Source organism: Xyrauchen texanus, chromosome 28 (assembly GCF_025860055.1).
Source record: "Xyrauchen texanus isolate HMW12.3.18 chromosome 28, RBS_HiC_50CHRs, whole genome shotgun sequence".
NCBI lineage: Eukaryota > Metazoa > Chordata > Actinopteri > Cypriniformes > Catostomidae > Xyrauchen > Xyrauchen texanus.
The window spans coordinates 35,046,686-35,190,864 of NC_068303.1; the positions used below are offsets into that span (position 1 = coordinate 35,046,686).

General features: G+C 37.6%; 5 protein-coding genes across 8 annotated transcripts in view; 3 read left to right on the forward strand and 2 right to left on the reverse strand.

The window, feature by feature from the left end:
- Positions 1-27,385: 27,385 nt before the first annotated feature.
- On the reverse strand, positions 27,386-52,154 carry spint1b (serine peptidase inhibitor, Kunitz type 1 b). Its single transcript, XM_052095950.1, has 10 exons — positions 51,511-52,154; positions 49,706-49,863; positions 47,879-48,020; positions 35,737-35,907; positions 35,543-35,581; positions 33,346-33,471; positions 33,212-33,259; positions 29,544-29,714; positions 29,381-29,446; positions 27,386-28,349 (listed from the first exon to the last, which is right to left on the reverse strand). The coding sequence occupies exons 1-10, from the start codon at positions 51,905-51,907 to the stop codon at positions 28,162-28,164; spliced, it is 1,506 nt and encodes a 501-aa protein (XP_051951910.1). The 5' UTR covers positions 51,908-52,154; the 3' UTR covers positions 27,386-28,161.
- Positions 52,155-52,432: 278 nt separating this feature from the next.
- On the forward strand, positions 52,433-62,788 carry LOC127622050 (protein phosphatase 1 regulatory subunit 14B-like). Its single transcript, XM_052095951.1, has 4 exons — positions 52,433-53,936; positions 59,938-60,018; positions 61,555-61,587; positions 61,704-62,788. Exons 1-4 carry the CDS (start codon positions 53,763-53,765, stop codon positions 61,770-61,772), a joined length of 357 nt encoding a protein of 118 aa, XP_051951911.1. The 5' UTR covers positions 52,433-53,762; the 3' UTR covers positions 61,773-62,788.
- Positions 62,789-67,835: 5,047 nt separating this feature from the next.
- LOC127621635 (apolipoprotein B-100-like) lies at positions 67,836-82,884 on the forward strand. The gene is made up of 26 exons (XM_052095311.1): positions 67,836-67,952; positions 68,224-68,259; positions 68,631-68,743; positions 69,049-69,194; positions 69,543-69,687; positions 70,060-70,212; positions 70,319-70,443; positions 70,560-70,645; positions 71,001-71,451; positions 71,815-71,932; positions 72,025-72,171; positions 72,273-72,484; positions 72,606-72,834; positions 73,047-73,226; positions 73,325-73,528; positions 73,676-73,840; positions 73,965-74,170; positions 74,350-74,523; positions 74,622-74,743; positions 75,230-75,431; positions 75,641-75,813; positions 75,934-76,109; positions 76,242-76,357; positions 76,474-76,847; positions 76,966-81,389; positions 81,512-82,884. The coding sequence occupies exons 1-26, from the start codon at positions 67,895-67,897 to the stop codon at positions 82,673-82,675; spliced, it is 9,699 nt and encodes a 3,232-aa protein (XP_051951271.1). The 5' UTR covers positions 67,836-67,894; the 3' UTR covers positions 82,676-82,884.
- A 10,319-nt stretch (positions 82,885-93,203) lies between these two features.
- On the reverse strand, positions 93,204-95,671 carry LOC127621637 (rho-related GTP-binding protein RhoB-like). Its single transcript, XM_052095316.1, has one exon. It carries the CDS (start codon positions 95,602-95,604, stop codon positions 95,014-95,016), a length of 591 nt encoding a protein of 196 aa, XP_051951276.1. The 5' UTR covers positions 95,605-95,671; the 3' UTR covers positions 93,204-95,013.
- Positions 95,672-99,174: 3,503 nt separating this feature from the next.
- The window catches only part of LOC127621636 (pumilio homolog 2-like), a 45,414-nt gene continuing 409 nt past the window's right edge, over positions 99,175-144,179 (forward strand). The window contains exons 1-23 of one of the 4 annotated variants that reach the window (XM_052095312.1): positions 99,175-99,327; positions 101,979-102,345; positions 104,857-104,925; positions 106,624-106,729; positions 106,959-107,146; positions 109,549-109,721; positions 111,622-111,916; positions 112,341-112,428; positions 116,252-116,356; positions 116,430-116,572; positions 121,707-121,818; positions 125,546-125,683; positions 125,977-126,282; positions 127,405-127,635; positions 131,703-131,970; positions 132,077-132,206; positions 132,507-132,641; positions 133,573-133,710; positions 134,131-134,256; positions 135,266-135,337; positions 138,457-138,578; positions 140,959-141,151; positions 142,132-144,179. The exon at positions 142,132-144,179 is cut by the window's right edge and continues 409 nt beyond it. In XM_052095312.1, coding sequence (XP_051951272.1) covers positions 101,992-102,345; positions 104,857-104,925; positions 106,624-106,729; positions 106,959-107,146; positions 109,549-109,721; positions 111,622-111,916; positions 112,341-112,428; positions 116,252-116,356; positions 116,430-116,572; positions 121,707-121,818; positions 125,546-125,683; positions 125,977-126,282; positions 127,405-127,635; positions 131,703-131,970; positions 132,077-132,206; positions 132,507-132,641; positions 133,573-133,710; positions 134,131-134,256; positions 135,266-135,337; positions 138,457-138,578; positions 140,959-141,151; positions 142,132-142,263 — 3,624 coding nt within the window. In that variant the 5' untranslated portion in view covers positions 99,175-99,327; positions 101,979-101,991 and the 3' untranslated portion in view covers positions 142,264-144,179. The remainder of the gene's footprint in view (positions 99,328-101,978; positions 102,346-104,856; positions 104,926-106,623; positions 106,730-106,958; positions 107,147-109,548; positions 109,722-111,621; positions 111,917-112,340; positions 112,429-116,251; positions 116,357-116,429; positions 116,573-121,706; positions 121,819-125,545; positions 125,684-125,976; positions 126,283-127,404; positions 127,636-131,702; positions 131,971-132,076; positions 132,207-132,506; positions 132,642-133,572; positions 133,711-134,130; positions 134,257-135,265; positions 135,338-138,456; positions 138,579-140,958; positions 141,152-142,131) is intronic. The other 3 variants (XM_052095313.1, XM_052095314.1, XM_052095315.1) reach the window with 3 other exon arrangements.

Genomic DNA, 144,179 nt, shown 5'->3' on the forward strand with positions numbered 1-144,179 from the left:
GCCACAGCCACGCTCACTGATGAGCAAAAGGTCGAGGCAGAAATGAACATGTACCTGCAGGAAATGGCCATTGATGGGGAAGAGGACCCGCTGACTTGGTGGAAAACGAACGACAAAAGGTTTCCGTTCATGGCAAGATTAGCACGGAAATACCTGTGCATATGTGCTACCAGTACTCCATCAGAGCGGGTCTTCAGCACAGCGGGTAGTGTAGTTACTCCAATCCGCAGCTTATTAAAACCAGATAAAGTGAATATGTTGGTATTTCTGGCCAGAAACATCGAAATTTAAACATGGTCTATGGTGAAAGATATTAGACTTCTTTACGCATTTTTCAGCCATCCGTTGTGGAGCTATTCGATTTTGCATATTATTTTTTAAACGTTCATTTGTGTAGTTCATATGACCACTTTACAATATTTCAATAACATAATTTATTTTGTAGCCTGTGCTGAAGTTAATTGTGCTGCTAATTATAAGTGAAATGTTAATGCCGAGTTTCGGTCTGAGTGTTGTTCCCGTTTTCTTGTTCTTTATTTGTTGTTCTTCTATGTTTTAATAAATGTGTGTTATTCATATTCACCTTGTTTCTTTCATTTGATTTGACATTATGGATTTATGGCCAAGGAAATTTTTCTTTAAAAGTATTAACCAGACAAAAGTTATTTGACGTTCGCTGGTCTGGGTTTATCTTACTGCCGCTTCAGTGTATACAAGAGTATGTGACAATGAGCAAGATTTTCTGAGACACTACAACTACTAATAATTCATTAATAAAGGCTATTTTCTTGTAGCCTACAACATAAAATATTTTAATCTAAATGTACAGTGTAAGACATGTAAAAAAAAGACAAGAAGCTAACAATGTCAAGATCAATATTTGTGTAGCCTGCCTGACACGGTATTTTCACAGACTAACACGTCACGTCTCTGGCATATACAGTATTTAAAATAGCATATATGCATTAGTTATATTCTCAATTTAATTTACAGAGCAATCCCTGCAAAGTTTTTAGGTTAACTATAGGCCTAGAAGAGACTAGGATTAGTGAGTCACACTAGCAAGACTCGCAAAAGGGGGCGTGGCATCATGATGGTGGCTCGACATCGTGATGTTGGTCAGCCATCACGATGGACGATGATATCGTCCATCGGCACAACCCTAATGTATATTATATTTTTATATGATTGGAAATAAAATATGCCCTCAAAGGTAAAAACAAACAAACTTCAAAACAGACTATAGATACAGCTCACAATATGCTAGGAAGCAAACAGCATTGAATCCTTTACAGTATATGCCATAAAAATAACAATGTTCCAGAAAGGATCAGGTACCGGTATATGACGCATATCCAAATGGTATGAATGACTAACTTAATTTGCTGTGATAAACTTCAGGGAATTATTTGTGAGATATATATCAATGCATTCATGGCCCACAAAAAAAGGGGCCACGGTTGGTCACCTGCTGCCCTTACCACATGATAGGTCTGGCTTTAATCTAATCAGAGAAGACAGCGGGTAAGTTCTCTCCATTCACCTCCAACTAATCCAGCCTGTTAATCCATTTACTTGCTTTAGAAACAGCCCCATGCCTGTGCACTCCCTGCCACACAGGACAGCAGGGCTCAAAACAAGCGTGCACTAGAGTTCACCAGCAATGAAGGGCAAACGTTTACAGAATAGAATGTAGTTAGGTGCCCCAAATAACTCACATGCAGCTGTTCCTGTAAAGTTTGAGGGTTTATCAATATTTATTTTTCAAATATTTATTGCCAGCAAAATCATTGTGAATATATTGTGACAGGCTATATAGCCCAGCTAAAATGTGGATATCCATGACTGTTTACTAATCTTTTTTTATTATCTTATAATTAATATGTATGTCTGGGAATGTTAGAATTCCTGCTAACATGATAACTATACAAATAAATCACTGATTCAAATTCAAAAAGCACTCAAATAAAAAAGAATTATGTAAAAATGTTCAGCAAGGGTTCCTCATTTCTTTTTTAAATGACAAAATGTATTTAATTAATTATTATATGCGGTTAGTATTTTTGCTGACATTACGTATATTACAATCCATCACTAGAAACATGTCGTATACCATTTGCTGGACAAAGAAGACAGAAACTTACATTTAGGTGGCAAATCACGGTCAACAGGAATAACTCGACACAAATAACGTTACTGGTGTGGACATTTACACAGAACGCTCTGACACATTCTTTAAAGAGATTGTCATTTTAAGCACTGTCTTAAAGACAGGAAATGACAACATTCTCAGTGGTTTGGTGCAGGAAATTGCTTGTATAAAATCATAGTCTTGCTGTAACGATAAAGAGTCAATCTTAATTCCACCACACTGATGACAAGCAGATGAACACATATTTGCATATATGTTCAGTGCTCATGCAAATAATATTTAACACACACACACACACACACACACACACACACACACACACACACGCGTGTTTTACATGAATAAGCAAATACCAAATGTTTAGTAACACAAGCCCAGGCTGCATGGATTAATAATTAGAGGGAAGCATGTTTCCAACTTTCTGTCATCACTCATTAAACTGGATGTTCCCCTTTTTTCTCTTACAGAACACTTTCCATCCGTTTCTATGTTTTGTGTATAACTTTTTCATTTTTTTAATTAGATATGGTAAAACAGCAAAGAACACTTTTAAAGTAATAGTTCACACAAAAATGAAAATTCTCTTATCATTTCCTCGCCCTCATGCCATCCTAGATATGCATGACTTTCTTTCTTCTGCTGAACACAAATAAATATTTTTAGAAGAATATCTCAGCTCTGTAGGTCCATACAATGCAAGTGAATGGTGATCAAAACAGACCACATAAAGGTGATCCATACTGCTACAATGGTTTAATCAATGTCTTCTGAAGCGATCCAATTGATTTTGGACAAGAACAGACCAAAATGTAACTCCTTTTTCACTTGTTACAGTCTCTAGGCAAGATTACGATTTCAGGGTCGATTACAGTTCCTAGTGCTTGATGCATGTGGAGAGCACTAGATGGCACTAGGAACTGTAATCGAGCTTAAAATCATGATGGCCAAGGAGACTGCTGATGTTTGGTCTGTTCTCACCCAAAACCGATTGGATCGCTTCAGAAGACATTAATTTATCCACTGAAGACTTATTGATGAATTATATGCCGCCTTTCTGAGTTTTCTGGAAAATTTAAAATTTGATCACCAATGACTTGCATTGTAAGGACCTACAGAGCTGAAATATTTTTCTAAAAATCTTTGTTTGTGTTCAGCAGTAGAAAGTACACATCTGTGATGGCATGATGGTGAGTAAATGATGAGAATTTTCATTTTTTGGGTGAACTATCCCTTTAAAAACAAGACCAATTAACAAAATGATAATGCCAACTAAGAGTTTAAACAAAAAGAGAGAAAGTGGTTTGGTCCAAAATCCAAAATAGAACATTGGAGTTAAGTGCTGCATTATAGGAGTGAGATATTGCTTAAATATAATACTATTACTATTGATGTATTAATATTATTATTATTAGTAGTAGTAGTAGTAGTAGTATTAATAGTACAAAATAATTTTACATAGTGATACAGTAGTGATATATTTCTGTTATATTTTGTTCTATTTAAATTGAGCTTTTATTTTGGCAGAAGCTTTTATTTTGAAGTCCTTTCAGTTTCTTTGCGTTTTTGACAGTAGCTTCTCACCTCCGGAAAAGCAGGTCACAACGTGACCCAACTTGATTATTAAACCGCAAAAGGCTGCTATTTATTTAAATAAATATGTAGTGTGTATATGCCTCATACAAAGTGAATTGGTGCTCTACTCGCGGTCATCTGTTACAAACAAGGTGTGCGATGCTAATGATGGTGTTTTCCATGTATGAGCCGAGGAGCTCTAAAAGGTTTGAGCAGACATTTGCTTTGAAGCACACAGCACATTCAAACTATATATTTATCTCATTAAATCACAGCCTTTGCGGTTTAATAATCACACTAGGACATCCCTACTAATAAGCATAAAAACAGATAGAATTGCATTGCAAATGATAATCGAATGACATAATAACATTTAAAATGCTGGAAAAATTTTAAAAACGCTTAATTGAAATTTGTATTAATATATTTAAAGTAATTTATAAATAGTTTGCGAATTCTTCACCAGGAATTCCACTATTTAACAAGATTTTTAACAAATGAAGTTGAACTAACGTGGACTGATGGCTTCAGCTGAAGCATATACCATAGATTAACAACCTCTGAGCTCACATTAGGTCTGTCTTTAAAATTGTATAAGTTATCATTAATATTAAATTCCCCTATGGAAAAAGGAATGGAATTTTTACTTCCAGGACGAGTGCAGAAAATGCTAAAAATGCCACAGATTCTGTCTGGGTCTGCTTATAACTGTATAAACTCATGGTCAACTAAACAACAAGAGTCTGTCTGAATATCATTTTCTGATGACAGCTTCATTTTGAGTTTTTTGAGCCTATCATAAATTCTCTGAAAATCTCTTGAGCTTCACTTTGAACTCAATCCACCTGTCAAACCTAAGAACATACCTACTGACTCATGTTCACTGCCAAATAAAACCCCTGCCAACACAGAAGACACTGACTTATATTCATGATTCTTGTGGCCTGCAGTATGAGGTCGTGTGCTGAAGACTTTTCAAACAATGAAAGTCTTTCCTTCAAAATGAGACATTCCTGTGGCCAAACACCACAGCTCACACATTCATTACAGGCTTCTAGACGTCTCAGTACCAGAAATGTTTTTCCATGTAATAAGTGTTTGGAACTTTCAGTCACCTTCAAAAGCACTTATCACATTTCATTGAGTTTCACACACGTAAATCAACAACACACTTTTTGCTTAATTTTCAAGGTGCACAGAGTAATTTCTTTCACTTAAATGTAATGGTTCTCGAACGTGAATTCTTCTACAACTGAGGATGCAACACTGTGCTAAAATACTGTGCTGCGGCACAGCAACACGACCACTAAATACAGCAACGGCAAACATAAAACATGACCAGTGTAGTCCGCATCCTGATATAATGACTTATGAGCAGGTTCTTTTGAATCTACAGCAGATAAATACATCGTGACCAGTGTAGTCCAACTCGCGAACGAACGACTCTTATGAGCCGGCCCTTTTCAATCTACAGCAGATAATACAGCCTGACCACTGTGGTCCAACTCCCGAACTAATGACTCTTATGAGCTGGTTCTTTTGAATCTAAAGCGGATAATACAGCCTGACCAGTGTAGTCCAACTCCCGAATGAATGACTCTTATGAGCTGGTTCTTTTGAATCTAAAGCGGATAATACATCCTGACCAGTGTTGTCCAACTCACCAATGAACAACTCTTATGAGCCGGTTCTTTTGAATCTCCAGCAGATAACCAGTGTAGTCCAACTCCCGAACTAATGACTCTTATAAGCCAGTTCTTTTCAATCTACAGCGAATAATTCAGCATGACCAGTGTAGTCCAACTCACGAACAAATGACTCTTATAAGCCAGTTATTTTGAATCCACAGCAAATAATATAGCATTACCAGTGTAGTCCAACTCCCAAACAAATGACATACAACGTGACCAGTGTAGTCCGAATACTGATATAATGACTTATGAGCAGATTCTTTTGAATCTATTGCCGGTTTCACATATCCTCTGTGAGAAGGGTGTGAGCAGCTCAACCAGTGTAATCCAACTCCCAAACAAATGACTCTTATGATCTGGTTCTTTTGAATCTACAACAAATAATACAGCATTACCTATGTAGTTCAACTCCTGGACAAATTATTATTATGAGCCTGTTCTTTTCAATCTATAGCACAAAATATTCAGTGCATCCAGTGTAGTCGGATTCCTGAACAAATGACTCTAATGAGCGGTTTCTTTTGAATCTACAGCACAAAACATAGTGCGACAATTGCAGTCAGATTTCTGAACATATGACTCTTATGAGCTGGTTCTTTTGAATCTGCAGCGCGAAACAAAGCACGACCAGGGAAGTCTGATTCCCTAACAAATGACTCTTATGAGTTGGTTTTGTTGATTCCACACTGCAAAACATACAGTTTTTGTCTTGTTATAATGTTATAATAAGGAAAATAATAATGAGCTGATTCGAAAGCATGTGAAAGATCTAACGAGTAGATGAGTCAAAGGTAAAGTGTGCACTTTTTAGATGTTTAAATATTCTCCTATACCAGCTTCATATGCAGAGAAAACAACAGTATAAGTATATTCTCACTGAGAATTTAAAACACAAAGTACGTGTAGTTTGAGAGGTGAGAACTTACCTTCACCCATTGGGACGTCATGGGCTGTGCTGTGGGATTTCTCTGGCATGGCACAAAGGCCTCAAACCTGTGAATCACAGTAAAAGATCATGAGAACATGAGCTCCATCAACTCTCAAAACACAACATCTGCCAAATCTGTAAACCTCATTTGAGTTCTTAACTGGACCTTTGTGATTTATTTGAGTTTGGGGTTTAAAAAGAATAGGGAACTATGTAAAATCTTATAGAATGCTACAAACCATAAAAGTAATAGTTCAAACAAAAATGAAAACTCTGTCATCATATAGGCTACTCATCCTCATTTAGTCGTTCAAAGGAGAGGTTTAGCAGTATGGCTGAGCACCTTTCTTCCACACATTTAAAGTGAATGAAAGTGGAGACCAGGTGCAGTTAAGCTCCTAAATGACAAGAAAAAGTACCATAAAAGTAGTCCATAGGCTACAGACTATATTACAAGTCTTCTGAAGCCATATGATGACTTAATGTGAGGATCAGACTGAAAGTTAAGTTGTTGTTGTTAAAGGTGCACTCATCATTTTTTCCTCATTAAAAATGTTGAACTCCTAAAAAGACATGAATTATCATTCTGCCATATATATAGGAAAGCATGAGCGTTAAAATGAGGACTCCAGTCATATCAGTAACTTTTATAAAAGCTGTTTTATTCTACATGGAGAGGGTCCACACATGGGGGCTGCCATGTTATAATCACATGACCAGCAGTATACTACTCGCTTAATCTCAGTAACCGTCCTGTTAGCTGACACTTTCAATTTGACAGCCATGGTCACCATTCACTTTAAGTGTGTGGAAAAGAGCAACTTGGACATTCTGCTATAAATAACTCTTTTTGGCTTTGTTCACTGATTTTTTTTCTGTTTAGACTGCAGTTGTTTTTTTTTAGCATGTCCACCTTAGTTGTATAGTATTGATGCAAACTTGCGTAGGTTCACCATGCATGAGAGTTTAGCAATGGATGTATTACCATCGATTTAGTTTTTATGAGGGATGTATCCAAATATGAACACATTCGTCACAGACATTAACAAAAACCTACGAATGTGGTGTGGATCAGGTTTGTAAAAATCAGGGCCCGTATTGACGGAGGAGTTGACCTAGTTGCTATGGATGACGTCACGTTTTATGAGTGTGCTCTTTTACGCCCTCAGTGATTGGTAGACACAGGAAGCACAACATGTCTGCAAATTACACGGACAGACGGACGGACGGTTTTTCAATTGACAAACACTTCTTCATCCTATGTTGGGGCAATGAAGCTTCAAAACATGGTGTAGTCACGCGATGGCCGTCCTGGTTTCTCTTCAGCAAGCGCACATCCACAGGAAAGCATGTGCTCTGAAATGCTGGACGCTGTGTGGTCTGAAGAGGGCATATATAGTTTGATAGATGATTCTGCTGACGGATAACAAAAATTCCCAGCTCATCCGTGCTACAAAGTTTCATTCAGATGTCGCCATGGAGCGCAGAGTTGTCAAAACCTTTATCTCTGGTGTAATTGGGTTGTTTTGATTGGTGGAATAGGTAACTGCATCTCTAAGTTTACAAAAGAGGCGATTCTGGCGATACCTTTTTAAATAGTCAATTTCAAGGTATAATATTCGAATATATTGTTTTTAATGTGGACTGACAGCAGCAGCCATGCTTTGGATAGTTTATGAGTAACTCTTAAAAAGTTAGAAGTCCTCAGCACAACTTCTAAGCTGTTGTGGGTTTAGAAACTACTTTTACCATTAAAATACATGTATTTGGTAATGGAATACATGTAACAGGATTACGTATTTAAAATACAAAACATTCCACTATAGTTACAATTTAAATAATTGGTAATTAGAATACAGTTACATTCAAAAAGTATTTTGATTACTGAAGAGATTACTTTGCATTTTATTGTCATTAGTTGAATTTAATATTTAGTCCTTTCAGATGGAAAACATTTATACATATAAATGATGTGATCCAAAGTGCATTTGAACAGCGGTGAAACACTTTCTTATGATGCGTTCATACGAGCAGACAGAGAAGTAAGTTTGAAGTAAGTTTGGAGCAAAAGACACGGAAATAAACCTTATGTAAACTTTATGCTAAGCTAAAATGCTATTTCTAGCCATTTTACATGCAAATGTTACCAGACACAATCATATTTTTTATGTGTATTTTGTCTCACTGTACTGACTATTTATAGTCAAAAAAAGTGAAAAAATCTACAAGTACCGAAGAAGTAATCCAAATTATTTAGAATACATTACTGACCTTGAGTAATCTAATGGAATACATTACAAATTAAATTTTACAGCATGTATTTTGTAATCTGTAGTAGAATACATTTAAAAAGTAACCCTCACAACCCTTTTTATGAATTACTCTTGATGAAAATTGTACGTCCTAAAATTAGGAGTGACATGGCCCTAAATTTCCACATTAGGAGCTAATTTTATCCTTCAGATTTTTTGTGAATATGGGTCCAGATTTTATGTTTTAACCACGTTTTTAAAAACATTATTTTTCTGCCTTTTTGAAATGGAACATAGCCTTTCTTTTCTGGTCTTTTTATTCAAATTCTTCCAGCTGGGTCACTTGTATAGACTTTCATTGATTACATAAAGTAAAGAGAAAATCGTTGCGTGCCAATATGCAAGCATTAAATGTAGCAAAAGAGAGCACATGTTATGAACCCTTTGTTGCACCTATGAAAATAAATCAATTTCCTCTGCCTCAGGACAGGCCATAAAACTAAAGGAACATAGGATCCCACACCCATACACCGTTTCCTTAGAAACTAACGATCCTGCCAACCGATATAACCTGTCATTTAGCCTTTTGTTTGGTCCTTTGTTTGACCTGTGCAGCAACGGTCTTCAGTCAGCAAATGTATTTATGCACTGATTGCCAAAATGTGCTCGAGGCAAATGAAAGTGATTGAACATAGACAAGGCATGATCCAATGTTTTTCAGAACACAATCTGGGGGGAAACGTAAATATAGTTAACAATTAAACATATTTCATTTACATTTACATTTATGCATTTGGCAGACGCTTTTATCCAAAGCGACTTACAGAGCCCTTATTACAGGGACAACCTGGAGTTAAGTGCCTTGCTCAAGGACACAATGGTGGTGGCTGTGGGGCTCGAACCAGCGACCTTCTGATTACCAGATTACCAGTTATGGTGCTTAGACCATGATAATGATAATCAAATGATCTTCTACTACTTCTCTTTTCCACCAGTTTACCCAGAAGTGACAATTTTGTTCTCTTAAACATATGGGACGGAAAACTACATAATTGGACAAGGCAGCTTGGATGGAAACCTGACTACTCTCCACGTGATTACCTTGCCAAGATGGTAATTTTGACTCAGAAATGCATTTGATCATTCACCCGTGCAGTCACATTACATACGTGCACTTATCAGTCAGAGAGCACATGGGTACTAAATTTAATATTCAGTACTACCATACTGTTAAACTCATGCCACTGATGATGCACAATGATGCAACAGGATGTCAGACTTTTTAGTTTACGTTAGAGCTGTAAACCATGATTTTGTCCTTGCTACAGCAATGGACACTCTTCAAATGGTATACAGGGAAAGGACATTTTCATTCTAGAGAACATTTTGAAGAGAAATTCTAGTTCATTTGAAATGGGTGTATGTCTACTTAAAGTTAATTTTGTCAACTTTTAGGAGTACACTAGTATATAGATGGCCTCACAGCTAACAGACATGGACTAAATTTGGATTTCATGGGGTTTTCATGCGTCTTATATAACAGCATGGGATAGAAGGACTGAGTTCCTCTTATGACTCCACACATCTGCATCACTCTTGTTCATTTGCAAGACTGACAATAAAATATACAACCTCAGCATCAAAGTCTGCTCTTTCTATGAAAACACCTTGGAGAAGCCAGAAACCAGGATCAATATAGTACCTATTATGTAATCAATTTAAGCATAGGACATGCAGCCATGAGTTTCTAACAGCCTCTCCTTACTTCACATGAAGATTAGCACAAAAGATTAAAAGGGAAGTAAAGAATATTCCGCACATCATAGTCCTTACCAACACTCACCATGTTGCTATGAATGTCATGGTAACATGCTCAAACAATGCTGCTGCTTCTTCTTTTTTTAGCTTCAAGATTGGTCAGGAAGCAATGAGCGAGTTGATTGCTTTAAAGGGGTCATATCATGAAAAAGAGGATTTGTCTTGCTCTTTTAAATTAACCCTCGGGGCCTGGGTAGCTCAGCGAGTATTGATGCTGACTACCAGGGGTGTAAAGTAACAAATTACAAATACTCACATTACTGTAATTAACACATTTTTCCCAATAACTGCATTTTAAGTAGTTTAAAAATTGTATACATTTACTTTTTCTTGAGTATACTTCAAGTGCTGTAACTGTACTTTTACTGTGCTATTTTCCCACCATCTGTGTGCGCTACTTTCCTGTCCTGATTTTATTTTTATCTATCAACATGATTGGCTAGGGAGAGTCTCGTGACTCCTATCCAATCAAATCACACGTAAAAAACTTGAACGGCAGCTGCAGATCTGGCGCCAACTGTTATGGATGTCTCAAGCACAGTTTACAGCGTAACATCACAGCTGCACCTGGAAGGGCTTTTCGCAGTGAAAAAGCCCAATTGCTTGATCGTGTCATGTGAGTTTTACTTGCTCAAGCCAGATATCAGCATTAATCCTGTCTCTAATTTGAAGAAACATATCAGGGTAAATTTCCAATTTCTGCTTACTTGATTCTGTTTGTCTATAATGTGGCCTGTAAATGAACTTTCTAACACTGAGATTATTGGGCTGCTGTGAGAGATTAAGGCAATGTTATCAATAGGGCTGGGCAATAAAATTATTTTTGTCCTCGATCAAACTTTTGAGTAGTGTTTTCAATCTAGAACAGGGGTGTTCATCATTACATCAATCGCGATTGCAAGAGCACCACTGGTTGGTTGATATAGATGAAATATAAGAGATTTACTTTTATTTCCAGACGTCTGTAGCTGCGCGCTATTTGATTGACAGGCGGCTAATGTTTGAACGCTAAATAATCAAATACACTTCATAATTCCGGCAATGCCCATCTTGATGAGGATTTAATGTAAACGCAGTTGTTTATGTCTAAAGTGAATTTAAACAGTGGGACAAAAAGCGCATTTGCATCAAAATGTTGGACTTGAAGTGTACATGTAACCGAATTGAGCACTGTCTAGTAAAGTCACATAAAGGCTATTAATCAAACAACAATAACAAGGAAATGAGAAAACCACTCACTACTTTTGGCTGAATAACTTGTTTTAAAAGCATTAATGTAATAGATTAACAGTGACATTTTTAATAATAAACTTTTTTTAGAATATTGTTTGTTTTTAAAAATACCGCCTCCTGATGAAGAGAGTGTGTTAATTGGTATAATACATTTCCAGGAATGGTATTTTATTATCATTTTTGGGTGAAATATTTCTATTTAAGCATGATGTAGCCCCTGTACCAAACAACATTTCCCATGCCTGCTCTACCTCCTCTATTGTGCAGGACATGATGTGCCAAGTGATCCTGATTATTTAGCATTGTTTTGCATTCATCGCATTGTTTGTACATATTTTATGCATAACACTAATGCTCTATCGGCATTAAGGGAAATTTAGACCCTATACATAAACTGATTTTAATGTAATTGTTTCATACATTATGATTTAAAATGGTGATCAGTGTATTGAAAATTACTTTTTAATCTTTTCATTTCTGTTATCATGTCTCCCTTTTATCTTTGGGAATCAGATTCATGTAGTGTTTATCATAGATAAGTGATTTATTTTAAAAGTTGCATACAGTGTTCATTATAATGGGGCATAGGTTTTGCAACTCAATACTCACTCTTTTTTGATTTCACTAGGTAACACAATTTTTATTCCTGGGTAGTAAGTGTTATTTCCTAATTGCTTATGCCTCAAAAGTATAGAAAATGGCTATTATTCCAAACAAACTTTTGTGAACAGGACAGTATTTTGAAATGTACCCATTTCCAATGAGAAAGCGGGTGAATTTGTGTCTTTTCATTCACATAAAGTCAGAAAAAAAAAAACATCACATTGAAGGAACGAGTCCTTTAGGTGATTTTTTATGTGTCTTGAACTGGGGAGAGTCTTCCATCAGGCTACAACCAGAGTGATCAGCGGGTTCTTGGTCACCTCTCTTATGCCGAATTTACACTACATGATTTTAGCCCTGATTTTCCACTCGCTGACAGTTAATGGAGATCTACGACAAAAGCCGGAAATCAAAGTCAAATCAGTGCTCGCTCACGTGAGCGACGATCGTTATGTGTGAATTTTCAAAGACACGATCTGAGAGATGCGCCGATGCGACGCAGATGCCAGAGAGATATTCAAGCAGGTTAAATATCTAGACCAGTCTGCGACTGAAATGTCTTTTGATGCATCGTCCGCAGCAGCTCTCTGAACCCAGTCTTATCAGGCATCTATTTGTATGGAGAGCAGAATAATATAGTTTCTATCAGAACAAATGGGCTTATATAGAGTTTCTATCATACTAAATTTGCATACACATAAGCTTTTTAATTATTTTAATCAAAAACAAAGTACAAACATGTCCTTGTAGAGCCACAACATCAGCATGCCTAAATTATTTATTTTCCTCCAACTCCCTCTGTAGAACAGACAATCCTTGCTGCCACGTCTCTCCAACCATTCTCTCCTTTTTTGATTTTTCACTACAAATCAGCACACAAACAACTTGGATCGCAAGCTTCTTGTGGACCACCATTTTAGCGGGAAGAACTCCAGTCTTACGTCATTTCCTGTATCACTTCACACATGCACAAACCAGCAATGGCAGATTCTGATCCATCACGTAAGAAAGTAGTTCCATGCACAAATGCGTTTTTTATGACCGTACTCAGTTTTTCCTAATTTAAAAAAATTTACTTGTTTATTGAATTGTTGTAAATAAGCAATATCACACTCGCAAGAGTGCAATATGGCCCTAAATCAGCACTTCTGTGATTACCTGCGGCCTTGTGCCCGTGGCCAAATCACAGCAGTGCTGTTGAAGGGCCATATTGCACTCTTTCTCTTGTGAAATTGCTTGAAAGGTGTCTTAACTATCAGTACAGGGCTCTGTTAGTCATTTTACAACCAAAGATATGGTTAGCCAATTGATTTTTTTCCTACTTTTTACTTTCTTTAGACATCTACATGTAAAATTACATAAAGATGTATTTGCAATTTAAGCAGGTTAAAGGCTCAAAACTGTGGCTGATCAAGACAAACCACTTGTGTGTTGACATAAGTAACATAACCCATAACATGAAGTTGCACGCAGTCACGTTGCAGCCCGTAACTACACTGAGACCTTCATTCTTGCCTGCAGCATGTTCATTCAAGGAGATCGTGATGATAAATCAAATTAAAACCAAATCATTTTCCCATCTTACTGGGAGGGATTTCCACCATTCCCATCTGTTAAATGGAATCTGTCCACACGTTTATAAGCCATAAGTGAATTTAGTTACTTCTTGCTCACAAGACTGAGAATTAACATTTAGGAGTGTACGGGTGTATCCCTTTTCTTCTCTGAAAGCTGCTTTGTGGTTGTTGGGGAAACAGTCGTCACAGTGAGAGGTCCTACATCTGCTTCCATTGTTCCCATCTAATCAAAACACAGTTCTCAGTGCTCATGCATGTAGATAAGTGGTAAATCTGATTTAGTGTCAGATTTAATCAAAACATCTCAACACTAGCTGGTGAGAATGCAAAGCTCATTTAGCTAATATTAGCTCATATTGCCCAATTTACCCAACATAATCCCACGGGAACTAAACATATTGCTACTGAATGCTCTGGTACCGTGATGTCAGCCCCATTCTGCTAAATTACTGACAAGTGCCACCTGCAATCAGATATATTTGTATCAAATTCAAATGCGTTCACCCTTTCCTGTGGTACTACTGATAGCATGTCACATGAGCAGCCTCAGAGACATGGTTTCTGGAAACCATAAAACCAGGAAGCAACTGCGTTCCCATAATCAAAGAGGAGTGTGATTCGGAGGTTGCCTTTTTCCTCTAAGATTGTTTTTTATCCATTGAAGATTAGGTTTAGTGTTGGGGAGTAGAGTTAATAAAATATGCACTTCTCTTCGCTGTATTACATCATTTACAATTTACAATTACAATGTACAAACAACTCGCTTTTTGGGACATTTTCCCAGAAAACCCAAGTAGGTATTGCTTCAGCCTGGAGATCTCCAAACGGGGGCAGGGTTACTCCAGAAAGGGGGTTAGACCAATTCCAAAAGGGGGTGACACTTCAACTCACGGTTCCACCCCTTTATGGAGCTCGATCTGCAGCTATATCCTTTTCCGAAAACTGGATCTCACACTTGCCCATACGTTCAACAACACATTTCCCATCACTTTTGTTGTTGATGTCAATTCATAAAAAATAAACAAATAGGACTACATTAAATACGGGTTCAATCGAGGCAAGGACAAACATGATTTGTATTGACTACAATGTGTTTTGTGCTGTGAATTTCTGACTGCCAAGAACATGAAACCATTAAAATTCAAGAGACACTCAGAATGTAAAATTGATAATTTTCCTATTTAGCCATTGTCATGTTCATAATGTTGCTGGGCCTATGCATTTCATGGCAACTATTAATGTTTGATTGATTATAAGGACATTTTTATTTTTACTTTTCTCACAATAAAAAAATCTGATACGGTTTTGAGTTGCCTCTTAATGTCTGGTGTAAATGATATAAGTCCTGAAGCAAAACCAGTTGGGTTAGGATAACCCTAACCACTGGTCTACACAACAATATAAGACAACTTACTACATTAAATAAGAGTTTCTAGCTGATTAAATATTTTTGACACTCACCATACTGAAGTGACTCGTAAAGCTCCTAAAAGCAACCATGATGTGCCATGCAGAACAAACTAAATCTTGCTTTCAGGCTTGGCTAAAAGGAGGGATGGGGGTTAAATGACACAGCTGGAGAACAACAATGAACAAACAGCCCCTCACAACCCAATGCTAGATCACATGACAAGGCAAAGCACAAATACAAGAGGGCTTATTCTGGGAGCATCTCCGTGGTGATACCAATTTATGTAGGTCCACACAAATCTATACACATTAACAAAACTGTACACAAACAGAGAGGAGTGGGTGAGAAACAGTCCATTTTTAGTATGAATTCCCTTCTCTGCAAAGTCAATCTTCACATTAACTTTCACATTCTTCTTCTTTTGTTTTTGGTGATTCACATTCTTCGTTGCCAGCTCTTATTGAAAATGAATGAGATCTAGTCGCTAAGTCGCTGCATGTGTGGACAGGTCTTAAGCTCAGAGAGAGGGTGGGAAACTAAATTATGACTGTTTTTGGTACGAACAAAACTTGACAAACATTATAAGTGGAACTTGGGGAAAAAAATTATACAATATGTTTGATATAACCCCTTTTACTATACTAGACTATAGGACATATAAGAGTTCACTAACATTCTACTGCCTGCTTGCTTGACAGGGGGTGTGAGCGCTTTCAAGGAACTTTATCTAATAGTTGAGAGGTTGGAGGAAGTAACTGTCAGAGGACAAATTGACGGTCTCCTAAAGAAAAACTGATAAACATCTTTCTGCGAGTTTGAACACACACTTGGATGCTTGCTGCATTTAAAAACTCACATACTGGTTTATACAAAACATTTCCATTACTGTGGGTGAGCTCATCAAAATAATTCCGAACACATCTTCCCTTTTTCAAAGGAAGAGTTTTAGAGTTGTCTCTTAGTTAGAACCTGAAACTCTTCCTAGAACCAATTACTGATTTCTTTTAAAAAATGTATTCTAAAATGAAACATTTCTTTTGTTTGCCCAAGCCAGTCAGAAAAAAGTAAAAAGATAATTTAGAGATGCCAAAGAACTGTGAAATACCTTCCTCTAAACTGAGGAAAAGCTGTTGCAAGCTGTCCAAACAGCTGCAGCACTTGCTGTACTATAGGTGCAGACTTATGCAGCCATGTTTAACAATGAATCTACGGGAAAGGCACCTTCCTATAGTTTGTGCTTCCTCTGATTATGTTTTAGTGGTCTCTTGTTCAGAAAACCCGACACAGCCAAAACGAATCAAACACCACCAGTCAAAAGTTTGGACACATGGCTGAATTTATGTTTCTTATAATTTTTTAAAAAGTTATATCTATATTTTTACGCGTAAAAGCTGGAAATAGGCTTTGTAAACCAGAGGTTTTCAACCTGTACAGACCCAGGAGCCACTATATAAAATTTTATAATGCTTATTATATAACTGATGTATGGTCATTTCTACATCTTGTCCATGGAACCCTGGTTGGAAAACTGTTTTTAAACAACTGGAAATTGTGACCACATATTCATTTCTTTACAAAATAAAAATTAAAACCTCAAACCAAGCATGTCCGGTAGCTGCCAATTAGACCTGCACAACATTCAGAAGGAATTTTGGACCATTCTTCATTACAGAACTGTTTCAACTCTGATGTCTGGTGTAAACTGCTCTCTTGAGGTCATTCCACAGCATCTTCATTGGGTTAAGATCTGGCCCACTCCAAAAGTTGGATTTTTTAAGTCATTCTGTAGTGGGTTTAATTCGACGTTTAGGGTCATTGTCCTGTTGCATTATCCAACTTCAACTGAGCTTCAGCTGGCACAAAGTCACCCTGACGCTATCCTGTAGGATATCTTGATAAACTTGGGAATCACATTTTTCCTTCGATGATGGCAAGCGGCCCAGGCCCCAAAGCAGCACCAAATCATGATGCTCTCTTCACCGTACTTCAAAGTTGGAACAATGTTTTCATGTTGGTATGCACTTCCCTTTTTATGCTTATTGCTGCAAGTTCTTCCCAAACAACTCAACCTTAGGTTATATCAGTCCACAGAACATTTTACCAGTAGCATTGTGAAGTGTCAAGGTGGTCTTTGGCAAACTTCAGGCATGCAGCAAAGCTTTGTTGGAAAGCAGTGGCTTCCTTCATGGTGTCCTGCCATGGACACCGTGCCTGTTTAATGTTTTCTGTAAAGTAGACTCATGAACAGAGATGTTAACTGTCACACTAAGGTTCTTTTTTTCCTCACTGAGCATTCTGCGGTGATCTTCGAGTCATCTTGACTGGATGGCCAAATCTAGGTAGAGTAGCCATAGTACTAAATAGTCTCCATTCATAGACAATTTGTCAAACAGATGAATATCTAAGCTCTTCAAAATAACATTGTAACCCTTTCCAGCTTTATGCAAAGCAACTATTCTTAATCGTAGATCTTCGGAGAGCTCTTTTTGCAAGGTATGGTCCATGTCAAAAGATACTTCTTGTGAATTCAAACCCAAAATATTTAAGTGCTTTTTATAAGTCAGAGTAGCTCTCACCCACACTTTCAATCTAGTTTCATTAATTGGATGCCAGCTTTGCCAATTCCAAACTCTAATTATCTTTTGTTGACATTAGCCTAGGGTTCACATACTTTTTCTAACCTACACTGAAAATGTTTAAGTGATGTACTCAATATGTACAAGAACAATACTGTATTCTGTGTGTTATTAGTTAAAACAGATTCTGTTTGTTCATTAAAATCCCCAGATGTAGACCAAACCCGATTTTAGGACAGATTTATACATGCATGTAATTCCAAAGAGTTCCCATACATTTTCTTGCCACTTTATGTCAGCAAAACTAATACAAACTGATTTTTCAACTTCTCAAAAAATGATTCATGACAAGTAAACAAGTCAGTGAAATAATAAGATAACAGAAATCGAAGCAATAGAATAAAGATGATTTCACATATTTTGATACATATCACATTTTCCCACCTGTTTACACTGACTTTAGTTAACCAACATAAAACATAACCTACTGTGTTTACATTTATATCTCACCAAGAAAGGCATTTTAAAGTGTATTTGATCACTCAGGTGTGTTTCTTTGAGCACTATTATACCAGTTACCTGTCATTTAGACAGGAGTATAAGATTGAAGCAAGATTACCAGATTTAATTTGTATTCTGTAATACCAGCACTGTAGAAATACATGTATCGTTACCTCTTTTTATTTTTAGTATCAACTTGGTACCAAAGCAATGACATTTTTTACTTTCCTAATGTAGTACTGTATGACAAAGCCGCAGATTTAACAGTCAAATGCAATCCTCCTCTATCAGGCTAAGGCAAATGTCAGTCAAGAAGCAGAGTTTGTTTAGTGACATCATACAAGCTGCCTTGGCTATATAAAAAAAAAATAATAATCTTTTGCACCACTGACCCATTTCTAGCTTCATGTGTCAGTCAGTAAGCAAACAGTGCAGTGACATTATAGACTCCATGGAACCCTGGTTGAAAACAAATGGAAATTGTGACCATGTATTCATTTCCTTACAAAACAAAAATTAAAACCTCAACCGAGCGTTTCCGGTAGCTGCGAATTAGACCTGCACAATGTTCAGAAGTAATTTTGTACCATTCTTCCTTACAGAACTGCTTCAGCTCAGCCATATTATTAGGATGTCTGGTGTGAACCTTATCTCTTGAGGTCATTCCCCAGCATCTCTATTGGGTTAACAGATTTTCTGTATTTGGAGCAGTTCTGTAGTGGATTTACTTCGATGTTTAGGGATATTGTCCTGCTGCATCACCTAACTTCAAATGAGCTTCAGCTGGCACAAAGTCACTCTGACGTTATTCTGTAGGATAGCTTGATAAACTTAGGATTTAAATTTTTCCCTCAATGATGGCAAGCGTTCCAGGCCCTGAAGCAGCAAAGCAACCCCAAATCATGCTCATTTCACTGTACATTTGGAGTTATGTTTACATGTTGGTATGCATTGCCTTTTATAGACTCATGATTCATTAAAGCTGTATTTTGGATTTATGGATTTAAGAGAGATTGGGGTGGGACTAGCCTATCTATTTGGGAAACCAGTTCAAATACAATCATTATTTTTGAAATTCTGTTAGTGGTGCTAATTACACACTTCAACTTTAAGCAGGAATTTGGCTGCAAACTGGAGACGAGTGCATGTTTGCAAACTGGAGACGAGTGCATTTTTTAAACAGAGTGGCCCTTCCTTATCGGTCTAGGATCAGGAAACAACAGGAGCAGTCTGGCACTCCAGTGAGGGATCGGCCACAAGCAGGATTGAAAAAGGAACAGGGTGTGTTCACAATTACACTTTCACAAGGGATCCATTAACAAAAACTTCCCCAACTTATAAGCGCCAATAATTGGTCTTTAAACCTAGTGAACTGCCAACATTCAAATTATTTGGAGGCATCTTAGACCCAATCGGAGTCAACATACTCCGCTCAACTGAATCGGCTTATATGTTTTCCAAAAATGTTGTCCAAGTAGGCAGCTTGCGGAGTTTTGAGACAAAGCCATATGTGCATGTACCCGACAGTGACAAAAGGGAAAAGATATTTGGTAATTTTACTCATGTTCGAAAACAAAAGCATGTAGTGACACGACACGCAAACTGGCAAGACCTTTATTTTGATGAATATGTTTTGATAGCTAAGAACATTCCTCAATTATTGAGTCATATATCCTGCTTGTTTCACAATTTTCTGGCAAGTAAAACCTTTTATATGAGTTATAACACTGATGGTCTTCCTGTAGAGCATTGAATTACTCTGCGGGCACTCTTCAGATCTGAGGTCTTTCAGTCTGAATGTTGGGTTTTGGTTAAGAAACAGAAGCAACTAGAGACAAAATGTGCATAATTTGATGTTTAACGTAATTGTCAAAACATCCTAAAATAATTATTTGTTTAATATCCAGTGGGATATTATTAAATTCAAAGAGGTTCCCATTAGGACTGGTTAAAAATCTAATTCAATTTGATTTTTGACATATTACGCAAGATATACAGCCTCATGATTTATGTATATGACAGCCCTTTATACAATAATATGTGCTCTTGTATAAGACTATGTTTGACAGCCCAATATATTAATATGTAGTGCATATATTAATATTAAATCTTCCTCTGAAAGCATCTCAAATCATTAGAGGTCAAATTTAACCCTTGTGCAACCTTCTGGACATTTTTGTCATTCTCATTTTTTTATCAGTTTGGCTGTTAATGCCAATGCCATTAATGTTGCCAAAGGTGTGTATTTTTGGGGGAATTTTGATATTTCAACCTCAGTTCCTATAATACATCTATAATACACAGTGTACACAAAACAGTTACACTCACGGCCTTCAGGACAAAAATGTCCCAATTGAAACCCATTAAAATGGCAATATTTCATCCCAGTGCCTTTAAAGCATAAAAACATGAATTCTATGATATTGTGCTTTCATTCCGGAGCCCTGGCTTCAAAATTATATATTTTTTATATTTTCCACCATATTTCCCTTTTTCTCATGTTTAGCCTATGGATCAAATACAAGCTTTTTTCCTATTTTCTGTTTGCTTTATTATAGACCACTGCAGGCCAGTTGAATAAATGATGCATCTAAAATTGTGTGGGTGTGTTGGTATGGATGTCAGTGTGTTTATTATGTGTGTTTTGAGAAATGTGAGTGCATGTGCGTAAAAAAACAACAGTGGCATTATGTAAACAAACTTGCATTTAAAGGGTTAAAATCCTAAAAATGTATGAATATTTGGTATGATCAGGTCTGATATTGGTTAAAATATTAACCTTGAAAGTGGAAAATAATATTAATATATGATATTTATAATTATTTTTGACGTGGACATTTTTGTCCTCTAAGGACCTCTGAGTATCTTTTTTAAATTGACGCACAAGGGTTAAAGGTGCTCAAACACAAATACATGAAATACTGTAAACTGTAAATTGCTCTTAAAGCCATGTGTTAAATAACAGCGTGCTATGTATTTACTATTGTATATAAATCTGAACATGAAAAAGATGGTTCTATTGTCTATACGTAATTACATTTATCGACAACAGGTGAAAAACATATGTTAATCAGGGGTATTAATACACACTCCCTTAAAAAAAAAAAATAATTGCAAACTACATGTGAAAACATTTTGCCTACATTACAGGACACCTTAATTGAGGGATTCCTGGAATGTCAGATGAAATGCCAAGAAACGCCAGTATGCATTTTAGAGTTAAATAGACACAATGTATCGCGTAATAATACATACAAATGATATATTGTCCCAGCTGTCATCTACATTTCAAGCGCTCGCGACAACCCAAAACGAACGCTCGAGCGCTCAAGCTGGTCGCTTACGGATGACGGCCATGTGACATTTAGCGCAAACTTTCAACTTTTAAAGTTTGCTTGTGAAGACAGTGGCCAAATTCTTTAGATTCCGCCAGGATTTTAAGCAGATAACTACAATTGCGAACTCTCACGAAATCAACGCAACAAGCAAACGGAACTCTTCTCAGCTTAAATAAAGTTTAGGAGCATAAACTTGTGCAATCACTTACCAATACAAGATAATATAGTTGAAAAACTTCGCAGGACGTCAACAGAACAGTCCCCGATAAAGTTGCATTTATGTTAGCAAAGTCTGCCAAGCATAAATGAAATCCTGTCCAGGTAAAAGGCACAATGAAAAGGGTGTCCTGTTCAATCTCATCCGTTTGTTGCTGTAATAATGATGACAGCCCGGATCATGTTCTCCTCCTAAAACGCTCCGCTTTTTTTGAAAGTTTGCGAGTGCGCATGCGCGGCAAAGGGCGCAGCCAGATTTTGCAGTTATGCCGCTGTTTGAGAAGGTGTGTGTGTGTGTGTGTGTGTGTGTGTGTGTGTGTGTGTGTGTGTGTGTGTGTGTGTGTGTGTGTGTGTGTGTGTTTCCTTATATATTTTTGCCATAACTTGCACCTCGAAATTTAAGGTGCGCAATTACGCCTACTCATGTGTCTTATAAATAAATATATATTTTCCCGGGTCGTTCTCAGGAAATGTTGTGCCCAGTTTATTTGCGCATTACTTGATACTGCAAAATAAATCTTTAAATAAAACCTTCATTTAATTTGTCATTTGAATATAATGCATGTTTCATCACCATGATATTTCAATGAAAAATAAAAACGACAAATTACTGTTTTATTTAAACCTCAAATTTGTTTTTATTGAAATTAAATCATGTTATCACTGTCATTGTAGTTGTTTTAAGAAAATTATTTACTGTACATCCAACCCTGTTACACTGTGACATTATAGATCTTTCTGACATCATATTTGAGGGAGTGACACCATACAAGTCTTGATCACTTGGTTTAAATGGAAGTACATTTTTCTTAACAGTCTTATCTGTATTACAACAAAGCTCTGTTAAGGGGGAAAAAATCACAGCGATCAGTTTTCGCAGAATTCTTTTTCTTGGCAAAAGTACAAAAATATTGACTGTAACTATACTGTGGTGCAATGATATTTGCAATAAGGCTGTTTTTGGCTACTTTTGCACTGACCTGTACAAATGGCACAATTTCCAGAGAATGAGCCTCCCCTCTTTGTTTCGTCCAGATTTTAAATAAGGTCAACAATATGTAGATGTCAGGTGCTTGGGTCAAGATAAAAGGTGTGTATGTGTTTATCAAAGGAGAATCAGTTAAGATGAAATACTGCCATCTAGGGAAACACAGTGACTTAGAAGATTACAGTCCTGACAAGAAAAACCCATACACAAAAACCCAGAGAGGAAGTGTCTAAGCAGATGAGAAAACAACAACACTGAACAGACATTCCACATATGAAAGGAAATCTGTTTAAATGTGAAGCCAAAACACTTCAGGGAAGATCATATTTTCAATCTGTAAATGTGAGATTGTTGTCAACTCTCTGTTTCTCTTAAGATACCTTAAGCTATATTGTACAGTCATACTGTAACTCCAGGACAAAAACATCATTTAATAGAAAAAGCAAGCAGAAAACAGGATGTCGGAATGACAAATCTAACCAGGACGTTCACATGTATAACAAATACAACTGTTTTCAACCTAAATCATGTACTATTGGTCCTTTAAATGTGCATTCAGTAATTTTTCCCCCCTAAAGAAATAAACTGTAATTTTGAAACATTTGTATAAAACCGGGAACGCTCAACAAATGAAGACCCCAGTCATATCAGGAACCTTATAAAAGCTGTTTTATTCTACATGAAGAGGGTCCGCACATGGGAATGTTAGAATAACATGATCAGTCAAATACTACTGGCTTAATCTTAATTGACACTTTCACTCATGGATTAAATTAACAATGTCAATAGTGTGAATAGTGAATTTTTACAATGGTATCTGTAACAGAAAACTATTGAATTGAAATGATGCTGCGTCCACACCACTAGGTGTCACTGTATGTCCAAAATGACAAAAAGAAAAAAGTAACTGAGTGCGCCTTTAACCCTCCTATTGTCTTAGGGTCTTTTTCGACCCAGGACAGGTAAAAAAAAAACGCTATAAATACAGCATAGCTTTTGGTACTGGACCCAAACAACTTTGTGAAGACCATCAAAACAAATAAAATAAAAAAGACATTTCTTTTTTGTATTTAACTGTTTAAGAGAAATACAAATCTAAAACAAATTGTTCCTTTCATTGTCTTAACGGGTACATTTTTACCTAAAAATATTTTGAATTCTCTCAAATATAGCCCCTAGCCCTATACTGGAATAGGAAGCTACCCTACCTGCTTCACTGCATCTTTCCAACAAATTGCATACTGTCCTTTTAAACGGGGTCTGTGCACACATACACATGTCCACACACATACAAAACACACAGAGTATATATATATATATATAGTTTTGAACAGGTAATATGCTAGCAAATAAGTAAATTAAAATAATTTTATATGATAGGGTATATTGGGGCTAAAGTCCTCCCAATAATAAAGAGCTATTGGATGTTATTTTATCGTACAATATTAGATGGATGACTATTACAGCACTTTCCCAAACCCCAGTAACATTGCAACAAATTGTTTGACATTAGTAGGAATGAATGGATTTGCTACAATGGGCATGCCAATTGGGCCCATTTGATAGCTGACAAAAGGCAATAGAGTTTCATTTGTGAAATAGGCGTACCCCAAAATTGTAACTCTAAAATGTACACTGTTTATTTCTACAAGCAGCATTAATCAGAAATGGTTGTAATATAGTGAAGATATTATAAAATGCAGAAAGATATTGAAATAAATGTAAATTAACACACCCTTTGCCAATGTTTTCCAAGTTTTGAAACTTTTTATTTACTTTTTAAACAAAACCGTAAAAAATTATGTTACTCCATTGATTTTCAGTATATTATTTTTTTCCCATCATTATACACTTTGGATCATTAGTGCCATTGCACACTAATAATGAATTTATCCATTCTGAATTGTTTTCAGTGTGGACCAAAAATGACCTGAAGGACAAACGGTGCAGTTTCTTAAGACAATATAGGAGAGTTAACTTTATGAGAATTGCACTCAATGAATAAATTAACCTTGAAGATTGAGTTGAGTGCCAAACCTCTCCCTTCAGTCTAGGTTTGTTTTGCAACGCAATAGCTTCACTGTGAGAGCAGTGATTGGCTGAAATAGCAAAGGAACATTACAATAGCTGGCTTGAAATGTTAAGGCATTTTTTGACAAGACCAAACAAGTAATTTGCAGATAGCATGGAAACATTCTGGGTGGATGATTGTACACATACAAATGAGTGAGAGTAAGCAGTCACAGTTATTTTGTTTTTATTCTAGGTGAAAAAGAACATTGTGCAAATATAGCTGCAAGATTTGTGGGAACCTGTAATAACATGAGAGACCACCAGAACAAAGAAAAGAATAATACATAAATATGTTGATGTGTTGACGACAATGATCGCCCTGACCCCCATGCATTGCCTCACTGTTTATCATTATATAGAATGTCTACGGGATCGCCGCGTTCCTGCTAACCTTGTAACTTGTCTGGGTAGAAGGATAAATGCTGCATTCAGATATGATCACTGTAATAAGTATAACCATTTAAATCTATTATTTCTAAGGATTGATACCTGACATACAAATGTGAATCCATACCATTAATCTCTATATAATAATATAAAAATGCATAGGCTACCCAGTATTCCTAAACGATTGTGATTGGACCATCCTGACCAACGTTTTGAAAAGTAAAGCAACATGTGACAACACGGACCGACGTCCCGTTTTCATACAGCGATCTAAATAATAATTCACACCCGAATAATGACTTGAATGCCCCTTCAGTAAACATACACAATGGCGTGTTAAAGTTTTTTTTTTTTTTTTATCATTATCATGCCCGACTAATTATTGACAACTTTCGGGACAAAAAACGCCGTTGTATACTATTATATCGGATTATTCTACTTTTATGTACAGTTTCGTGCTTCCCTTTTGTCATTTTTATATCTATAGTTATCCAACATCTATAGTTGAAGTCAGAAGATTACATACACCTTAGCCAAATACATTTAAACTCTTTTTTTTTTTTTTTACTATTCCTGAAATTTAATCGTAGAAAACTTTCCCTGTCTTTGGTCTGTTAGGACCATAACTTTATTTTAAAAATGTGAAATATCAGAACAATAGAGAGAATTATTTCTTTCAGCTTTTATTTCTTTCATCACATTACCAGTCCGTCAGAAGTTTACAATTTGTTAGTATTTGGTAGCATTGCCTTTATATTGTTAAACTTTTTGGGTAGCCTTCCACAAGCTTCTCACAATAAGTTGCTGTAATGTTGGCTCATTCCTCCAGACAGAACTGGTGTAACTGAGTCAGTTTGCTCACACATGCTTTTTCAGTTCTGCCCACAAATTTTGTATCAGATTTAGGTAAGCACTTTGTGATGGCCACTCCAATACCACTACTTTGGGGGGAAGCTTGGCGTCATTGTCCATTTGGAAGACCCACACAAAATTATGCTGTCACCCCCATGCTTCACGGTTGGGATGGTGATCTTCGGCTTGCAAGCCTCACCCTTTTTCCTCCAAACATAATGACGGTCATTGTGTCCAAACAGTTACATTTTTGTTTCATTAGACCAGAGGACATAAGATCTTTGTCCCCTTGTGCACTTTCAAACAATAGTCTGGCTTTTTTATGGTGGTTTTGGAGCAGTGGCTTCTTTGCTGAGCAGCCTTTCAGGTTATGATGATATAGTACTTGTTTTACTGTGGATATAGATACTTGTCTACCCGTTTTCTCCAGCATCATCACAAGGTCCTTTGCTATTGTTCTGGGATTGATTTGCACTTTTTGCATCAAACTACATTCATATCTAGGAGACAGAATGCATCTCCTTCCTGAGCAGTATGATGCGTGGTCCCATGGTGTTTATCCTTGTGTACTATTGTTTGTACAGATGAACGTGGTACCTTCAGGTGTTTAGAAATTGCTCCCAAGGATGAACCAGAGTTGTGGAGGTCCACAAGTGTTTTGAGGTCTTGATGTCAAGCAAAGATGCACGGAGTTTGAAGCCTTAAAATACATCCATAGGTACACCTCCAAACAGAAGCTAACTGGCTAATTGTCTAAAGGCTTTACATAATTTTCCAAGCTGCTTAAAGGCCCAGTTAATTTAGTGTATGTAAACTTCTGACCTGCTGGAGTTGATTGATTTGATTAAAAGTGACGCAATCTGTCTGTAAACAATTGTTGGAAAAATTACTTGTGTCATGCACAAAGCAGATGTCCAAAACTAGTTTTCTAATATTAAATCTGTGGAGCGGTTAAAAACTTTGTTTTAATGACTTCAACCTTAGTGTATGTACATTTCTGACTTCAACTGTACATTCGTCAAACCTTCGATGCTCTGTGGGAGTCCTGTGGATGGCGCTACTGTATTGCTTCAAAGAACAACAAAGCTCTAACTGTGCAAATCTACGTAAGCTTATGTAATTGTAATTGCATCGCTTTCATAACTTTAACAAAAACGAAATGCTTATTTAATAGAAAAGATGTTGTAAAAAATGCCACTGTAATATCATAGAAATTATTAAGGTCTTTTTAATACACACATACATAGAGAAAATATGGCAGACATTTTAAGTTCAGTGCAACAAGAACTCCACGTTAAAGTACTCGTGGTTTCAAGGTACAAATAATAGAAACATTTCCACATATATTCTACATATAAACATTGAAATAAGTCAAACTATACAACTATATTTAATTGAAAATGTAACACATATTAATAAGAGTAATGTTTTAAAAAAACCCACTTCCCTTGAAAGCATTTAGAATGATAAAATATGGCTTATGAGTTATAAAAAGTAAATAAAAGCTCTTTTTGGTTTGAACTAAACCATTAGCAAAAGTAGGAAAACTAGGGACAAGACTCACAGAGTGCTTCAAGAAAGCACAATGTCAAATTCTCATTAAGTAAACGACCCTTGTTTGGAGTGATAGACATCAAATTTCTGCTTTACAAACTTTCTCTACCATTTCTCAAACACAAGCACACAGACGTTTTCCTTTAGGTGCATTAAAGTCCAGCATGCTCAAATGGCTATGCCTGGGTTAAATAGGGTTGGGCCCTGATCAGTCTAACACTTAAACAGTATACAAATGCTATAAATGCCCTTAACCCCGATTAAACCTGAGACTAAAGACTGGTCCGATGACCAAACATGTGTAATTTGGCTTCATGTGAGGTCAGAAGTTATTTGTAAATAATTTCTGTAAATACGAGTTCCAATGACACATCATGCACTGCAGTCAGCCTAAATCATTAGGAGTGGCAGACCAGTGATTTTTAACATTATTGTGGATTCATGCTTTGGCAGTGGTGCTGTTATAGACTAGATGATCATCATCCTCATTATAGACAACTGGAGGACTGGTGGTGGCCACACGCTGATGGTGTTGGTTTTTTCTTCTGCTCTTTAGGTAACAGTAACCCAACACAGCCAGAACGGCCATGATGGCCACAGCCACAACCACAGCCAAGGCAACAGAGGCTAAGAGACAATAAGGTAAACATAAGTATACATATTGCAACAAAACAAGTATCTTACCTTTTTTTTTTTTTTTTTATTGTATCCCCTTTTGTCCCAGTTTGGAATGCCTAATTCCCACTACTTAGAAGGTCCTCGTGGTGGAGCGGTTACTCACCTCAATCCGGGTGGCAGAGGACAAGTCTCAGTTGCCTCTGCTTCTGAGACAGTCAATCAGCTTACATTTTCTTACATTTTATCACATGGCTTGTTGTGCATGACACCACAGAGACTCACAGCACAGGAGGCTCATGCAACTCTCCACGATCCACGCACAACTTACCACACAACCCATTGAGAGCGAGAACCCCCAATCGTGACCACAAGATTGTTACCCCCTGTGAATCCATCTTCCCTAGCAAACGGGCCAATTTGGTTGCTTAGGAGATCGTGGCTGGAGTCTCTCAGCACGCCCTGGATTCAAACTTGTGACTCCAGGGGTGGTAGTCAATGTCAATACTCGCTGAGCTATACAGGCCCCCAAAACCAGTCTATCTTGATCATTTATTTGGTTAAATAACCAGAAAAACCAAAATGGGAGTTTTGTGGCTATAGCTAGTATTTAAAGTTGACAAATGAAATTTTTGTAGATATAAGCCATTAAAATTTACAGTTTCTCTTTAAGGAAAATGGAAAAAATACTGATGAGATCCTTAACTACAGATTTTTGTCCAAACAGATGCTTTCTTGAATGTTCCTCCACCTAATACTACAGTAGATGCAAATGACTAACAAGGAGCAAACCATAGTTCATGGCTGTGAAATAACTAAAGCCTACTGGATTAAAATGTACATTTACTTTAAGGCACAATTACTATTATTTGAATACTTTTTCTTAGTTACTCTAAACATTATTCTAAATATCTAAAAGTAAAATGTTTAACAAACATGATAAGAGTAAATGAGAGGAAGATATATAGCCTTAAACTTACAAAAAAAATCCTAAATTTCAAAAGGACAACATTTTTATTAAAACTGCAAAATCAAAAGATTACCTGACTGGCTTTCCCCTAGGTCTCCATCATCCCTAAAAAATAATCCTCTGGCGAACACATCATTTTCTACAAAGACAGAAATCAGTAACATACATCAAATCTAAACTTCAGCCATGATCACTTAAATATATAAAAAATGTTTATATTTCAGTGCTATTCACACCTGTGACACCAGAGCAGTTGTTCATGCAGGCGTCTGTGTTCTCAAAGTTATTCTCATTGCCGTCACAGCCACCATAGGTGAAGTTTTGGCACTTTTTGATAAGAGGGTCGTAGTACCAACGAGTAAAACTGGCTCGACAATGGCCTGTAACGGGCGGTTCAGCACAGAAGGCTATACCAATATGACAGAAAAGAGGGGTTAGGAGAGAACTACAATTTAAAAGTGATGTAGAAATTAGCAATATGTGATACACAAGCCATTACAAAATGTTGCTTCAGGCAAGGGAACATCTGAAAAATAGATTAATTTACTTAATACAACAATTAATGCATTTGCATGCTAAGGTGCAACTGCTCATATAAAATTAAGATCAACACAATTTGCTGTTGAAATCTGATGATAAATGAAAAATATTTTCATGTAGTAGCAATAATAGATGGTAAGAAATATCAAAGGCATAGTACACCCAAAAATAGAGTATTTAAATGTTTTAAATATTTAAAGTTGCTGTAAGCGATTTAAGCCGTTCTAGTATTTCCACAAATGGATCCGTTGGATTAGCCACTTATTTAATTTATATCTTTCAGGGAGTAGGAGATACCTTTCCATGAAGGAAAACAAATAATAATAAAAAAAATGGCTTACTGCACCTTTAAGTTGTTGCAAATTTAAAAATGAAAACATTACATTATTTCCCAAAAATTGCAAGCATCATTGAAGGCTTCATACACCATATTTGAATATAGACAAATGCAAAATGCAAATGCCCTATGATCAGTATTGGGTGTAATCTGACTGCTTTTCAAAAAGTAGTGTAACATTACATATTGAATAATTTTTCTAAAATAATATTATGTAGAATGCATTCAAAACATACATTTTGTTCTTATGTGCATTATTATTGCCATTTCTGAGACAGCTAAAAAGGTGTGCACCCCCTAACGAGTCATTAAGGTGAATGAAAGTGTATGTTTGCGTGACAATGAACGAGGAAATAGACATTGTTGAATTCTCTGAGCAGAAAAAAAACTTTTCGTTAAAAAGTTCAGAAAGTACCTTAAAAGTAATCTGAATGCGATTACTTTTCCACTAACATAATCAGAAAAGTAATCAGATTACAATTTTAGTTTTAAAAAATAGTAATTTGTAGTGGATTACTATTTTAAATTATTTCCCCAACATTGCCTATAATTAATGACTTTTGTTGTATTATTCCTAGTTTTGAAGTCACTTTGGGAAAAAACGTCTGCTAAATACATAGATGAGCTAAAACATTAATCACCACCTGCATAGTATGCTGTTGGTCCTCCGTGTGCTGCCTAAACAGCACCGACCCCCCTGAAGATGTTCTGTGGTATCACAAAGACATTAGCAGCAGATCCTTCAAGTCCTGTAAGTTGTGAGGCAAAGCTGCCAAGGATCGGGCTTGTTGGTCCAGCACATCCCACAGGTTCTCAGGATAGAGACCTGGGGAATTTGAAAGCCTGGGGAATTTGAAAGCCTGGGGAATCTGAAAGCCAGGGCAACACGTTGAACACTTCATCATGTTCCTCAAACCATTCCCAAAACATTTGTGCAGTGTGACAGAGGGCACTATCCTGCTGAAAGAGACCACTGCCATCAGGGAATACCATTGCCATGAAGGGGTGTACCTGGTCTGCAACGATGTTTAGTTAGGTGACACGTGTCAAATTGACGTCCACATGAATGGCTGGACACAGGGATTCCCAGCAGAACATTGCCCAGAGCATCACACTCCCTCTACCGGCTTGTTGTCTACCCAGTTTATCCTGGTGCCATCACTTCACCAGGTAAATGGCGCACACGTACACGGCCATCCACATGATTAAAATGGGACTCATCGGACCAGTCAACCTTCTTCCACTGCTTCAAGGTCCAGTTCTGATTGCTCACGTGCCCAATGTAGATGCTTTTGATGGTGAACAGGGGCCATCATAGGCACTCTGACCAGTCTGCCGCTATGCAGCCCTACATGCAGCAAGGGTGCGATGCTCTGTGTGTTGTGACACATTCCACTTATAACCATCATTAAAATGCTCTGTGTCTTGTGCCATAGTAGACCTTCTATCGGTTCGAACCAGACAGGATAGTATTTGTGGCCCTCGCGCATCAATGAGCCTTGAGTGCCCAACACCCCGTCGCCGGTTTGTGGTTTGTCCCTCCTTGGACCACTGTTGGTACTCACCACTGCTGACCGGGAGCACCCCACAAGCCTTCGTCGTCCGGCCACAACAATTAGGCTCCTGTCAAAGCCACTTAGGTCTTTACTCCTGCCCATTTCTCCTGCATTCAACACATTGACTACGAGAACTGATTGTTCGCTTGCCATCTAATCTCCCAGACCTTGATATGTGGCCTTGTTCGGAGATAATGCACTTTACCTGTGACTGGTCAATGTTTTGGCTCATCCGTATATATAAAAGTAAATGTAAAATTTAAAGAGTATGATTTTTAAGAGCAGCAACAGAAGGGGAGATTTTATTCTGCGAATAACAACAAATACTGGTCTGATCCTCACACAGCTATTTTATGTCTTCAGCAGACTTGGATTGTAGTGCACAAGTAATATGGACCACTTTTATTGTGCGTTTTTGCCATTTTTGGAGCTCGACAGCATCCTTTCTGATTCAATTTCATTGTATGGAAAAGAAGCAGCCATTCTAGACATTCTGCGAAAAATATTTTGTGTTCAACGAAGAAAGTCATCCCGGTTTGAAATGACACAAGGAAGAGTGCATTTTTGGTGAACTATGTAGACATTTAATCACAGTCCCCATGTCATCACATCCGGCTCCAAATAGTAGAGTAATCAAACCATAGCCCATAGTTCTGTTTATGGACAGTCGGAGGTTTTTATAAATAAATGAACTTGAATTAACTTGTAAGAAAACATCAAACATTTAAATAGTTTTTTTGGCTCAACACAACACTATATGTGTCTTATCTTCTAATTTAATGTGTAATAGTATCGGAGCAAGGTGATTATAAGGTCAAAGTTTTCCTGGTTCATGAGGAGCCTTTTCAGTGAATTCCTGTTCGGGTTACTCCCAGAGGATTAAGGTGCTTAACTCAAGTCTTACGATACCATGTTTAAGTCTATTAATGCTATTGTTTTCACTATTTGCGCCATGTTAATCTCCCGTTTGTATTTTAAATATAATGTAGTTGTAGACACTGACATCATCTCTATTTTAGTTTTTACACTTGCCTTTATTTACATTGCATTCGGATGCCAGTGAATGCTATTTTCACTAATCAGACTCTGGGATGGGATTTTTTTTTTTATTTGAACATTTTTAAATAAATCTTAAAAAGGTACATGAAAAGCAATGTGATTATTAAAATCGCTCATACTCTGTAAAATCTTTACTCTTAATAGAAGTATTTTTGAGACAAACTGTATACCGTTGTCTTGTTTAGTGTTCATTAAAGAATCGGAATGTTCTAGTTGCCATTGAAACAGACTGCATGGAAGTTGTTTATACGCTGCAAAGTGATGTGTGATAAAGGCCTATTCCTAAAGGGTGACAAGAAATTACTCTCCCCATCAGCCTGAATGTTTTCAACATTGAGAAAATTGTATGACCTTTAAAGGTCATACAATGGTAGGTAGAACATACAATACCTTGGCATAGCATAAAACTCACCATTTTGGTTGACATGAATTTGAAGAAGTTGAGACAGGCTGCTATTCACTAAAACGTAAAAGATAAAATACATATTAAACCATGTGTACATGCCATGAGGTGCGTGTGTGTCTGGTTAGGTTAGAGTATCTCACATCGCTCACAGCTCTCCTCATCAGTACCGTCACTGCACTGCCTCTGCCCATCACACTCGGACTCCTTCTTCACACAGCAGTTGTTGGAGCATTTGAACTTGTCTTCTCCACATGGATGATTGCAGTCTGTATCATAAAGACACACACAAAGACAAAACCACAGAATGAGGCATCAAAATCAAGCTTGAAGTGAATCTCATGAAACAACATCTCAACATGTCTAGGTCATACTGTAAAAATAAGAAAGAAAAAAGGGAAACAGCATTCGAGGGCACTGACAATGGAAGTGAATAGGGCAAATCCATGAATGCTAAAATACAGTTTCACAACTAGCCACCAGATGTAAACATAACACACATTATATTTTTTTTACAGATATTATGTTTTTGTTTGTAATCCACATAATGCCACAAATGCTGTCGATTGAGCTCTACTTGCATTGAATGCGGAACATTCTTTTAAGAAAATAAGGCCTATTTCACTGTTGGGTAAGTTACTCAATTAAACTAAAATAATTATACTCAATATAATTCCTACTCTATAGTTGTTATTAGATTATTGACATTACAGATAACTTCATCAGAAAAGTAAATCACATTACCAAATTACTTTTAAGTCACTTTCTAAAACATGTCACAGAAAAGTGTTTTTTTGTGTTTCTGCTAAACATATTCAAAACAATATCTTTATTTCCTTCTTGTTCGTCGTCACAAAATGTGAACAGATGTACATATTAATGTAATTCATGGTTTCAAATGTATTTTACAAATATATTATTTTAGAAATGTGTAACTTAAGTAATTAAAATTAACATCATTGAAAGTCAGCAACTGTAATCTGATTGCAAGAATTGTAATGTAAAAGTAATGAGCTACACTACTTTTAGTACCAAGCATTTAATAATTAATAGGGCTGTCGATTTAACGCATTAATTTGGTGCAATTATATTTAAAAAAATGTTACACAATTAATCATGCCCCCACACCATAATACGGAATGAATATTCCTTATATCTGAGCAATTCTAGCATGTAGTACCACGTATTTTCTCCAGGGGGCAGTAAGTGAAACTCCAGCTTTATAGGAAATGTGCAGTTTACACAGACAGAGAACAAATCACACTTACCAACAGCAGACAGCATAAGATGAGACCAAGTTCTTGCGTTCAAACACAACTTGGAGCACAAATCCGAACGCAGGGATCTCAATACGCGTTTAAGTTTCAAACTTAGTTTAACTTGACACAGTGATCTAAAAACAGTTTGTTTATGACGCAGGTGTACATTGACATGTTCTTCAACAATCCCTAAAAATAAATCTCAGACTGACTGACGAATTAAGTTTCAAAATGGATCGCTGTGAACTGTAGACCAATGATGGTCTTATGTTCAATAATATGGAAGTAAACAATATCTTGTATTGCATGCAAAAATAATGTTATGCATTTAGATGATCTATACTTTTTTTAGAATATTTAATTTATTTACATTTTAAATATAACAATTTATAATGATTTAATCATATATATATATATATATATATATATATATATATATATATATATATATATATATATATATATATATATATATATATATATATATATTTACAATAATTAAATATATGATTAAATCATTATAAATTGTTATATTTAAAATGATTTAATCATATATTTAATCATATATTTACAATAATTAAATATATGATTAAATCATTTTAAATATAACAATTTATAATGATTTAATCATATATTTAATTATTGTAAATTTAGAGGATTTCTCAGCAAATATTTATGTATGTGATTAATTCGATGAATTAATCAGCATACCATGTAATTAAATTGATTCATATTTTAATCGTCCGTTAGGATGTACGCCTGGTGCTGCCCTCCTCCTCGTCACAACATCCCATTTATAAATTAATCACTAAATTCACAACATATACTTAATATTACAATTTACATCTGCACAAACAATGAAGCAAATGAACAGATGAACTTGAAAATATAATAACATAAAATGCATAACTTGCATTATGAATACGTTGTTTCGTGAAAACCATGCTACACGCAATGCAATATACTAAACAAAATACATTATTACTATTATTAGATTCTAATGAGAATGACTCAAATGATAAAAAAAAAAAATAGGATTCCTTTTCTCTTGTATATTTGTCTGAGGGTAAAGGGAATTTACCTTCAGTCTCCCCTTTTCTCGCTTCTCCACCTGGTTTTACTGTGGAAAGACAACATTTAAGTGTGTACAGACATTATTTAGTGAAGGACTGTGAGAAATTGATGATTTCATAAGGAAATTACTTTGAACTAACAAAAGACCATGATGAACATTAGACTCATCTACACCACACCCTGCTATGAGGCTTGTCTTACCTATTGTGTTTTTACAAGCATTGGTACACTCCTCCTCAGAGAGATAGTTGTTGTTATTCTCCTTACAGCCTCCAAATATGAACGCTTCACACTTGCTGGATGCAGCATTGTAATGCCAACGAGGAAATGATCCTCGGCAGGGGCCAACCTTTTTTGGCACCAAACAGTGACCTAGTGGGACAAATCAAATTGTTGGTGTTTTAATTTCATTCTGATAACTTGAATATCATGGGGATCAGAATACACTGATTCATCCCTGGTGTGACGTTCAAAGGAATGCATTGGATTTAGATTTGATTTAAATTTATTTTCACAGCAAATATACACCTAATTATTCAATTAGAAAATAGCCAACCTTTCCGAAACAATCAGAGTTATGGTCTCATTTTCCTTGGCACAGCACAAATTTTGCAGGTGAAATAGTCATCTCAATGGGAATCATCGCAATGAAGAATCTGATTTTGTATGGGGTTCAAGTTTGGTAAACGTCGACACACGAGAATTTGCCGTATTGACAAATAGAAAGTTGCTTGATTTGTGCTTTGAACACAGCTACACTGAATATTCATATTGGACAAGGATAACTTTAGCGTTGAGTATCTTTTTAACTTCAGTATGCAGCATTGAACAGAGGCTGCTTAGCAATTCGTTTTTTTTGCTCGTTTCACACATGCTTAACACGCCTTGTTCCCCCACAAAATTGAGCTGTGCAAAGGTACACGTGAAGGTGCTTTTATCGTTCATGTCCATAGCACAAATGGTGCGGGATGAGTTACACATCGAAGTTTAATACTTAAGACTCTAATATACTAGAGCTAAATTTAGAAAATAAAACCAGGCCAAAAAGTTTGTTGCAGTGGTTCAAAACAGTCCACCAGTGCAAGTTAAGGAAAAATATTGGTTGGGTGGGTGCTGGCTGTGATGTCAAGAAAATCATGAATATTAATTAGGATATGCTTTACTGTTTTGATGAATCGTCATTATTGATGACCACCAATTCAATTTTAAATTTCATAACTTTAAGCCTATATCTGCAACCGTTTGTCCTAGGATTTTGTTAGTCTGTGTGTAAATGCATGGATCAACAATTTTCTACACACCTTGTGATACAGTTTTTGCCTCTAGTACATGGAGTACCCAGTTTTAATCCGCACTAATATAGGCTAACTTTTTATTTTAATAACCAAGATTACATCTGTACTTCAGTGGATGTATATCATAAATCGGAACATATTTGTTTGCATCTTGCTTTGCGATTTAACTGCACAAGCGAGTAGTGAAAGAGGAGCAAATAGAGTGAGAGTCTGTGTGCATGAGAGAACGTTACCACTGTCACCCAGCATCACTTATAACAGCTGCACTCATAACATTCAAAATAACACATTTCAACAGACATGAACAAAACTCATACTCAAGAACTTGCAATGTTTCCTCTGCATTAGACACTTAAAGCGATTTCAAAAAGTGGTTGGGACAAAATTGGCACAAGCAAAAAGTGGACAGATCCCACCCGTCCCTCCCATAAATGACACCTGTACGTGTATAGCATGTTAGCGCATTAGCGCCATGAATCCACAATGTAAAGATGACAAATTACACATTAGTGATGTCTTGATACAATTTTTGAATACTTCCTTTTCGGTACTCTCCAATACAAATTTTTTGGTAAACCTTTCCTAAATGCAACATTTTTGTGATATAAAGTGCAGCATAACAGAGCATCACAGATGTGAGATACAGGCCTTTATCACATTCCACCTGTTGTCACATCCGGCTCCGAACATTAGCGTAACCAAACATCGCCCATCGATTTGTCTATGGACAATCGCAGTTTTTATCAAATTAAGCCAACTTGGATGCACTTGGCAGTAAACATCACACGTTTAATAGTTTCTTTAGAGTAACTCAGCACTTCACCTTATGTTATCTAGCACTTTAATGCGAAATAGTATCGGAGCAAGGCGATTATCAGCGCAAAGTTTTCCCAGTTCACGAGGAGCAGCGCACACTGTTCAGCTTACTCCCAGAGGATTATTGTGCTCAACTCAAGTCCGAAGAGACAGCGTTTAAGTGTTTTAATGTCGTTTTCACTATTGCAGCATGCTCATCTCTTATTTGTGAATATAATACAGTTGTAGACACTGGGACGGTTTCATCTCTATGTTTTATCTGGAAAGTATTCACAGCGCTTCACTTTTTCCTTATTTTGATATGTTTCAGCCTTATTCCAAAATTGACTAAATTCATTATTTTCCTAAAAATTCTACAAACAATACCCCATAATGACAACGTGAAAGAAGTTTGTTTGAAATCTTTGCAAATTTATTAAAAACAAAAATCACACATACATAAGGATTTACAGCCTTTGCTCAATACTTTGTTAAAGCACCTTTGGCACAAATTACAGCCTCAAGTCTTCTTGAGTATGATGCTACAAGCTTGGCACACCTATTTTTGGGCAGTTTCTCCCATTCTTCTTTGCAGGACCTCTCACGCTCCATCTGGTTGGATGGGGAGTGTCGGTGCACAGCCATTTTCAGATTTCTCCTGAGATGTTCAATCGGGTTCAAGTCTGGGCTCTGGCTAGGCGACTCAAGGACATTCACAGACCTGTCCCGTAGCCACTCCTTTGTTATCTTGGCCGTGTGCTTAGGGTCGTTGTTCTGTTGGAAGATGAACCTTCGCCTCAGTCTGAGGTCAAGAGTGCTCTGGAGCAGGTTTTCATCAAGGATGTCTCTGTACATTGCTGCATTCATCATTCCCTCGATCCTGACTAGTCTCCCAGTTCCTGTCGCTGAAAAACATCCCCACAGCATGATGCTGCCACCACCATGCTTCACGGTAGGGATGGTATTGGCCAGGTGATGAGGTTTCCTCCAGACATGACACTTGCCATTCAGGCCATAAGAGATCAATCTTTGTTTCATCAGACCAGAGAATTTAGTTTTTCATGGTCCGAGTCCTTCAGGTGCCTTTTGGCAAACTCCAGGCAGGCTGTCATGTGCCTTTTACTGAGGAGTGGTTTCCATCTGGCCACTCTACCATACAGGCCTGATTGGTGGAATGCTGCAGAGAATTTTGCACAATAGGTCCCCTTTAACGTTATGAACTTGTGTAATAACATGAGCTGTCAATGTTGGAAATTTTAATGTCAACAACACCTTAAAATATATATATATGCAGAATTACATGCTGTTGTGTGCCTTTTACTGAGGAGTGGCTTCCGTCTGGCCACTCTACCATTGAGGCCTGATTGGTGGAGTGCTGCAGAGATGGATGTTCTTCTGGAAGGTTCTCCTCTCTCCACAGAGAAATGCTGGAGCTCTGTCAGAGTCACCATCGGGTTCTCACCTGACTAAGGCCCTTCTCCCCCGATCGCTAAGTTTGGCTGGGCAGCCAGCTCTAGGAAGAGTCCTGGTGGTTCCAAACTTCTTCCATTTACGGATGATGGAGGCCACTGTGCTCATTGGGACCTTCAATGCTGCAGAAATTTTTCTGTACCCTTCCCCAGATCTGTGCCTCGATACAATCCTGTCTCAGAGGTCTACAGACAATTCCTTGGACTTGGTTTGTGCTCTGACATGCACGGTTAACTGTGGGACCTTATATAGACAGGTTTGTGCCTCTCCAAATCATGTCCAATCAACTGAATTTACCACAGGTGGACTCCAATAAATTTGTAGAAACATCTCAAAGATGATCAGTGGAAACAGGATGCACCTGAGCTCAATTTTGTGTGTCATGGCAAAGGCTATGAATACTTATGTACATGTGCTTTTTTCGTTTTTTTTTTTTTTTTATAAATTTGCAAAGATTTCAAACAAACTTCTTTCACGTTGTCATTATGGGGTATTGTTTGTAGAAGTTTAAGGAAAATAATGAATTTAATACATTTTTGAATAAGGATGTAACATAACTAAATGTGGAAAAAGTGAAGCGCTGTGAACACTTTCCAGATGCACTGTAACACTAACGATTTAACCATTTATTTTCTGTAATCAGACTCTGGGATGGAAATGTTTCTTTATTTGAAAATGGATCTCATATCATACATGGAGATTATATAAAGAAAAAACATGAAAGCAATGTGATCATTATAATCTCAAAGAGTCTGTAGAAACTTTACTCAGAATATCAGTTTTTTTTTTTGTGACTTACTGTATACACTTGTCTTGTTCTAATGCTCTTTAATGTGTAAATGTACTCTTGTTTGTATTATATTCTTGCATTCCTCTCATAAAAACCTCCTTAAACTTTGTGAAGTGGTCCCTGCTCACATCCCATTTAAAATAATAAAAAACATGGCACTGTACTTCATTGTAGTAATGAGTAATAATTGTAAGTTGAGGTAGGTCTGTTTAAAATGAAGTATTTGAGATGAATTGCACAAAAAATAGGCCATAATAATTATGCGATATGGGCACTGCCATTGAAACAGACTGCAGAGGAAGATGTTTTATGCTACTACAGCCGTGGACAAAAGTATTGGCAGTGACATAAATTTTGTGTTTTTCAAAGTTTGCTGCTTCAGTATTTGTAGATAATTTTTTTCACATGTTTCTATGGTATACTGGAAAACAATGATAAGCGTTTCATGAGTTTTAAAGTTTCAATTTGCTCTGGCATGCTGGATATCAGCTTCTGGGCCAAATCCAATTCATTCTTACCTTATTAGTGCTCGGAGTTGATCATAATATGTGGGCTTCTGCTTGTCCACTCGCCTTTTGAGGACTGACCACAGGTTCTCTATGGGATTATGATCCGGGGAGTTGCCTGGCCACGGATCCAAAATTTCAATGTAATGATCTCCGAGCCACTTCATTATCACTCTTGCCTTGTGACAAGGTGCTCCATCATGCTGGAAAATGCACGGATCATCACCAAATTGCTCCTGGATCGTTGGGAGAAGTAGCTCTTGCAGGACGTTTTGATCCCATTCTTTATTCATGACAGTGTTTTGGGGCAGAATTTTGAGAGAGCCCACTCCCTTGGATGAAAAGCAACCCCACATTGGATGGTCTCAGGATGCTTCACTGTTGGCACGACACATGATAGCATTCACCTTTTCTTCTCCGGACTATCGATTTTCCAGTTGTCCCAAACAGTCGGAAGGGGGATTCATCAGAGAAAATAACTTTGCAACAGTCTTCTGCAGTCCAATCCTTGTACTTCCTGCAGAATTTCAGTCTGTCCTTGATGTTTTTCTTGGAGAGAAGTGGCTTCTTTGCTACCCTTCTTGACACCAGGCCATTGTCCAAAAGTCTTCGCCTCAGTGTACGTGCAGATGCACTCTGCACCAACCTGCTGCCAATATTGAGCAAGCGCTGCACTGGTGGTGACACGATTCCATAGCTGACTCCTCAGGAGGAGACGGCCTTGGTGCTTGCTGGACACTCTGGGACACCCTGAAGCCTACTTCACTGCAGTTGAACCTCTCTCACTGAGGTAAATGGTTCTTTCAGGTGCAATATTCTTTGCAGCACGTTCCTTGCATGTGAGGCCATTTTGATGCAAAGCGATGATGGCTGTCCGTCTTTCTTTAGAGTTAACCATTGCTAACAAGAACACAATGATTGGAAGCACTTCTTCCCTCCTTTTATAACAATCAGTCTGCTCTTATAATCTAATCAGAATGATAGCGTGATTTCACCTGACTGTACTTGTTCACATTTCCCAAATGCTGCTGATATGATTAGTGAAATGATGTTAGCTGGTCATTTTGTGCCAGGGCCAAAAAACTGTGAAATTTGGGTTTTTGTGAGGATAATTTTTTTTGCAATTATTTAAAATGCAGATGATCACTCTACACAATAATTTAGAAACAATGTTAATCAACACCACAACAACTGAAGCTGAAAACCTTGCAAAACATAATTTATGTCACTGCCAATCATTTTGGCCGTGGCTGTAGGCAAATCTTCTGCTCTGCGAACGCGGAAGTGTGATAATGGCCTAATGCTTAAATATAATAAAATTACTATTGATTTATTATTATTATTATTATGTAGTAGTAGTAGTAGTAGTAGTATTACAGTGAATATTACATAACTACAGTCGTGATATATTTGTCAAACCTTTTCTCAATTTAAACTGAGCTTTTATTTTGGCAGAAGCTTTTATTTTAAAGCCCTTTTTGTTTTGGTGTGTTGACAGTAGCTTCTCACTTCCGGAAAAGCAGGTCACTACATGAGCCAATGTGATTATTAAACTCCAAAGGCTGCTTTTTAATTAAATAAATATGTAGTCTGTATGTTCCTTGCACTACAAAGTGATTTAGCACTCTGCTTGCTGTAATTTGCTACAAAAATGGCCTGCAATGCTCATGATGGTGTTTTCCATGTATGAGCCAAGGAGCTCTAAAAGGTGTCGGCACAACACTGGCTCCACACATTCACAAGTGCTCACATTTGAAGTATGCAGCACATGCAAACTATATATTTATCTCATTAAATCACACCCTTTGTGGATTAATAATCACATAAGGACATAACATGATTTTTGCACTGAATGTTTAAGTAATGTCTTTCGTACGTCAGATGGTATTAGATTTTGGTATCAGATTACGAGTGCGGTATCAAACCCAATTCCGATACCAGTATATACCACGTTCCGATACCAGTTATAACTAGGGCTGTCGATTTGACGCGTTAATTCAGTGCGATTAATTTTACAAAAAGAACGCGTTAAAAAAAATGAACGCATTTAAATCACACTTTCCCCAGACCATAATTTCGAAGATTCCTGAGAAATGCAAGCTTGTAGTACCACCTGATTACTCCAGAGGGCAGTAAGTGAAACTTCAGCTGTGTGAAGTTTATACAGTGAAGAAAACACTTCAGTAGGCGTTCTTGCGTTCAAAACACTCGAATGGATATCAAGATATGTTTAAAGATTGAGTATTAAACTATATTGAACTTGACACAGTGACCTAAACATTTTTATGTTTATGATGCAAAGCAACAGACACTACACAAGAAATGTCTGAGATTCGGAAATTACCCATAAATATCTAACCACAAATAAAATCAAAATAAATTTTCACTTATTTTGGAGTTGTCCCTACTCGACTTGTTGTTGGTCCGATTTCTGCAAGATTGTTAGAGATCATATCATTCCCAGCTTTAAGCTTTGTTTTGAAAATGTTTTATTAGTTTTAGCAATGACATGTCTCTCCATAAGGAATATTATTTGATTACTGTTCTGTTCGATTAATTATGTAATTAATTACACGGGACACAATGTAATTAATTCGATTACAAATTTTGTATCGATTGACAGCTCTAGTTATAACACATTTTAAATGTCAAATTAGTTAAAGTTTTACATGTAGTCTTATACATCTCAAATTGAAATGCTCTTCTAAATGCCTCCCCCAGCCTTGGCCAGTATCTGAATGTTCATAAATGGTATACCGTTGCTCGACTGTTCAACCTTATTCCGAGCAAAGAACGGAACGTTTTTTCGTCAGTGTAAACGAGCCTTTAGAGTTAGGGGTTGTTTCAATCAAATCTAATAAGAAAAATAAGAAATGGACAGCACTCTTCAAGTAAATACACACAAATACAAATTAGTAATGGGAGGAGTAAAAGAAATCAGTGTATAGACTGTACAGTGGAATATTGTATGTTGATCTGGATAACATGATATGACATGCCCATTAGGTTTCATCTTGGAAAGTTCATTGTAAAGTTATTGCTGAAACAGGCACATGGGATCAACGGTTTTGGCACATGTTCAAATCGTGGAGGCGTACACAAAGCTTTCCGGGATTGTTTGCATTGATGCACCTAGTAGGTATTTTGAATTGTATCATTCATGAACCTATAGTTTCTCCACAGCTTAAGAGAGAAAAACATTCATAAAATTCTTATCTCAGTAAAATATTTATAGACACCATAAATCAGGGTGTGTTAAATATGGGAGACTTCCTAAATTTGCAGCGCTTTGGTTCTTCAGGACACGGACTGACAATCACTGCCATAGAGGACCTTAGAAGCCCCATTCTCATAACAGAGCCCAGGACAACGTTCCTAGTTGTCCTCCACTTAGGACAGCTGTGCCACAAATAAAGACACACTGACACACACTTTAAGGGTCTAAGCAAGCACTAGGTAGAATCAAATTTCTATAACAATAGAGCTCAGTGTCTAAACAGTAGTCTATCACTTTGCGCAAGCTCTTCAGATATGTTGAGCTATTGTGCACATTTGGGAGTTGCAGGTTCAAAATCTGGCCTGCTTTGCATCCTGATCCCATTCCCCCCTCTCCTCTTAATAATTTTCTTCTCTTTAGGATTGTGGGTACTGTGGTTCCTTCCCTGGGAATTTGGCTATTGAGCATTTTTTTCATTTTTTCATTTATTTAATTAGGTTGAAATCACACCGACTAGTAGCTTCTTGAGAAGCATTTTGTCTGTTATACTGGACAATTAGTTTTTTAGCCAGAAGATTATGCTAAACTTATCTAACTTTTAAGGTATGCGTTGTCAATTAGAGGCTAGTTTAGAGCAATTCTAATGGAGTTTAAGGCACTTTGTTGCTAATTTAAGGTTTGACTTAAATTAGCAATTAGCACTGAAGCAGCAGCCCTCCTCCTGTGAAGATGCGAAGTCAATTGAGCAAGGACAACGATAAGGCGCTATCCACTCTCTCATCTCTCTGCAATAACACATCTTTCTAATATTATGCCATTACGGCCGCTAATCACTTTTTGGTCATCTATCGACCTCCAGGTCAACAAGACGTCTTCATCGAAGAGCTAGATGTGCTGCTATTCTCATTTCCCATGAACGGCACTCCACTGGTGGTGACAAACCTCAAGCCCAATAACCCTCTTGTTAATTCTCTGCATATTTCTGACCATTTCTTCATCCAGTTCTCGGTCACCTTCCCTTCCTGCTTACCACTCACTCCACCTCTGGTTTCCTTCCACCATAACCTCCATTCTCTCTAACCCAATCACTTCTCATCTCTGCATCCTTTCCTTTCACTATTCACTTATCTTCACTTGCTACACAAGCTACAAATGCACTTTACTCAACATTAACTTGTTACCTTGTTAGGGTCTGTACTCTTACCTCTAGCCAGTATGTCACACCTTCTAGTCTCTGACTGTCAGAGACAATTCATGACCACCGTACTAAGCTCAGGGCTGCAGAGATGAAGTTGTGCAAGTCAAAAGAACCTGCTGACCCGAGCGAGTATCAATCTCTTCTTTCCCATTTCTCCTCTAATGTTTCTGCTGCTACGGTTGACTATTACCAAAATGCTATCAGAAACACTTTAGATTCCCCAAAAATATTTGTAACTTTCTCCTCTCTATACTTCCCCACCTTCTCCCACTACTAATTTGACTGCTGATGATTTCGCTCCTTTCGCCACCACAAGCAGCCAGTTCTCTATACCACACACCCCTAACCAGTCTCTATCCACATATCATCCTCTGTTCTCCTCTTTCTCTTGGAGACTGATGTCTAAAAAGTGCTTCTTTCAAACAGTCCTACCACATGCCCCATTAAAATGATCCCCTCCCGTTTTCAGCAAACTGTCTCTCCATCAATCTTGCCTGCACACACACACATCATAAACACATCTCTTACAACTGGAAAGTTCCCTAACACATTTAAGCAGGATCGAGGAACCCCACTGCTCAAAAAACACATACCCCACAGTAATTGATAACTACAGATCAGTCTCTCTTTTACCTTTCCTTGCTATAACTCTTGAGAGGGTTGTATTCAACCAGTTGTCTGCTTTTTTTCCACTGAACAACCTACTCAAAAGAAATCATGTTTGGATTCAGAGAAGGACACCATAGAGACTGCCCTCTTGTCAGTAGCTGAAACCCTTGCCTACTCCAAATCATCGGTCCTTATTCTCCTTGATCTATCTGCTGCTTTTGACACAGTGAATCACCAGATCCTCTCGTCCACCTTCTTCGACATGGCCATCACAGGACCTGCACTTGGATGGTTTGAGTCATCCCTCACAGGCAGATCCTGAAGAGGAGAGGTTTCAAAGTCACGTCAGACAATGGTGTTTCAGACAATGGTGTTTCTTAGGGATCAGTGCTTGGACCACTTTTCTTCTCGATCTACACTACATCACTCATACACTACATTAATGATAACTAATCATTAAGGCACATGGCTTAACCTACCACTGGTTTACAGATGATACACAGCTCTACCTGTTGTTCCAACCTGAGAACCCCATCGTCTGAGCTTGTATCTCTGCCTGCCTTTCGGAGATCTCAGCCTGGATGAAAGAACGCCACCTTCAGCTCAAACTCGCCAAGACATTACTCCTAGCAAACCTGTCTATTGTCCACAACCTTACAATTCATCTTGGTTCAACTACACTAGTGCTAACAAGGACATCCTGGAACCTGGGAGTGGTGGTTGACAACCAGCCCACATCTCATCAAGGTTCACACTTTACATGAGAACATAAGAATCAGACCTTTCATATCTGAATACGCTGCTCAGCTCCTTGTCTAAACTGTAGTCATTCTGATACTGAACTACTGCAATATTCTGTTAGCTGGCATCTCAGCCAGCACAATTAAGCCATTGCATCTGGTCTTCAATCAACCAAAGGTGGCTCATGTCACCCCCTCCCTGAATTCACTCCACTGGCTACCTGTAGCTGCCCACATCAAATTCAAGACTTTGACCTTCAGGGCAGCCAATGGAACATTACACCATTACTTCAACTCACTCCTCCAGGTCTGTGTCCCCACTCGCTCACTGTGGTTGATGAACAAGTGGTGCCTGGTGGTCCCAACGCAACGAGGGACAAATTTCACGATCATTCACCTCTGTACCTCTGTGGTGGAATGAGCTTCCAACATCCACCTGATCTGCTGAAATCATCTCAACATTAAAGAAACTATAAAAGCACTGGGATATATCACTGATTGTATCATGTTGCTCTGTGTTGGGGCGTTTCAGTCCAGAGCATGAAAGCGGTGGGGAGAAAATTTGTTTGACTTTGCCTCCAGGATTGGTCAGAGCATACTTTCGATCATCAGTGAGCAGAGCGAGCAAGGAGTGGTAAATAGAAAACCTGCTGTGGAGCTACAGTGGAGTAATTACAGAACACCTTGAGTGGGGTGGGAAAATTGCTGTTGCTCTACTCCACTCACATACTCTGTTCCAGTCTATCCAAAGCTTGATGAAAAACAAACTAAAAAACTGAAAAAACTAATTAAGCTTTTCAATAAGTGTGTTTACATGCACACCAATAGGCTGATAACTGCCAAAAAAAATCTAATAACAGGCAGGCAAGGCTTTTAAGGCATTAACATGACCTAGTTTGATGTTGTTGGCTTATTAAACATATTCAGTGTAAGATCGTGCATCTAAACAATGATCATAGACAATCTTAATAATCACAGAGTAAAAACTAGATTGAACGACCTTAAAGGGATGAATTGAAACTAAAATGTAAATAAAACTAATCAGGAAAACTCAAAACTATAATAACCCTGCTAGACATGGATGTGTCATATAAACACGAAGATTAGACAGTTAATAAAGAGCACAGTCATTTGATGATTTAACGGTTGCTAACACTGACCTAATTTACACTGACATTCACACGTTTTTAACTGTTTCTGTTGTCCTTCTTCCTCCCTGTGTCGGGAATGTGCAGGTTACAGAGGGGTGGGACTGCCATGAGTTAATCCGTCTAAAATGGATGGACTTATCAAAAGTCAGGGGATGTGTTGTCTGTGTTTAACCACAGCATGGCTTTCAATACACTGCAAAATTCTAGTGACTCACAGCTGTAACATGTCAAACCAGTTTTGCTCATTTGTAGAGGGAGCGGTAAAGCCTCTGACACACTAAAATTACAGAAAGAGTCTCCACAAACCAACAGTACTCCCATTACTGGAATTACACAAAGTTGTTTCTATGCCTATGACATTAGAAGTCTAAAATAGTTTTAAACAAAATTACTTTACAATTGTGCCAACTTAATATACTTATATATATATATATATTGTATAAACTTATAGTCGTCCCTGCATTGTATTGTAACATTGAAAAATATTCACTGCCCAATGAACCTCATTCATATGGGTAAAGGTGGGTTGCAAAAGCTGATCTGGGATGAGAGTGATCAAGTATAATACTCACGCTCCGACTGTTCAGGTGTGAGGACCAAGACAGTGACTTCATCAGAATCAGAATGCTCTGCTGAATCAGTTACGGTCAGTTTGAACTCATAAAGCCCAGGTATCAGATTTGACACCCTTATCTGGTCTGGTAGATTGGTTTTCTGTGGAGCAATTGTTTAGAAACACTTAGATCTTGGGTAGTAATCAAATTATGCCATAAAGTAGTGGTTCTCAACAGTGGTAGTCATGACCCAAAAATGGGTTGCAGGTCTGATGGAAAATCAATATTAAATGCAAATACTAAAAATGGAATTATCCATATAAATGTGCTTAGTTAGGATTTGGGATGTACTAGGGTGGTCCACTAATTGAATCGTCATCTAAGAATTGACTAGTTGATTAGTGGGGTCAACTACTAACATTAATATTTTTTAGTAGTGGTGGTTTTTAATGGGAGATGCAATTCTCAAATTAATTAAGGAGACACACATTTTTAGAGCGTTTTTGCGTGACGATAGCTTGTTGTGCTTAGGAGAGCATAAGGCCACGTTCACACTAATATGTTTATGTTTGAGAAGTACTATATCTTTATCTCTAAATCTTTATCTCTTTTTGGCCTTCTGTCCACACTGAGACAGCAATTTTGATGGCAAAAACTGAGCTTTTCGAAAACACTCTCCCAAGTGGATACATTTAAAAACACAGTCTTGCACATTTGTGAGGTGCTGTGGAAAGAAGTCTTTTGCTGATTCTGTCTGACATTACTTGAATAAATAGGTACAGTAAAAAAGGTTTAAACTGCTTTATGTTATGAGCTAGATATGTACCCATAATTTTATATTGCAGTTCTGCACTTTTGAATGCACAGCGAGGATCACCCTGCAGCACTTTGGTTGCATTGAGGGATAAAAGTGGTGTGTGTTTAGCAAATTACTGGCATTGAAATTAAATTCATTAAGAAACCCAAATTTGACAATTTTCCTATTCACCCTACAGCATGTCAGGTTCATAATAATTCAGCATATTTTTGGGCCTATATAGTTCATGTTAATCAGGGTCAGAGCCAGATGTTTTTCACAGGAGTGGCTGGACAGGGGGCAGAAATAAGTATGTTTTTGGGCAGCATTTTCATGTTGGTGTAGAAAGCAGAGGCGTGTAGATATAAAAATGGAGGGGAGTGGAGGTGTGAACCCTGGGACGGCGAGGTGCAGCAACCTTGTTGTGTCTGCATGTTAAGTCTCCAGTGTGTTGCAGTTGTACAGAGACGGTACCACCTCTGAAAAACTACATTGTGCCCAAGACAAAAAAAACGGCCAAAAAGGCAATTGCAAGTGGGGTGTCCATTTGGGTGGCTAGGCTTCGGTCCATGTTTTCCACGGCCACCCCCTAGCTCCACCACTGATGGTAATACACGCAATTTCCTATGTTTGATCTCAAGGACATTTTTGTTTAAATCGGTAGAATAAACAATTTTGGTACTTTGTTCATTTGCCACTCGATAACATATGTAATATCTGTCCCTGAAGCAAAACCTGTTGAGAACCACTGCCATACATAACACGCTGAGGAACTTGCTGAAAATTATCATTTATCTTCATTAAGATGGCAAGAAAGTTCACCCAAAATGAAAATTGTCAACATTTAGGCAGGCAGAATCAGTCACCAGTCACTTTCATTGTATGGGGGAAAAAATAGATGCATTGAAAGTCAATGGTAACTGATGTTCACTTTCCCCCTAAAATTGCCTTATGTGTTCCAGAGAAAATAGAAAGTCATATATGCTTGAAACAACAGAGTATATAACAATTTTGAATGATGATGCATTTCCCCACAGCAGGTTTAATACCTCAAACTTAACAGATTCATCTCCCCGGACGAGGGACCACTGGTATCTTAAGATCTTCTTATCATCCCAACTCTCAATGCCATTCAAGAAGACCTCCTTGTCGGGCTGGACCACTACGCTTGGCCCAGCATTGGCAACGGGAGGATTGTCCTTCCTAGCTGAAGAAAAACATATCAAAGTTCAGTATTAAAGGGCAATGAGTCATTTCTAAAGATTGTAGAAGACATTTCATAGTCAGAATCACTCTGATTGCAATAACAAGAGAACTTAAATCTTGTATAATGTAGGTGAATGCAATCAGTCTCTGAACGCTTGTAAATATGTACCATGGTAACCATTGTTTCTGCCAAAACACCATGGTTACTGCAGTTATTGTTTCTACAGAGAAAGGTAACTTGGTATTATCTACCACTTTCATCACTGTATCTATCTGAAAAAATATTTTAATCTTTAGAGACTAACCTGACAAAATAAAAGTATTAAAAAATTAAACACAATAATAGGATGATTCTGAAAGCTTTCTACACTGATTGAAGGAGATTTCATATAAATGCATTATGATTTGATGTAGTAGCTAACAATAATAGTATACTTCTAGTACTAGGACCAAACAGGTACAGAAGTGAAAAATATATATATTTTTTACATTATACCAAAGATTAATTTGGATAAATTTGTTACATTCATGGTGGAGATACAATACTGTGCAAAAGATGTTTCACAAAAACATTTGTCTTAAGATGGTTATTTATATCTTAAGCTTTAGTGTGTCAATAGGAAATAAATATTTTAGACTTGCAAACATTACTTTGAAAATAGAATAGAAGAACAGGGAGCCCTGTAACAGATTGCATGGTCCTCACAAAGCCCCCACTGAACATCGTGTCAGTCTGAGATTATATACAGAGACAGAAGCAATTGAAATATATAGAAGAACTGTGGTGAATTCAAGAAGCTTGGAGAATTGGTGCTGTTTTAAAGGCAAAGTTGGTCACACCAAATATTGATTTAGATTTTTTTTATGTTTACTGGTCTTTGTATGATGATTTCATAAATACAAAAGTATTGAGTTATGACCGGAGGACTGCTGGTTTTCAGGGTATAAAGAGAATATGTCATAATTATGCAATGAAATAATATACTATTAAAATTTTACATTTGTTCAATGTTCATTGCCAGGGATCATTTCTCATTTTACAGTGAAATTGTCCCATTTTCAAAACTAAGGAAAGGTAAAAATGTGTGACGTGTCCCATTCCTATGTCTCGAGCAGTGTTGGGTAAGTTACACTAAAAAGTAATTAATTACTAATTACTTCTTCTACAGTGTAATTACATTACTGTACTAATTACTTTCTAAAACCCTTATCAACCTCGACCAGATGAAAAATACAAGGAACATTTTCAGATAGAAATGAAAATGTTCTTTTAATTCTTTGAAAGAATTCCTACAAAATCAAATCAATTATTAATGAAAATTTTTTTGGGACAGTGTTAAATTAGAAAATATATTTTAACATTAGACGTAAAATTTCGACTTCAAAATTCCCTATTGTTTTTATTGTTCTATAGTCTATACAGAATTTAACGCAATTATTTCATAAGTAATTGTAATTAAATTACTGAAAATTGAACAGTAATCCCTTACTATTTTTCCTCAATGAAAAAGTCATTTAATAACAGTTATTAATTACTTAGTAATGCATTACACATATCACTGATCTGGAGTCACTGTACCATGGTATATTTTTGTGAGGGTAAACAGAACTCATCACAAAATGTACAATACAAAGAAGACATTTTTACCACGTATGTCTCCGCCCAGGTAATCCTCAAAAACTGAATCCTTGATATGACTCGAGTAGCCCTGTTTTTGTATGAATCTACAGGCATATCTTTGCTTATATACGCAGTTGAAGAGAAAGCAGTTTTTGACGGATCCCTCCTCTTCTCCGTGCTCTGTGAGGGCCAAGTTGCACGCGGACTCTCTACAGCACGCAGCGGTACACTCAGCCCTCGTAGCGACGCTCGGGTTCGCCAGGAAAGTTGCTCCGTCCTTTATCGACTCTTTCGGGTCCAGAACAAAATTTTTCCGACCAGTAATGAAGCTTTTCACACATTGTTCAGATGTGTCGGCTTGGGTCCCTCCTCCCAAAACAGCAGCGAGCAGAAGCAAGTTGAAAACAAAACAGCACGAACTCATTTCTGAGGGATTTCCAGGAATCCTGATGTCAGATGTGTTGCTGTGCTGTTCAGAAGACACTAGCCTACGACCAAAGACTATTAAACAAGTGTAACAAGTTAAACCGAACAAAAATACGGATGCTGATCATTCGCTTATCATCGTGTCCTGTCCCGAAGACTGTCTTAAATTATGGATTTATTTTCGACGGCTGCCCTTCAAGCACATTCGTCCGACTGTGTTTGTAAGCTCAGGTGTGTACCTGTGAAAGTGAGGAAGTAGGGCAGTGACGTAGCCTAGTTTATGGGTGTGGATCAAAACATATGTTATACCTACCTAGGCTGCGTCTGAAAACTGGAAAATGCTGCCTTCGGAGGGTGTATACGGATGTAAATAAGGTACTTTTCAAACTGTTCTGAGACCAGTTTCCTTAAGATTTCCAAAGTCTCTCTAGCAAGTCAGTCCACTGTCGGCCATTTTTTGAACGTTCTCGGATGGGAGGGAGAACATTTCCAGTCATGGCAGTGCAGCTCTTATCTACTTGAATAAGGAAAAATAAAAATCTCAAAAACGTTGGTCAAGATTACGATCAAAGAACATATTTCAAATCAGCAATACAATCTGAAATTACTGGAATCATAAATTGTGATTCCTTACCTCGTATTACGCAAAAAAAATAAAAAAATAAAAAATTCTAGAGTTGATTGACAGGTGATGTCTGTAGCTAAAAGGTGATTGAACTGTGAGGCGGGACTTTCGTTGGGCGTTCCAATTTCTCCCATTAATTTTAATAGAAGTGGCCCATCTCTGCTAAATATTCTCTGGTTCCATTCATTAAAACGCTGTAGTGTGAGCCCTTAAATTAATATTCCGTGTTTAAAGGTGCGCTCAGTAAGTTCTTCCTCATTAAGACATGAAGTGTAATTTTGCAATATATGTAGGAAATCATGAGCACTCACATTCAAATGAAGACTCATAACAGTTTTATTCTACATGGGAGAGGGACCAAGATGACACAAAGACAAATGTTACTGAGTGCACATTTTAAGCTCAATCTACAGCATTTGTGGCATAATATTGATTACCATAAAATATTATTTTGACTCATATATCCTCTTTGAAAAAATCAAAAATCAAAGTTCCAGTTACAACGGAAGTTATTGGGGCCAATTTTGGAGGGTGAAGCTTATAATTTTATAAAAGCACATGACTTATTCTGTTAAAACTCATGCCTTTGAGCTGTAAAGTTGTGTTTTATTTATTTTTATTTATTTATCCCCTTTTCTCCCAGATTTCACACTCTTTTAAAATAACCAAACTCATGCAAACAAATACTGTACTTAATAAATTGTCGGCTATAATTTATAACATTTTAAACACGTGACAACCTGACATTAATGAAAAATACTCTTGTTCTGAGAACACGGTTAAACATTTTGATTAAAATCTACCTTTGTTATACTTGAATAATGAACAATGGTTTTACAGTGGTTATGAATGTATGTTTTGGTTTGGAAGATAGAATTCTCAAACATTATACAAATTTAAGAGGGTTTTAAACTACCTGTTTTAAACCAACATACAAAACCTCTGCTAGAGCAAACACACATTTGTGTAACAGTCCCAATGTGACAACTTGCCCCAGTTTGCCATGTAATTGTGTTGCAATTACATGGCTTCCTTCTTATGGGCGATAAAACTAAGGAAATGTAAATGAAAGAAAGATGAAAAGCTGAGGAGCAGAGAGAGGGAAAGAGAGGTGGAGCTCTTTGCCAACTGTGAGAAAAGGGGACAGATAGAGAGAGAGTAAGAGCCGTTTTGCTGTGAGTTTACTCTGTAGTGTCTTTCTTCAAGCCAGTTAGAGCATTTTACAGGCATGAGTCAGTCCAGAGTGATGTTCCAGTCTCCAACCAGAGACGAGCAGGACAGTGAAGCCCCTCAGCGCAGGCTCGGGAAGCTGACTGTCAAATATGACCGTAAGGACCTGAAGCGAAGGCTGGACATCGAGGAATGGATTGACAGTCAGCTGCATCTGCTGTTTGACTGTGAGGTGAGGCACATCACCCAATTGGAGGCATACACTGATGACTGAATAGTATTTAGCATGCAGATTGTAAACACAAAGAGTAAGATTGCAGAGGTAGTAGAATGAAAATTGGTCTGTTTTTCCTTAAAGAGATGAAAACTCTGTAATCATTTCCTCACCCTCATGTCTTTCGAAAACGTTCTTCTGTGGTACACAAAAGTACAGTAATTTAAAGAAAAATGTGAATGCTGTTTTCTCACTGTTTGATCTTTTTATATGTATATATATGTATTGTTCTTTTTGAGCTTGACATCCCCTGATCGGTGTTCCATAAAACAATGTTTGGAATGACATGAGGGTGAGTAAATGATGACAACAATTTTCATTTTTGTGTGAATTATTCCTTAACTATTTATGAGTGGGTTTTTTAAAACAAGTGGTGATATGAGAGCCTGAGAGAGACAACTGATACATGAGAGATAGAGAACTATTTACCCTCAGTTCCTCCTCTAAAATAAAAGAATGGGCACAAGACGCTTGATGGATGAATGTGCCAGGCTCTTATGAATGAATGACCTACTTTTGAGTGTTTATCAAAGTATGAAAACTGGCATTGACTGTCCATAATAATGCCAGTTCAATGCACAACCTTGACTAAGTTTCAGCAAAGTACTACAAAGAAGCTTACACCGATCAGCCACAACATTATAACCACCTGCCTAATATTGTGTAGGTCCCCCTCATGCCACCAAAACAGCACCAACCTGCATCTCAGAATAGCATTCTGAGATGGTATTCTTCTCACCACAATTGTACAGAGCGGTTATCTGAGTTACTGTAGACTTTGTCAGTTCGAACCAAGCGTGCCGCACAAGCCCTCAAAAGTGAAGCCAAATCATCTCAATCGCCCCCCGGTGACTGGTCCTAGTATAGGTCATAAACCCCGCCTCCCCATGTTTTTCAACTGAGTGAGTGAGACCAACTAAACAATTAAATTACACTTCACATATCTTTTTCCAAAGATAGTTTCTGTCATTTACTGTAGTTTCTATCACGTTGATGTAAATTCAAGTGTTTGTTTTCAAAATAAGTTTGTTTTTTAGTTATTTATTTGATGCTATAAAAATGGTGCTGTGACATCATGATTGACAGCTGTGCTTGCGATTGATTCAGCGAGAGTGAGGGTGGGGCCTTGATTTCGCGGCTTTACTTCCTGCTCACTACTGCGCAGGTCTGGTCCCGAAATCGCAACTGTGCAGACTCAAGTCCCAAGATGTCAGAGCCATATCGGGACACTGGTGGCTTCAGTTCTCACCAATGGAAAAGAGCGAAGGGGCGTCGTCCATCATTTTTTACAGTCTATGGTTCGAACCAGTCTGGCCATTCTCCGTTGAACTCTCTCATCAACAAGGTGTTTCTATCCACAGAACTGCCGCTCACTGGATGTTTTTTGTTTTTGGCACCATTCTGAGTAAATTCTTTAGACTGTTGCATGTGAAAATCCCAGGAGATCAGCAGTTACAGAAATACTCAAACCAGCCTGTCAGGTACCAACAATCATCCATAGGATTATCTAATCAGCCAATCGTTTGGCAGCAGTGCATAAATCATGCAGAAAAGGGTTAGGAGATTCAGTTAATGTTCAGGGAGTGTCTTTAGAAGATATTTGTCTGGCAGCAAGCTGGGCTTCCCCTAACACCTTGGCCAGGTTTTATAATCTGGATGCTTCCTCCCTTTCTTCACAGATTTTTACTACAAATAAGCTGTTGATATGTCAATGCTTCACTACCCTATTGGCTAGTGTCATTGCTGAAATGTGTTTTGGGTCCTTTGACCTTGATTTTCTCTTCCCATTGAGAATGCAAAGGGGATGTTATTTCGATGCTTTTCACCACCCTGCTGGCTAGTGGGCATTGCTCTAGTGTGTGTGAATCAGTAGAACAACATTATGGTAAACGGTTCCCATAGTGTACAGATACAGCATCGAAGTGACCGACTTTACGGGAATGTCATCGTTACTCGGTTCCCTGAAATGAGACGCTGCGTAGCTTGCCGCACTACTGATTCCTTGCTTTTAAGGGACTGAGAGGTGGCTTCTTCCTTTAGTCGAAAATCCTGATGAAATTTAGTTGTGCTCCGGTGTATATGCCCATGAGAATGCACTTATAAGAGGCCAAGAGCCATCCATCAGTAAGATCGCAGAGCTTCTATATGGGCTTAAGGAATCATCACTCCTGGGAGGAGTTCCCCCATAGCGTCAGTTACTGACACAATTTCCCCTCCTTTCAGAAACCAATGTTACAGTAGTTACATAACCAAGATATTTCAGCTGCTTCTGTAGTCATTTGAATTGAGCCTTGATTGGTCTTTTTTTATCCAGCATAATCCCAACCTGATCTCATGAGAAGTCGTAAAAATATTATAAGATGATGACATCGTAAAGAAATCATATGACTTTTATAATAACAATGTTATTATGTTTTTTTCCCTAAATTCAACCTCAAACCCAAACATAAACCTAGCCATGAAGCATAACCACTTTGCCAAACCCTAAACGTAATCATGATTTTAATAGAAAAACAATGTTGTGTACCAAGGAAAAGCAAAGAAAATGTGTGTTTTAGTAAGTTTAACCCCTAACCCAAACCCCAAACCTAACCATAAAGTCTACCCCTTACCTAAATCCTAACCATGATTTTAATTGAAAAATAATTTTGTGTACCACAGAAGAAAACGTGATTTTGAAATGAGACGAGGAAAGTGTATTACAGGTTATTGACATTACTCATTAGTATCGCATACATAAATATGGGATAAATAAACAAATATGTTCACTAATGTTACATCTCTTAAAATAAATAATTGGATAGGAGGCTAGCTTTGATATCTGGATTGTATGCATTTTAAATTCTGTTTGCTGATTGGTTAGGCTAAACAGGCATAAAAGTCATACCTTTTTGAGCGAGTCAAGTACAATTCCACCATCTCATACAAGTTATTATGAAACTATGTTGCAGGGGGGCCTGGGTAGCTCAGCGAGTAAAGACGCTGACTACCACCCCTGGAGTTGCGAGTTCGAATCCAGGGTGTGCTGAGTGACTCCAGTCAGGTCTCCTAAGCCTAATTGTCCTGGTTGCTAGGGAGGGGAGAGTAACATGGGGTAACCTCCTCGTGGTCGTTATAATGTGCTCTCGGTGGGGCGCGTGGTGAGTTGTGCGTGGATACCGTGGAGAATAACGTGAAGCCTTCACACTCACTATGTTTCCGCAGTAACGCTCTCAACAAGCCACATGATAAGACACACGGATTGACGGTCTCAGACGCGAGGCAACTGAGATTCGTCCTCCGCCACCCGGATTGAGGTGACTTGTAGTCACCATGCCACCATGAGGACTTAAGAGGGCTTTGGGAATTGGGCATTCCAAATTGGGGAGAAAAGGGGAAAAAAAAAAAAAAAAAGAAACTAGTGTTGCATAATCCTTACAACGCTGTGGTTTATCATGCACAAACTGTAATAAATTCAATCAATAAATTCATCAGCTAAAGCTGCTTAACAAGCCAACAAACATTTAACATACTCCTTTTTAAAGAGTTTGTTTTATACAATCCAACTACAAACACAATCCATTTTATTTTCTTAACCTCTTTGTGGACATTTGCTGAAGCCCTGCTCACACTATGCTTTTCTTCTCCCCACTTGGTCCTGGGAATTTCTCTCCCTGATTATCTGGAGTAAATACTTGTTTCTTTGTCTGTGAATGAAACTCCCAGCGTGAGGAAGACATGACAGAGTGTGGGGGTTATTCACATGCTTCCCTTTTTCCTCTAATGAGCGTGTGGAAAGCACAGTGAAATTTCCTATCCCCGTTTAATATGCAGAATCATCTATATGTAAACCACTTGTAGGTTGAGTTCCCTGAAAAGTCGAACACTGTGGCTTCTGTGGACCAATCAGAATAGTTTGTCTGAGTGGATCGACTCATTTCCATGTGTATTCACTCAGATTAATCATCACAAAACAGCTGAAGCCATTTAAGTGTTGATGGCTATTTTGGCGCAGCTGACAAGAAAAATAAGGCTGTTCCGATGGCAGGCTGTTGCCTTCATTAAATAATCATTACTGCCTCGTGGGCAAGCACATTTTCTGCACTCTACCAACTGGAGAGAGAGCTTTCGGAAAAGAGACCTCTTCCCATAGAGTTAAATGTAGTTCATCCAAAAATGAAAAATCTGTCATCATTCTATGATGTTCCAAACACATATGACTTTCTGTATTCAGAGGAACACCAGAGGAGAAGCTTTGAATGGGGACCAGGCACTGTCAAGCTCCAAAAATGACAAAAAAACACCATAAAAGCATGATAAAAGTGGTTCAAATGCCTTGTGCACTATAATCCAAGTCTTCTTAATGCATGCAATCGCTTTGTGTGAGGAACAAACTGACATTTAAGTTATTAGATTGAAAATCTAGCTTAACAGTTGGTGACAGTCACCATTCACTGTCATTTTAAGTAAAAAAAAAAAGCTTGGACATTCTGCTATAAATAATCATACGGGTCATATAGGTTTAGAAAGAGATGATGGTGTACATGATGACAGGTTGATTCTCAGTACATCATTATTATGAAAGGGCAAAAAATTATATAAAAAAAGAGCTGATGTCATCAACATAAAAATAATGCTGATCAACATTGACATCAGTAGTGATATGTGTTTGTGATTGTATATTGGTATACCACCATTGTGCTAGTGTATCAATGGAAAACAGGGTCAGGGGGAACAGAGCGGAGGCAGATGGCATGCTGGGTAATGCTCAGCTTGCAAGACTCAAGAACAAAAAGAACTGTGTTCTAAACTAAGTGTGTGCACGTCATTGTAAGACTGAAAAATGCTGCATTTTTGCAACTAGTTAGTATTCTGTCTGCAGTTGCTTTCACTTACAATGCATATTTATTGTACAGCTACAAGGTTGTTCTGTGTGCAGTTATTAATGTTGTGGCACAAAGACTGAATGTATATCTGCAAGCTGATAGTAGCACTTTTGACTTCTTTTCCAGTAGAGAAAAACTAGCTCCTTTTCAAATAAAAGAATGCTTTCATATTTAACAAACAAACATGTTGCTTCAACTTGGATATAGCCAGTGAAGAATATATAGCCAGGGTGAATTTGCTTTTGCACACAATGTATTTCAATGCAAAAACCTGCATCTTATTCACTAACCCCCTGCCATCCAGTTTAAACAGACACAAACTGAGCTGAAAAATTAAAGGGATAGTCCACCCTAAAAGGAAAATTCGGTCAAAATTTACTCTCATAGTTTATTCCAACCCGTTGGCATTATATTCCCCATCTATGCAACACAATAGAAAATGTTGGGCAGAATGTTAGCCTCAGTCACCATTCACTTTCATTATATAGAAAAAGATGCAATGGAAGTGAATGGTCACTGAGACTAGCATTCGCAAAACTCACCCAAAAATGATAATTCTCTCATCATTTACTCACCTATATGCCGCCTCAAACTCCAATTACTTTCTTTCTTCTGCAGAACACAAACAGAAATAAATAATAATTGATTTAATCCATGTCTTCTGAAGCAATAAAGCCGGTTTTGGGTGAGAAAGAGACTAAAATTTAAATGTAAATCGGAACCTTTTTCAAATCATTTGTATTCGGCAAAAAAAGAAAAAGAAAAAAGAAAGACGACGGAATAAGGGCGAGTAAATAATGAGAGAATTATCATTTTTTGGTCAACTTTTGCTTTAATGTTGCATTATTACCATCCAGGGAAAGCAAGCGGTAATCAGAATTTTATTAAACAGATTCCTGACTACTTGATTTGCATAATCCCTCTAGTGAATCATCTGCTAAAACAACACAGACATCACACAAATAAAACATGTCATCAGCAGGCAACATTATATTCATAGTGAATTCCCCTACAAGTATTGAAGTATTTATGAACTCTATTCACAAACCCAGTGATACCAAAGCTAGATGCATGTGATAAATCTTCTTTCCCAGGAAGATGACATTCCTGAACTGGAGATTGACATCGATGAACTTTTGGATCTGTCAGACTGTGAGCGGAGATCAAAACTGCAGGTAGTATGACAAAAAATATTCAGTACACATCTTCTCACTCATGCACTACAAGTTTACAAAGAAGTAGCTTTAGCTAACGCATCCAAATCTAAAACCGTTTTGCAAGTCTAGAATAGAGCGCAACAGTGACCGCACACTTTTTCTGCTGCCTTTTTCACATTTGATTTCTAAATAGAAATGTTTAAATCACTACATTAGAACATTTGATTGAAAATTGAAGAAAAGACTAAGGTAGAAGACCATGTACATAGATTATTTTGTGAAGCAATCGAATCAGAAATTACAGTACACAATTATAAAAATACAAAATGCATGTAGTTTGAGAGTGTAGGATGACTGACTTGATCACTCATGCATTTTGGGAGTGACGGTCAATACTGCACTTTTGTCATGATTTCAAAATGGCTTGTGGCTTCTAAAGAAACCTATCATTGCTTAACAATCTTCATGGTTTGTCTTAAACAGGGGCGGATTAGGAAGATAAATCGGCCTGGGATTTTACATAGAAACACATGTACCATTTCAGCTAATTGCGGCCCATTCGGCCCCGTTTCACGGCCGGCCCACTGGGAAAATTCCCAAACTTCCCAATGGCCAGTCCGCGCCTGGTCTTAAAACGTTTACAACTTATCAATAGTTTCTTTATGGAGAAAATAAATTCGAATTTTACTTCTAGAACCCTTCATACTGATGATAAAAAATAAAATAAAATACAAATTGGACACAGGAAGTCTGGTAAAATGACACTTGCGTCTCTGCCGAACAAAGAATTTCCAATCAGTGGGCATTTTCAAACCAGGATGGGCATTTTTCAATTACTTTACACAATTTGCCAATTACACTGAAATTCCCTACTTTCTTTAGAAAAGGTTTGGAAATGGCCACTGATTACTACAGTACACTGAGGTTCCCTATACTTTCATTGGATAGTTGAAAAACATCCATCCTGGTTTGAAAATGGCCAATTGTTCCACAGAGACATATAATTAGCTAAAATCGGTCTATGCATTCCGAAATTCCAAACTGACCTCTTCACCCCCGAGTGGCTGAAGCTGGAACTAAAACTGTGCGCATGCAAACATTCGCAACTACGTTCATTCGCAATTGCATTCTTTCACTTGCTTCTTTGCAAGAATATGAAGTGAAAGGCAGAGCACGCCCAATTTTCAGAAACATTTAAGTAGTAATTACATTAATTTACTCGTAACTTTAATCAAAACCTAACCATAACAGCACTAAAACCAAAACAGTATTATTTTACATATCTCTGAGTAAATGCAGCATCTTGCTACCCAGATATCATAATGAATGTAATATCAAAGGCACAGCATGGGTGATTTTCAGGTCATGAACAATTGCTGCATGGTAGTGCTTATCTGGAATTCAACACATTGGGTCCATAATTAGGTGGAAAAACATTCAGAATGAACACATTGATTTCCTGTGTGATCATGCTCCACTGTTCTCTCTATTCTCCATTGATGATGGTGGGAATTCATTTTAACATAGCATGATTATTGTTATTATTTTTCACAGGACATTCTCTGCGATTGTGGCAAACCCAAAGAGGTAAAAAAGGATGCATGAAAGACAAAATAAACTCTAAAGAGTCAAATACCAATAAAACAAAAAATATCTGTAGTTTTCAATACCGTTCTTAATGACATCTTTCTGTTTCCTCACAGAACTTTATTGATGGATTGCTTTATCGTATAAAAGGACTTCGAAAAATGTCGGGCACCTTCAGAAAATGAATTCAAGGACAAACAGAATCTTTTATGGACAAATGTAAAAGAATATAGCCAATATCACTCTTAAAAATAAAGGCTTTTATGCTTTAGGAGAACCTTTTTAACCTTCTGAAGTTGTTGAGAAAAAGTTCTAATGAACCATCTGTGTTCTGGTGCTTTAAAGAATCCAGATAATTGTATTATTTTCATCCAAGCACCACCACAAGGAACGGTTTTTATAATAGAAAACACATATTACATGTTACAGTTTTCAGGCAGCTAATGCTTTACTGCACAATATAATATCTGACTTATTTTAAAGTGATTGAAAGAGAGTTTGTTTTGGAATGGTTGATTATTGACAGATTATTACTTTAAGTGATAAATCAAACTCTTCCAGGAACTCAGGCTTGTTCGTTTACTTTAAGCTTTATTACCTTTATTACCTTTGTTGCTGTTATTGCTGCTTTTCAATGTCTTTATTCCTTCCAGTGAAAAGGATCGTTTTGTTGTTAATATGCCAAAACAATTTGAATTTGAATTGCGTAAATTGGAATTATAGACTTTTGAATTTGAATTATAAGTGTGATTTTGCCAAATTAAATATTAAGTTGTATTTTAAATAGGTTTGAATTTGAATTTTTTAAACTCCAATCCTGGACATTTCATATTTAACTAGAGAATTATTGCACCTCTAATTATTTTCCGAGACCCTCTACTCTTCCCTGTGGAACATGGCAGTTTGATCTCTGACCCACTTTCTGTAGATCTGAATTTCTGCGGTTTGAATTTTAGAATATTCAATTTGGTGTTCTGAATTTGTTCTTCATCTTGAAAACTTGAAGCTGTATTTTTTAAAACTGAATATTTACAGTGTAAGAATTCAGAACCAAAAATTTGCTGTTTGAAAATACATATTTATAAAATTATGCCATAACATTTTTTTAAAAATAAATTTGGTTAAATATGAAATGTCCAGGATTGTAGTTAATTCAAATTCAAACCTATTTAAAATACAATGTAATATTACATTTGGTAAAATCACACTTATAATTCAAATTCAAAAGTTTGTAATTCCAATTTACACAATTCAAATTCAAATTGTTTTGGCATATTTCTGGCTCCATAGTTCTTGACCTGTTCATTGCGGAAACGGCTGTTGCTGGTTTGTAGTTGTTGTTAAAACAGCGACATCTTGTGGTGATCAGATATGAACTACGGGCTGTTCCTTCAATGTGCTCGTTTGACCCTGTGGAAAAAATCTTACAAACACAAACAATTTCACACTCTCACTAGACAGTGTACAACAGTGTATATGTATATTTCACATAAGAATTTTGAGATTTTTGTCATATTTCTGAAATGTCATAAACCTTTTCTTTCACATTTCAAATGATGTATTGTGTTTAATGGTGTTCTGTGGTGGAAATGACATTTTTTACATTTCTGGAATAAAATGGCCCGTTCCTTTGATATGCTTATGTATCATAAATAAAATTAAAGAATATTTAAGCTGGTTTTGAATGATTGGACAAAATTACAGTATCAGTACAGTTCTTTGTAAACACACACCACATCAATCTCTTCACTGACAGTGACACTGTTGGTAAATAGGTTAAAAAAGATGTATAACTGACAACTTAAAAACTTTCTTCACAACATTCTTTGATAAAGATTCAATAGTTGCAAAATTGTTGGATGTGATGGAGGAATGGAATTTGTGTATAAATGTATATATATTTTGTAACAATATTAAACTGGTTCATGCTTATTTCACTCTTTGTTTAGATTATGTCATTTCAGATACAATTGATATTTGTACAGTGTATTTCTACATTTCAAAGAAACCATACATATCACTGTAAAAATTAAATAAATAAAATCCAACTTCAGTTTTGCCAGATTAACTCAATTTTAAAAGTTGAAGTATCTAATGTAGAAAAAGTTGAGATTGCTTACAACCATCAATAGTCAACTTTTATGCCATTTAAGTCAATTTTAAATAGTGTTAGATTGTTTATATTGACCTTACCAATATTGAATTTACTAGTTGACATGCTATATGTGTGTGTATGCAAAATAACTGCATAGGATTATAGTTATACTATATTATATATATATATAGTTATAATTATAGTTATAGGTATCTGTCATCCATTAGTCATTAACATCTATTAAAGTTAGGAAAAGGTCCTGAAAATTCATAGTTCAAAATCTGTGGAAAACTTGTTAGGCTAAGCACTATGAACTTCATATTTTTGCATCTGCTGAGCATGCTCAAATGAGAAGCATTGTGGATGAAAGCAATACCCACAATCACTTGCACTTGAATGTATTTACGTGTGTTTGGACAAAGCGTGCCGATTTATGAGGACATGTAAAAAATGTTGTTTTGTTTAGTCACATCAAGGTGATTAGTGTTCACTTTGATGACATTTCTTCAGTTATTAATTTACCTTAACCTTTAGAAGTTTTAAGTAATTGCTGCCTACTCCGCTTTTTAAGTGGTACAACTATTTGGCTGACACACAATCTAATGTAAAATGTAGAACTGCTTAATTTGAATCTTTTTATATCAAGAATATTTCAAATGATGGTCAGCTTTACTTTAAAATACAAGTTTGCTGAATTTTTTACTCCTTGTAAAAAAAAGAAATCATTATTAGTTTTGAGTTTGCTGAACATATTGTATTGAGTTCATTGAACTTACAGTCCAACTGAATTTCTTACATTGGTGCAACTCATTATCTCAACTATATAGTGTCATATTTAGTGTGATTTATTTTACATAGAGATAGCATAATCACACTTTTCGGGCTTAAACAAAACATTAAAAGATGATTTTGCCATGAGTGTGTGTAGCAGTTAACAGAGTAAGAGTACAGAGCTATAAAACCAATGTGGGCGATATAGCTCAGACAATTTTGATAAGAAACGTTCAAGTTTGAAAGACGCATCTGTAGCGGTTGGTAGCTGGTTCTTCAGTTGTCTCCATTAGTTTCACATTGTCTATTTGTATGTTTCAGTCTCAAACAGTGAGATTTGTATCATTATCGATGCAAAACAGAAGTATTCCATAAGTGTTAATAGAGCATAGGTCTTGAAATGAATGATATCAGAGTGCTCTTGTTAACGTTATAGGGCTGATCTGACTCATGCACAGACTAATTACCCAGATATATACTAATAAACATTACGTTCCTTATCAGAAGTGCTTATCATTGTTTTAGCTCAAAGTTTTTATCAAAGTTGCCCTTATTTTCTATATTGTCCTGGATAAATAAATACTAAAAGACAAATTATATAGCATCTACCAAAAACGTTGGACACACCAAAAGCTTTTAAATTCAGTCTGTTACAATTCACTAGCTTAATTTGAGTGTTTAACAGGTATTTCAATAAGTCATAAAATAAAACTGTTAGACTTCTATGTTCTTTTAGAGCAGTTTGGTTTTAAACAGTACAAAGCACAGGGCAACTAATCTTTACAGGCCAGAAACTCAATAACAAGAAGTGAGACAGACTTCTGTTGATAAGGTACTTGATAAGTTAGTCTGTTCCTTAACTTGAAGTACTGCACTGATCTCATTGCCAATAATTCTTGATACCTTCTTTTCCATTTCAGATGCGCTGTAAAAAGGGTTAATGTAACTTTTACCTTAAGAATATTCACTCACTTAACACTATATTAGGAACACTATGATCCTACTAAGGTGCCTGACATGGTCTTCTGCTGCTGCTGGAACGCATCTGCCTCAAGGTTCTACATTTTGTGCATTCTGAGATACTATTCTGCTCACTACAATTGTACAGAGTGGTTATCTGAGTTACCCTCGCTTTTCTGTCAGCTCGAACCAGTCTGGCCATTCTCCATTGACCTCTCTCATCAAAAAGGTGTTTCCATCCGCAGAACTGCCACTTACTCGATGTTTTTTGTTTTTGACACCATTCTGAGTAAATTCTAGAGACTTGTGCGTGAAAATATCAGGATATCAACAGTTACAGAAATACTCAAACCAGCCTGACTGGCACCAACAATCATACCATTGTTGAAATCACTGAGATCACATTTTTTCCCATTCTGATGGTTGATGTGAACATTAACTGAAGCTCCTGACCCGTATATGGATGATTTTATGCACTGCACTGCTGCCACATGATTGGCTGATTAGGTAATCACATAAATAAGTAGGTGGGTCTTTCTAATAAAGTGGTTAGTGGGTGTATTTCTGCTTGATCTAACCTTTAAAAATTGGTTGATGTAGTCATGGTATAGTTTTTTTTTTTTACAGTGTTCATTCTGTTTCAGACTCAGAATATGTCTTGTTGTAGAGGAACTATACTCCTCTTATTTTTTCCCCTCTTTTAGGATACAATTTCACATATTGCACCGAAAGCAACTGAAAAATGTTTCTCTGTCTTCAGCATTACATCTTCAGTCTTATGTAACTCATATTGTGGAACTCTTCTCAGATTAAGTTATCTCTTCTCTTAATGACCTCACACGAAATGATGAGCGCAACACTTCTTAAAGCACTATGATTTGGTTAAATGCCTCTCAGGATTCGGCATGGCAGTTAGCCTCTGATCTATTCTGAGCATGTTCCCAATTTGATTGAATTTAAAGAAGCAAAACCTAAAACAAATGCTTTTCTTTTAAAGTTGTTTTTGAAACCGTGATTTTTTAAAAAGTTTGCTATGAAATTCAAGTCAAAACACACCCTGTGTTACATCTAGTTTCTTTCATTTCCCAATGGATCCATGTCCTTAATGCTGTAGATAATTCTTTATAGATAATTCCAAACACAGTCCATGTGGGATCCTAATTGGTAGAAATGTTCTGTTAACTTTTGCACACTGCCTTGGTTTCACATGATAAGTGTTGTGACACAACATGAAATTGGGAGAGGACACGTTCTTTGACAACAGTTCAGATTAGGGCATGACTCAAATATCTGTCACTGCATAGAACAATAATTAGTACTAACTGCTGGGACGTGATTTAATTTAGGGCAACGGCATCTCCTATAAATTTAAAAAAGAAATAAGAGGCTTTATCAAATGGTTTGTCTGTTTATCAAAACAGATTTTAACACTTTATTGTGCTCAGATTAAAAAGGTCTGTCTATTAAAAAGGATTACAAATGATTATCATGCCATCATCATTATTATTTTGGCTATTCTCAAATGCTTCTCGTGTTTAGACTTTATTGTTTTACCCTTGTTCCAGACCTAGATAATCTTAAAATGTGAAAATCCATATAAAAATATGAATTATATGATCTGAAAAACTATGATAATCAAAACAGGGTGAAAAAACATGTAACAAACCTTTTCAATATTTATTTTATAGCTTAAAAATGATTTTTTATCAAATAAATTATAATGTCCCTCAGTAGTGAAATCATTTCTGTCATAACAATATAAATCAAATCCAAGGAGCGAGAAGGGGGTTGGGGTCGTTTTCATTGTTGATGGGTTTCGTGCTGGGGATCGCCAAACTTGATTGCGCAACCTTAAAGCCCAGGGCCCCCCGGGAATTCAAGGGCCCCTGGTAGTCAAGGGCCCCTGGACCAATCAGAAACCTCTGATTTTCACCACAGAATTATATTAAACACAATATGTGAATTCTCTTGTGATGCATGTATTCGTCATTGTTAGTGGAGAAATTAAAGAGCGAGTTTTAAAAGAGTTTTTTTTCATGTTGTACTTAATAGTTTGTCTTGTACTATAATCCAGGAAATAAACTAAGAAAGAAAACTTCAAATGTAATCTACAAAAAGTCAGAGAGCTTTTTTGGTCTTCATCCCCAACAATAACCTGTACCGAGCCAGATTTTGCATTACAGGAACGAAAATCAATCCAGCAAGGCAGACTAAAGTTGTACTTGCTGTTGGGTCGATGCAATCAGTGAGTTCCATCAGTTCCATTGCTGACAGGCCAGTCTTGGTAGCAGTTTATGAAACAGCCTTTGCCTTTGGTCTGCCACACTGGCTGATGGAACTTTGGACCTGTTGCAACCCTTCTTTAACCCCTTAAGTTGACCGAGTAGAGACGAGTTTAAAAGGTGCGAGCCAGAAGAGCTTCGCCAGTCTCCAAGAAAGGACTTGTTTTCGACCCAGGGCTTTCTGAGCTTCTTCTGTCCCATGATGGGGAATATGAAGCTCTGCTTATTGCTGCTACTCGGCACCTGTGCCGTAGCCCGTGAGTATAACGCTCCTTTACATTCTGTATGCACTGATGCTAGACTACCTATATGCACTGAAAATATGTAATTGATTATTTGATCCTATTTTAATTTTAGTACACTGTTTTCTGCATTTATTCTTTGAGTTGATGCTATCCATTTGTTTGTATGGTTATTTTCACTTTTTTTTAATACTGTTTGATTTAATCTTTGATTTATCTTTTGATGTAGCCTATGCTATTTTGATTGCACATTTTTAAAATTATAATTACATGACTTTTTCACCAGAGCAAGAAGAGTCCAGTTCTCATCCAGAATGTCACTGTAAGTTTTTTCTTTCTTTTATTTCTCAAACTTTTATGAAATGTAAGTGTTTTTGTACACAAAGTGTCTAGGTCCTTAGAAATGATAAGCGCCCCTCCTTATCCTTACCCTTTACCTACTAGACTTTCTGTACCCATCGTTGTTGTCAGTTACATTGACCCCGCAATAAATGACATCACCAGTCTAATCTGGGTCTGCCATTTACTGTACTCATTATCAACATTAGACAGTGCTTGATTCCAGATGTCAAAGTCCAGATGTCAAAGTTTTCGAATTGCTCACCCTGATTAGATAATGCAATAAAAAGTGATACAATGTATATTGTTCAAGATATCCCATCTTTATATTTTTCTTGTGTGTTTAATCTACAGTGTCTAAAAGATTTAAGATCTACAAAAAATATACATATCAGTATGAAGCAGAGATCCAGAATAGTGTGAAGGGGGCGTCTCACCTCACAAATGGCCCCAAAGTATCCTGCAAGGTACATTTAACTTTGAGAAATGGACTCTCATATGTTAACCTTTCAATATTTTCCTTTTTTCACTTGCTGGGTGAATGTTTTCTTTAAGCAAAATAAAATGTCTTACTTCTTTTGATTTTAGTTGGTGAAATATAACCTGGACATGTTCTTGATAGGTTTCGTGAGATTTAACCCTCTGTAATTAAATATGCCTCAGTAGATGGTCTAGCTTTGCTCGACTCTATTAGTTTTGCGTTTCTTCTCCGTTTTATAACATCAAGGACTTTTTTCATCCCTTAAAGTCATTATCTCCCCTTCATGCATAGGTTGAGATCGCTGTCCCCCAGGCATGCAGCTTTGAGCTCCGCACCAGCGAGTGCTCCCTGACCGAGGTTATGGGAGTGGCCGCAGATGGGACAACCACCTATGCACCACCTGCTGAGGCCCAGGCCTTCCAAGCAGCCATGGAGAAGTAAGTTTGAGTGACACCTCACAGTTATACATAGCCAATAAATCTGCAATTGGATCTTTCTAAAAATGTATGATATTCAAAATAAGCTCGCCAACCTTCCTGTGGAATATATAATAATACTACATTTAAATTCTATGTTTTAAGGCTGGTTTTAGTTGGTATTTTTACCAACTAAAGTTCTAGTTCACTCTGGGGCAGAGTGAACTAGTATTTTTTTTTTTCAATTTATACTGTGTGTTCATTTTTAAATTGATAAGAAGTTGACATTTTAGCCACAGTTTTCAACAAGTGACAACATGGATTCAATTGTTGATAACATGGATTCAACTGTTGCTTCTCTTTGAACAGGAACACACTGAAGTTTGTAGTTGAGGGTGAGACCAGTGTGACACTCTACCCCGAGGGCGATGAAGCTGACATCCTGAACTTCAAGAGGGGTATCATCTCTGCTTTGATTGTGCCTGTCATGGAGAAGGAGCAGAGCAAAGACATGGTAACAAAAACATGATTTCCTTTTATTAATCTTTGTACTGGTCATATTAACTTGATTTAAAAATTAGCAATCACCTACTAAATAACTGAGCAGATAAGATCTCTTATTATCTGGAATAATAAATTCTACTGAAGAACATTGTAACCTTAACCTGAGTCAACTGATAGGAGACAATTTCATGATTATGATATTGCCTAATTATCCACATGAACCTGGGATTGAAATGACGAAGTACTTACAGTTTTGGGTGGCAAGTTCTTGAAGCCAGCTTTTGCAATCATGATTTGCACTGAAGTATTAAATACATGTTTTAAGCCTTCATGCAACAAGTTAACATTTATTGATTTTGATTACATTATTTCATTAATCTAGGCCACTGTCCATGGAATCTGTGCCACTGATGTCAAGATCAACACCAGGGAGGATATTGCCACCGATGTCAGCATCACTAGGGACCTGTCTGGTTGTGATAGCTTTAAAACCCAAAGGAGCCACAACAGCCCCCTCGCTATAATCACTGGCTTGGTAAGACATTTACACTGCCAATAAAACCTATTCCAGCAGCAGGTAAAAATACTATTTTTGTATTTCTCAAAATAATGTTTATACAGTTCTGTCTTTGTTTCAACAGCAATACCCTCTCTCCAAACTGATTGGAAGTACCCAGACCTGCAACTATAAGTTTGACAACCAGAAAAAGCACATGACTTCTGCTACATGCACAGAGAAGCACATCTTCCTTCCCTTCTCTTACAAGTGAGTGACAATGACATAATCTCACAATAGTCCAATTTCTATAATTGCTAATAAAATGTGTGTATAACTGGAATATAACATTTTGATTCCCTCAATCTCGTTTAATTTATATGCAGGAATGAGTATGGCATCTCTTCCCTTGTGAAGCAAACCCTAACTCTTCAGGGAACCAGCAAGATCAATGACAGAGTTTTTGATTACAGTGAGTATACCCATTTTCTGTATACATTTCAAATCGATTAAAGAGTTCAGATTAAATTTACCTGTTCAAACGCTATACTGCCCTACAAAGACAAAACACAAGAAAATGGCTATAAAGTTTTTTGATTGTAGACCCAAATGTAGATTATAAAATAGAGTTTTTCTGAATCTGTGCATAGTTGAGACAAACCCATCTTTCCAAAAATGGATCATAGTCTAAGAGACTTGATTTTAGTCATAAGTTACTGCATTTAGGGCAGTAAAGTACCTTTTTTCCGAACAAACTGACTACTTTTTTCTCTGGATTGGTCCTATGCAGCCTTTCAATCATACATAATTCCCCATCTTTAACACAGGTTCTACTGACCGCAAGCACTTGGCTCTGGAGGTTGTGGAGGATAAGGCCACAGTCCAGACCTCAGAGACCCTGCTGTCCACCTTCAGAGAGCTGAAATCAATGCATGAAAGACCACATGGCAACCAGAGGGCAAGCAATTTCCATAGACTGGTGTCTGAGCTCCGTGGACTGGAGATTGATGTTCTGAAACAGGCCACCACCCAGATGGTGGAGGAAGACCAGCTCCTGACTTGGCAGGCCTTGACACAGTGCGGCACTGCAGAGTGCGCCAGCTCCATGTTCTATATCCTCAAGACCTTTGACTCTGATGCCATCGAGGTAGATGCTGCTGTCTATGCTCTGGGAATGATGCACATCCCCACTGGCCTCTTGGTAAAGGACATACTCGAGATTGCCCAGACCAAGCAGAGCAAGGCAATCATGTATGCTCTCAGTAATGTTGTAAGGAGGTAAGTGTTTCAAGACCAACTGTTTTTCACTTCACTGCTGAAAAGACCAGCATAGAACAGCATGAATATCCATGCTGGATATTGATGTTTGTTTCTGGTCAAACTGGTGGACCAGCATGGCCATAATTTTCACCAGCAAAACTTTGTTGAATATGGTCCACCTGAATGGGCTTTCTGGTAAAACTGGTTGACTGTGGTTGTCTTGCAGTTTAAACTATTCAAGCAACATCAGCACACCAACATTCAAAACACAACATATGCTGGTGACCAGCCATCCTGGTCTATTCAACAGGGTATACGTCACATATAGCTTAGAAAATCCAATCTCCACTGTAGCTGAGCATGTATGCTTTACCCTTTCAGGCATTTCCAAGCTGAGGGTCAGCTCACTTCTGAGATTATGGAGGTGTACAACTTCATCAACTCTATTCTTGGTGCCGACTGTGCTGGAGAAAAAGAACTGACCTTCCTGACCCTAAGGGTGTGAATTTCTAAACATATACCTTTGTGAACCGTTTTCCCAATTTGCAATTTGAGAACAATTATCTGATCATTGTTATATTCCATATTTAGGTTGTTGGAAACATGGGTGAGGCAATGGAAGCAGCTGATCCCAACATCAAGAACACCCTGATCAAGTGCATGAGACAGCCTGCCACCACCCTGTCCATCCAGATGGCTGCCATCCAGGCTTTCAGACGCATGTCTTTGACTTCTGATGTAAGTGTTGCAAGTTCTTCAAACATGGATTGTGTGCTATGCCATGTAATATCTCTCAAGTCCTAGGTACTAACAGAATGCCTTCTTTATTTTTCCCTCAGGTTCGTTCCAACATCCAGAGAGTTGCTCTTTATGCCAAAGGTGCTGTTCAGAAGAGACTGGCTGCCTATCTCATCTTGATGAGAAAGCCTGAGGAAAGCGACCTGGAGGTTGTGAAGAAGATCCTCACCCAGGACCAGAATGTGCAAGTCAAATCCTTTGTGGCTTCCCATGTCTACAACATTATCCATTCCAAGAACCCTGAAATTCAAGAGTATGTATATTAGTTACTTTTCATTTTGTCAGACTAATTTTAAGAGATATCATGTGCATGTGTTTATCCATTCAGTTTTTTCTATATACTCCCCTCAACATGGTAACTTTTTCCTTCTCAGGTTAAGCAAAAAGATAGTCGAGGTCATGCAGGACGATGAGGTGTTTAGCCACTCCAACTTTACTCAGCTCTCTGGTAACTATAAGATGGATGCATTTATGCCAGCAAAGGAAGCAATGGGCTCAAGCACACAGGGAAGCATCATCTTTGACCCCAGCAGCCAGTTGCCCAGGGAAGTTATGCTTGAGACAACCCTGAAGGCCTTCGGTTACAACCTTGACTTCCTGGAGGTAGGAGAGGTCATGTGTTATTGTCTATGTAAACCTTATTACTGTACTTGGACAGATCTTAAAAAATATCTTAATCAGGGTAGAGAAAATATTTTGTTTGCGCTTGAAAACTAGGCAATTGATGTACAGTCTATTCAATGGGATTCTAAAGTGACTAGCTGTCTCTTGACTTAGAATTTCTAAGTAAAATTTTGATTTGTTTTGTCACCAAGTTTGGCGTGGAGGGCAAAGGATTTGAGCCAACTGTCGAGACTCTTTTTGGAAGCAATGGGTTCTTCCCTGACACCATTTCCAAGGCAATTTACTGGGTTGGGGACAAGATGCCAAACAAAATGAATGAGGTTCTGCAGGAATGGGTTGAGCCCCTTAGAACAGAGAAGACTAAGAGACAGGTACTGATATCAATTTCTTACAAACATAATGATTCATATTAGATTATTCATCAAAGGTTGGTTAATATCGCAAGCATTTTCATGATTCTGTTTGACAGGTTCCTGAGAACATTGTAAGGGAAATGGTGCGCAACTTCAACAAGCTTGCTAAGGATCTGTACAACCTGGACTCCCCAGAGGCTGTGGCCTACTTGAGGGTCATGGGAATTGAGCTGGGATACATCAAGAGCACCAGTGAACTGTCTGTCATTGTTGACAGGATGGTCACATACGTTCAAGCCCTTAAGTCCACACCTGCTTTGGTATGTACATTTTCACATACATGTCATACATTGATAAAATAGTATTTCATGGATCATAACCAATGGATTTAATATGTGATATTCTAAGAATAGATGTATTTTAGACTGCAAATGTTTTTAAATACAATTGTTGCTGTTTCAATTCAGATTACAAAGGCCTTGATGTCCGGGGATCAGAGCTTTTTTGCTCACTATATCTTTATGGATAATGAGTTCTCCCTGCCAACCGCCTCTGGATTCCCCCTAAAGTTTGCTCTGTCTGGAACCTTTGCACCTGGAGTAAAGGGTGGTCTGCGTATGGTGCCTGGCAAGGTGTTAAAACAATCTTTGATAACTATTTGATACAATTTCGAATTGGTTGATGTGGAAAAACGTGTTATATATTGTAGAAGCATTTCCACTACTATTGCTCATTGTTTCACTATTCTCTTCATAGAGTGAAATGTCTTTTTCACCCTCCATGGGAGTTGAATTTGTCACCCGTATGGGAGTCCACATCCCCAAGTTTGTTGTCTCTGCTGTGGAAATGCACACTAACCTGTTTCATGAAAGCTCTCTCAATGCCAAAATCACCATGGGCGATGGTCAAATCAAGCTTTCTATCCCTGCACCCCAGGGTCCTAACCAACTCTTCAGAGCCAGGTAGCTGTTTTACTGTCACCTGAAACATACTGAAATTATTTATTGTAAACAATATAAAAAATTACTTTGTCTAACCTTAAAATAAATGTACATAAAGAAACAGCGTCAGGCTCCAACAAATTTGGTCAAGACATTCATCTGATTTAATGAGAAACCCTGTGTCATTTTTCCATGAACAGCAACAAGCTTGTGATGGTGTCCAACACCCAGGTCACACTTGTGCCTGACACAGGTGACAGGACCGCCATTGCAAAGTGCAGCCCCCTCATTTATGGCATCAATTATTGCACTAGCATCATCTATTCTAGAGCTGTGACAAATGCTCCACACTTTCCTCTCAATGGAGAGTCCATGTAAGAATCAAACTTCTTCACATTCACATTCAATCATTCATCTATTTCCAACATTTTGCCATAAATCTCACATTATACTAAACCTGTTGCCTGAACAGGTTTGCTGTAAACATGGAGCCCACTGGTGAAGTCACTGAGTACACTGCAACCTTTGCCTATGAAGTCTTGAACGAGGACAACCAGAAGGTTGATTCTCTGAAAATGATTCTGAGAGCAGAAGGCATGTATACTCAAAAAATGTTAATTTTAAAACATGATTTAATGACATAACCATTATAAACATAATCTAACTACATGAGGTTACACCAATGAAAGTAATTTTTCGTTGTTCACCAAAAAATTACAATTCTTTCATTATTTACTCCAACCTCTTGTTTTTCCAAAACCATATTTTTTTGACACTTCCATGGAACACTGGGAAATGTTGTCTTAGTCACAATTCACATTCAATGCATCTTTTCTATACTATATGGTGAATTGTGGCTAAGGCTAGCAATCCACCTATCATCTCCTTTTGTGAAAATGGCTGGAACAATATGAGGTTGAGTGAATGGTGGCTGAACTTTCATTTTTGGGTGAACTATCCATTTACATTAACAATAGCAAGATACAACTTTTTACTGTGATTCACAAAGAGATTTGGTTTAATTGGATTTGTTCTATTTGTTTCAGACGAATAATTATTTTTCTCTGTTCTAATCATTAGGTGCTGAGCCCACTGAGGCCACTGCCTCTGTTAAGTACAACAGGAATAGTAATATTCTCACCACCAGCATTGAGATCCCTGACTATGATGTTGAGGCCGGAATCAAAGTTGGTGTCACTGACAGCACTGCTGAAGGAAAAAGGATCACTTTTGATATCACAAACAAAAACATTCCCCAGCTGTCTCTCAGCGGCCGTGCTAAGTAAGTACAGAAAATCACTTTTAAAAAGCACTTGCCATGTTCCTTTTAGACACATTTTTTCCCATTTTGGGTCCAAAAAGTAGATGCAACATTCAAAATACTTATTATTTTGACAATAATTTGACAAGTTCCTGATTTTATACTAAAATGCAACCAAAATTCTTATTTCTTTGAGAGGAAATCTAAAGAAATGTTTTTGCTAATAACAGGTTTGAGGCCATGAGAGAAGGTTTGTTGGAAGCTCAGTTGATTGTACCCTCATTCAGCACTGAAGCCACCCTTACTGCCACCATCACCAATACTGAAGATTTGACTCTGGAACTCAAGAGTAACATCAAGCTCCCAGAGACAAACTCTGTGCAGAAGATCACCTTCCAATTTGGTAGTGAATCCTTCTCTTCTTTCACTGTTTTTTGTTAAAGCTTTAATATATTATTGTAATTATTATGAGGATTTTTTTTTTTCATAAAATGTGATAAGTGAACAATTCTTCTCACTACAGCTGATGATCAGATGAACGTTGAGCTGAAGTCTGACATGGACTCAGAGATTCGGAAGCTAATGGCTAGCACAGCACCTCTTCAGAGTCGCATGCATCAGATCTTTGATGACATCATGGAACATCAAGTTGTTAAGACTGACATGAAGCTTCGTCACATTTATGCCAAAATCTGGGAGGTATGATTGTCTCCCATTTATTTATAGATTAAATTGATCATGAAAGCAAACCATTCAAAAACACAATTTTTATTGAAGTCATGATTATTTTGTGGAAGGTTGTTCAACCCAATATGTTCAATGATATTACAGGCTTACCTCATTTGGATAGACAAGATTTCTGCTGATGTTCCCTACCTTCAGATGCTAAGAGAGAACATTCCTGAGCTGACTATTCCATCTTTGCCTGACAGTGTGTTCATGAACACGTAAGATTAATTCTAAACTCGTATCCCTTTTTATGCATATTATCTACATTATCCACACAAAAACTACAAATGTGGCATATTCATTGACTTTCAAAATAATTTTGTTTTATTTTTAGAGAGAGCACATTCAAATACAAGTTCAACAAGGATCGCTTCACAGTCACCATTCCTTTGCCTCTTGGTGGAAAGACATTTGAGGACCTGAGAATCCCTCCTACCATGGCCACCCCCGACTTGGCTATACCTCAGATTGGTCTAATGCTGCCCTCTAAACAGTTCAGTCTACCTACCTTCTCCATCCCCGCCAGCTATGACCTCTCAATGCCACTCCTTGGAATGGTAGAGTTATCTGCCAAAGTGAGCACCAACTTCTATAATATTGAGGGAGTTTTCTCTGCTGGCAACAACACTGTCAACGAGCTCAGCTACATTGCAAGCTACAAAGTTTCTGCTAACAGCCCTGTGGAACTTCTTGCCTTTACTGTGGAAGGTAAACTCATTAGATTTTTTACTATAACATTATTTTATGTTAGATTCGCTGATCGATATGATATGGATCTTTGGATAGGATTTTTCTTCTTTAATTAATGACAATCTTTTACATTCAGGAGCTGCCAACATGGCTGACATCCCAGAGGGCCTTGCAAAGGTCGACATCAGTTCTTCCCTGCACCATAAGCTCATCGATGCACATTTCAGCTTAATGGAAACAACCAAAATCACAGATGAAGTCAAGGCTACAGGAAATTACAAGATTGAAGCTTCCAGCCCTCTGGGTATGCAGATGTCCCTGGTGTACACAGTTCAGGCTTCTATCTCCTCTGAAATCGCAACTGATGGCAATTTGGATGGATCATTAAAAGTAGGCCCCATGTCTGCTAGCACCACTGCCACCCAAACTTTTGTACTTCAACCTAAAACCAGAGAAGCAAGAGCTGAATCCTCTATCAGGGTGAGTTCTCCCATTTTCCAAATCCAAAACCAGATGAAAGCTACAGCAGCCAATGGAGAACTTTCATTTGAGTCAAACACGAACATCAACAATGACCCAATTCGCCACACCACCAAGTTCAACATTGAGTTCAAGGAGGCTCAGTTTACCTTCAAGGCAGATTCTGTCACCAAAGCTGATGAGCGCATGCTTCGCAACCAGGTAGGCTTCTCTGCAAGCATGGAGGAGGCCACTATCAGGATTGAGTCCCAGGCTGATGACAACACAAACCGTGCTTTCTCCCTGCTTGCTGGATCCCTGAACACTCAGGGACTGGAGCTGAATACAGATGCTTCTATCAACTTTGCTGCCAACCGTGCCTCCCACAAAGGCACCCTGTCCTTCACCAAGGATGGCTTGGCCACTAGCTGTACCACCAATGCTCAGGTCAGTTCCGTGACCTTTGAATACATCTTCAATGGTGGTATTGCAACATCTGGTGCTACAATGTCTGTATCTACCAAGGGAACAGTCCATGAGAACAGTGCCGAACTTAAAGTTGAGGGAAGACTTGCAAGCTCAGAGGTATATCTAAACAGCATGTATAAGGGTGATATCTTCAATGCCAACACTAGAAACAGAATCACTTTCAAGTTAAATGAAGAGGGCCTGAACCTCTCCAACAAGTTGACTGCATCACTTCAGGAGATGAAAATAGAAAACACTGATTCTCTGATACTTACCCTCAAATCTCTGGCCATCAACTCTGAGTCTGACAACTTCCTGAATGAGAACAACTTCTACAAGCACAACATTGCAGTGGACATTCATGACTATACAGCTTCTTTCAATGTCAACAATAATCTTAAAGTCATCAGTGTCAACTTCATCAATGATGCCCAGATGAAGGCAGAGCTTTACAAGATGGAATTGACTGGAACTCTGAAGGGAACCTTTGGTGAAGAGGAGCTGAGACATACATATGAGATGACCTATGCTGACCAGACAGCCACCACAAAGTGCAGCACCACTGGAACACTCCTAAGCTCTCAAATTACTCAGAGCTCTGACCTTGAGATTGTTGGATTTTCCTCAAAGTTCAACAATGAGGTGCGCTTCAAATCTCCCTCTCTACGACTGGAGAGCAAATTACTCACCAAAGTAGAACCATTCAGCATGAATGTTGACAGTTCCTTCAACTCTGACGGAGAGCTCAACCTGTTTGGAAAACACAGTGGTCAGGTGAACAGCATGCTGCTCCTACGTGCCGAACCTAAGTCTTTCTCACACAAGCATGAATGCAAGGCCTCAACCTTTCACCAGTTGAATAGTGGAAACTCCATTGAAACTAACTTCCAGAATGAAATAACCAGTGCTTTCACGCCTCAGCAGCAAAAACTGAACATCAAGATGGAGTCTAAACTGAACAGTCATGCCTTTGAGCAGAGCTTAGAGATCTTCAACACTCCAGAGAACATTGGTGTTGCGTTAAAAGGCACCGTATTAACCAGTCTCTTGAATGAAGAAAAGAGCAATCAGGAATTTGCCATCACAAGTGCTGTGAAATATGAGAAGAACAGTGATTTTATTTCTCTGCCCTTCACTGAGAAGCTGCCTGCTCTCACTGAGGAGATCAAAACTGCAATGCTGACCATGAAAGATCAGAGCATTGTCCTGCTTAATGAAATTGATGGTAAATATGACATTAGTGCCACTCTGCAGAACAAAGGAAGTGAACTCCAGCAAGTAATTGTAGATTTTAATGTGGAGACGTTTTATGATGATTTGAAGCTTTTCAGCATCTACCCAGCAGAAACAAGAATTGAACAAACCCTGCAGCTTGTCAGGCACTGGATTGACCATTTGGAACAAAGAACTGGCATTATCACCAAAATAAATAAAATCTACAACAAAGTTGATGAGGTTCTAGCAGAATATAAGATTGAGGCGATGGTAGGGAAAATCATTGATGAGGCTGTGGAACTAATGAAACAATACAAGCTAAGGGAAACCATGCAATCAGCTGCAAGTTATCTCAAATCTATTGACATCAAACCACTGTTTGACAAATTCTTTGAACATGCGAATGAGGTGATCAAACAACTATATACCAAAGCCAAACAAATTATTGCTTTTGATTATGACACCCTGGCTGATGAAGTAAAGCAGATGGTCACTGACCTGAGCAAAATCCCCTGTTTTGGAATTCTGTATGGTGAGTTTGAGATCATAGCCCCCGAGCACACTGTGAAGACCACTGCTGAAATGAAAAACGCAACAGACAGCTCTGATGCCCCTCAGTTCACTGCCAACCTGAATTCTCAGTTCCAGACTCCTATTGATCTCTTGGCCTACACCTTTGACACCACTGCTCGCCTTAACATCCCTAGAATTAATTCTATGTCCCTGACCGAGTCAGTGAAAGCCAACCATATGGCTTTCTCTTTTGATCACCAGGGATCCTTGTCTATTATTGGTGCTTCAGCCAAGGCATCTGCTAAGACCTATGCTAAGGCAACAACAGAACCATACAATGCTGAGTTTGTGAACAATGCATTCCTGAATATGGAGAGTGGATTCTCAAGTACTTTGGAGACTTCTTACAACCACAGTTTGAACATGCCAGTGGCCAACATCTTCAGTGAAGCCACAATGACTCAGAAGGCTGCTGCTCAGCTGGAATCTGGCATCATCAGCTTCACCCTTGGAAATGATGGCAAAGCCAAGTACTCTGTCAAGGATTACTCTGATGACGGAACACACAAGAGTGACTTGGAAATTTTGATTAGTGTAGAGTCCATAAAACTGACCTTCAGTGGTGCTACTGATAGCAGTTTTCTCAAGATGAAGCAGAAAGTGAATGCCGAGACTGGTAATTTCATTCAGATCACATTTGATGCACAAGCAGAGACAGAAACTCCCTTCATCAAGAGCAGCATTGCAGTTGTTAAAGGGCAGATTCATGTAAAGGACCCAATGGTTGAATTGAGTGTGTCCCATGATGCTGAACTGATTGGCAAAGTTGAGGGTACCATTTCCAACTCAGTTAACTTCAAAGCTGTGCCTTATGAAATCATCTTTACAACCAAGAACAAGGAGAACACCAAGCTTGTGCTTCCCTTTAAGCTGTCCGGTAAAGTTGATCTGCAGAATGACATGTCATTATCTCTAAGTCCCACAGTGCAACAGGCCAGCTGGACCGGTCTTGCTAGGTTCAATCAGTACAAGTACGCTCATTACATCAATATGGTTAACAGTGAGAAGGAAATTCAGATTTCTGCATCAGTCAATGGTGAGGCTGACCTTAATGTGCTCACCTTGCCAATTAACATCCCCAAAGTGACTGTCCCATTAATTAACAAGGAAACACCATATGTAAAGAGATTTTCTTTATGGGAGGATGCAGGCCTTAAAAGAGTCTTGATCACACCTCAGCAGACCCTTGATATGGATGCACAGCTTAAGTATGTGAAGAACCCAGAGAAGTTCAACATGGAGCCAATTCTCAATGCTATCATTAGTAAAATCAAAATACCCATTTTTGCACCCAATTTCAATTCCAAAATAACATCAGATATATACTCATGTCCTTCTTTCACAATGATCACTCTACCCAATATACAGGAGTCAATCATGATCCCTGTCATGGGAGACCTTACCTATGTGTTCTCTGTGAAAACCGCTATGATGACCATGAACACCAAGGCTGAGATCCTAAATCAGGATGAGTCTGTTGCTCAGTTCGAAACTCGTGCAATCTCAGAGTTTGATGTTTTCAATGGCATGACCAGTGGCTCTGCCACATTGAACATGAATTCAGGGATGAAATTGTTCACCAAGTTCAATGTGGAGCATAAATATTTTGAGAACAACTATAATGGACTTTTTCAGTCCAACACAGAATTCTCTAAGGCTTTTATTTCAAATGCTGCTAAAGTCAATCTGCCAGCTGTGAAATGTATGCTCTACCACAACCTAAATGGAAATGCTGAAGAGGGCCTTACTGTCTCAGTATCTTCCCCATCTGCTGGACTCCTTGGTCTTCAGCTGCAGAGCAAGAGCTTATCCCACTATACTGGAAGACTTTTTGGTGCTTATCTGGTAAGACTCAGCTATTTATTAAATTATTATGAATAGTTTATTTTCAAATTATTCTTAATAATGCTTCAGAACTTTCAATTAGCAGTTGACATGACCATACCATTTTCTGTTTTTCTTTAAAGTCTGAGGACAATGTGGACATCCTGAAGGTAAATGTTGCGGTAAAGGACTCAAACAGGTTGAGCTTCCAGACAGAGTGGAACAAGGAGGTCCCCACTCAGATTATCATGTGGCTAAAGGAGAAAGTTGCTTCCTTGAAGGATTTGAAAGACAAAATAACATATTACATCAATGCAGTTTATGATGATATCAGCAAGAAATATGAGAAGCTAGAGAGTACCATTGATGACATGAAGGATCAAGGTAAAGTCATTTACAGGAGAGCAGCTGAACAGATTGCCTCTGCTGACCTCACAGGAATCTGCAGTAAGATCTCTGAAAACATGGTGATCTTCCTAAGAGCATACCAGAATAATATTCAAACTCTGTTGGAAGCAGCCATCTCATTTATGAGGGACACCCAGTTCCAGCTTCCTGGACACTCTGAGAAACTCTCTGGACTTGAGGTCTACAATAAAATCAGTGTCTTCATAGCCGATGTCATCGAAAAGGCCATCACAAGGATACCAGAGATCGTCGCCACATATGCTGAAACTGTCACTGAGTATATCAGAGAAGTAGAAGTCACAATTCCTGGGTCCACCTACATTATCAGTGGAAGAGAAATGTTAGATGACTTCCATGCTGCTTTCCAGAAGATCCAAAGCCAAATGATCACCATCGTGAATGGTCTGGGTGATGTTAGTTTTGAGACCATTGTGCAGAAACTGTCTGAAATCCTGAAATTCAGTGTGGAGAAGGCAGAGGAGCTCCTAAACACTATCAAATTTCAAGATCTGGACAAGCTTTCCAGCTGGATCAGCAATGTCTACACTGATGCTGTCAACTCCAACTTCCTGAGTGAGATTACTGAGCATGTTGAGAAGTCCAGGAGAATTATTGAAGACTACTATAATACTATCAAAGCTAAGGCCCAGGCAATCTTCGCTGAGATGACCATTGAGCAACTGATTGCAGATATCCAGGCCTGGATTGATTCTACTGTGGCCCGTCTGGAAGTTCTCAAGAACCAGTTTATCGAGACTCTTAAGGATGCCATCAAGGATGTTCAGTCCTATGTGAGAGTGAGTGACACAGAGATGGACATTGACATTCCTCTTCCACTCATGTGGAATTTCATCAGTGGAGTGTTTTCTGGTCCTTGCATGAAGACACTCTCTAGCTAAACTATTTACAATGAGAAATTATCAATATTGCCTCATTAAAAGTGTTATGCCTATACAACATGTGTCCAAGCTGCTTTGGTTCCCTGTCTTTGTTTTGTAAGTGACTAATTTAGAATAGTGTTCTCTAAAGTAAATGTCTGAATGTTACAATCTATGTCTTATTGTATTTAAAAAGCAATGATAGTGAAGTCCCAATAAAAACTATTTGTACTGCATTAGTTGTTTTGTGTTGTATACAATCAGCTGTCAGTACAATAATCTCCCCTTTAAATTTTAGGACACTTACAGTGACACTTCCTTATATACTGTATATAACCCTGTTCTGTGAAATTTGTTTTAGATCAAATTACTTTAAACACATATAGGTGACAGCACAGATAAATCTAGTTTAATAAATAACTAGATAAATGAAATAGTGTGCTAATATACAGATTGGATATAATTTACATTAAACAAAAGGTTTAGAAATATATTAGGAATAGTTCACCAAAAAAGGAGAATTCTCTCATCATCTACTCACCCTCATGCCATCTTAGATGAATATGACTTTCTTCTGCTGAACACAAACAGATCTTTTTAGAAGAATATCTCAGCTCTGTAGGTCCATACAATGCAAGTGAATGGTGAGTAGAACAGAAAAGCACATAAAGGCAGCATAAAAAAACAACCATATAACAATAGTGGTTAAATTCATGTCTTCAGAAGTGATAAGATGATGTGGGTGTGAAACAGATCAATATTTATATCCTCTTTTACCACAAATTCTCCTCCCTGCCCAGTAGGTGGCAATATGCATGAAGAATGTGAAATGCAAATAACAGAAGAACTCGGTCCTCTCATGAATGTGCAAAAGAGGGCAGGGTCAAAGTGGAGATTTGTAGTAAAAAGGACCCACACCTATCATATTGCTTCTGAAGATTTGGATTTAACCACTGGAGTCATATGGATGTACTTTTGTGCTTTTTGGAGTTTCAAAGTTCTGGCAATAATTATCTTGCATTGAATGGAGATTTGTTTCTACAGAATCAGTAGAAAAAAGAAAGTCAAGCACATCTTGGATGGCATGAGGGTGAGTAAATGGTGAGACAATTTTCATTTTTGGGTGAACTATCCCTTTAAATCAGACTTAGAATCAGCCACATGAGTTTTCTAAACGAACAAATTGCTGCATTTAAACACCCATTTGCCACAAATAACAAATCATATCTTTTAACGTACACTTTAACAGTTACATAATCATCCCGAGAAACATGGATGGTCAACATATGCAAATAAATAATTTAATTAGACTTTAGGATTGTTTACCTAAAAGGAAAACAAATTTGTTGCCTTCAGCACTCAAAGGAAACAGCGAGGAACACACACACACACACACACACACACATTCCACCCCCTAGTGGGTGGAAGCATTATAACATCTAGCCTACATACACATTCATTCATTGCCGGGCATGTGAAAAAGACTAATCTTCATTTCCTGTACATCATAGGGCAATGATCAGAAGCTATAACCATCCACTAGGTGTCACTATACAGCAGAGGAAAATACAATTACATTTGAAAACCACACAATCCTTAAGTTAAATGTACAAAACTGGATAATTATCAGAGATCACTGATTTAAGATTCCATGCCGCTGTTTGACAGAACCAATAAATAATAATAAAGGTCAGTGTCAAACAGTACCCGTTTATATCTCTCGTTCTACTTTTTACGTTTAGGCAACTCCACACTCAATAGTCAAGAGCACATTCTGTGGTAACTCTTCCACTAAAGTCACTGAGCCGGAAACCCCACCACATGGTGGAGTCCAACTGTAGATCTAAATATAGCACAGACACATATGAGGTCACTGCTAACAGAGCCCTACCATGCCCTTTCTGATGGGACAGAGGAACCATGAAGCTGCTGACTCACTGTTTAGTCAACTGCTGAAACAACAAACGAACTGATTTTTTTACTTTTAGGAACTTACTAGAACATATATTTTATTCGAGAATACTTATAAGAAAATACAGAATTAAAGACTGTCTATTGCAGTCTGTCTTTAATCTCTCACCATTTACAAAACTGGCCAACTGAACTCACACATTTCTAAAGCTCACACTAAAAAGAGTATATATATCTATATATATTGAAGGAAGCCATAAATATGTGCTCGCATAATTTGTAATGGCTTTGATGTTTGTATGTGTGTTGTGTATTTCACATTAATTCCTTACATTTATATTTTTGGAAGATGCTTTTTAAAAGGGATTTACAGAAGTATGGCTTTTTTCTACATATACCAAAAACATTTGAGCTTTTTAACGTTCTTAGTCTTAGCTTATTAATTGATAATTAAATATGGTTGTGTTCTAATCCTTGACTTTACTTAGGTTTCTCTAGCTAATTCTGAAGCACAAGATAATGGGGCACATTGATCAAGTATTGACCCAACTGACCCTAACCAGTCTCTTTTTCCATTGCAACTCATCATTTGTGTTTGGACATTGAGTTTGCTGTTAGTTCCATTTGCCTCTGTTCAATTTGAACTTTTACATTCCTCTCCCTCTGGAAAAACACATTAAGTGATTTTAATGTCCTTTCCAGGACATGTGAACTGGCACCGGTCCAAGTGTTTTAAAAAAAATAAGGCTGGGCATAGAAATGGATCTATTCTTTGACAACAAACTCTTCAGACATGTTTAGTAAGTTCTGTTCTCTGTTTTGTGTGCAGCTGTGTTTTGTTCTGATGTCACTATTGCTGTGGAGGATCTGTTTTTAGATAAACAAAAGAGTTTTCACTTGAATGCCTTTATGTCGTGAAGGGGCTGCGTGAACTGGTGCTCTTGTGCTCTATCATGAACATACACAGGAGATCAACAGTCGGTCAATAGTTTAATTATTTAATAGTTTAAATAATACATCAGATTTCAAGTTGTTTCTCACCAAAATTATCGTATATTTTCATAACAATCATGAGTCTCATGGAATATTTTATTAGACTTCTGAATTATACTTTTGCATTTTTTTGAAGCTTGAAGAGGTGATCACCATAAACTGCCATTGTATGACATCACTAAGCACAATTTTTTTTCATAATTTCTCCCTTTGTGTTTAGGAAAAGAAAGTAAGTCATAGGATTATAACAACACAGGGGTGAGTAATCAATGACTGATTTCTTTGGGTGAACAATCCCTTTAACGTTAGTTTGTAATGTATTAACTAATGTTAGCACATAGGCCTATAACTTATAACATAAAAAAGTATTAGTATGTTGCAATTAACATTAACCAAGATTAAGAAGTGGTGTAAAATCATTTTTAATTGGTAGTTCATATTAACGAATGTCAGTAACTTATGTTAACAAATGTATCCTTATTTTAAAAAGTTACCGATATATTTGATATTACAATCTGGCCTTAAAGGGATAGTTCACCCAAAAATGAAAATGGTCTCATCATTTACTCACCCTCATGCCATCCCAGATGTGTATGACTTTCTTTCTATCAGCTCTGCAGGTCCATAGTGCAAGTGAATGGTGACCAGAACTCTAAAATCTCCAAAAAGGAGATAAAGTCAGCATAAAAGTAATCCATAAGTCTCCAGTGGTTAAACAAATGTCTTCTGAAGCGATCTATTTGGTTTTGGGTGATAACAGACCAAAATATTCATCCTTTTTCACTGTATATCTTGTCATTGCAGTCTCTAGGCGCAATTACACTTCTGAGTGCTTGATGCACGAGCGCTGTATGGCACTATAGGAAGTGTAGTCAAGCTTGAAATCATGATTGCCAAGGAGACTGCTGTCAAGATGTATAGTGAAAAATGAATTATGTTTTGGTATGTTCTCACCCAAAACCAACTAGATCACTTAAGAAGACATGGATTAAACCACCTGAGTCTTATGGTTTACTTTTATGCTCGATGTATCTGCTTTTTGAGCTTTTTGAGTTCTGGTCACCATTCACTTGCAATGTGTGGATCTACAGAGCTGAGATATTCTTCTTAAAATCTATATTTGTGTTCAACAGAAGAAAGTCATACACATCTGGGATGGTATGAGGGTGAGTAAATTATGAGATCATTTTCATTTTTGGTGAACTGACCCTTTAAAGCTATCTTTTTCCAATAATAAAATACTTTTTCCTATCCTAACTTAATATGCAGAGACAATTCGCAGGCTCATTTTCTGTACCAGTCCAACCCAACACAACAACACTGATTCCAAATTGGGGGGCGGGACTATCTTTTTGTTTGATCAACAGTAGATGGAGTGTGTATTCAGAGAGCTGTGTTTATTCTTGCAATTCCATTCAGTGGTGAAGATATTACACACTTCAGCTTTAAAGTCAGTTCCTAATGCGCTGATTTAAATCCTGATCCTGGCATGAAAATACTTTGTAATGTCAGGTCAGATGAGTTCACGTGTCCATTTTCACAAAAATACATGTCAAACCAGATAAAAATCTCAAAAGACAAGTAAATGTCTTGGAATAAATTATTATATGTAAAATGTTCAAACCATTTTATCATCTTTTGTTTGTAGTAACTACATTCTGAACCTTTCTGATAACTTGACATTTAAATTTGAACATAAATTGGCAAATGTTCATGCATTTAAGCGACATGAAGAGAAGGGCATGCTCTAATCTAATAATGGCATATTCATCTTCTTCATGCAAACATTGTGACGTTAGAGTCATTTAAGGTCCTTGATTTAGGAGCAGATTTAAACGTTTCTGTACCTTATATCTCTCTACACCTGTACCCAGAGATCCTCTGCAACTTGAAGCTTGCTGTTGTCATGTGACTCATTACTCAGCTGTTCACCCACACAGCCACCACATGCTGGTTTATATAAAAGAATGATAAAGGTTAATAATTAATTATTTATTGCATGTGTGTGTGTGTGTGTGTGTGTGTGTGTGTGTGTGTGTGTGCTGTAATCCATTCACAGCAGAAAGCCTAAAGCAGAAAGTTCTGCTGAGAAAGTAAAAAGGGGCTTGTACAAAGTGTTTCCCCTCGAAACAAAAATTGTCAGCTTATTTGCTTAATCTTTATTTTGCACAATTTACTGAACAAATGCCATTATTGCAAAACACTGCTATTTCAACTATTTTAGGATGAAAACGTGCAAATCAAATCAACCAAATTAGCCCTTAAACCAAATTATGTGTCATGACATCTGAGACAAGCCTGATCATTTTAAAAGATTCAAAGACCAAATTTCTTCCCAGAAACGGGATATTCCTTTTTGAGGTCACACTCCAAATATATCCATCTGGACATCCAATAAAAAGATACAGACATTAAAATACACGACAGTGTCAGTGAACGCTGCAGCATAAACAGGAAAATAAAACAGATAACAAGTTACTCATACCCTTTACATCTGACTCATTGTCTATAATCTCATGCCGTTTGATGGGAAAATTGTACTGTCAGACTTCCTGTTTGTCTATAGACAGAAGTCTTTAGAAGTATTCTTCTTGGTTTGATACAGTTTCAACATTTTTATTTTATATTTGTCTGAATCTGGTGAGCTGAATGTGACCCATTTAAATGTATTCTGTTTTTTTAATGTAACATGACATTTGTTTACATTCTGAGATAGTCAAATGCAAAATAACATTTAAAAAAAGAAAATGCACCATGGTTTAACCTGAAAATTAAATGAATCCAGTTATAGGCAGACGCAAACTAAGTTGGAAAGCCTTGAACTGTGTATTACTCCCGGACCAATAAAATAACAGAAATTACACTCACTTGGCAATTTATTGCATCTAATTATTCATGTGATTATCTAATAAGCCAATCATGTGGCAGCAGAGCAATGCATACCATCATGCAGATGTGAGTTAATTTTCATATCAACCATCAGAATGGGGAAAAATGTGATTTCAGTGATTTCAACCGTGGCATGATTTTAGGTGCCAGAGAGGCTGGTTTTAGATTTCTGTAACTTCTGATCTCCTCCTGATTTTCATGCACAATAGTCTCTAGAGTTTTCTCAGAATAGTGCCAAAAGATGGTGCATGGTAGTTCAAGATAGCGCCGAGTATGGCTGCTGCGTTGCGAGCTCAGACACAATGTTGCAGTTTTTTGTTTGTTTTGTCTACAATTCTTATGTTTTTTGTCTTTGATGTTGTCTGCCTTATTGTCCATGATAGACAAACACTTTTGGACATTGGTTCAGCAATAGCACACTGAGAACCGGACTTTAAAAACCTCAATTGTTTTCAAACATGCCAGTGGAGCCTTTGTCTGGGCAGCCCGGCCATGTAAACGCAGCTGGAAAAGGGGAAGGAGAGCCGGCATTCTCATCAGACTAAGAAATCACGCAAATTGACCACAGTTACCAAGCATTCTACTGGCAAATGTTCAGTCTCTGGACAACAAGCTCTGTGAGCTGAGAGCGCGGATCGCTTTCCAACGGAAAGTATAATGGGAGTATAAGTGAGCAGGAAACTGCGCACCCTGAGGCAGTGTACATTGTGACCGGGACTTTAACAAAGTCAACTTCAAGTCAGTAGCACCAAAATACTACCAACACATCAGCTTCAACACAAGAGGGGACCGGGTTTTTGACAATTGCTAGTCTCCCTTCCGGGATGGCTACAAATCCCTCCACCACCCACCATTTGGCAAATCGGACAACTCTTCTGTTCTGCCTCTGCCTGCTTACAAACAGATACTGAAACAGAAAGCACCTGCCCTCAGAACAATACACTGCTGGTCAGACCAATCAGATTATATGCCACAAGACTGTTTTGATCACACGGACTGGGAGATGTTCCGGTCCACCTCTGATGATGACATTGAGGTTTACGCTGATACCATATAGTGCATAGATGATGTAGTACTGACCAAAACTAAACGGATACCCTAACCAAAACCGTGGATTAATAGTGATGTTCATGTGGCACTTAATGCACCGACCTCCGCTTTTAATTCCGGGAATGCAGAAGAGCATAAACAAGGCAGTTATGCCCTCCGCCAAACTATAAGAGCAGCCAAATGCCAGTACAGGGACAACACCACCAACTCTAGAAGCATGTGACAGGGAATTAATATCATTACAGACTTAAAACTGAACACCATGAACACCGCTGACTCTCTCCCGGATGATCTTAATATTTTAATGCTCATTTCGAGGGAAATAACACCATTTTTGTGGAGAGAGCTCTCATGGAGCTACAGAGGTTAGTTCAATCTCTGTCTCTGTAGCGGATGTAACCCGATCCTTCCAACGGATGAATATCCGTAAAGCCACAAGTCCAGATGGCATTCCAGGCTGTGTCATCAGAGTGTGCCCGAACCAACTGGTTGGTGCTTTTACGGACATTTTCAACCTTTCCCTCTCCATGTCTGTGGTCCCCACATGCTTTAAAAAGTCCACCATTGTGCCTGTACCAAAGCAATCCAACATTACTTGCTTAAATGACTGGCGTCCTGTTGCTCTTACCCCCATCATTAGCAAATGCTTTGAGAGACTAATCAGAGATTACATCTGCTCTGTGCTACCTGCCTCACTGGACTCACTGCAGTTTGCATTCCGCAACAACCGCTCCACTGATGATGCCATTGGATCTACAATACACACTGCTCCCCCACCTGGAAAAAAGGAACATATATGTGAGAATGCTGTTTGTAGACCACAGCTCAGCATTCAACACCATAGTGCCCTCCAAAATGTGAAACTCCGGGCTCTGGTCTTAAAAAGCTCACTGTGCAGCTGGATACTGAACTTCCAGTCAAGCAGATGCCAGGTGGTTAGAATGGGCAGCAACATCTCCTCATCACTGACCCTCAACACTGGAGCCCTGCAGGGCTGTGTTCTCAGCCCACTCCTGTATTCCCTTTAAACACATGGCTCTGTGGCAACACATAGCTCCAATGCCATCATTAAGTTTGCTGATGATACGACAGTGGTAGGTCTGATCACTGACAATGATGAAACAGGCCACAGAGAGGAGGTGCCCACTCTGACACGCTGGTGTCAGGAGCACAACCTCTCCCTCAAAATCAGTAAGACCACGGATCTTGTGGTGGACTTCAGGAGAAAAGACAGAGAAAGCAGCCCCATCACGATCAATGGAGCACCGGTTGAGAGAGTCAGCAGCTTCAAGTTCCTCGGTGTCCACATCACAGAGGAACTCACATGGTCCGTCCACACTGAGGCTGTTGTGAAGAAGGCTCAACAGCGCCTCTTCTTCCTGAGACGACTGAGGAAGTTTGGAATGAACCACCACATCCTCACATGGTTCTACACCAGCACTGTAGGGACTAGGGAGCATCCTGTCTGGCTGCATCACCGCTAGGTACGGCAACAGCACCGCCCTTAACAGCAAAACGGTGGTATGAACAGCCCTTTGCAAATCATTGAAGGTGAGCTTCTCTCCCTTCAGGACATATAGTGGCATGCAAAAGTTTGGGCACCCCTGGCAAAATTTCTGTTGCTGTGAATAGTTAAATGGGTAGAAGATGAATGGATCTCCAAAAGGCATAAAGTTAAAGATTAAACATTCTATTCAAAATTTTAAGCAAGATAAGTGTATTATTTTTGTTTTGCACAATTTTAGAGTGAAAAAACAAAACAAACGGAGCGCCATGCAAACGTTTGGGCACACCTAGAGATTTTAGCTCCCAGATAACTTTTACCAAGGTCTCAGACCTTAATTCACTATCATCATTTGGAAAGGTCAGGTGATGCAAATTTCAAAGCTTTACAAATACTCTGACTCCTCAAACCTTGTCCCAACAATCAGCAGCCATGGGCTTCTCTAAGCAGCTGCCTAGCACTCAGTTTGTAATGTAATTAAGAAATGGTAGGTAACAGGAACGGTGGAGGTCAAGTTGAGGTCTAGAAGAGCAAGAAAACTTTCAGAGAGAACTGCTCGTAGGATTGCTAGAAACCCCGTTTGACTGCAATAGACCTTAAGGAAGATTTTGCAGACTCTGGAGTAGTGGTGCACTGTTCTACTGTGCAGCGATACCTGCACAAACATGACCTTCATGGAAGAGTCATGAGAAGAAAACCTTTCCTGCATCCTCGCCACAAAATTCAGCGTCAGAAGAACATCTAAACAAGCCTGATGCATTCTGGAAACAAGTCCTGTCCACTGATGAAGTTAAAAATCTAACTTTTTGGCTGCAATGTACAAAGATATGCTTGGAGAAAAAAGGGTGCAGAAGTTCATGAAAAGAACACCCCTCCAACTGTTAAGCACAGGAGTGGATCGATCATGCTTTGGGCTTGAGTTGCAGCTAGTGGCATGGGGAACATTGCACTGAATGCAACAGAAATTTTTATCAGTGGTGCCCAAAATGTTATATACCAGGCGGTGTGTGAAAAAAGCTCAGAGGATCATCAGAGACTTCAGCCAACCGAGCCATGTGCTGCTCTCACTGCTACCATCAGGCAGGCGGTATCGCAGCATCGGGACCAGCAGACTTCATGACAGCTCCTTCCCCCAACCAATCAGACTTTTGAACTCTTGATTTCTCATGATCAATATACATCAGCACTCCACTTTATTGATCTTATTATTTCACACCAAATTATATTCTTTCTTAACAACACACTGGCAACTGATTATCAACCAACAGCCTGAATGTCAGTTCAGCACATACAACCTACTGTATATTTTATATATACTATTTTTATTGTATACTGTGTATTCTACATTGTGTGTACTGTATTATGTACATACTGTGTTGTGTGTATATTAGATATGTACATTTGTGTTGTGTAAATCTGATATTTTTATCAGATTAATGGTATATGTCTCATCACTGTTATGACTGCTATGTTGCTCGGAACTGCACCCAAAACGTTCACCCACTGTTGCTCTTGTGTATATGTTTGAGTGACAATAAAGTTATTTGATTTGAATTGATTTGAAAACAAAAAACTTCCAGTGAGAGGCAATTCTGCAGATGACAATGCCTTGTTGATGAGAGAGGTCAACGGTGAATGGTCAGACTGGTTTGAGCTGACAGAAAGGCTATGGTAACTCAGATAACCACTCTGTACAATTGTTGTGTGCAGAATAGCATCTCAGAATGCACAACACATCAAACCTTAATTCAGATGGTCTACAACAGCAGAAAACAATGTCAGGCACCTTATTAGGACTATAGTGTTCCTAACAAAGTGTTCAGTGAGTGCACATAATGGACAATAATGTTCAGTCAGATCATTTTTTGGGATGCCGCATGTCAGTATGATACCATAAGTACTAAATGTATGTCCAGCTAAGGAGCAGGATTATAAAACTCCTCAGTAAGTTTGATATAAGGATTCATTAATTGTTTAATATCATTACTCTATTTACCTTGAGGGTGTGCTACAACTGATTAACTTTAATTGATTTAATGACACACTTGTGAGTTTAATGAGTTTACAATTTGCTGGGTGTGAGGGTGTCCCACTTTGGTGCTCTAAATCATCCACAAATGTCTCAAAGATGTGGTAAAAGTCATAAAAGTTTTACCTAAGGAAGTCAAAACCTCTATATTAAAGATATATCAGACACTGTCATTTTTTTTTTATTACAATTTTTCTTTATTTACAAGTGTCATTCACAAGCAAATCTGCCCATAGATTCAAATAACTTGGATCAAAAAGTAATGCCTAAAGGAGCAGACATATATTCACTTGCTACAGTTGATAAAAAGTGCACCAGCACCAATTCATATTTCCCATAAATATGTAAAAGCAGCAAATGTCACATTAATCAGAATTAAATAATTTTGTATAAATGTCGAACATCTTCAAAATGGTTCAGTTGAGGCCAGTTCAACACGTTTAACAAACTGAACAAGACACATGCAGTAATTGGTCCCAGACTAAACACAAACAAATAAACGTGACATGTTATATTAGGAAAAGTTGCAAAGTTGATCTACTCTCTTTCAGTTATTGTTCACCAATGTATGCCTTTTGAAACTTTAAATAAACAGAAAGAAATAACACAACGGTACATAATTTCTGTAACAGTGCAATATTTACAGCAATCACTAACATTAAGTTCAACACTGGTGTCATACATCTAAAAAAAAAAATCAGTTGTCATATAGAGCACAGGTGAACTTTTGAGTTTTTAGAGAGTACATGTATCGGTACAGCACATCAACATAAACATGGTCAGATTAAATAATGTATCCCTTTTTTATGTAGTCAAGTCTGGTCTATATGATTCTCTCTAGTCAAGAAAATCTTCAAGGAATGCAAATGGAATTTCTATCATGATTTGGAACCAGTCCTAAAGGAATTAAATAAGATCCTAATGAATACACTTACAAACCAAAAAATAAAATAAATAAATCTTATTTGATTCATAGCGGATTATTAGAAATGTTGTATTCAATTCCTTTAGTTTTGACATAACTTCCCTCTCAATATTAGACACATAGTGAGGCATGTTCTGTAAAGCAAAATCAATTTCTTCGGTGAGCGTACACAAAAATGTTCAGTACTGTGCAAATAAGATGCTTCACAAAAAAAAATGTGTCTTAAAAATGTGTATAAAGATTCTTTATATTTTCGGCTTCAGTGTATCAATAGGAAAAATACATTTTAGACTTCCAAACATTTATTTTGCAAATAGAATAGAAGAACAGGGAGCTCTGCAACAGAAGGCATGGTCCCCCACAGAGCCCCCCACTGAATATTGAGTCAGTCTGGGATTACATGAAAAGACAGAAGCAATTGAGACATCTAAATAGATTCTTGGAGAAGAAGCTTGGAACATCCTATCTGCCAACAACCAAGAAAAACTGTGTCCAGGTGTACCTAGGAGAATTGGTGCTGTTTTGAAGGCAAAGGTGGTTACACCAAATATTGATTTAGCTTTTTTTATGTTTACTGGACTTTGTATGACGTTAACATCCTCACTATGCAACATTTTTCCCAAGTGCCTAAAACTTTTGCACAGTACTGTATTTGGATTTCTCGGCTTATAACCGAAAGTCTGTAGGTTGGAACGCCAAAATGAGCAGTCCATGAACCATGTGCCATACCTGTCATTCAGGTAATTCAGCTACAGTTCTACAGCCAGTGGCCAGTCTGGATCTCTTCTGTAATGTGGATCTTGTGACTTAAAGAAGATTTGAAATATTGCACTCATTAGATACAATACATAAACACTAAAGTGTGCTCTGTGAAAAGTAATCTGCAAGCATACCACAAAAGCAAACAACAAATTTTCACACTTTTCTGGCATTGTGTAGCTTAATGGTTAAGGTTCTTGTCTGACAACTGAAGGTTGTAGGTTCGAACCTCTCTAAAGGTGGTTCATGAACCATTACCATTGTTCCATATGTTAATGACTATTCAGCATCATTGAAATTCACATCAATAGGCAACATTTGAAACAGCCAGAGACCGGTCTGGATCTTTTCTTTAAGGCGGCTCGTGTAGCGGTTTCAAAGACTTCCCGAACCCCTTCTTTGGTTTTGGCAGAACACTCCATGTAAGCGTGCGCTCCGATGCGCGCAGCCATGGCGCGTCCGTCCTCCGTCCTCACGGGCTCCTGTTTCATTCTCGACAGCTCACTTCTCACATTCTCATCGCTCCGCAAATCCTTCTTATTCGCCACCAAAATGATGGGCACATTAGGACAAAAGTGTTTCACCTCCGGCACCCACTTTTCCGGGATGTTTTCAAGAGAGTCCGGGCTCTCCACCGAGAAGCACATGAGGATAACATCGGTGTCCGGATAGGACAAAGGTCGCAGGCGGTCATAGTCCTCCTGTCCCGCTGTGTCCCATAAAGCCAACTGAACTCGCTTGGACTCCACTTCGATGTCCGCCACGTAGTTTTCAAACACAGTGGGCACGTAAACCTCTGGAAATTCATCTTTGCTGAAGACAATTAACAGACACGTCTTTCCACATGCCCCGTCCCCAACCACCACCAGCTTCTTACGAATACTCGCCATTAGTCAAGAGACAGCCAAAGAGAATAATAAGTAACTCGCTGGACCGTGTTGCTCACTAATGCGCATGGAGCAGCGTTTAGACTTCTAACATGTTGTGTCACTGACTTTATAAGTGCTCTGTGAGTTCCTGATATAGCTGTCCAATCAGAGTGAGGGAGGTGCACTGTGCGTTCACTCTTTCAACATGAGTCAGTGCGGTCGGGACAGTTTTTTCACTGTTTAGCAGTGATTGGGTCAGAAATTATCTTTACTAAGAGTTGCCAACACGAAGCATTCTGGGATATATGAACTTTTGAGTGACCCTAATTTCATTATGAGAGACAAAATGACTAATAAGAGTTTCTTAAAGGTGCACAGTATTTTTTCCTCATTAAAAACATGTAACTCCTAAAGACATGAATTGTAATTTCATAATATATGTAGGAAATCATGAGCACTCACATTCAAATGAAGACTTCTGTCATTTCAGTAACCTTATAAAAGCTGTTTTATTCTATTTGGGGAGGGTCTGCATGGGGGCGGCCATGTTAGAATCACATGACCAGCCAAATAGTACTTGCTTAATCTCAGTAACTGTCCTTTTATTTTACACATTCACTCAATGATTAAAGTAATCATGGCTGACTGTGAATACTACATTTCTGCAGTGACATCTGAAACAGAAAACTATTGATTTTAAATGATGCTGCATCCTATGGAGGACTAAACATGCAAAAATAATAAATAAATACATAAATATTTAAATGTAATAATAAGAAAATAAATAAAGGATCAATGTCTTGATAAAACAAATATAATTCGTTTTTAATTAAAGTTATTCCTGAATTTATTTTTGTATGATTTTTTTCCCTTTATTTATTATTTTATCTTTTTATTTATTATTTTTCTTTTTATTTTTATTCAAAAAATTTATTAAAAAATATTCTTTCATTTGTTTTTGTTTTTTATTATTTATTTATGCATTCATTTATTTTTACATGTATTCCCACATGTATTTATTTCTATATTTAAATATTCCCACATGTATTTATTTTTGTATTTATTCTTACATTTCTGTCTCTTGTATGATAATTATGTGGGCGGGTCCTGTTTACCATTGGCTTATTGTAGATTGAAGGGTGTGCTCGATTACTCTTGACTTGTTTTGATGTGACGTTAGGTCATAGCCATATCGCGTGTAAACTATAGCTATTTGTGGGGCTAAAAACACAAGAGCTTAAGTCAATCCAAGATGTATTGGTTATACTACAATAACAAAATAAATGGAGAGCTGTTTCTTCAACAAAACCACTAAATGAGCAAGTTTCATAAATGATATGATTTGTCCTTTTCTTTTGTTTCTGTGTATATAACGTCATATTTTGATGTCTGCAAATCCATAATATTGTTTTCTGTTGTTATGATTGTTCATTGTAAAAGATACAATGCTTCATTTCCCTGATCGTTTATGCATGTATATAAATCTATTGCTGACTCTTCACATATATCTAGAGAGTTGCGCGACATGCGAATGAAGTGAATAATCACGCATCAAATAACTGTTTAATTTAGAGTAGAGGTGCTTATTGATGTTTTAGGAGAGCTGTATGCCGGTATGAATGTAGAAGCACATCCTGGATTGATAAACTCTCTGCAAAACGTTTCCCTGCATATTCTAAATCTGTGCGAGTCAGAGCGTTCTGAGGTGGGACATCAATCTGCTTCCGATAATACTATTGAGCTCTCGACCAATGATGCACTGGAGCTCCGCAAGCACCGCCTCCCTCATTTACATGTTGCACACAGAAAAGTAAAAATAAATACATGTATAAATAAATAAATATATATGGGAATATATAAATATGGAAATAAATATATGTGGGAATAAATAAATATAAAAAATAAATTAACACATAAATAAAAAAATATGCAAAATAAATGAATAAATAATTAAAAGCTAAAAAGAATAAAAATAAAGTTAAAAAATAAATATAGAAAATAATAAAGAAATAAAGTCATAAAATAATAAATTCTGGAATAAATGTAATTAAAACTAATTATATTTGTTTTATCAAGACATTTATTCCTTTATTTATTTTTGTATTATTACATTTATTCATTTATTATTTATGCATGTTTAGTCCTCCATAGCATCCAAGCCGCTGTCAGTGTAAATCCAAGATGACACAAAGACAAATGTTACTGTAAAATATGATCTACCATTCAAAACGTTGGAAACACCTACCAATTATTTATTATCATAATTTTCTACCATTTAGAATCATAGTAACCTCATCAAAACTATACAATACAGATGAAAATATGTGAATTATGTAGTGACCAAAAATGTTAAACAAGTAAAAATGATATTATATTTTAGCTTCTTCAAAGGACCCTTTGCCTAGATTCTCTCATCCAACTTCAAGAGGAGTATCATGGCATTACTGAAGAAGTTCCCATGTAAGTAAGACTTGTTGTCTTGTTTTTCCTAAAATACCAACTTGCCCATAAATAAATAAATAAATACATGAAATAATAAGTAAGTACTGTAAAGTAAATTAAAAAATAAATACAGATTTTGATTTGTAAAGCACTTCACAATGTGTCTACAAAACTCATTTTAAGCATTTAAGCATAAGCTTTCAAGTAAGCTTTCTTGACTCTTTAGTTAATTGATAGTTTATTTTAGACAGCGCATCTGTCTTGTTAGGTTTAGTATGTGTTTATTTACTGTTGGTTTCTTTTATTTTTGTAAATAAACCTCATCATTCTTTTTACCATGGCCATTGCAACCTTTCTGTTTTCTATCCCGGACGAGCCCCCAATTTGTGTTACTACACAATTTTGGGACCAACATAAGAAGCTGTCAAAGGAGAAAACAAAAAGGTGACAATGGCCATGGTAAAAATTAAATATGACAATGTTTATTTACAGAATTAAAGAAACCAACATGCTAAAACAAACAAGGACAGGTGATCTGACTAAATTAAACTATCAACTAACTAAAGTGTCAGGAAAGCATACTATCTACCGACGAAATGAACAAATACAGAAATAAGTCTTTCGGGTTAGCTTGTTTGCCTACTCAAGCCAAAAAGCTTGTTACTCTTTATATAAAAAAACTTATATTTGAGCAATGTAAAACTGATATTACCACACGCCTGAAAATATTTGGAGTTATATTTCAAGCAAGGTCGTAGATTTGTCTTGATTATTGGGGGTTCAGTGTGAAGCATTTACATGTTTCCATTGAGCATGGTATACATTGGGGGGATACTTGCTTGTTTTAATACATTTGTTTTGGGGGGAGGGGGGGGAGGGGGTTACCTCCTCCACCCCCCTACATTTCAACTAGTAGTTCAACTAGATGATAGATAGACAGACAATATAAATAATAACGTACATGATCCAAACACCAAATTGTCTAATTGTGTCGAAACTGTGCCGTTTCTATCAAACATCATCAAATGCATTCAAGGCAATGTTTTGGATGACGTTCAGTGAATATGTGATCTACAGATGTACTGCGCAGGTCTGATGTTGGATGCGCCCTATGTGTGTGTGTGTGTGTGTAATGTATGTGCACAGGGGAGGAGGGCACCAATCCTCCCAAACTCCTACACAAGCGCCTCCAACACCTAATCATTAAAACACACCACATCTCCACGGAAACGAAATTTACACACAGAACCGCGTCCATCACAACCTCGAAGTATCGGCCTTGGACATCATCACACACCGCGCGTGAGTACCTTTGAAAAGATGGGATAGATATATCGGAGCGTGAGCGTCAATTGTTGCCCCTTTTGTTTAGGGGCTCGTGTAGGGGGGCCATGTTGTGAGTGCATCAGTCAGAAGACCTGGGGTTTTATCTATTAATACTCATTGAATGAGCTCCTTGTTGTGTTCATAACGTTGGGACCGACGTGTAGAGATGTCTGATTGTTTGTAGCAAGTATTTAAGGGGTTCGTTGGTTGTAAAATGAACTTTTAGAGGTGAAAGGCCTGTGTGTTGTTTTATCAACAAAGCGTCTCGCGCATCTGAGCTAACACACTAGCAGAGACACAATCGCACCAAAACATGACTTCACTTGAGTTTTAGATACATAATAAGAGTTGCTGTTCAATGTTAAGGGCGTTGAACAATTCGATAGCGTCCTTTTGTTGTGTTTTAAAAGAAATAAATCAGGTTTTCTCTGGAAACAAGCTCTCTTTCGCGCTGAGTGTTAGCGAGGCGCTAGCTGGCGGAGTTATGGGCCCTGTGATGCTAACAAACAAAATAGACACAAATAGACTGAAACAACTACCGAGCATACATATCTAACAATGTTATTGAGATATTATGAAACTGAGACATAAAGGCAAAATAAATCGCAACCTATGTTAAAAATATATCTAATATGAAGCCAAAATCCACCGTCGTCCATCATCTGTGTGTTAGCCGCAAGCATCGTGGTACCACTGCACACCCAAAACATTCGCATAGAAACGCATTATTTTGAATTAAAGCACGTTTATTTACTCAAATTATTGTCAGCATAAATTACAACTCTACATTGAACCAGCTGGCTAGATAGTCAGCATGGTTTAGTTAATGGCCACCTTTTCTGAAGATGATAGGGAAATCATGGTGCTTTGTTCTTCATTATTTTAGTTTGTTTATTTGTGTCAGAATATACACCGGCGGCCAAAAGTTTGGAATAATGTACAGATTTTGCTCTTATGGAAAGAAGTTGGTACATTAACCAAAGTGGCATTCAACTGATCACAATGTATAGTCAGGAAATTAATAACGTGAAAAATTACTATTACAATTTGAATTTTTTTTTCAGAACATCTTAAACTACTTCAAAGTGTTCTCCTAAAAAGTCTTCCCCATGCAGCAATGACAGCTTTGCAGATATTTGGCATTCTAGCTGTCAGTTTGTCCAGATACTCAGGTGACATTTCACCCCACACTTCCTGTAACACTTGCCATAGATGTGGCTGTCTTGTCTGGCACTTCTCACACACACCTTACAGTCTGATCCCACAAAATCTCAATGGGGTTAAGATCCATAACACTTTTTTCCAATTATCTGTTGTCCAATGTCTGTGTTTCTTTGTCCACTCTAACCTTTTCTTTTAGTGTTTTTGTTTCAAAAGTGGCCTTTTCTTTGCAATTCTTCCCATAAGGTCTGCACCCCTGAGTCTTCTCTTTACTGTTGTACATAAAACTGGTGTTGAGTGGGTAGAATTCAATGAAGCTGTCAGCTGAAGACATGTGAGGTGTCTATTTCTCAAACTAGAGACTCTGATGTACTTGTTTAGTTGTACATCTGGCCTTCCACATCTCTTTCTGTCCTTGTTAGAGCCAGTTGTCCTTTGTCTTTGAAGACTGTAGTGTACACCTTTGTATGAAATCAAAAATTTTTTTACAATGCAATTTCAAGCATTGTATAGCCTTCATTCCTCAAAACAATGATTTACTGACGAGTTTCTATAGAAAGCTGTTTTATGTTTGTCCTAATATTGACATTAAGACATGCCAGTCTATGGCATACTGTGGCACCTCATACACAAAGACAATGTTAAGCTTCATTTAACGAACCAAATAGCTTTCAGCAGTGTTTGAAATAATGGCAAGTGATTTTCTAGTACCGAATTAGCAATTTAGCATAATTACTCAAGGATAAGGTGTTGCAGTGATGGCTGCTGGAAATGGGTCCATCTAGATTTGATCAAAAAATGACTTTTTTTTTCTAATGGTGATGGTGCTGTTTTTTACATCAGTAATGTTCTGACTTTACTTTGTGATCAGTTGAATGCCTGTTTGATGAATTAAAGAAAAAATTCCTTCCGAAACAGCAAAATCTGTACATTATTCCAACTTTTGTCCACCAGTGTATAAGTTATTACATTTTTTTTATGAAATTCACAAACAGGCCAAGAATTTATGCGTGAGCTGGCGGTTCATTTTAAAGGCTTGCGTCACACAGTTGCTGTGTATTTGTCGTGAAGTATACATGATAGGACAGTTTCTTGTATGGAATCATATGTATAGTTTTAAGTAGTTAATATTCCATCAGCAACTTTGTGACAAGGTTACAAAATTGTCTTTGCTGTTAATGGCAGGTTGCTGTGTTAACATTATAGGGTCGGCTTTTTATGAAAAGAGTAGGGGTTAAACAAGTTTTTCAGGGTAACAAGATAACATTTTGCATAACCTATATATCTGATTTCCTTAACATTAGCTTTATTTGAATAGATTCTGTATTCTGAACCTTTGGTTAAATCAAACAAATTCAAGATAGACCGTTTTGTCAATTATTATTGAATAAAATTGAATTTTGGCCTTATAAGCAGGAGGATTTTAATGCCATGGAGTAAAGTAGCTAACACACATTTCTTTGTAGGTTTTCCCGTGGAATGAGCGTTCCATGCAGCATCCTAGGTATGAATGACGTGGCCTGGCAGGAGACGCGAGGCAGGATGCTGCACACAAATGGTGCGCCAGAGGCCGGAGGGGTCCGAGTCCATGCTGGGGGCTCTCTGGCCACATTAGGAGCAGCTGGGCAGGGACCTGGTGGAGCACACCCTCTGCCGGGGATGGACCGGGTGGCCAATCCCAACCCTGGCACCCCTCTGCCTCCACTGAGTGGCCGTTCTCAAGACGATGCCACTGTGGGATATTTCTTTCAAAGGCAGCCCGGGGAGCAGCTGGGGGGATGCGGTACAAGCAAACACCGCTGGCCTACTGGTGATGGAAACCATATTGACCAGGTATGAATTTGATGTAGAGCTCACAGTTGTCTGCTTAATGCCAGTCTCTTGTTTAACATATGCTGAAGAATCTAATGGATATAATGATTGGTCGCTCAGCCATCTAGTGTCAGGGAATGTGAACCCTGGGCATGATGGCAGGAAAGTATAGGCCTATCTGCAAAGTTATGCAAGAATTTATATGCTAGAGCACAAAGACACTGGACTTCCTGGTGTATATAAACCTTAAGGTTATCCTGATGCCAGTTGGTGTTCCGAAGAATTTTCCGTTGCCTATAGATATTGATTAAAATTGTATTAATTGGGATAGTGTACAGTGAACTAGTTATAGTGTAAATGGACACTAAGTTACAAGTGAAGTCACAAAACTAAATATTTGAGAGTTGCAACATTAAACCTTATGTAAAAACTAAATATTTGCAGAAGCCTCTGACCAGAAGTTACAGCTGGAATGCAAAAGCAAAATGACAGAATGACATGAATAAGATCAGGTTTTGCTGGACAGACTTGAATACTTTAGAGACAAATGATGATGTTGACATCAGGGTCATTAATTAAGGGAAGCTTGGGGCAAAAGTGACAAAATTCCTCAAGTTCTATATATAAATAAAGAATCCTCTGTTTTTATCCTTAACGTTCTTAATATTCTGTTCTAGACTTAGTGATGCATATTATGGCATAAAATTAGATGATGTTGATTTAATTTTATGGGTAAGAGATAGGGGTGTAACAGTTTATCATTACACTATACAACGCTTTTCAAAAATGTGACATTGGACATTTATATATATGACTAAAAAAAAAATCATGTTTGTTCTCTCGAATATGCGCAACATCCCAGATGATGTCCCAGGCTTCAAAGATTTGTTTTATCTACTAAATGTAATGTTGACTCTTATGTATAAAAATGATATGGGGTAATATAATACTAATGTAAAATGTAATGTCTGATTTGATTTCATCCTTAAATTTAGAGCCTACAGTATTTAACTTTCTAACCTGTTAAATAGCGGACATATCAATATTACAAATTTTAGGGGCCTGGGTAGCTCAGCGTGTTATGATGCTGACTACCACCCCTAGAGTCAAGAGTTTGAATCCAGGGCGTGCTGAGTGACTCCAGCCAGGTCTCCTAAGCAACCAAATTGGCCCAGTTGCTAGGGAGGGTAGAGTCAGATGAGGTAACCTCCTCGTGGTCGCTATTATGTGGTTTGCTCTCGGTGCGGTTCATGGTGAGTTGTGCGTGGATGCCGCGGAGAATAGACCGAAATATATTTTCTGTCAAATTATTTAGATGGAGAAATATCTAAACAAATGTATTAAATTGAAGTATTTGAAATGAGAGGAGAAACTTTTTTTTTTAAGAATTATATATTACATTACTAAAGTACAAAATGCCCGTGAAGATCAAATCCAGGGGGCAATTACTGCTTCTTAATGATAAAGTTAATTTCTGAAACTGATTGACTAACATTTCCTTTACAAGAAAGAATTTTATGTAAAAAAAAAAAAAAAAAAAAGGCTTTTTAGCATTAAACCACTCTTAACAGCGCACTTGCCTGTGTGCATTGCCTGGTGTCACTGGCATGCTAAGTTTCAACATATACAAAATTTATAGGATATTAAAATAAACTATATTAAAAAAAGTTTGTAGACACACTTTGATGTTGGCTCGACAAACCCTTGTCCAAAAGTTAAATTTAAAAAAAAAAAACTTGGGGTTTTACAGATAGATAGACATAGATGTTGCTAGGCATTGTTAGCATGTTGTAACATGATGCTAGGCAATGTTAGTATGTTGCTAGCATGTTTTACCTAGGTGATGCTAGCATGTAGCTAGGTGATGTTGGCATGTTGCTAAGTTTTAAAAAAATGTTTTACAGTTTTTAAATGAAATTCACAAACAGGCCAAAATATATGCGTGAGCTGGTGGTTCATTTTAAAGGCTTGCGTCACACAGTTGCTGTGTATTTGTCATGAAGTATACATGATAGGATATTTTCTTGTATGGAATCATATGTAGGTATAGTTTTAAGTAGTTAATATTCCATCAGCAGCTTTGTGACAAGGTTACAAAATTGTCTTTGCTGTTGTTTGCAGGTTACCGTGTTAACATTATAGGGTTGGCTTTTTATGAAAAGAGTAGGGGTTAAACATGTTTTTCAGGGTAACAAGATAACATTTTGCATAACCCACATGTTTGATTTCGCTTATCCGAATCCATAAAGAAATAACTGATGCTATCATCAATCACTTACACACAGACATTTTATGCCCTCTTGAAATGTTTTTGAACACAGACATTTTTAAATAAGGAAAATATTAGCTAATACAGCAGTTAAAATTGCAGTATGATTGTTTTTGTCCATATCCCACAGCCCTAGTGTACGTTTCTCAAGTTTTATGGATAAATGCTAGTATTTGATGTGTGAGATGTTTTTTCTGTGCTCTACCCTAGTGGAAATGAAATGGGGAATGTGGCAGATGTGACAAATGTTTTCTTCTGTGTAGGTACGCCCTGTGGATGAGATGAATTATGACTTTCAAGCTTTGGCTCTGGAGTCTCGTGGAATGGGTGAGGTATGTGATCAGAGATGAAGGTTTTAATGATCTTTTTCACTGAATGGACCTTTTTCACATTTCTGGGCTTTGAACACAAAAGTAAACTACAGGGGGTAAATCTCTATAGTGGTGAAAGATACAACAAAACACATTTTTGCATTCAACTATGAAATCCACTATTAGGTTTCTGTGACTTTCCAAAGGGGGGAAATAATAGAGAGAGATGGATTACAGCAGTCAGAAGAGAGAGATGCCAAATTTACTCTCTAAGTACAGCAGCTGCATTTGAAACCCCATTGCAGCTGTGGTGACTTTTTTTTTTTAATTATTAATGCCAAAGTAATATAACATACAAATTATGTTATAAATTGACACTAAATTAAAAACGAGCAATTCCACGAAAATGTCAACAATACCAAGCAAAAATAAAGTTTTAAGCAAAGGCACAAAACCCCTTTTAAATTGTCATTTATATCTATATTTTACTGTATTATAGTGCTAAAATGTATTTTTTTAGAAAATGGCATAGTTTATCCACCTCATGAGGGGTGCTTTCCTGCATTCATAGCTAGCATTTGAGAAGGGACCATTTTTGCAAACTTTGCAATTTGAATTGTAATATGCTAATATTGGTACGCTGATCTGCGTGTTCCGCTTATACTTTACTCCCTCCAGGGTACCACTCGCTCATGTAACACTGTCCGAAGCGGTCAATGCAGAATTTTAATATAGCAGCCTTTTGCAGATTAGTATTCGTGCAAGGCCATATCGCGATTTCAGTCGTATAACAATTCATTATGCAGCCTTGATGGGTATACAGATGTCTCAGAGATCAAATCCTACAAGTTTTTTTATTTTATTTTATAATTTTTTTTATCTTTTCTCCCCAATTTGGAATGCCCAATTCCCACTACTGGAGACTCACAGCGTGTGGAGACTCATGCTACTCTCCGCGATCCATGCACGACTTACCACACACCCCATTGAGAGCGAGAACCATTAATCGTGAACACAAGGAGGTAACCCCATGTGACTCTACCATCCCTAGCAACCGGGCCAATTTGGTTGCTTAGGAGACCTGGCTGAAGTCACTCGGCACACCCTGGTTTTGAACTCACGACTCCAGAGGTGGTAGGCAGCGTCAATATTCGCTGAGCTACCCAGGCCCCCCCAAAGTCTACTGAGTTGTAGCATTTTGGACAGTTTTCCCCTCGCCATGTGTTTTGCTTTCACAACCGTCACATCTGTAATGAAGAGATGACATGACCGTAATGATGATTTCTTTTATGTGAAAACAACTATTCATAAAAATTTTATATTACATGTTCTTAGGAGTGCCAACCCTCCTACATTATGTGGCTATTATTGTTTCTGGATTATGCAAAGTGTGTGGTCTTCCAAAAACTCATGTCTATTTTAGTTACTTCTGTTACGCAAGTTTATCTAATGTGAAAGAAAACTTTAGACTGAAAATGTTTTGATGTCTGGACTTATCTGCAAGTGTCAATGATTATTCATTCAAATGGTTCTATATACTGGTCATGACTGCTTTATATGATGTGTAAAATTTGAAATTGTTCATGCAAATGTCACATCCGTAATGCTGGAATTGCCCAATTATAAAAATCGACATGCCATCACATGCTGTGAAAAGGGTCTTAGTGCTTTATTTTTTTTGTTATAAGAATTGATAGCCATGTTGACCTTTTGTTACAGCTACTTCCTGCTAAAAAATTGTGGGAATCAGATGAATTGGCAAAAGATGGGCGTAAAGGGATTGTGCTGGGTGAGGAATGGAGAGAGAATGCCTGGGGTTCCTCACGTAAGTTTTTCTGAAATACTGCAATGTGTTGGTTTAATAATAAAATAACTTCCTTATCAGATTATATACGTGAAATGTGGTTGTTGAAAACACAATGTATGCTTCAGGCAAGAAATGCAAGCCTGGATTTCTTAGTCTATGTTTGCATGAGTAAGTTGTTTGTGCTCTTATTTATTTGAAAATTTTTCTTAATGTATCGGGACTGGTATTCTTTTCCTCTGCTGTGTAGATCATTCAGTATCTCAGCCCATTATGGTGCGAGGGCGACCAGGCCAGGGCTACAATGGGAATGGTGACGCAAGCTCAGTGCTGTCCCCGCGCTCAGAGGGGGGTGGCCTAGGTGTGAGTATGGTGGAGTATGTCCTCAGCTCCTCCCCTGGAGACAAGATGGATGGTCGCTACAGAAACGGAGGCTATGTGAGTTGATGAGTATCTCATTACTGTCACTGAGCCAGGGTATAACACTTCAGCTTCTCAGACATCTTAGTTGGTTACAAACTAAATGTATTTAGATTTTCTTGGGAAATAAACCATATATTTATGATGTGGTAACAGTATAATAAGGTTCATTTGTCAACATTAGTTAACATGAACTAACAATGAACAATACTTTTACAGCATTTAATAATCTTGGTTATTGTTAATTTCAACATAGTAATACAGTTTTAAAATCAAAAGTTGTATATGTTATCAGTAGATCATGCACTTTGAAGTAACAAATTTATTTTTAGTAACTAACATTAAGAAATAAATTCTTCATTGTTAGTTCATGATACCTAATACATTAAATAATATTACCGAATGGAACCGTATTTTCAAAGATCAATGGAGACTTAATTTTAGTGCCTAGTTACAAGTTGGCATATACAGTCAGCAGCACATAATTTATAGGGGGCACAGTTTAAAATGGGGTAAACAAATCCTGGTTGCCATAGTTACTCATTCATTTTTGAGAAATGGCTAATTGACCCAATTTTTTAAGGGAACCCACTGCAAAAGATGCACTTTGCGCTTCAAATAAAGAAAAAAATTTATTTAACAGATTTATTTTACCAGCCTATTTGACAAAAGAAGCTAAAAGAATACTGCTGTGAATACAAGCAATCTCACATCTGAATGTTGCACATCTGTAGCAGAATTTGCATATTTTACAAAAAATTGTTAGTAAGAGTTTAATTTAAATGGAATTGTCACATTTTCTTGACTCAATGTACTGTATGTAAAATATCGATCATTATCAGTGATTTTTAGTAGTTCCATTAAATTAAATATGATGAATTATATTAAAAAATAGTGGATTTTACCGAATGGAATATTTGTGGTTTGCTCTCTGGAATATTATGGAATAGGCCGATAACAATTAATCAGCCCATAGTTATTTAAATATATATAGAATGTTAAAAAATGTCTTAGACTTGCCTTACTCTGACGGCACAGGCATACAGGCTACAAGAGTCCAAAATGAATAAAATTCCAGATACAGTTTATTGTGCAATGAAGATTTGGTGCGTAACATGTCTCTTAACTATAAACAAGCCCAAAACACACCAATGACTCTTCTTTTGAAATGACAGAGACGGCTCAGTTGCAATGCTCTATTTCTAAATATTTACCTAATATATAGGCATTTTATAGCCTAATTATTCATCAGATGAAGAGTTTTTTTATATATACGTTTCACCAGATGAGGTATAATGAGGAATAAGGTTTATTCACAAGATATGAAGTTGGAGACATTATGTGTGTGCTGACGGGGCACATTTCCATATAGCCACAATTGTTTTGCATGCTATTGCTTCAATTTAAAACCCTTGACTATGTAATCAAAATAACAAAAATATGCATTGAAGTGTGGATAAAATATATGAATGAATATAGTCAATGATGAAAGATTAATACAGCAAATCCCCACGTGATTGTTTTTATTTCACTTTTAGAAGCCACTGTTGTACTGTAGAACCAAGCCATTCTAACTGTAGAATGTTTCGGCGCCAGCCAAAGAGGAATAAAAAAATAAAAATAAAAAATAGCACAACTATTGGGATAGATTTTTGCCAATGACCGATAGTTCCAAAAAGCAACTATCGGCACCAAATAAGCAGTAAACCGATATATTTACATTTAGGCATTTGGCATTTTTATCCAAAGCAACTTTCAGTGCACTTATTACAGGGACAATCCCCTCGGAGCAACCTGGAGTTAAGTGCCTTGCTCAAGGAAACAATGGTGGTGGCTGTGGGGATCGAACCAGTGACCTTCTGATTAACAGTTGTGTGCTTTAGCCCATTACGCCACTACTACTCCACTCCATATATATATTGGTACACCTCTAGAACAAAGTCGTTGTCTACATTTTTCTCTTATTTACTATTTATGTAATGAATGTCATTTTAAATATGTAAAGTTTTTAGCATTTTAGATGTTTTTTATCTTGTTTCTGAGTTGCTTGTATGTGTAGCAGTTTGAGCTTTCATTAAAAAATTGTAACAATATAGATTTTTTGCTTTATTTGAAGTGAAATAAAAAAAACCCTCAAACTTTAAAAAGTTAATATCCAAACCTATTTGATAACACTATTTTCTGCATTGAATTCAATGAGTAGCTATGATAACTGGCATTTTTTGTTGTTCTTTCCTACTGTATCTCTACGTGATTTTCTTATGGTAAAATTAATATGATGATTAGATTAGATTGAGATGACTTCATGATCTACACACAAACTATGGCATACTCAACCCGTGCTTTGAGAACATGCCACTCCTCTGACAGTAAATTGGGCTCATTCTCTTGGTGTATTTAACAAATTCACTTGATTACAGGGTGGAGGAGATACAGATCCAGATGGCAGGGAAAAGGGTGATCCAAAAGAAAAGGTTTCTCCATTTGAGGAGGACAAAAGTCCTGAGATGATAGTCGGAGAAGAAGTGGACGCCTCAAAAGCTAATGCCAGAGGATTGTTGAACGGGATGGATCGCGACTGCAAAGATTTCAAGTATGAAGCTTAACCTTCAGAGTTTAGTTGTCAGTATTATTTTAAATGAAGACTACTATTAAATATTATTATTTTAAAGGAATAGCTCACCCAAAAATACAAATGGCCTTTATTTACTTAGCTTCCTGTTGTTCCAAACTATACTGTTATTTGAAGAAGGAAACAAATTCAAATATGTATTTAAAATTCTAGCAGTTTTGAAATTGAGAATTCAAAAAGACAAACAACAAATCAAAAGAATTTGAGATTGTTCCGTGAACCTCGCAAACTTAGGCAAATTTGCAAATATTTGTTCTTCTATGCAGGCCATCTCAGGCTGACACTAGACCTGTGTGGATCCAGCCAATGATAATTAATCATAAAAGCCTTAGAAATTCCTGATTAATGGTTGCTACAATTTAGTGGCATCCTTATGGCACTTTTCCACTGCATGTTACAGTTCGACTCGACTCTACTTGCTTGACTTTTCTGAGCTTGCTTTTCCACTGCTGTTTAGTGCCGCCTCAACATGGGTCGGATTTTTGGCTGATCATCATAGTTGCTCTGCCTCTACTGCCTTGACATCATCTTAAACTTGACAAAAGAATAACACGACCACTAGCTGTGAGCTCATTTTGCTGCATAAAGCAGTTGTTGCATGGTGATTTTACACAAATGTAAAAGTTAAATTTGCCTGCTTGTTTTAGAAACAAGCTTTCATGCAGAGAATAGAGTTAACGTTACATCCTCCATCGTGGACTCCAGCCGTGTGGCACTCTTCATCCCAGTGCTCACCGGTCTAGATAGCATCCATTTGGTCGAACCACATCCACTTTTCCTTGATGGTTCTGTAGTCACTTTTACGTTTTTTTTTTTTTTTACTTTTCCCTACATTGTTGTCCGGTGGTAGCCCTTTACGTCCAACAGCTGAGACACTTCCTGAAAGACTTTTTCGTTTCGCAGCATTTCGAACGCAGCATTCGAATGCATTTCGAATGCTCTTTCGAATTCCTCTAGCGAGAGGAACGTCTCCACCTTGTTGATTGACCACAGCATGGTTTTGCGCACAGCCATTTCTTTTTACAATTCGAAAGTCATGTGAACAAATTCTACTGCTATCGCTGTAGCTAACTTTTAAACTAGTGGGTTGATGTCCCGTGTCGCAAATCCATTGATGCTGGTAGTAACGATTCTCCCTGACCAATCGGTGATCTGCAGGATTTTGACATCACATTTAGTATCGGCTCGGCTCGCTTGGAACCTCGACCGAGGTGGTACTAAATCGGGTACTATCCACAGTGGAAAACCCCAAAAAAGCGGGCAGAGTTGAGATTTTTTATTTTTTTTTATATACAAGTGTATTTTATATTATAACATTTCCACAATTCTATTTGGTGCCATTAGTGTCTCAGAAATTACACACTTCACCTCAAAACTGCTATAAAAACAAACTAAAAAACCCCAAACCAACATGGAAAATTAAATCAAAACTTGTGATTTTCAAAACCATAATAATTGTTAATATGACAGCATTAGTGAAACTGCAACATTAAGCATGTTTACATACACAACGATATCATCTACCAAAAGTCAGCTTGTTCACACATTCACTGAAATATTCTCTACTTTTTATCACATAATTTGCTGACGTTGGATAAGCCGGTAAGATATGCCTGCAAAAATGTGGAGCAAAATTGGGGTAAGGGACAAAAATCTTGTTTTGATAAGTTTATGCTTAAACCGTTTATGATCGTACCCCAATAAAGGAAAACCGTTTACATGACTGCACACGGTATTAGCTTATTAAGCATAAATGGTGTTTTTAGTTAATAAAATAATTTAGTAAATTTAGTTAGTGTTAATAATGTTTTTTAGTCAATACTGTGAGGATTACTATTTAATAAAAGATTCGTTCTCACAGCCCTACCCCAGGCAGTCGCCAGGCATCCCCCACAGAGGCAGTTGAACGGCTGGGCCCCAGTCAGACTGGGCTGGAAATGATGGGGCAGCACCACCCGCACGTTCTGCAGCCATCCAGCCTCATCACGAACAAACCTCCCACCGAGGACTTCCAGAGCCAGGAGCCCCAGAGCATGGGCGGCATGGAGCACCAGGCCGGCATGGAGTCACTCCAGTTTGACTATGCTGGGAATCAGATCCAGGTGGACTCATCTGGTACTCCAGTCGGCCTGTTTGACTACAACTCCCAACAGCAGGTACAGCTGCTCAAATGCAACTTATTGTGTCATTAGGCCCTGTTACTTCTAGATGGAGTTTTTACACCATGCATAATGTTTGGGAGTTTTGAGGCTTTTAATAAGTGTCTTTGAGACCATCATTATGCTAGTGTATTCCTAAAACTTGACAATTAGCATTTGGTGAATATTGATGCATTTAAAATCTCTTGATTAGCATAATTTTCCTAGGCTTAAGGCTATTGCCTATTTAGACAAGGGATCCCTTTGATATTTCTCACCCTTAACTTCTTGTTGAATAAGGAAATTTGTCAATACAAGAAGGAAATTGTTCCTGTCATAACATTTCATGGGGTCTTTAACTTCTACAATATGAATTTGGGGGTGAGATGTATAATGGTGCAATATTATTATTATTATTATTATTATTATTTTTCCCTTTAAGTTGTTCCAGAGGTCCAGTCATCTAGCCGTTCAGCAGCTGACGCAGCAGCAACAGTATGCCCTCGCTGCAGCCCAACAGCAACACCTCGGTAACATCACCTCTTACAGACATGTTATGCTCTCTCCTTGTGACAAAAGAGACACAATCATAAGGGTAGACAAACGAGAAGCAGTTCTTATTCCAAACTGGTTCCATTTGACTTGTTCCAAAAAAATACAGAAACCAAATTATATTCTTGATATTCAGTTCCATTAACGTTTTGTTAATGTTTTCATTCTTCCACCAAAGCGGACTGAGCACTATTCTAATATTACTATACTCATTATGGAAATATAGACAGCATTTCCTGCTCTCCTAGTTAATATACTGTCTGACTCTCAGGGTGAATGACTGCTATGAATAAGGGGCACGTATTCACAAAGATTTTTATCTTACCACTAGCAGTTCTTCAAAAGAGTTCCTAGTTTGGAGTTTTTGCTTAAAACCTATTCACAAAACTGCTAAGAGCAAGTTTTAGTAAGGAAATCTTAAGATAAAGAGTAATGTGGAGTTGCCCTTGTTGCTATGGATGATGTCACGTTTGATTAGCACACTCTTTTAAATCACCCGCATTGATTGGTAAACTGGGAACAGCTATTTGTCATCTAAGACAGACACTGATATATATATATGCAGAATGTAAATACAGTAGATGGATAGATACATAAGTCAAAAGTTTACATACACTTTAGACAAATACATTTGAACTCAGTTATTCACAATTCCTGACATTTAATTGTAGAAAAATGTTCACTGTCTTAGGTCAGTTAGGATCACTTCTTTATTCTAAGAATGTGAAATGTCAAAATAATAGAGAGAATGATTTATTTCAGCATTTCTTTATTTCATCATATTCCCAGTCGGTCAGAAGTTTACAATTTGTTAGTATTTGGTAGCATTGCCTTTAAATTGTTTAACTTTGTGTGTAGCCTTCCACAAGCTTCTCACAATAAGTTGCTGGAATGTTGGCTCATTCCTCCAGACAGAACTGATGTAACTGAGTCAGGTTTGTAGGCCTCCTTGCTCACACTTGCTTTTTCAGTTCTGCCCACAAAAAAATCAGATTTAGGTCAGCACATGGTGATGGCCACTCCAATACCACTACTTTGGAGGGAAGGTTGGAGTCATTGTCCATTTGAAAGACCCATTTGTGACTTAGCTTTAACTTCCTGGCTGATGTCAGATTGAGGTCAGGTTTTTGTGATGGCCACTCCAATATATGGCTGGGTGATGTATTATTTTAGCGACAATTGCCTTAAAAAAATATTGTGATTATTCGATTTCATCGTTAACAACCTTGCCGTTGATCGGTGAACATTTTGTGCTTTGTTGATTTTGCTTTAAAAATTGTATTCATTTATTGAAACACAAAAAACTTCCATCTTCAACTGCCCCGTTTGCCATCACGCAATCATCATCCGTCAATTAAATGAAGAACTAAAGACAATCATAAATGTAAAGACAATGATAATCAAAATAAATAAGCCTAAAAAGTAATTTTAGGTTCAAGCTGAATGTGTCTTGTATTACTTTATGATTTATTCACTTTTGTCTTTCTTTAATACAAAGATATATATTAAGCTACTGAACCTAACTCCTGAGTTGTTCACAATGCATGCTAACGTGTGGAAATAAAGTGAACTAAAGTCACCGCACCTCCTGAGATGATCAGTGATCATTTACGGCATTCTCATAGTTGACAGTATTCTTACAAACAGTTTTCAGATGAATGAAACAGAGAAAAAAAAAGAGTAAGAACTCTTTACATGCGCTTGTTCCACGAGACACGAGATCTGTTCGAACTCACGCTGCACGCCTCTAAACAAACACCGAATCAGACACAAGCAGTAGCTATATTTCCTACCAAGTTGTGAATTTAAATTATGCGAAAAATCGGAATATCGCAAAAACAATGTGCAGATAAAGCTGTGTCTCATCCCTTGAGTTCAAAAGAACAAAATTGTGACGTACTGGGAAATTGTACAGACTGTGTGACTATTTTATTAATAAAATACTCTGTGGTACCACACCTGGATTAGTGAGTTTGAATCCACGGCGTGCTGAGTGACTCCAGCCAGGTCTCCTAAGCAACCAAAATGGCCCAGTTGCTAGGTAGAGTCACATGGGGTAACCTCCTTGTGGTCGCTATAATGTGGTTCTCGCTCTTGGTGGGGCGCGTGGTGAGTTGTGCGTGGATGTTGCGGAGAATACGTGCTCCGTCTCTGCAGTAACGCGCTCAACAAGCCATGTGATGAGATGCGTGGATTGATGATCTCAGACGTGGATGCAACTGAGATTCATCCTCCACCTCCTGGATTGAGGCGAGTCACTACGCCACCACGAGGACTTACAGTGCATTTGGAATTGGGCATTCCAAATTGGGGAGAGAAAAAAATAGGACACTCTAATAACTTGTTTCATGACTGGAAATGACAGTGCATCACACAGTTCTGGAAACTGTGTGTGCGCGTGTGTGCGCATTCCTCCATCATGAATTTGCGGTGTGGATCTGTGAGATATTCTTTAAAAGTATCAAAAACCTGCTCTTCGGTGGTGCAAGTTTGTGTTTAAGTTATTTGCTCTGCAAACTCTTAAGCAGGCTTTGGTTTTTTAGGACAGTGGTGTTTCCTTAAGAGTGACTCTCAAATGATTCAGAGCATGGCTGCTGTCGTCAATCCACATTAAAAACAATATATTAAAATATTATAATGACATTTCAGCATTTAAAAAGGTATCCTGAATCACAATCGAGTCTATGTATTTTAATGATATAATATTATAAATATTATAATGTTGACATTGACCTTTTAAATCTTGTATCAAGTCCTAAAATTACACAGCGTGACACAGCCCTAATTTTTAACAGATGCTTCTATATTTCCATGTTAGGAGCTACATTTAGCCTTAACATTTTTTGTGAGTACAGTTCTTTTTTTTAATGAATCTATCAAAGACTCACTCAATCTGACAAGTTGACTCACTCAATGACTGAATCAGTCAGAGCAGTTCTTCACTTATTTACTGAACCACAAGTCATTACTTTGTCATGTCCATCTCAAAATGAATTTATTATGTACTTAAGGTATTTAAAGCGTACTTTAAGCCCTGGTTATACTTCCAATTTGACGCAAATGCTCAGCGTGTGCTTACAGTCGAACTCGAGCCTGTCAAGGTATACTCCATATAACTGCGTGCGCATACACAGCCGGTTGGCGAATGCACGCTACGACTGCTATGAAACACCGGACTTTCTCTTCAGGAGTTTAGACCCATAAAGATGTCTTTATATTCCTTCAGACTAGAGTTATACAAATGCAGGTATCTCCAGACCTCCTCACGCACACTCTCTTGACTTGCATCCACTGTTGTTTTTACCTTCATCTCCTGATGTTTAGCGGCGATTAGATCTTCTAGCACTTTTTCGTTACAGCATCGTCTCAAAATCGAAGTGTTGCCACTTTGTGGACCCACTAATTGCAAATTAAAGTGAAACTAACTCCGTGCGCATTCTGCACGTTCAAAGATGCGCGGTTAGAAAAATCGGGCTGTGCACGTTCAGTGCTGCTGATGATGAGCTTTGCGTCTCGTGTCCTGGTGTCTGATCGAAGCATACTTTAGGCTGAAGGCCTGTTAGACTTGAATCAGTTTAATTACTTATTGGTTCTTATTAAAAAATGTGTAATTAAAGATTCACCTTCGAAAAACTGATTTGTTGTAATAAATGGTATTTAAATATTTTTTCTCCTAAAAGTAGTTTTTTTGTTTTGTTTAGTATATTGACTTATACTAAAACCAATTATTCAAGTATTACAAAAATCATCATCTAATGCTCTTTGGCTTGACAATTTGGTTGTGGTTGTTTATCCCGGTAGGCCTTGCACCTGCTTTTGTGCCAAACCCTTACATCATCAATGCTGCCCCTCCGGGAGCAGACCCTTACACTGCCGCAGGCCTGGCAGCAGCCGCAACGCTTGCAGGTACATGCATGAACACACACTATAAATATCAATCGTAGTACTGGGGGTTGTTGCTTATTGTGTTATCCCTCAGGTCCAACAGTGGTCCCCCCTCAGTACTATGGTGTCCCTTGGGGCGTGTATCCAGCCAATCTGTTCCAGCAACAGGCTGCAGCTGCTGCCAATCATTCTGCCAACCAGCAGGCATCCAATCAGGGCCCAGGACCAGGACAACAAGTTAGTGATGTTATTTCAATATATGAAGACTTCTCTAACAGTGGCATTATTAGTAAGTGATATACCTTCTCTGACCTCTCAAATGAGCTTTTTCTTTTTTGAGAGATGTTCACCCAAAAATGAAAGTTATGCCATCATTTACTCACCTATATGCTGTTCCAAACATGAATGCTGTTATTTTTCCATGAACACAAAATAATTTAAGCATTGGTTCTTGCCATTCAACTCCAATTCATAATGACCAGGAACTTTCAAGCTCCAAAAAGGACAAAAATAAAACTAAAGTTTATATAGCATATTAAATACACAATGTTTTTTCCAAGTGCGTCACATATAAATTATAAAGAGAAGGAAAAGTAAAGATACAAAAATAATTTAAGGACGAGAAATAAAAATAATAACAAAAATATATACAATCAATTTAATAATGTATTCAAATGAATGAAATGGAAAGAAAACGGATGCATAAGAATATAAATATATTTGGAGAGTAACGGTTCACATTTCTCACATTTTGGTTTGTAGCACGTTTCTAGGGTCATGGTTTCAGTACAGTTTGGTAAATGCTATGTTCAAAAATGTATACTGCCAAATCCAAAGAAAGAGTCCTCTATTTGGTGCAAACACTTCAACAGTTTTCCCTTTATGAAAATCCCCATGGGTTTATTACCGTAGCCATAGTTTAGCCATGGTATTTGAAGTAAAACATAGTGATAGGCCTGTTGCGATTATTAAATACATTTACTGTCCAAATAAGGGAACAAACGACATGTCATTCAGTTGTACTCCTACCGACTCAATAAGCAGCACCGCGGACTACTTTGAGTGCAGCTCCTGAAGAGTGGCTGAAGACAAACCATATCGGAACCAGACTTGAAGCGATGCTATGTATGCGCCATCTGCGAAGGTTCTTGTCAGACTCCCACAAACATATTAACTAGGATTTTGGTGAATGCAAAGTGCACCGATTTCACTTACATTTATTGATCGTATAATGGCAAATGTTATTTGTCATTTTGGGTTCATAAACGCAGTGTTGATGATAAAGAGGAGCCCTGTGTCACGCCCAAGATGATAGAATGAAGAAACACAGAATCACAAAGGTCTTCATGTGAAATTGGGGCTCGTGGGTTTAATAGGAGACCCTTAAAGAAAAGTGTGAATTTGAAGAATTTGATGGCAATATTTGTACTATTGCATGCTAATAATATAATGTAATATAATAGGTATTCAGGTTGTATATCCAACAGGTTGGCTATCCATTAGCAATGGTGTCAATGCAAAATGGACCAAGACTAAAGTTGACCAAAAAGAGAGACAGATAGTTTAAGTATTTTGAATTTGTTTTAATATTTAAAATATAATTTTTATTTCCATATGTTTTTAAAGCCTTAAAGGAAAATCATGTAAAAGTTACAATGAATAAATGATTTTAGAAAGCACACATACACCTATGACAAAAGCATGACAATTTGTAACACAATTAATTGCCATAATCATGAAAGCCCTAAACTTGAAAATGAATTGCTGTAATTGTGAGATCCCTAAAACAGACAAATAATCGTCAGCCAAATTTCATATTCGTGACAGCCCTACATAGTGACCACAAAATTACCATGGTTACTACAATACTAAAATAAAACCATGGTTACTATATAGATACTATATAAAACCAATGGTTAATTGTATCAGATCTGTGGTTTTTGCCCTGTGGTCTGTCATGGATACTACAGTCATGGTTACTGCAGTATTACTATAATGAAACTATGGTTATTTTTTGTTAGGATCCTTAACTTAACGCTGCTCTGCGGACCTCTTTGTGCCACTTTGAACTTTGTACCTGCATCAAAAGCGAAACTATATGAGAAAACCCAGCATGTGTGCAAAAGAGACTGAACGGCAGCCAGAGAAAATAATAGTTTTCATATTTTAAACTTCAACAAATTAAAATTGAGCATTCAATTTGTTTTATATCTGTATGTATAGTGTCTAATAATGCATTGGCAATGTACACTTAAGTATGTAGCTTTTTCAGTATTAAATTACTTCTATCCCAGCTTAATATGCATAGACAACTATAAATTAGCCAATTCAGTTAATTTAGGTTAATTTTCTCAAACTGTAAACCACTTGACTCAACCAATGGCATGAGTTTGGGGTGGGACTATCTAAGGCTACATCCACATTAATCTGAATACATTTGAAAACTGTGTTTTCGTTTTCGAAACGCTCTTTATCCATAGTGCCATTATCAAGATTTTTCCATTTCGTGTTTCATCGCCGGACAGCAATTCCGAGTGAACTTTTCGTTGTCTATGAAGGAAAGCATTGTGAAGTGAATAACAGGCACAATAACACAGCTACAATGTGGGCTGCCATCTTGATTGTTTTGGGTTGAAGGAATCACATGACTGCATCACATAACAAATACGTCTTCGTTTTTGGATATCTCCATCTTCCCCATTCACACTACAATGCGAAGAGGGTGTTTTCAAATGTATCCACTTTGGAGAGTGTCTTTGAAAAGCTCAGTTTTTGCTGTCCAAAATGCTGTCTCCGTGTGCAAGAAAAGGCCAAACCATAGAAGAGTGTTTTCAAACAAATATGTATTATTGTAGATGTGGCCTAACTGTTTAAACAACTGCAGGGGAAGGGTGTATTTGCCATTTTGAATACTGTTTATTTTTGCACTTTCTTTCAGTGGCGCAAGTGGCGTGGAAATTACGTACTTCAGCTTAAAGTTTATCTTGCCAATAAAGTTTGATATTGATTCTGCCCATTTGATCCTATTATTAAAATAAGTCCACTTTTTCAATGTTTTTCCACGCCTTTTAAAAATGCGTCCAATTAACTTCAAAAAGTATTTTTACATGTTTTTATTCAAATAAATGATGATTAACCAATTTATTGCAAGTTCTTTGAGACGAAGTATACACTAAATATATGTATTATGATATTTGAATGTTTATTTGAATGTACCATGATTAATCGCAATCAAACACAACTGCAGACTAATGCGAGGTTTAGGTGGAGGGCAAGATTATCAGTGAATAGTTTTAGTCTTTTCCTCACACAAACCTATCATATTGTTTCAGTTGACTTGGAATATAGTGCACAAGTAGTATATACTATGTTTTATGATTTTTGGTGTTCTTGTGAACCGTCAATGTGTGGCAAGAGCTGTGAATCTTCAAAACCAGGGTTCCCGCGGACCCTTAAAAAGTCTTAAAATGTCTTAAATTCAGTTTCCCAAAATTTAAGGTCATAAAAAGATTAAATATCTTAAATTATACAACAAAAGTCTTAATTATCATTTAAAGAGGTCTTAAATTTGGGGGTGGAAAGACGGGTATAATGATATGACCTAGTGTGATTATCAAACTTCAAAAGAATACGATTTAATTAAACCGTTACTCTCCAAATATATTTATATTCTTTAATTAAGGATGCCTGTGCTGCATCCTTCAAAGTGAAACCGTGGCACTGTTGTGTTTTCTCCAAGCACGCGGGGTCTTGTGAGTGTTTCCAGCTGTTGCAGATCAGTTCACAATCATTAAGCCATATCGTAAATTAATGAAAAACGATCACTAAAGATCAAATGTTGATGATGGTATAGTGTTGAGGAAATATGACAATGTTTACTTTTAATTGTTTATATTGTAATATGTTGTAGATTATTGTAGGAGTGCACATTTTATTTCCCTTATTTGTTTCAATGAGCAGCTTGAAACAGGGAAGCGTTTACATTTCAAAATAAGAGTTCCTGGTGTATTTTAGCCTTTATAGATAAAAGTTCCATGCTATGAATACATTTTTTTTTTTGCCTGGTTATTTTATATTTTGGTGGCACAATAAAGTGCATATGGAATTAAATTAAATTTGGACTCTTGTAGCCTCTGTCTTGCCCTCCACATTAAAGGACGGAAAGACTAAGAACATTTAATATAAGTTACCAATTTTAAAACTATTGGCAGATGGGATTCTGGTAGCTCAATACGTAAAGATGCTGACTACCACACCTGGAGTCACAAGTTCGAATCCAGGGCATGCTTTGTGACTCCAGTCAGGCTTCCTAAGCAACCAATTGGCCCTGTTGCTAGGCTGGGTCACATGGGTTAACCTCCTCGTGGTCGCAATAATATGATTCTTGCTCTTGGTGGGGCACGTGGTTAATTGTGCATGGATGCTGTGGAGAATAGCGTGAAGCCTCCACATGTGCTATATCTCTGCGGTAATGTGCTCAACAAACCATGTGATAAGATGCACGGAGTGACGTCCTCCGCCACCCAGATTGAGGTTAGTCACTATGCCAACACCAGGACTTAGAGCACATTTGGAATTGGGCATTCCAAATTGGGAAGAAAAAAACCTATTGGCAGATGAATTGCCTTTATCATAATATTAGCAAAATCCAATATTGGTCGACCTCTAAATTGTATTTATTTATATAATGATACAATAAACCAATGTGATATATTTGTGGAAAATATGTGAGTATTTTAAAAATTTTTTTTTAGATTGTGATTTTAGTGGGTTTGTTTTGGTATGGGGATACAGTATTCATCTTATCTCTTCAGGTCTTAAATTTGATTTGAACCCTGAAAAAATAAATAAATGATAGCATTCAGGTTTGGAACAACATGATGAAATAATGAGAATTTTCATTTTTTTGTTGAACTATTCCTTTAAGTTGGTCTTATCAATAAGTACTTGGTGTCTTTGTACAGAAAGGGTTCAAAGTTCAGTCAAATGAACATTGAGGTACTTGAAGGTTGAATGCAGAGACCATAACATTGTTTGCATGCAATCCAGGGTTTCTGTATAAAACTGACAGCTTTGCTGAACTCACCAAATATTTAGCTGTTTTAATGGAAAAACCTAAATGAATCATGACATTTTTGCTGTATTTCAGCATTTCATTTTAATCAGTGATGAGAGGGGCCCTTTTTGGTTTTGTAATGTTATACATCATCTGGCCTCTCCATGTTCTGAAATGCTCCATTGACCCCCTGCTCTGTGAAATGCATTTCAATTGAGATGGACATTATTGACCTAACAGTAAATGATTAAAGAAGTTATTTTAGGTCAGTGGTTTACTATAGGCTGTATTGTAAATCTTCCCTCCCCCATCCAGGTGATGCGTGCAGGGAACAACCAGCGACCTCTGACCCCTGGCCAGAGCCAGCAGAGTCAGCAGGAGTCCCTCGCTGCCGCTAACTCAGCACTGGCCTTCACAGGCATGCCAGGTGAGTCACGCTCTCATGTTTTCTTCCTGTTTTAAAGATTTGTGCAAATTTATTGTATAACAGTTTAATATTCATAAACAACTGCAAGCTGTATACACTGTGGTGCTGTGGAGCTGTCAAAACATTACTGTTTGGAGTAGTCCAACTTTAGCTCATTAGCTTGCGGTTGGGACTGGATTTTCTGTTTGTTGTAGGGGTGTAATGCCTTGGTTTGGCATGCCAAATTGGGAAGAAAAGGGAGTAAAAGAAACAATTAATTCTAATCACACTTAGCATGGATGCTTTAAAGAAGCCATTCATCCATCCCTGCCAAAGGTATTAAAGAGACCGTACCATTTTAGTACTTGTTCTACATATCTAAGTAAATACTTAATAGTACAAATTAGGCATGTAAACAACAAACATGTAACAATATACTGTATGTATGCAATATACTATTGTAATTTCAATACACCATATCTATTGATGTAATACACGGACTACATTTTTTAAAAACTTAAATGTCACCAAAAAGGATGAAAAACAAATGAAATAAAACTATTAATATTTATAAAAAAAAAAATTCTCCACTTTTCTCACCAATTTGGAATGCCCAATTCCCAATGTGCTCTTTAAGTCCTCTTGGTGGTGTAGTGACTCAATCCGGGTGGTGGAGGATGAATCTCCGATGCCTCCGCGTCTGAGACATTAAACCCGCGCATCTCATCTCGTGGCTTATTGAGCGCATTACTGCGGAGACATAGTGTTTGTGGAGGCTTCACGCTATTCTCTGCGGCATCCACGCTCAACTCACCACGTGCCCCACTGAGAGTGAGATCCACATTATAGCAACCATGAGGAGGTTACCCCATGTGACTCTACCCTACCTAGCAACTGGGCCAATTTGGTTGTTTAGGAGACCTGGCTGGAGTCACTCAGCATGCTCTGGATTCGAACTCTTGACTCCAGGGGTGGTAGTCAGCGTCATAACACGCTGAGATACCCAGGGCCCTAAAATTTGTAATATTGATATGTCCGCTATTTAACAGGTTAGAAGGTCCCTGTATAATGAATAACTGCATTAGCTGAAAGAGAATTTGGTAACACTTTTTATGACACCCATATTTATAATTCATTGTAAAGACATTATAATGCATTTGTAATGTCTCATAATACACCATATAATATGTTATAACTTATCATAAATAATTGTGACCACAATTATAATAGATTATAACTATTTGACTTAACTACTCATATATATATATATATATATGGAGTATAATGCATTATAACATAAGCAACACCCAATTTTATCTGCAGAAGTTATAATGTATTATATAAAAAAGCACACGCATTCTTTATTATATATATTTTTTTCTATAATAGTAAAGTCATCAAAACTATGGAATAACATAAATGACTAAACAAAATCCAAAAAAAAAAAAAAAAAAAATATATATATATATATATATATATATATATATATATATATATATATATATATATATATATATATATATATATATATATATATATATATATACTCACCTAAAGGATTATTAGGAACACCATTCTAATACTGTGTTTGACCCCCTTTAGCCTTCAGAACTGCCTTAATTCTACATGGCATTGATTCAACAAGGTGCTGAAAGCATTCTTTAGAAATGTTGGCCCATATTGATAGGATAGCATCTTGCAGTTGATGGAGATTTGTGGGATGCACATCCAGGGCACGAAGCTCCCGTTCCACCACATCCCAAAGATGCTCTATTGGGTTGAGATCTGGTGACTGTGGGGGCCATTTTAGTACAGTGAACTCATTGTCATGTTCAAGAAACCAATTTGAAATGATTCAAGCTTTGTGACATGGTGCATTATCCTGCTGGAAGTAGCCATCAGAGGATGGGTACATGGTGGCCATAAAGGGATGGACATGGTCAGAAACAATGCTCAGGTAGGCCGTGGCATTTAAACGATGCCCAATTGGCACTAAGGGGCCTAAAGTGTGCCAAGAAAACATCCCCCACACCATTACACCACCACCACCAGCCTGCACAGTGGTAACAAGGCATGATGGATCCATGTTCTCATTCTGTTTACGCCAAATTCTGACTCTACCATCTGAATGTCTCAACAGAAATCGAGACTCATCAGACCAGGCAACATTTTTCCAGTCTTCAACTGTCCAATTTTGGTGAGCTCTTGCAAATTGTAGCCTCTTTTTCCTATTTGTAGTGGAGATGAGTGGTACCCGGTGGGGTCTTCTGCTGTTGTAGCCCATCCGCCTCAAGGTTGTGCGTGTTGTGGCTTCACAAATGCTTTGCTGCATACCTCGGTTGTAACGAGTGGTTATTTCAGGCAAAGTTGCTCTTCTATCAGCTTGATTCAGTCGTCCCATTCTCCTCTGACCTCTAGCATCAACAAGGCATTTTCAGCCCACAGGACTGCCGCATACTGGATGTTTTTCCTTTTCACACCATTCTTTGTAAACCCTAGAAATGGTTGTGCGTGAAAATCCCAGTAACTGAGCAGATTGTGAAATACTCAGACCGGCCCATCTGGCACCAACAACCATGCCACGCTCAAAATTGCTTAAATCACCTTTCTTTCCCATTCTGACATTCAGTTTGGAGTTCAGGAGATTGTATTGACCAGGACCACACCCCTAAATGCATTGAAGCAACTGCCATGTGATTGGTTGATTAGATAATTGCATTAATGAGAAATTGAACAGGTGTTCCTAATAATCCTTTAGGTGAGTGTATATGTATGTATATATATATATATACATATATATATATATGTATATATATATATATATATGTGTGTGTGTATGTATCTATTTATTTTAAAGTATTGATTCTGAATCTAAACTGCAGATATTGCTTTTGTAACTTAAAGTAGACAAAGTCCCCATATAATATGATCACGTCAGAAAGCCTTTGGACTGTTTACACTATACCACACTTAAATTATTAACTTTATTAACTTCTGCTGTGTTAAAATTGGATGATGCTTGTGTTGTAATGCATTATACTCAACAGTATATCTATGAATAGGGAAAGTTTTAAAATGTATTATAACTGTAGTATAATTATTTATGAGAAGTTAAAATGTATTATAAGGTGTATTTTAAGACATTATGAATGCAGTATAATGAATATGGGCTTCATAGAAAGTGTTACCAAGAATTTCTTTCATACTGTATGCAAGCAAAATGGACTGAACTACATTCAAAGCAATTTAAATTAGAAGCAAAATCGAACCATGATATTGTGATGTACCGTGATATTTAGAATCGTGACGTGTATTTGCGGTTACTTTGGTTTTACCAAAAATATTATGGTGAATCTATGGTTACTGTAGTAAAACGGCAAACCTGTTGAAAAACCAAACCAAATATTTGGTTGCCAAATCCATTGTAGTATTAATTTGGATTTGGCTGTAGTATTTGCCATGTTTTTCAGAACATGGCAAGTATCGAACCTTAGCGAAACCATGACCCTAAAACCGTGATACAAACCGAACCATCAGAACTTTTAACCTATACACCCCTAGTTTTTCGACCAATGGCAAGTCAGGGGAATGTTCTGGGAAAGTTGTTTGAAAACCGTTGGTGATGCCAGTAATTCAGAAATAAAATTTCACAGTTAACTGGTGCAGGCACTCCCTACATCTTAAATGCAAAACCCTTCTTTTGTATTAAAAGACTGATTCAGATCACTGTCTGTGATGTTTTGATTAGGTTACCAAGTTCTGGCACCTGCCTACTATGATCAGAATGGAACACTGGTAATGGGCCATGGAGGTCGCGCTGGCCTGGGTGGACCCGTCCGACTGGTCCAAACACCACTCCTCATCAACCCAGCAGCTGCACAGGCTGGTGAATATCCATGCTTTTATTTGCACTTAGAATTGTCAATCGATTCAAATTTTTAATTGATTACAAGATGTAATGATTAATATATAAAATAATAACAAGTAATTGCATATTGGTAATTGCCCTAGAAGACCCTTTGAACGAAGATTATTAAATATTTTTTTAATGCATTATTTTTTTTAAATCATTGTATGAAATGTTAAATTCAGATTTTTTTTTTTTTTTAAATACTTTTTTATTTTTACTCACACTAAGCTTACTGATCTTTCCTTTATTTCTGTGTAATTCTTGTCTAGCCGCGGCTGCATCTGCCTCTGGCTCTGGTAACAACATGTCTGGTCCTGCTAACGGTCTGTACCGGTCCATGGGCTGCCAGCAGCCCCAGCAGCCTCAACCTCAGCAGCAGCCACCACAACCCTCCAGTGGCCTGCCCTCCAACTCCTTCTATGGCTCCGGCTCAGTGGCGCCCAGCTCCCAGAGCAGCTCGCTTTTCACCCATACGAGCGCGGCACCTCCACCCAGCAATTCTCTGGGCTTCAGCAGCACCGGTGGATCTCTCGGTGTGGGACTTGGCTCTGCTCTAGGGGCCTTCGGCTCCTCAGGTCTGTTTCACTGGAGGAAACATTAAGAATTATGGATTAAATGTGAACAGAGAAAAAAGATTTGAGGAGGAATGAGAAGTAGAGCCGAGTCTCAAAACCTAGTAAGCTTCCTACCCAGTAGTGTTGGGGAGTAACTAACTGAAAGTAGCAACCATACTAACTTAAAGGAATATTCCAGTTTTAATACTAACTTAATAAGTTAAGCTCAATGGAGTGCATTTGTGACAAAGTTGATTACCACAAAAAGTAATCTCAGCTCATCTGTCCTTTTCTTTAAAAAGAGCAAAAAAAGTTACAGTGAGGAACTTGCAATAGAAGAGAATGGTGTCAATATTTGGAGAGTTTAAAGCATCTGAAACAGTCAACCCGCGCATCTTATCGTTTGGCTTGAGTGCGTTACCGTGGAGATATAGCACGTGTGGAGGCTTTGCGCCATCCACCGCATCATCCACGCACAATTCACCACACACCCCACTGAGAGCAAACCACATTATAGCGATCATGAGGAGGTTACCCCGTGTGACTACCCTCCCTAGCAACCGGGCCGATTTGGTTGCTTAGGAGACCCAGCTGGAGTCACTCAGCATGCCCTGGGATTCGAACTAGCGAACTCCAGGCATGGTAGCCAGTATACATCTTTACCGCTGAGCTACCCAGCCCCCCCGATTTGTGCGCTTTTGAATGAAAAAGAGGGTTCAATTGTTTTGAACCCGGAATATTCCTTTTAACCATATTTTTCATTAGCATGCCACTAGTTCATCTGTTTTTAAAATGCTTTTCAAATGACACTACATCGCGGTTTTTAATGTCCTACATTAGTTGCACATGCTGCTTTACAAATGAGCAGGCTGAGCCAATACTCAAACAAGCTCTCCTAAAATGTCCTGTTGTTTTGTCGGAAAGTCTGATTCATTCCGGTGAATTGGTTAGTTTGGATGAAAATGAACCAAATGAAAATGTATAGTTATTTTTTTGTTGTAGCTTTTCGTTATTGTTTTTATAAATTAGGGTGCATTTCAAGTATAAAGCTTTAACTTTAATCCTGCCAAATTGAGATTGTTCATTCTTCATCTCATTTTGTCTTGCTTCTCTCCTGTCCTTCCCGTTTTCTTGGTCCTGCAGTGTCTAGTTCTACCAGCAGCAGTGTGAACCGTCGGGACTCCCTGTTGGCCAGTTCTGACCTGTACAAACGTGGTGGTGGCAGCAGCTTGACTCCTATTGGCCAGTCTTTCTATAACAGCCTGGGATATTCCTCCTCCCCCAGCCCCATTGGCCTGACGCCTGGTCACTCTCCTCTGACACCTCCACCCTCTCTGCCTTCCTCCCATGGGTCCTCATCCAGCATTCACCTGGGTATGAGCTCTTGGTTAAGTTGGTTGGTTCACATGTAATTTTGATTGGACCCCCCTCCCCATATCTGTAGATCATTGTATATTTTCATTATCGAGCACATTTGTGTCATCGACATGAGTACCAGCAAGAGCGCTTGCAGCAACTGTTTACCACTGTAGCTAGGTAACGACTCCGGAGGAGAAGCCTCCATAAATAGAAAGCACTAATGTTCTTTCTCATGTTTTTGTCCCATTTGATTTTGCTATAAAAACACACTGAACTGCCCTTCTGCTGGGGTTCATGCAGCTTTACACACTGTAAAAATTAAGATTAACTTGCACTTAGGATGTGACTATCACATTTTCAAATCGCGACAATTGCTGAAGCTTTTGGTATTATATGGTATTATCAGTGTATTGAATTACATTACAAAATCGGGTTCAAAGATAAACGTTATTGTTGTTCTCTTAATAACTTGTTGAATTACTTTTTTAATGGCAAATTGGCCTTTTAAATGAACAGATAACTAAGAATTTTAAAAGAAACCTGAACATCTGAACAAACTAATTTAGCATTTAAATAATTACACACAAAAATGTAATAATATACAATAAAAAATTATAAAGTAAACAAATATTTCAAAATAAATATTAAGTCAACTACTCAGTCAACATCTTAAAGTGCAAAGCTGCAAACATGTAGTCAAGTTCCTTATGAACAATGGCCACATTGCCAATATTTATTACATTTTTAGTTGTTACTACAAGATGCAAAAGTTACTGTGTAGCTACTGTGAGTTTTGAGAGAGTTTGAACTATTTGGTCTCTTGAAAGCAAGCGATACATCATCTACAAATGCAACAACAGTTCACTTTCTTTGTCGTCCTTGTTGTCACAAAGGAGTTTGGAAAAACAAGAACTGTAACCACTTACCTTTATCTCGCTGAATTGCACAGGATAATTGTCCCGCAGATGAGCGAACATGTTGGAGGTGTTCCTTTGTTTTACTGCCACTTTTCAGAAATCAGAAATATCTAAATAATTTGGCCAAATGGTTATCCACAATTATTTATATTATATATTTGATGTGCCCATAATAACAATAATGTGCGTGTTAATTACTGTGATATACCGTATTACTGAATACCGTCACATGCCTACTTGCACTAAGTTCCAGCAAGAAAAATTACTGTCAACAGTTCTTTCAGTAACCTCATCATAAAGGAAAGACTTTGAGGCTCTTATTGTGAATATTTCCACTTGAAATATATCTGGAAGATTCTTGAGTAAATAAAAGGATATTTTAGGCTCTTTTAAAGGGTGCTTGGAGGATCTCTAGAGGTATATGTCGGTGTGGTATCTGAGGAACCACAAATGGTGCCTTGAGTATCTTTTTATTGTTACAGTGTACTATACCAATCAAATTATACAATACAAGTCAAAGTTTAGATTTGTGTTTGTTTTGATCTAAAGGTTTATGTTAAAATGTTTGAGATTAGTTTTGTAGGCAAATAGGAATCGTGCCTACTTGTGCATGTCTTTTAACCTTTTTTTTTTTTTTAACACTATTTTTACTTAATCCAATTGGAATAAAATTTCCTTGACTTTGTTCACATATACTATCTAAAACACAATTTATTTTTAATAATTTTCTTTACATTTTCTTGGTTTTATTTCATTTTGTTACACCTGTTGTGTTCCCGGTCAAAAGTGGAAATGAATGGATTAGACTACAAAATACAGAAATATTAAGTGTTGAGGAATATCCCAATCCTTTTATGAGCAAGTAAGTGGATGTGTGTTTAGACACACAAAGTCCTCTTGACATGTGCGTATACACACACACACACACACACACACACACACACACAAAGTGCGTTGAGTGGCCTTTTGTGCTTCGTCTTTCTATGTACACTCTTCAAACCCCAACCTTCCTGCCTTAATGACTATCTTTCTGTAGCACTAACCACAATTGTGATTAAGTGCTTTTGAAAGACATCACTTCCTCACTACCTGACACCCTGGATCCCTTACAGTTCACTTACCGTCCAAATTGCTCAATGGACGATGCCATCACACATCTCCTCCACACAGTCCTAGAACATCTGGACAAGAGGAAGGGAAATTGTTAAAATTCTGTTTGTTGATTACAGTTCAGCTTTTAATACTATAATTCCCTCAAAACTCACCACCAAGTTGCAGGACCTAGGATTTAGCCCACCTCTGTATCAGTGGATACTGTTCAATTTGATCAGCAGGGCCACATCGGAGAGAGTGGACCATTTTCGTTACCTTGGTGTAAACATCACACCTGCACCATTGAGAGCATCCTGACAGGAAACATCACAGCCTGGTTTGGAAACTGCACAAAACAGGATAGACTGGCTCTACAAAGAGTGGTGCGGTCAGCTGAGCTCATCACCCACATCAAACTCCCTGACCTGAAGTCAATCTACAGCAAACGATGCTGGACCAAAGCCTGGAAAATCATGAAAGACCTCAGCCATCCTTATAATGGACTCTTGTCTTTGTTGCGGTCAGGGAAAAGCTTCTACTCTCTGATGGCCAAAACGGAGAGAATGAAAAGGATCTTCTTTCCCCAGGCCATCCGTGTCCTGAACCAAGGACAACACTAGGACTAGGTTCACTATTAAACACCACACACTTGAAGCAATATTCTTCAGCAATTTTCTTACATTCTGAACATTACTGCACAATTGCACTTTACCCTGCACAATATATATATTGCCAGTCAAACTGTTGCTGCTACTCTGTCACAATGCACCATTTCATATTCACATGCATACTTTGTACATATATTATATTTCTCTTTCCCCTATTTTATTGTGTATTTTATCGTTTTTTTAAATGGGCATTTTTAAATTGTTGTTTTAAATTGTGGTTTTACTTCTATTTCTACTCCTTATCTATATACTGTGTGTGTGTGTGTGTGTATGTATGTATGTATATATATATATATATATATCTTTATAGTAAACTGTGGGGAGAAAATTTGTATCAAGAATTTCACTACATGTCATACTGTGTATGTTATGTCTGTGACAAATAAAACTTGAACTTGGTTAGTTACAACATGTCATTGTATTTGTTATATGTATGTTTTAAGAAGTAATGAGGAACAATTTAGCAAAAAGACCCTCCTGTTTTTTTTAAATTTATGTTTATCTGTGGGAATTTCATACACATACTCACTGTAGTTTGGCTTCTGAGTGAAACAAATTTGCTCATTGTATTTTACTAATTGAGACCTTTCCTAATACATGGCTCGGAAAAGTTTTTTACACCAACCAAACTCGGAACGGACTCTTGTCCATTTCAAAAGCTCTAGTGTGAAAACGTCCTAGCCAGGGTGCCTCAACCGTTTAAACTGGTTTTATAGGTGTTTAGGCTAAGTGTGGTCTGATGTTTTGTCTCTTAAAATGCTCCATTCTTAAAGGTGCTGTAAAGGAATTATTTATGCAATGACAAATCCCTATTACCTGCCAGATATCAAAAATGTTCCATGAAATATCATAACTGTATATGTGACTGCCCTTGGCACTGTAAACCTCAGGGGGGAAAATTGCACAAGGGTTGCTGCCAGATTCTTTTAGATAATCAAAAGACTTTAAAGTGCTTTCTGCATGTCAATCATTCTTCATGTTCACAGCGCTTATTTAGGCAGCAGGAAGCTGTCAGTTTGTCATATGTGAAGAACTTTTAAAAAGTAACTGTTCGGGGTTTGCTGACTTTAAAATGTTATGATTTTTGAGTGTGGGGTTTTGAAAAGAGCGTGGTGTGTCTACTTTAGTGGTTATGTCTCCATGGAAGTTCCAGAATGGCTAACATCGCTTACAGCACCTTTAAGTTTAGTGTATGGATAAACAAAGATGTAGGGGTATCTAATGTTAGGTCAGTGATATTCATGTGGTTTTGTACACTTTGAACCCATTTTTGAACTAATTTTTCTTCAGTGTTTGGGTGGTTCAATGAGAGAGAGATGCAACAGAATCTCTGCACTTATAGAAAACTCTTTAAAATGTCATCACACTCTAAATTCTTTTTTTTTTTTTCTCCCGCTCTTTATAGGTGGTCTGCCCAATGGCAGCGGCCGTTATATTTCTGCTGCTCCGGGAGCAGAAGCCAAATACAGGAGCTCGGGTGGTACCTCCAGTTTGTTCAGTTCCAGCAGTCAGCTCTTTCCCCCACCACGAGCTCGTTACAGCCGCTCAGATGTAATGCCCTCGGGTCGCAGCCGTTTACTGGAGGACTTCCGGAATAACCGCTTCCCCAATCTGCAGCTCAGAGACCTGCCTGGACATATGGTGGAGTTCTCCCAAGACCAGCATGGATCCAGGTCTTAACACTGACATATTCACACTTTTATCAAGTGCTGTCCTAGATTCATAGCAACAATCTTGTCGTTCTACGCTAAACGTGAGGTCTTTCCCTCAACGGTCCAGGTTCATCCAGCAGAAGTTGGAGCGGGCCACCCCTGCAGAGAGACAGATGGTGTTTGGGGAGATCTTACAGGCTGCTTACCAGCTCATGACGGACGTTTTTGGGAACTATGTCATCCAGAAGTTCTTTGAGGTAACTAAGTTTAGGTGTTCTACCTATTTTTGAAATAAATATAAGACAAATATCAGCAACCATACATGTATTCCTGTAGATTAGCTGGTAGAACTTGGTGCTAGAATTGCCAAGATCATGGGTTTGATTTCCAGGGAGAACACAAACTGATACAATGTATACCTTGAATAGTGCATTAAATAAATAATCGTAAATCGCTTTGTATACAAGTGTCTGCCAAATGCATAAATTAAAATGTAAATATCTTGCACTGTTTTTGACTTTGAGAGTTATTGCTTTCTCTGCCTCTGTCTGTTGCAGTTCGGCAGTGTGGATCAAAAACTGGCTCTGGCAACTCGTATACGTGGCCATGTGTTGCCACTGGCTTTGCAGATGTACGGTTGTCGGGTGATCCAGAAAGCTCTGGAGTCCATCTCCTCTGACCAGCAGGTAATTGTAAGTTACCTTTTGATTATTTTCCACATTTCACCACATCACAACAATTTCAATAAAGATGTAATTGGAAATCAATGATATCTGACAAATATCCTGATGCCGATTGACAATATTGGGAAAAGACAAAACCATGAAGCTGGGAAGTCGCCAAATATATTAAATTGTAGCCCAATAGTTATCATGTTTTTAGGTACAGATACTAATAAATATTAATAACCTAAAAACGAAATGCAATTCAAACTCAATCAAATTGGATAAGAACACAGTGGATATTATTAGGCAGCATTAATTGGGGCACACAAGGGAATGTATTAAGCTTTTACCCAATAGGAAAGCTGGTGTTTTCTATTCGTCTAAGCACAGACTAAGTGAAGTAAACGAACTGTTGTGGCTGTTTTATGAAAGTAGAAATGATGTGGGTTGTGTTAAACTTTTGTAGAGGTAATGGTTTATATTTCTATTATTATTATAATCATTATCATGTTTAGGCTTTCTTATAATTGTCTTTCGATCTTAATTTGCATTGGTAATTTTCCACCTGTTGTTTTAGACTGATACTTGTGTGATGGCAAATGGGGCCGGTGGAGAAAGTTGGAGATTGTAAATGTTTGGATTTGGCGAGGTGGTCATAAGATTTTTTTTGACCACTTTATATGAATTGCTTTTCATTTCATTTTAAATGCAAATTTGATTTAGAAAGTATGAATACATTTAAAAATATAATAAAATCGACTGGTAGAAATGCAAAAATATTCACTGATCCCTCAGCAGTGGAGGTAGGTATCGTGATTTTAAATACAATTATTGTGAAAATATTTCTTGCAAATCGCCTAGCCCTAGTAAATGAAGACAGTAATTCAATCTTTGAGTGAACTATATATTTAAATGCAGTTTGAATTTTTAATGTACATTTCTCTTTCTCATGTGTCAGAGTGACATTGTGCGGGAGTTGGATGGTCATGTGTTGAAGTGTGTGAAGGATCAGAACGGGAATCATGTTGTGCAGAAGTGTATCGAGTGTGTCCAGCCCCAGGCTCTTCAGTTCATCATTGATGCTTTCCAAGGACAGGTATCCTCTCTTACTTGCTATAAAACCCAGGAACAGTACTTAAATATCTGATGATGCTACACCAAATATTGATGATGCTGTATGTGCATTTTCCAAAAACTCCATGGTCAAAATTCATCACTGTACAATGTTCTCCAACTTTTCACATACCTATTTGACAGATCTGATTAAATCAGTCAAGAGAATGCATAAACAATGATGTAGTCATGTCTTACAACTTGTGCATATGCAACATAGAAATTGGAAAGAGCAGTTGAAATATATTTTCCAAAGGATGGATCAGGAGCACAGTTTTTATTTAAGAAAAATGTAACTTTACAATCAAATTGTCCACTACTGATATGGTTACCAACATTTTAAATTTAAAGTGAACAGAGGAAGACTTGTGTGAATGTATTTCATGGCCTTTTTTTGGTATAGGTGTTTGTCCTGTCCACTCACCCATATGGCTGCAGGGTGATTCAGCGTATTTTGGAGCACTGCACTCAGGAGCAGACCTTGCCCATTCTGGAAGAACTTCACCAGCACTCCGAGCAGCTGGGACAGGTACGACTCCCTGATGCTGGCATACAGAGAGGGAACTCTCACTCTTACTGTAGTTTAGGGTCTTATTGGGTGGCCTCTTCTAATTCCCTGAACAATGATGATAGCAATATGTGTGTGGATAAACCTGTTCTACAAGGGATTGCATCCCACCTTTTCAAACTTTTCAAATCTGGTTTAATGTCCTTAATAATTTTCTTGGTTGGTATACAGTGGACCTAAAATGTATTTGGACACTGAAGTCACATAAAAAGTTTCCATTGCATTGGACAAAATATCAAATCCAATGTGTGATGTTTGCAACACAAATGATTCTAGACACTATTTTCTTGTTTTAGCCAATATTTGCAGTTACTTTTAACCAACTGGTGTCAAGGTGACTATAGTTGATGTGTAAAGTCAGTTTCCCAGAAGTTCAAATAGGTGTCCTTGCAAAGTAACCACAGGTGTAATTCATCACATTAACTATGGGCATGTTCCACTAACTTTGACATCTAGAAAGTTTCCAAATAGTTATTATAGTAATTAGAAACCTACTGAATTTTTGCGAAATGTTTTGCTTGTGCTTTTTAAAGTTCTTTAAGTGCTAATTTTGTTTTTAATGCTATGACATTAATACATTTTTAAGTGTGTCTCAAGTGTCCAAATACTTTTTGTGGCCAGTGTACATCTTTAAACAGATTGTGGTTGTAGCCAGCTGCATTTTCCATTCGCTGCCATCTTAAAACTGTTTTATCAATGAAAGCCACCTCAGTGTGTTCCCTTTTGGTAACTGGAGGCCATTCTGTGAGATGAAATGTGAGCTGTAGTGGGTTGGGGAGGTTGGTGTGCTTCTAGATTGCATGACATTTCTGCATGACTTGTGTAGCTTAAGTGTTTATTTGATACCTTTTGCCTACTTTAATGTAGCATATTCAGTCACTGTGAAAAGGATGTTCATGTGTCCAGTTAGATGTGCTGATTGATGATGCAAAACATCACCCACTCCTTGCCCCCCACTTATTTTATCTAGAAGTATCAAGGCGTTTCATTGGAGATGACCCCCAAAACATATTATACAGTGTCCAGCGATGCACTGTTCAAGGTCAGAGTCACGCGCCTTCCGTCTACTCACGAGAACCTCCTGATGTCTCCTCGTCTTCCTCCTAACCAGCCTGTGTCTAACACCTAGACTCTTCCTCTCCAGTCACTATTTGCACTGCAGGGTTCCTGTCACTCACACTCTTTCACACACGCCTTTCTTTCTTGATGACTGCCTCCTGCTCTGTCATCTGTCTGAAGTGCACTCTTTCTACAAAAAGATCTTATTCAGAGTCGATACCATATTTAATTTTACACAAACAAGGCTGTGAGGTATAGAAGTACCATACTGTTTAATGTTAAATGCATTCAACATCAATTGTACAGATGACAAAACATTTTCGCCATCCAAAAGGTCCTGTGGCTTATATTTCAAAGTGACTTAAATAACGTAATTGATGTCAGCTAGTCAAACGCACTGCACACCAGAGCACATATACTTACAAATGAAAACATCAGTCATAGAACTACTGCCTCTGTATAGGCAAAATACTCTGAATAGGCTACTTAAAGTGTTTTATGCATTACTCTAAATATTCTGTCCAGCATAATATTTTTGTGCTAACAAACAGAATTACTCTTGAGAGCTTTCACACGCAACTCCTCAGATCCTCACAAAATGACGTGTCGTCACACCTCTCGGAAAAACATTCAGTCAGTGAACTTGACAATTACAGCATTGAAAATAAATGTACAAATATCTGAAATAGATTGACGGTCGTTAATGTTAATGAAGAATCAATCAATCTGACTAAATATTAGGGATACATCGATACCACTTTTTCTCTTCCAATATCGGAAATCTCAGTATACTGATCCCAAGTCGATACCAGTGTTGTTTTTTTGCATAATCATGGAATCCAGAAAAATTCAAACGGAGAACACATAATTTGAATTTGTAAGACTTTATGCAGTTATTTGAATCAAGTCATTTTCTGTGTAATTTCATTCAAAATCTGAGGCTTTTTATTAGTTGATAATCGATACTGAGGTACCAGGGCTGGTATTGTACCAAAGCCAAAATTTTGGTATCGGAGCAACCCTACTGGAACGGAATGATTTTCATGGCGTTCCTTTCCGTTAAATGGTTCTTGAACATGCATCTTTCTGGTAGAAGTCTTCACGGGTCCAAAAATTTGTGCGCGACGCAAAGAAACACGGAAATGTACTACACGGACCCATCTATTATTTGAAAGCTTGGCCTCGTACCCATGCAGAACTGAGAAATGCCGGACCCGAACTGGACCAGTCTATTATTTGAAAGCTGGGACCTGGCTGGGAGACACAGACCCGATTGACACCGATTTCACAGCTGATTGCTATTAACAAGTTAATTTTCAAGTTGTCAAGTTTCAAGTCTTATCTAATGTAACGTTAGTAGCCTTCTCCCCCTGTGCCTGGCATATAATCCATCCTCATTGAAACATCATAGCTAATTCACATATTATTTCAGCTTCAGAAGTCCACTTGCTGTCATGGTAATGGATGACAAACGCAACTTGTTTAGAATCAGCTTTGCAGTTTTTGTTGTATCTTGCATTAGATATATTCAACCTTTTGCCCTTTTGAACTATAATAACGATTGCTCGTTCATTGCCACGGCTGCTAACGGTTAGCATTGCTAATTTTCTATCATGTGCTATAACTCCGCTCTGCCTCTGACGTCACTCAGCTCATTGTGGCTTCGCTCTGTTTTTTACCTCATTTCCCGGCCCGCACTTTCTCATCCTTATTTTACAATGTGGCAAGTTACAACACACACACACACAGCACCATCAGCATACTTTTGCGTTCATTTCGGTGGTTCGTAACTGCTCGCCTGGGTGAATTTTAGGAAAATTTCTAACTGACTGCTTAACACCTTTTTACTGACATTGGTCCAAGTCATCGGTAGGTGTGACTTGGAGCTCCACCTACCTTGACGCCGACTGCTCATTCTGTTTAACTTGTTCAGTCAGTCAAAATCAGTCAACAAGAACACATCGGCATGTAGAGTTATTAGCGAGCTAGTGCAAACTTACCTTCATCTGTACGATCATTCATGTCGAAAAAAAATTCCAAGACCATGTCATGCGATTTTGTTTTTTTACAAAGGGATCAAATCAACTCAAATTCTCTCAAGTGCCCATTCACTCATCAATATCTGAATATTGAAATAATTCTCGCAAACTGACGACATGCTGAGCGGTGGAATGGAAGTCAGCAGCTCCTGGGTTCAAATGCCATACGCAAACTCTGTCAACTGTTTTTTTTTCCTCTCAACTCGATTTTGACCAGGTGTGACGTTATTTCCGGAAAATATTAAGTTTATATTGCACACACTGTGTGCATGAGGCATAGCAGCAAATAAAAAAACCAAAGCATACTTTCAGCTAATGGCTTCTTAGCCCGGCAGCCTTTGTTTTCATTCATGTCAAACTAAATATGGGTTCTTCTCTGACTTAAGTCTTTTTCTCTTTGTACCTGCTTCTTTTTGGTTAATCTTTGAGTAATTTGGTGTGTTTCTGGCACTCCTTGATTTCTTATCATTTCTGTTTTTCTGCTCCACCGAGATTACTCTCAAGAGCACCTCCAACCAACAACATTGATTTGTAGCGTGCATCCTTAATAGCTGAACTAATCTTGTCCAAATGAACCTACCCAAAGCAATAAAGTAGTGACCACTCCTTCCAATTCAAGTGATTACTCCAAAGTAAAGGATGGCAGGAGGCTTTAAACCAAATGCCACGTCTTGATTGAGATTTTCACATTGACTTGCTCAGGTTTACACCAATTTCCATCTGAATGTTGGTGTGTTTTACATTCGAGTGGGTGCTGTGTGGTTTCTTATATAGGGTCATGGGACCAATTGTTATGGCCAATTATTGAGAGTATTTATATATATATATATATATATATATATATATATGGCAACGAGTTGCTGTTTTTGGAGTCAAGGATAGAGAGAGAGGCTGGAGAATACAGCTTTTTAAGATCAATTATTTTATTGTGAGGGTATGTGGTTAAAATGGCATTGCTTAATCATAGTGTGCTATTGTCATCTTTTATTGTCTTGTTGCAATTTTTATCATGCCCCCTTTTTCTCCCCCCCCCTCTCTATCCTGTATCTCTTTCCACCCGCAGGATCAGTATGGTAACTATGTGATCCAGCATGTTTTGGAGCATGGGCGTCCAGAGGATAAAAGCAAGATTGTGGCGGAGGTCAGAGGGAAGGTTCTGGCGCTGAGTCAGCATAAGTTTGCAAGGTCAGTCAATTCTGACTGATTACCCAGATAGTACATCTCCAAGGGTTCTGTTTAAGAGCTTTTCAAAAAATACATCTTCCAGATATAAATGCACATCAAATAGACGTCTGGGTGTCCTTTTAGGGTACAGCACTTATGTAGTACTGGAATTTGGTTGTAAAGGCAATATTGAATAAAAATTAACCCTAAATGATATTGAATTAAAATTTTATTTTAAATGAATAAACTAAAAAAAATAGCATTTTATTCAAAACATTTCCCTGTATTTCTTCAGAATTGTAAAACTTTATGTAGATGTAACCAAAGCAGCGTGGGTGAGGGAAAGATAATAAATATGATGCAGATTAAAACAAATTATTCTGCCATATTGGTTTCACCAATAAAAAATATTGTTATGTATGTTCAATATATTGTGAAGTATATTTTATGTTGTTTCAAAATCAACATTAACCCTCCTCTTCGTTTAAAGAAGGGCATCTATACGTTTTGCTGTCATTTTTGTCAAAACTGTCCAAGTCTAATTTTGTTTTAATTTATTTTAATGAAATTTCAAATAAGCAAACTGATGTAATGTCACTACAGTAAAAACCTACACTTTTATAAGTTGTAACATGAAAATATGTTTGTAACGTGTCATGTATTGGGGCAGATTGCCACATCTGGTAAACACTGAAAAGTAAAATGAATTGAAAATCATGCTAAGACAATGAAAGCCAACAGGTGGCTGCAGTGTTCTATGCAGCCACCGTCTGTGTAGTAATTCCAGTTTTGTCACAGGTTATGCATTAAGATTTATATAGACATTATCAAACCTGACCTGGTGTTACAAAGAGAAGACATAAAATAATTATTTTGTTACCAGTCATTTATTTCAAACATCATAATTTAATAAAAGTAAATTAATAATAATGCCAATAAAATAAACGGTAATAAACAGAGAACTGAACAGCAGTGGACTGTGAACATTCAATTTTCGTGCATAAAACTGAAGACTCAGACTTTGTTCTTTGTTCTGTGTGTGCGCACGCACGTGTCTGTGTGTGTGTGTGTGTGTGTGTTTTCTGCGTACTGCCATTGTGGCTGTTTTATAGATTTTGTTTGAAAACATTTATTAAAAAATGCTCAGTGTTATAGTGTCACCAGTTTATTTGTAAGTGTGTGTGTTTGTTCTGCATTGTGGCTGATTTATATATTGTATTTGACAAAAAAAATTCTCCTTGTTTTTTTTTTTTTTTGTCTTACAAATTCATTTTTCGATGGTGTTTTTTTTTATATATATATATAAACGACCACATAGTCTTCTCAAAACAAGTCCAAATTTGTGTGTGTGTGTTCAGATGGCAAGTGGAGGAAAAGTCACCAAGTCTGGTACTGGTCAGATAAGGGAAAATTAACAAACTGTAGGAAGATTAAGGCAGTACAACAAACACTACCATTGTGTTTAAATGATATATTAATTTAAATTGTTATAGCATTCTCATTACTTTAATGTGAAAAGAGCTGTTTTTTTAGTAATGGTAATTGGGGGCGGGGGGATAAATATGCCTGGCTGTCCTGAAAACGTCATGATTCAAAACATCTATTTAATGCCAAATATAATTTCTTATTTCTTGATATATTGGATGTAGGGCCTCAACTAACGATTATTTTTATAATCGACTAATCTAACGATTATTAGAACGATTAATCGACTATTCGGCGATTATTGCTACACGTGTATTAGCTCTTACCCCATTATTCAGCCTGTGCCCTGACTTAAAAGTTGTATTAAACGTGCTTACTAACAATAAAGAAGGCAAAATTATCTTTTAAAAATACCTCTAAATGACATTCACTGAATTAAAGGCAAAAATACTTGGATTTTGATTGTTTAATTTAATTTTAAATTTCACTGCAAAAATCCCACTGTTATCAAGTGTTTTTGTCTGGTTTTCCATTTAACATAGTCTAAAAATCCTTAAAACAAGTTACATTTACTTGAGAAGCAACATATAAGATATTTAGACTTGCTTTAAGAGAATGTGTCAAGTTTTGCTCAAGCAGAACAACAGGTACAGCTCTGCTTTATTTCATGACGACACTGCTTCTGTATTTACTTATTTAGTATTTGTGTATTATAATACTCTGCGATCTACATCACCTTAATCTGTTTGGAAAGTTTAGAGTGCGTCTGGACTGTGAAGTGCTGCTGTCCCGCATCACCGTTAGCATTTCAAAAGATCTCAAATTTTTATTGTCGACGTTGTCTATAATGTCGACTAATCGTTTCAGCCCTAATTGGATGACATATGACCTGGACATGCTCTTGACAGACTAGCTTGCAATACTAGTGATACGTGAGACTAATAGTATTTGTTGTGTGTTTGTCTTTCCCTTGTAGTAATGTTGTAGAGAAGTGTGTGATTCATTCTTCTCGTGCGGAGAGGGCCCTGCTTATAGATGAGGTGTGCTGTCAGAAGGACGGCCCTCACAGCGCCCTCTACACCATGATGAAGGACCAGTACGCTAATTATGTGGTGCAGAGAATGATTGACATGGCTGAGCCTGCCCAGCGCAAGATCATCATGCACAAGGTATAAACAGGAAATGAGGATTTAAGTGCTCTTTATTTACAAGGGTCACATTGTAAGGGAATACAACTGTCCTTGATCTTTTGAGATAGTAGTTCATTGTACTGTAAGCATACTGCACATTTTCTCCCCATTGAAAAATGACTTAATTGGAAACTTGGATGCAAAAAGCTCACTCTAAAATTCTACTGTATGACACCTATATTGCTGTAAAAATAATTGAAGCTTTGATTCTATGATGTGCATTAATGATTCATAGGTAACATGCAATCACAGGCTGTGTTAAACCTGGTATTACGATGCATTTTGGGTGATCCATTTAAAACTGGACAATGCTAAATACAGGTGTGAACCTGGTCCAAATTTGTCCACTTCAGCCATATTGGAAGGTGGTTAAAATCACATGAAACCACACTGGGATTGTAGTGTAAATGCTAATTTTTTCAAATGCATTTAAACAGCAGCTGAGCAATTCCTACCCACCTGTCAATCAACCACTGCACTAAAACAAGAGTTTCAAACTTTGCTGGTTACGTGCAGTTTTGAAAAGAAATGATTTTAAAAAGCGATTACATGCACAAGAACTTCTCAGAACTTCTTCAGTGTGTTGAAGAAGTGTGTCAACATGGAGTGACAGATTAGAAGCACACACACCAGAAGCTCAGTTAATACAGGTACTCCGCTAAAATAACAGAGAATATTGGTCTAAACATAATGTTTTGATTAAATCCAAATCTAATTGGTTTAAAAGTTTAGTGTTTGATGTATGCTATCGTGAAACGGAGATCCACCACTTGAAATCAGAACACAAGTTGTGGAAAGAAATGCATGTTTATGACCAGGTGTTAACAGCGATGCATCTCATCTGTCCACTTGTGATCGGATCGCCTAAAACGCATCTTAATACAAGTTGTAAACAGGACAGACAATATCTTAAACCATTTGTGTCCTCATGCTGAAATTGATGCACTATTTAATTACAGATCCGACCCCATATCGCCACTCTCCGCAAATACACGTATGGAAAACACATCCTGGCGAAGCTGGAGAAGTACTACATGAAGAGCGGATCAGACCTGGGTCCCATCGGTGGTCCCACCAACGGCCTCATGTAGGGGCCTCACACCCATCCCTCGCCCCCTGTCCCTCAAATCACGTCTGTTATGGGCATCTCTTCTCCAACGTGGAGTTCTTTCACACCCTTTAGGGGTTTTACCAAAAAAAGGAAATGAAGTGGGCTTCACCTAAGAATGCTGTGACATCTGACAGTGCCCGTTTACTGTCCCTGATGCAGTCGCCATGGTTCCCCCCCATCAGAGAGAGCATGGTCTGTGAGCTGTTTCCTGGGTAAAGCACAGCAACCTTGTTTATGATGTAATTGATGTAACTGACTTTTTCTTTTCTAGTAAATATCTTGTACATTTTTTTTTTACCTTGTAAATTCTCTGTAGAAAAAGAAATGTTTGCTGAATTTTCAATTCTTACAATTTACACCAGCAAGTGACTTTATAAGGCCAAACTGAGCAATCCTTTTTAATTCTTTCTCCTTTTTTGTTTTTATATCCAGACTTCTTAATAGCACCATTAGGAAGAGTGGTATATTTGAGGCCCGTTCTAGAACGATAGTACACATGCCAAAGCTGCTGATGAAATTAATAAACCAGTCAGCTGGTCTCCAAGGAATTTGTTCGTAGACAACCACTTTTGTCTGCCATGCCATTGAGTTAGGCGCTTTTAAGATGGCCTTAACCAATCACAGATTTTCACTTCCTGGAGTTCTGCCATTAAATGGGGGTCCTATCATTCAGTGGTGTTTTGGCCCGGCCACACTTGCCGTCTCGCTTCTTTCTTTACCTCCCTCTTTTGTGCAACTCTTCGCAACCCGGCTTTGTTTTACTTACTGCTCTGTTTTGGTTTTTGTTTTAACAGACCCAACATGTAGTAAAAAGGATGCATGTGGTTGCAATATACTATAAACAACATTGACCGCATAACCTTAATGTTTTGAATGACGTCTAAAGACAAGGTCGCACTCGCCGTTTCAATGCTTTAAATGAGGAGCAACAGCAATGAGATGTTTCATGGCAGGCCGTTGAAACCTGGAATAATCTTTCCATTTTGGGGGTGGGGGGTGGGGGTGGGGTTTATGAGGCGTGGAATGGGGAGGGAGGTTTGGCATGCTGTGTCTGGATTTAATGTTTAACGGAATGATTTTCGTTCGTCATCATGTTTGTTGAACATCTGTTGAGTAGTTTTTTGAACACTGCCCTAGAAACCGTATGGTTATGTACTGAATATCATCTCTTACATTTGTAATAGCTTAGGAAAAATGTATAGCATCTTTATGTACAAGTAAATATTAAATTGTTGCTCTTTTTCGGGTGGGATGAAGACGGCGCTTGTTTTTACACGGCGACCTACAGAGCAGAGAGGCGAGATGGGTGGGCGATGTCCCTGTTCTGCTGTCTGTGGTGCCATCACGGGACTTTTAGCTTTGAATAGGGGAGAACAGAATTGATTTTTATAAACGCGAGAAAGGGGACAAATACACAAAATAATGAGTTTTCAGAGAATGGACGGGGCTGCCGTCTTCTGCAACACAACCTTTCTGTATGGCTAGTATATTAATGGCTTTTGTTCCTTTTGCTTCATATGAATAAATGTAGAATACATGTAGTATATATATGTGGAGTTATTAAGTGTAAGTTTATTAGTTGAATAGATAAAAAAAATCTAGTTGTGATGTTGGACAGGCCTTGCTAAATTGCGTAGTGATTGCTTTTATTTTGTCTGTACAGTTGTACATTTGTAAACGTTAACGCTGTAAATGGAATGTCTTTTACACTTTTTGGGGGGGGAGGGGGAAGAAAAAAATTAGCAAAAATGTGCATTTTGATGTGTGAATATTTCATCACTCCTTTCCCCTCGAATATAATGTATACAGTTTTCTTTAAACAAGCGTTATTTTAAGGATAAAAAAAAATCTTTTTATGGCGTCACAATCTCAAGATGGTTTTGTTTTTAATCCGTC

What these genes read in the sequence shown, in the direction of transcription:
- spint1b (XM_052095950.1), bottom strand. Translation starts at nt 51,907, where the DNA reads ATGAGTTCGTGCTGTTTTGTTTTCAACTTGCTTCTGCTCGCTGCTGTT. An exon ending in CCTGGGCGGAGACATACGTG is followed by an intron (nt 49,864 to 51,510) that starts GTAAAAATGTCT and finishes GTTTTTCTTCAG; the next exon opens with CTAGGAAGGACAATCCTCCC. An exon ending in CACACCTGAACAGTCGGAGC is followed by an intron (nt 35,908 to 47,878) that starts GTGAGTATTATA and finishes TTGTCCCACTAG; the next exon opens with GTCACTGTTTGGTGCCAAAA.
- LOC127621635 (XM_052095311.1), top strand. Translation starts at nt 67,895, where the DNA reads ATGATGGGGAATATGAAGCTCTGCTTATTGCTGCTACTCGGCACCTGT. An exon ending in CGGCACCTGTGCCGTAGCCC is followed by an intron (nt 67,953 to 68,223) that starts GTGAGTATAACG and finishes CTTTTTCACCAG; the next exon opens with AGCAAGAAGAGTCCAGTTCT. An exon ending in GACAGTGTGTTCATGAACAC is followed by an intron (nt 76,358 to 76,473) that starts GTAAGATTAATT and finishes TTTTATTTTTAG; the next exon opens with AGAGAGCACATTCAAATACA.
- LOC127621637 (XM_052095316.1), bottom strand. Translation starts at nt 95,604, where the DNA reads ATGGCGAGTATTCGTAAGAAGCTGGTGGTGGTTGGGGACGGGGCATGT.
- LOC127622050 (XM_052095951.1), top strand. Translation starts at nt 53,763, where the DNA reads ATGAGTCAGTCCAGAGTGATGTTCCAGTCTCCAACCAGAGACGAGCAG. An exon ending in ATCTGCTGTTTGACTGTGAG is followed by an intron (nt 53,937 to 59,937) that starts GTGAGGCACATC and finishes CTTCTTTCCCAG; the next exon opens with GAAGATGACATTCCTGAACT. An exon ending in ATTGTGGCAAACCCAAAGAG is followed by an intron (nt 61,588 to 61,703) that starts GTAAAAAAGGAT and finishes GTTTCCTCACAG; the next exon opens with AACTTTATTGATGGATTGCT.